We start from the raw sequence: 144,179 nt of genomic DNA, 5'->3' as shown, positions 1-144,179 counted from the left end.
AAGCTACCTTTATAACTACCCTGTTACGGCGTAGCGTTTGATAGCCCCTAAGTAGGTCGATCCACATCTAGAATACATGCGACAATCTCAGGTCTAAGGACAAAGCGTATATGTTGTTTAAAGAGAGAACTACTTCTCGTTTTGGGTCAGTCCTAACACATGTCTCCACATGTGTCCACATTATTAGTTCAACATCTTCATGTCCATGACTTGTGAAACATAGTCATCAACTAATACATGTGCTAGTCTAATATTCATGTGTGTCCTCACATGAACTCCGACTAGGGACAACTTTAGAATAACCATATAAGTAAAGAGTTTCACATACAATTCACATAATTGCAAATCAATTCAAGTAGCCTTTAATGGATATTCAATGAAGACAATATACAAATCATGGATACAAATGGAATATCATCATCTCTATGATTGCCTCTAGGGCATACCTCCAACAGTCTCCCACTTGCACTAGAGTCAATCTAGAAGGTACCTAATACCCATAGCTCTTACATGCGCATCATGCTTAGCCTGCGGGAGTGGTTTTGTCAACGGATCAGAAATGTTCAGATCCGTGTGTATTTTGCATATCTTGATCTCACCCCGGTTAACGAAGTCTCGAATGAGATGAAATCGCCGCATTACGTGTTTGTTCTTCTGGTGGTTCCTTGGCTCCTTTGCTTGCGCAATTGCCCCATTATTATCACAGTAGAGATTCAATGGGCTAGACGCATTCGGGAACACACCAAGCTCAATGAGGAAATTCCTTATCCAAACACCTTCCTTCGCGGCTTCCGAAGCCGCGATGTACTCGGCTTCTGTCGTAGAATCGGCCACCGTCTCTTGCTTGGAACTCTTCCAACTAACAGCACCACCATTTAGCGTGAACACAAATCCTGATTGTGATTTTGAATCGTCTCTGTCGGTTTGGAAACTAGCATCGGTGTAACCTGTTACAACGAGCTCCTCCTGACCTCCATAGACGAGGAACATATCTTTAGTCCTTCTCAAGTACTTAAGAATGTTTTTCACCGCTGTCCAGTGACTCTCACCTGGATCAGATTGGTGTCTGCTTGTCAAACTTAGCGCATATGAAACATCTGGGCGAGTACTTATCATTGCATACATGATAGATCCAATAGCCGAGGCATATGGCACTCTACTCATGCGATCCCGCTCATCAGCAGTCGAAGGACACTGAGTCTTGCTGAGATGTATGCCATGTGACATAGGCAAGAACCCTTTCTTTGCCTCTTCCATGCTGAACCGCTTCAACACTTTGTCAATATAAGTATCTTGGCTCAAGCCTATAAGCCTTCTCGATCTATCTCTATAGATCTTGATGCCCAGAATATATGCCGCTTCCCCTAAGTCCTTCATCGAAAAACTATTTTTCAGTGAAGTCTTTACGGACTCAAGCATAGGAATGTTATTTCCAATCAGTAATATGTCATCCACATATAAGATTAGAAATACTACAGAGCTCCCACTAACCTTCTTGTAAACACAAGACTCTTCTTCGTTCTTGGTGAAGTCAAACCCTTTGACCACTTCATCAAAACGAATGTTCCAACTCCTAGATGCTTGCTTCAATCCATAAATGGATCTCTGAAGCTTGCATACCTTTCCAGCATTTTTCGGATCGACAAAACCCTCGGGCTGTATCATATACACGTCCTCAGCTAGGTTTCCATTCAGGAAAGCTGTCTTGACATCCATCTGTTATATCTCATAATCGAAATATGCAGCTATAGCTAGAATAATCCGAATGGACTTAAGCATCACTACGGGCGAGAAGGTCTCGTCGTAGTCAACTCCTTGAACTTGTCGAAAACCTTTTGCGACAAGTCGTGCTTTGTAGATGTGAACATTTCCATCCATGTCCTTTTTCTTCTTATAGATCCACTTGCACTCTATGGCTTTAACACCATCAGGCGGGTCAACCAAGTTCCAAACTTGATTGTCTCCCATGGACTCTATTTCGGATTGCATGGCACTCTGCCATTTTTCGGAGTCTGGGTCCATCATTGCTTCTGCATATGTCGCAGGCTCATCATTGTCCAACAATAATATTTCCCGCATTTCGCGGAGCCTTGCCGACCTTCGTGGTTGTGGCGGTGCTTCTCTTGCCATGGGTATCTCAACTTGTTCTGCTACGTTAGCATCACTCATTGATTCTTGCCCGATTGGCTCATCTTGAACTTCTTCAAGATGCACTGTCTTTCCACTCTTTTCTCCTTTGAGAAACTCTTTCTCTAGGAAAACCCCGTTCCGAGCGACAAACACTTTGCCTTCTGATCGGTTGTAGAAATAATATCCCAAAGTTTCCTTTGGATATCCCACGAAAATGCACTTATCCGACTTGGGTGTGATCTTGTCCGACTGAAGTCGCTTGACAAACACTTCACATCCCCAAATCTTTAGAAAAGACAAACTAGGAACCTTTCCAGTCCACATCTCATATGGTGTCTTAACTACGGATTTAGATGGTACCCTATTAAGTGTGAAAGCTGCTGTTTCTAGAGCGTATCCCCAAAATGACAACGGTAGGTCCGACTGGCTCATCATTGATCGAACCATGTCTAACAAAGTTCGATTACGTCGCTCGGACACACCGTTTCTCTGAGGTGTTCCAGGCGGCGTAAGTTGTGGAACAATTCCGCAACTCTTTAGATGATTGCTAAACTCGTGGCTCAAATACTCGCCTCCACGATCAGATCGTAAGGCCTTAATTTTCTTGCCACGCTGATTTTCAACTTCATTCTGAAATTCCTTGAACTTTTCAAAGGTTTCAGACTTGTGCCTCATTAAGTAGACATAGCCATATCTACTAAAATCATCAGTGAAAGTTATGAAGTATTGGAATCCTCCTCTAGCCGTCGTGCTCATTGGTCCGCATACATCACTATGTACGAGTTCCAACAAGTCTACTGCTCTCTCAGGAAATCCTGTGAAAGGTGTCTTGGTCATCTTGCCTAGCAAGCAAGCCTCACATGTCTCGTATGATTCAAAATCAAACGAAGTTAGAAGTCCATCAGAATGGAGCTTCTTCATGCGCTTGTCACTTATATGACCCAAACGACAATGCCACAAGTAGGTAGGACTCAAATCATTAGGCCGAGGCCTTTTAGCACTTACATTACAGACAGGTGAACCATCAAGATTTAAAACAAATAATCCATTCACAATGGGTGCAAAAGCCATAAACATATTATTCTTAGAGATCACACAACCATTGTTTTCACTCGCAAATGAATAACCATCCTTCATCAAACATGAAGGAGATAAAATGTTTCGACTTAAACTAGGAACAAAATAACAATTATTCAACTCCATAATAAATCCTGACGGGAGGTGGAGTTGCATCGTCCCGACGGTCAAAGCAGCAACTCTTGCATTATTGCCCACGCGGAAATCAACTTCTCCTCTTTCCACGCTTCTACTTCTTATCATTCCCTGCATCGAATTGCAAATATGAGCAACCGATCCGGTATCAAATACCCAAGAATTAATAACTGTATCAGCGAGAAATATGTTGTCTATAACATAAACAACAAGCGTACCTGAGGTAGAAGTACTCTTACTTCCGCCGTTCTTCAAGGAAGCTAGGTACTGCTTGCAGTTTCTCTTCCAGTGACCAAGTTCATGACAGTAAAAGCACTCTTTATCTGGAGCAGGTCCAGCTTTAGCCTTGGACGGTGGGTTTGGCTTGGACGTTCCAGCCTTGCCCTTCTTCTTCCAAGAATTGCCCTTCTTCTTAAAGCTGGGCTTGTTCTGTATCGCCATCACATGGCTGGTACTAGCGCTTTTCTTGATGTCAGCCTCTGCTGTTTTAAGCATGCCACACAGCTCATTCAGACCCTTCTCCGTCCCATGCATATGGTAGTTCGAGATGAAGTTCCCATAGCTAGGCGGAAGAGACGAAAGAATGAAATCAGTGGCCAACTCTTGGCCCAGTGGGAAGCCTAGCTTCTCCAACCGTTGAGTGTAACCAACCATCTTGATTACGTGTGGTCCTACTGCTGCGCCTTCTGCTAGCTTGCTCTCAACAAAGGCCTTAGACACATTGAACCTTTCAGTCCTGGCCTGTGTTTGGAACATGTCTCTAAGCGCCACGATCATATCGTGCGCCTCATGGTTTGTTTCGAACTGCATCTGCAGCTCGGGTTCCATGCAAGCAAGCATAAGGCAGCTTACTTCAAGGTTAGCATCACATGCTTTCTTGTAAGCATTCTTAGCAGCAGCGGGTGCATCCTCAGCAGGTTCTTCTGGTAGTGGGTTGTCTAGAACATCTTCCTTTTTCTCAGCCCTGAGAACAATTCTCAGGTTACGGATCCAATCCGAGTAGTTTGTTCCATTCAACTTGTCCTTCTCAAGGACCGAACGCAAAGCAAACGATGCGGTGGTGTTGCTAGGTGCCATTTAATCTACAACAAAAGTAATGCAAAATACACTAAGACAAACGTATCCATGATAGAGCAAATTACATTAAACTATGTTAACAGAATCTACTCCCACTAAAATCAATATCCCTCTATTGAAACTTAGTGATTCAGGATCCACAACTAACAAGTCTACTAGTGAGCTTTAGCATCACCGCTAGCAAACGAGGTAGATCGGTAAGCAACTTTTGCTAATCATATCACATATGACTCCTGTTGTTGGGTGACATCTCCATGTCTCGGCGCCCAACCTTTATGCCCCAAGGTCCTTAACCGTTAAGATAACCTTGTTAAGCAAACCAACCCTTATGCGTGTAAGTGTCCGACACAAACCCGTCTAGTCAAGGAAAACTAGTGGTACCCTAATTTCATAGACCCACCACTAATTGTACAAGACATGGGACGGTGCAAGTTTTAGTTGGGAGGGCATACTAACTTAAACTTTGTGAGGGATCGTTCTACTTCTAACATCACAGCATGCAGAAAGTAAAACATAAACAGAATAGCATTCACACAGCTTGTGACACAGTATGGCCCGTTTTCATATGGTGATCTCCATCTCCATAGAACCTGTTCACCATGGTGATCTCCATCTCCATGCACCATGTGCGCCATCCTCCTGGTGATGAGTCCTCCAAGAACTAGAGCATGCTATTACGCCTAATAGCTAGTAAAGAATCTAGTAATGAAGATTACATAGTTGCTCGGATCATCACAGATTGGTACGCAGACCATTAAATACAATAAAGTGACAACACATATGGCTCCTGCCGTGTTGCCGTACGCGTGACACGCAGGTCACGAATGAGTTACACACATGCATCACATACACAAGGGGCCATACTGATCACAAGATACATACATACATCCTGCAAAAGAGAGTTAGGCGTCCTAACGTTCCAAACTTCGGAGGCCCGAAACTCCATCTTCCAAACCGAATTTGGGAAATCTAATCTCGCCGAAAACGGCGGAGCGGTTGAAATTCATGTGTAACTTTTTCTGTAGATCAATTTTCGTATAGAAATCGCCTCGATCCGAGATCGTACCGAAAAGTTACGGCTGATTTACCGAAGCATACGCATACGGCGAAATCCCAACCCCGGCAGTAGATCCCATCTACCATTGCACATCTAATGCGCCTGGCGTATGACCCTGGATTTCGATTTGACCAATCATATTGATCTTCCCTCACTGCAACTGGATTTACGTGTATCACTTAACTCCGATGGCGGAAACCGACCGGTAGGAGTATGTCGTTACACTACCATTGCAGCAAGGGCACGAAATCAGGACATAGATCAAACAGAGAACTCGCATATCTCCATATGCACACATCCCGAATCCAAAACTAAGCAGCTACGGCTCTGATACCACTGTGGGGATACGAGGTAGGCTACACTAGCGCAAATCAAAATTTCTACCGCGTATAACCAGGAAGAACTGCCGTATAAGGATCACGGGATTACCACTCGACGCACTACTGGTGCGGAAGATGTAGATATGCGTCGATGCAGTGAAGACGATCACGTAGTCGGGTACGTAGTCGATCAACGTAGTCGTACGTAGTCGATCACGTCCAGCAGCTCCTCAGCAGCTCGTCCACGTGCACAGCAAGATCGCCTCCGGTGCCGCGGCTCGTCGTCGGCTCGTCGATGGCTCGTCCAAGTGCTGCAGGCGCAACACCTCCAAGGTATCCACACGTGCAGGGAGGAAGCGTCGCAAGCCGGACTGCTAGATCCGCGAGTTGCAACAGGCGAGGGCGTGGGAGGCGCGGCAAGTGTGTTCAGCCAAAAGGTGTAAATCCTAGGGCGCCCCCACCCCTCTATTTATAGAGGTTCCTGATGGGCCTCTGGATCCGAGGCCCATTAGTACTCCTAAACCTAATCCAACTCGGATCAGATCCGAATTGGGCTTCCAGCCCCTTAAGTGTGTGACCCTATGGGTTCGGATACGTATAGACATGGCCCGAGTACTCCTACTCGGCCCAATAGTCGGTAGCGGCCTCTAGCAAGACGTGCCAACTCCTATACGCACACGAAGATCATATCAGACGAACCATCACAACATGATATACATGCTATTCCCTTTGCCTCACGATATTTGGTCTAGCTTCAAGCCGACCGCTCTTTCTCGATCCTGTGATTCGGAATCCCTTTGTAGGTTAACTCTTAACCGTACGTAGCATGGCCATGCATTTTCGGATCCGATCACTCGAGGGGCCCAGAGATATCTCTCTCAATCAGAGAGGGGCAAATCCCTTCTTGATTGACCATGTCTCATAGCATGCTTCTTGACAAACCCGAAAGCTACCTTTATAACTACCCTGTTACGGCGTAGCGTTTGATAGCCCCTAAGTAGGTCGATCCACATCTAGAATACATGCGACAATCTCAGGTCTAAGGACAAAGCGTATATGTTGTTTAAAGAGAGAACTACTTCTCGTTTTGGGTCAGTCCTAACACATGTCTCCACATGTGTCCACATTATTAGTTCAACATCTTCATGTCCATGACTTGTGAAACATAGTCATCAACTAATACATGTGCTAGTCTAATATTCATGTGTGTCCTCACATGAACTCCGACTAGGGACAACTTTAGAATAACCATACAAGTAAAGAGTTTCACATACAATTCACATAATTGCAAATCAATTCAAGTAGCCTTTAATGGATATTCAATGAAGACAATATACAAATCATGGATACAAATGGAATATCATCATCTCTATGATTGCCTCTAGGGCATACCTCCAACAGTCTCCCACTTGCTCAACCCAGCGAATGCCTTGGTGAAGCTTCTGGAGGATGAGGCCGTCCCGCCCAAAGACCCTAGGACGAGTTAGCTGTACCGGGCTTAGGCGCCCCAGATGTAAATATGTTAGTTTTGATTTTGAACTCGTTTTTGTGATGGCCACAGAGGCCCTTTCTATAAATTGCCGAAAAAAGTTTCCGATCCTCTTCCTTGTTTTTTGGATTTGAAAAGTTTGGAGCGCGGGTCGGGTGTGTCAGTAAGCGCTGATGGGCGAAGGCACCGTAGCCGCTGGGGCGTAGGTTTTTTCGCAGTCCGATCAGTCTTGCCTTAACACCGTTCGTGCACTCCTTCCTTTTCATGCCCAAAAGTTTAGGAAGAGGGTCAGCTTGGAAAGAAATGGCATTTTGAGAAGATGTCAAGTGACTTGGGCCGGAACCCCTGATAGCCCCCGAGGGATATACGGCCCTGGGATGGAGCCAGGGTCGGATATCCCTGAAATCGACTCAAAATTCCCTTTCCGTTGAATTGACGAGTTGCAAAAGTGTTTATGTACAGAACTTTGGAAACAAAATAACTAAGGGTAGAAGCGTCTTAGTTGTTCTATGTTCCAAGCGTTGTTGAAGATCTGTCCTTCAAGGGTCGCCAGCTTGTATGTGCCTGGCCGTGGTACTTGTGTGACGATGAAGGGACCTTCCCATGGAGGGGTCAGCTTGTGCCGACCTCTGTTGTCCTGGACGAGGCGGAGCACCAGGTCACCGACGTTGAAGGCTCGGCCTTGCACCTTGCGGCTGTGGTAGCGCCGCAAGGCCTGCTGGTACTTAGCCGAGTGCAGCAGGGCTACATCATGCACTTCGTCGAGCTCATCTTGCGCATCTTCGAGCGATGCCTGGTTTCCCTGTTCGTCGTATGCCTTGACCCTCGACGATCTGTACTCCAGATTGGTGGGGAGGATTGCCTCGGACCCGTAAACCATAAAGAATGGGGTGAAGCCGGTCGCCCTACTAGGGGTCGTCCTCAAACTCCACAGGACCGCGGGGAGCTCCGCGACCCATCGGCCGTCGAACTTTTTGAGGCGGTCAAAGATCTGTGGCTTGAGACCCTGGAGTATCATGCCGTTGGCTCGTTCAACCTGCCCGTTTGTGCGGGGGTGCACCACGGCTGACTAGTCCACTCGGATGTTGTGGTCGTCATAGAACTGGAGGAATTTCTTCCTGGTTAACTGCGTGCCGTTGTCCGTGATGATGGAGTTGGGGATTCTGAAGCGATGGATGATGTCGGTGAAGAACTGTACCGCCTACTCGGACTTGATCTGCGCGACCGGTCGTGCCTTGATCTACTTGGAGAACTTGTAGACGGCGACAAGCATGTGGGTGAAGCCCCCGGGCGCCTTCTTGAAGGGCCTAACAAGGTCCGGCCCCCAGACCGCGAAGGGCCACGTGATGGGGATGGTCTGGAGCGCCTGTGCGGGTAGATGAGTTTGGCGCGCGAAGAATTGGCACCCTTTGCAGGTGCGGACCATGTAGGTGGCGTCGGCGACCGCCGTCGGCCAGTAGAAGCCTTGTCGGAAGGCGTTTCCGACGAGGGTTCTTGGCGCAGCATGGTGGCCGCAGGCTCCGGCATGGATGTCTTGAATCAGTGCCCTTCCCTGCTCGATCGGGATGCATTGCCTATTTCCCCGGCACGATGCCGTGGAACGGCGCCTTGCTGGGGCGGAGGCGGGAGCGATTAATCCCCGTGGTGTCGAGGGTCTCGGCGTAGAGGATGTTTAGGCCGCTGCCTCCATCCATGAGCACCTTGGTGAGGCGAGTCGTGCCGACGACGGGATCGACGATGAGCGGGTAGCGTCCTGGCTGCAGGACGCGCCCCGGGTGGTCGGACCGATCAAAGGTGATGGCGGATCCCGACCAGTCAAGGAAGGCCAGCGTTGCAGGCTCGGCCGCATAGACCTCGCGGCGCTCCAGCTTCCAGTGGCGCTTGGAGTCGTAAGCCGTCAGTTCGCCAAAGATCATGAAGCAGCCGTCCACCTTGGGGAAGCCATCTTCCTCCTCTTCACCGTCCTTCTTCTTCTTGTCGGGCTTCTGCCTACGGTCGCCCTTCACCAGGTTGCCTATAAAATACCTCTTCATGAGGTTGCAGTCCTTGTAGGCGTGCTTCGTGGGGAACTTGTGGTTCGGGCACGGTCCCTCGAGCAGCTTGTCGAAGAAGCTAGGGGTGCCCTCTAGGGGCGGCTGTCCCCGCTTGCGCTCAACAGCAGCCACGAGGGGAGCCTCGCGGCGCTGCTTGTTCTTCTTCTTCTGCTGACGGTTGGAGGTGCCCTCGTCGGCGTCCTCCTCCCGCTTTGCCTTGCCTTTGGAGCGGTTGAAGATCGCTCCGACGGCCTCTTCACCCGAGGTGAAGCTGGTGGCGATATTGAGGAGCTCCTCCGTGGTCCGCAGACCTTGGCACCCCAGCTCGTGGACGAGGGGCCGGCAGGAAGTTCCCGCCAGGAAAGCCCCTATGACGTCGGCATCCACGACGTTGGAGAGCTCGGTACGCTTCCTGGAGAAACGCTGGATTTAGTCCCGGAGGGACTCGTCTGACCCCTGGCGGCAGCTCCGAAGGTCCTAGGAATTGCCAGGGTGCGTGTATGTGCCCTGGAAGTTTCCCACGAATATCTCCTTTAGGTCGTTCCAGCTGCGGATCCGACCCGAAGGGATATGTTCCAGCCAGGCTCGCGCTGAGTCGGCCAGAAAGAGTGGAAGGTTGCGGATGATGAACAGGCCATCGTCCACCCCACCAGCCTGACATGCAAGCCGGTAGTCGCTGAACCATAGCCCAGGGTTCATCTCCCCAGAGTATTTGGCCATGTTTGTTGGCTGCCTGAAGCGCGGCGGGAACGACGCGTTCAGGATGCGTGCGGAGAAGGCTCGGGGCCTTGCCGGGCCGGGGCTCGGGTTGCGGTCTTCTTCGCTGTCATGGCGGCCGCCACGGTGGACGTGGTAGCCGCGATCCACCCCCTCCTCCCTGTCCGCGCGGGAGCGCCTCCGCGCATCCAGGGTCTCGCTGGCGTCACGGACGAGGCCGACGTGCCGGTGGACGGACTGAGCCCCACCTCCTGCGGGCGGCGGAGTCTGTCGAGCGGGCGCGGCTTGGTTCACCCTGTGGAGAGGTTGGTGGACAGACTCCCCCCGCCTCTCAGGAGGTACGGTGGGAGCTGCCCTGCTGGCGTTCTGCCCTCCTGGTGCGCTTGACGCTCCTCGGGCATCACCGGCTCAGGGAGTCGTTGGAGTAGGGCTGCCGCTGCGGCGATGTTTTGGCTGGCGCGGGCGAAGAGCTGAGGGCGAGCTTCGTCTGTGCAGATGCGTTGCTGGACGTCGCGCGCCCGTTGTCGCGCCCCACCTTTGTTGCGGGGGCGCTCGACCTCCTGGTGGGGCACCGTGCGCGCTTTCGGCTGACGGGATCGCACTGGGGCCCTGGCGAGGGCCCCAGTCGTAGCCGCGGTGCGCGGTGGGGAAGTCCTCTGTCTCCCTTCGGCGCCATCATCATTGGACCCCTCGGAGTGCACGTCAGCCATGAAGAATCGCGCGAGGGGTGGTGGCTCCCGCTGTTGGAGCCGGCGTCGGAAGTCGTCCTCGCCACGCCTACGAGCTCGTTGCTTGCAGGCGGCACGGTTATGGATCGCGCCAGGAGACTACCGTAGGTCGCCGCAGCATTGCGCAGCCTGAAGGGCCACCCCTCCGAAGGAGGCCCCTCGGCGCGCGCCCGGCCGCTCGCCGCTATCCTGGCGGCGGAGCCGGAGATGGTGGGGCGAGCGGGCAAGACAAGGAGAGGGATCAACTCGGTCCCCTCCCTGGTGGCGAGGAAGTCCAGACTCCAGAAGCGGATCATGGAGCCCGGAGCGAAGCTGGCGTTGTGGTTGGCCATTTGAAGCCGGTGGTGTACGCGCAAAGGTCCCCTACCTGGTGCGCCAACTATCGTTGTCAAGATTAGCGGATCAAGACTAAGACTAGTAAATTTCTTTTATGCACGTAAGGCTTCGGATGGTGGCATGGGAGACATGGGGTTTAGACTGGTTCGGGCAAGGGAAAGCCCTACGTCTAGTACGAGGTGCTACTCGTGTTGCCCACGCGGGGTCTGTAGTAGGGGTTACAGGAGGGCGAGAGAGGGAGCTGGTCCCAAGTCTCTTGGGTGTGCACTGATGCTCTAAAGGAGAGTGTGTGTGTGTGTGTGCTGTTGGCTTTTTTCCCCCTCCCTCAGGGCTCCCGGTTCTCCTTTTATAGCGCAAGGAGGCCACCGTGGTTACAAGTGAGACCGGGTGGGAGGAGAAATAAAAGAGATAAGCTAAGTCAAGTAAAATGCAACATAAGGGGAGGGACCAAGTCCCCAGGTCGCCGGCTTCCTCTCCGGCCTTCGGCTCCTGCCAGCGCGTCCGCCGGAAGAGGGCGGCTGCCTTCGAGTCCTATCGACGATTTCCTTGGTGGCTGTTGCCGCCAGGCGTGATGATGCTGTTCGGTCATGGCATCTATGCCCGTCAGGGAAGGTGGCTGATCCTGCCATCTTGCTGACGGCCCGCGGAATACGGACGTCACGTCCCTGTCGCTGGATGCGCGGGGCGCGAGAACAAGCGGGGCTTCCTTCTGTTCCGGGCGGCGCAGGCCATGAGTGCCCTGTAGCGAATCGAGGAGAGCTACGACCACTGTAGCCTGTGCTGTGCGGTCGTGCATGGGTACTTGTGGCGGGTCGCATCGGGGGCACGAGCGCCTTTCTGTGCACCAGAGCTACGGTGCATTTATGGCGAGATTGACAGGGGAGCCCACGAGAACCACACCCGAGGTGGATACTTGTTTGGTGGGCCCGGGTGAGTCCGACCCCCCGCGCCCTGGGTCGGGCGAGACGGAGTCTTGCGATGAGGGGTCGGGCGCTCCAGACTCTGGGTCCGTTGGTCGGGCGAGGAGGAGTTCGGCCATCACGGGGTCGAGAGTGTCGGATGGCAATCTTTATTACCTTAGGTGGGCCTGGGCCTTTATGATTGTTGCTTTAATGGACTTTAGAGGGTCATTAATATTTCCCCCCAACAACATCTTGATTCTTAAGGTCTGTATTTTGCTTTAAGTAGCTGAACCCAGAAGAAGCTAAAGTAGCATTTTCTGAAACAATGGAAAGTTTCTTGCCTGAACTCCTACTGAGGATTGCCAAAGGCTATACAACACCAGCTTACTTTGACATCTTAGCAATGTAATTTCTTAGTTCTTTTTATTTTCAAAAAAATATTTTCAAAAAACTAAATTCTCTACCATTTTATAGGCTTGAGAATCCCCTCGCAGATTCTTTTAGTGGGAAGTGAAGAAATTTGATATACCAGGTAACAGTTTCATACAAATCGAATGTGAAAGAGTTGAACATTAGTCATGCAAGTCACTTATTTTGTAACATTGTGTAGCATAGAGTTTTATGGTCTTACTGAATTTTGATATATCCTACTCAGGCTATAAAACTGAAATTTTCAATGGATACATGGAAGGAAATTTTCTTACCTCAATTCTATTCAAATTAAAAAAGTGATCATTCTTTATCGATACGTTTCATTGAAAATGAGTTCATGGTGAGGAAGCTATATAGGTCACAGGTTCATACAAAATATCTAAGTTTGTGATGCTCCAAACAAATATCTAAGTTTGTGCAAAAATGGAAAAATGGAAACAATTGATGTGACGTGTGCATTTACCAGTAGCCAGACAAGAAAGTTAAACAAGACATGAGAATTATATTTGGAAAAACAAGATCTAACCATTCATAATTACATTAATTTCTTTGTGGATAACCAAAATCACAACATAATTGTTCAAATACATTTCGCATCAGCATCTTATGGAACGTGAATAACCCTCCTCTTGATGAACGTCCCTTGGTTGTAATCGCGGCGTAAGTATGGAGCGTCCTCTTTGGCTAACAGGACGCTTGGGTCAACCTCAACTAAAAATGGAGGAAGATCATGGAACTGATCATAATCTTCTGAAATGTCAGTCTTGTCCTCAACTCCAACAATTTTTCTTTTCCCTGGAAGAACAATGTGGCGCTTTGGCTGATCATATGACCTATTAGCACCCTTCCTTATTGGTTTGCTTGCCATGTCCTTCACATAGAAAACTTGAGTCACGTCATTGGCTGGCTAGGATGAATGGTTCGTCTATGTATCCAATCTTGTTGAGGTCCACTTTTATCATCCCATAGTTGTCTCTCGTTACACCTCCTCCAGGAAGTTTCACCCATTGACACTGAAATAGAGGAATTTTCAAAGGTCCATAGTCGAGTTCCCATATCTCCTTAATGACACCATATCTGTCTGTTTTTCCACTACTATCTGTTGCATCGACACGGACACCACTATTTTAGTTTGTGCTCTTTTGGTCTTGGGCTCTGGTGTAAAATGTGTACCCATTTATCTCGTATCCTTGGAATGTGGATACTGACATAGATGGACTCTTAGCCAACCATGCTAATTGTTCTTCAATGGTGTCATCACCTAAGATGTTTATTTTCACTCTATAGTATTCAGTATAACATGTATATAAGTTTTAATTAACAATCAGCTTGAGCCAATCTTTCGTAACTAAAAATACTTAGTGTTGCTACATTTAAGCATTGAAGCTAAAATGGAGATTATGTTAAAAATTCCAGCATTGGTTTTATATATTATGACCTGGTTAATATGAGTTCAGACCATTGATGTTTTATTATTTAACTAGATCCAGCATCTGACATGCAAAGATCATGTTACTATTGGCCTTTTGAAAAATATAACTATAAGAAGAAAATATTTGACCCATCCAACTTCCGTTAACCATTAGCATTTACATGGTACATTCGATTAAGTCTCTTTTCTATTTTGGAGGGTTCTTGAGTATATTTAATTACTGTACCGGTGCTTGATATGCTAGCTTCCTCCATTATTAAAAGAAAAATATGACTTGAGAGCCCTCCTATATTTTATAAAAGTGAAATATGTATGAGAAATCAGAATTAGAGCAACCATAAATTGATTATATTTATACTCTACATTCTAATCAGAGTAGTATGTACACTGCTCCTATTTCTTGCATGCCAGAACTATTCATTGGTTTGACACCTTACAGTGATTTTTTGTCGGATTTAAATCGTTTCCAGGGAGAACAAGGTTTCAGTCCTCAAGGCTGAAGGAATTTCAGTACCAGACCCGTCACCTGAATGTCTGTACATGATGAATCGATCTTCTATGGACATTTCTAATTTTTTGTAGTTCTTACTACTAATGTACAGGGGTACGACATGAAGGCCATATTTTGGATCATAAAATATCTTGATACGTTTTCCTTGACTCAGGTGTTCCTTCAATGATAATATGTGGAAATGATTGCGTAAATAAGGTCGGACAGGCAATGAAAACCACAAATTGTGCAAATAGTTTAACTCAGGTATTTGTCTTGAATATTCATCAGTGTTTAAGACAGGTCAATGTTTTTGACTGCACATCTGATTCGTTTTGTCTTTGTTCACCTATAGATTTTTACCAAGGTTTGTGGAAAGTAAGTATCAATGCAAGAAAATCACAACACAACAACCGTTAAAGAGTTGGTTGAGTCTGCATGTCATAAAGCAGGGATCCAGGGTTGTGATATGTATGCGACTTATGGTGGAAAACCTCTGAAATCTGATAAACTTATTGCATGTTTTCCAATCTTCAAAGACTCGACAATACACATAAGGTCTAGGTTAAGGGGTGGCAGGAGGTAAATACAAAACTAATTCCTTATGTATCATTGATGCAGTACTTTTCTAGGTTCAATTCTAAATCTTTCTATTTCAAGTGTGCCTGAAATTCAATGTGAAACGTTTGATGAATTGCTCAGCAAAAGTTTAAAGAAACTTTTCCACAGAGTTAACTTGTCTCCATTGTCAATAAATTCAAAACACCAGAGCAGATCAGTTACATGCTTATCACGATTCATTGCATATCACATTCACCAGATATTGGTATTCATATGTGGAAGATATCGTGAAGGAAAAAGCTTTGATGGGAAATTTGAAAGGAAACACATACTAGTTTTGAATAGGACAATGGTTGTGTTTGACAAGAGCCTTCAACTTCAGGAGGTCAACTTTACCGCATAATCTTGCGGTAATGATTATCCAGCACTGTTGGGATACGAGGTAGGCTACACTAGCGCAAATCAAAAAATTTCTACTGCGTAAACCAGGAAAACTGTCGTATAAGGATCACAGGATTACCACTCGACACACTGGTGCGGAAGTTGTAGATTTGCGTCAATGCAGCGAAGTCGATCAGCGTAGTCGTACGTAGTCGATCACGTCGACGTCCAGCAGCTCCTCAGCAGCTCGTCCACGTGCAGCAAGATCGCCCTCGTACCGCGGCTCGTCGTCGGCTCGTCGTGGCTCGTCGTCGGCTCGTCGTGGCTCGTCGGCGGCTCATCGTGGCTCGTCGGCGGCTCGTCCAAGTGCTGCAAGCGCAACACCTCCAAGGTATCCACACGTGTAGGGAGGAAGCGTCACAAGCCGGACTGCTAGATCCGTGAGTTGCAACAGGTGAGGGCGTGGGAGGCACGGCAGATGTGTTTTGCCAAAAAGGTGTAAACCCTAGGGCGCCCCCACCCCTCTATTTATAGAGGTTCCTAACAGGCCTCTGGGTCCGAGGCCCATTAGTACTTCTAAACCTAATCCAACTCGGATCACATCCGAATTGGGCTTCCAGCCCCTTAAGTGTGTGACCCTATGGGTTCGGATACGTATAGACATGGCCCGAGTACTCCTACTCGGCCCAATAGTCGGTAGCGGCCTCTAGCAAGACGTGCCAACTCCTATACGCACACGAAGATCATATCAGATGAACCATCACAACATTATATACATGCTATTCCCTTTGCCTCACGATATTTGGTCTAGCTTCAAGCTGACCGTTCTTTCTCGATCCTATGATTCAGAATCCCTTTGTAGGTTAACTCTTAACCGTACGTAGCATGGTCATGCATTTTCGGATCCGATCACTCGAGGGATCCAAAGATATCACTCTCAATCAGAGAGGGGTAAATCCCATCTTGATTGACCATGTCTCATAGCATGCTTCTTGATAAACCCGAAAGCTACCTTTATAACTACCCTGTTACGGCGTAGCGTTTGATAGCCCCTAAGTAAGTCGATCCACATCTTGAGTACATGCGACAATCTCAGGTCTAAGGACAAAGCGTATATGTTATGTAAAGAGAGAACTACTTCTCGTGTTGGGTCAGTCCTAGCACATGTCTCCACATGTGCCCACATTATTAGTTCAACATCTCCATGTCCATGACTTGTGAAACATAGTCATCAATTAATACATGTGCTAGTCTAATATTCATGTGTGTCCTCACATGAACTCCGACTAGGGACAACTTTAGAATAACCATACAAGTAAAGAGTTTCACATACAATTCACATAATTGCAAATCAATTCAAGTAGCCTTTAATAGATATTCAAGGAATACAATATAAATCATGGATACAAATGGAATATCATCATCTCTATGATTGCCTCTAGGGCATACCTCCAACAGTCTCCCACTTGCACTAGAGTCAATCTAGAAGGTACCTAATACCCATAGCTCTTACATGCGCATCATGCTTAGCCTGCGGGAGTGGTTTTGTCAACGGATCAGAAATGTTCAGATCCGTGTGTATTTTGCATATCTTGATCTCACCCCGGTTAACGAAGTCTCTAATGAGATGAAATCGCCGCATTACGTGTTTGTTCTTCTGGTGGTTCCTTGGCTCCTCTGCTTGCGCAATTGCCCTATTGTTATCACAGTAGAGATTCAATGGGCTGGACGCATTTGGAAACACACCAAGCTCAATGAGGAAATTTCTTATCCAAACACCCTCCTCCGCGGCTTCCGAAGCCGCGATGTACTCAGCTTTTGTCGTAGAATCGACCACCGTCTCCTGCTTGGAACTCTTCCAACTAATAGCACCACCATTTAGCGTGAACACAAATCCTGATTGTGACTTTGAATCATCTCTGTCGGTTTGGAAACTAGCATCGGTGTAACCTATTACAACGAGCTCCTCCTCACCTCCATAGACGAGGAACATATCTTTAGTCCTTCTCAAGTACTTAAGAATGTTTTTTACCGCTATCCAGTGACTCTCACCTGGATCAGACTGGTGTCTGCTTGTCATACTTAGCGCATATGAAACATCTGGGCAAGTACTTATCATTGCATACATGATAGATCCAATAGCCGAGGCATATGGCACTCTACTCATGCGATCCCGCTCATCAGCAGTCGAAGGACACTGAGTCTTGCTGAGATGTATGCCATGTACATAGGCAAGAACCCTTTCTTTGCCTCTTCCATGTTGAACCGCTTCAACACTTTGTCAATGTAAGTATCTTGGGTTAATCCTATAAGCCTTCTCGATCTATCTCTATAGATCTTAATGCCCAGAATATATGTCGCTTCCCCTAAGTCCTTCATCGAAAAACTATTTTTCAGTGAAGTCTTTACGGACTCAAGCATAGGAATGTTATTTCCAATCAGTAATATGTCATCCACATATAAGATTAGAAATACTACAAAGCTTCCACTAACCTTCTTGTAAACACAAGACTCTTCTTCGTTCTTGGTGAAGTCAAACCCTTTGACCACTTCATCAAAACGAATGTTCCAACTCCTAGATGCTTGCTTCAATCCATAAATGGATCTCTGAAGTTTGCATACCTTTCCAGCATTTTTCGGATCGACAAAACCCTCAGGCTGTATCATATACACGTCCTCAGCTAGGTTTCCATTTAGGAAAGCTATCTTGACATCCATCTGCCATATCTCATAATCGAAATATGCAGCTATAGCTAGAATAATCCGAATGGACTTAAGCATCACTACGGGCGAGAAAGTCTCGTCGTAGTCAACTCCTTGAACTTGTCGAAAACCTTTTGCGACAAGTCGTGCTTTATAGATGTGAACATTTCCATCCATGTCATTTTTCTTATAGATCCACTTGCACTCTATGGCTTTAACACCATCAGGCGGGTCAACCAAGTTCCAAACTTGATTGTCTCCCATGGACTCTATTTCGAATTACATGGCACTCTGCATTTTTCAGAGTCTGGGTCCATCATTGCTTCTGCATATGTCGCAGGCTCATCATTGTCCAACAATAATATTTCCCGCATTTCGCGGAGCCTTTTCGACCTTCGTGGTTGTGGTGGTGCCATGGGTATCTCAACTTGTTCTGCTATGTTAGCATCACTCATTGATTCTTGCCCGATCGGCTCATCTTGAACTTGTTCAAGATGCACTGTCTTTCCACTCTTTTCTTCTTTGAGAAACTCTTTCTCTAGGAAAACCCCGTTCCGAGCGACAAACACTTTGCCCTCTGACCGGTTGTAGAAATAATATCCCAAAGTTTCCTTTGGATATCCCACGAAAATGCACTTATCCGACTTGGGTGTGATCTTGTCTGACTGAAGTTGCTTGACAAACACTTCACATCCCCAAATCTTTAGAAAAGACAAACTGGGAACCTTTCTAGTCCACATCTCATATGGTGTCTTAACTACGGATTTAGATGGTACCCTATTAAGTGTGAAAGCTGCTGTTTCTAGAGCGTATCCCCAAAATGACAACGGTAGGTCCGACTGACTCATCATTGATCGAACCATGTTTAACAAAGTTCGATTACGTTGCTCGGATACACCGTTTCTCTGAGGTGTTCCAGGCGGCGAAAGTTGTGGAACAATTCCGCAACTCTTTAGATGATTGCTAAACTCGTGGCTCAAATACTCGCCTCCACGATCAGATCGTAAGGCCTTAATTTTCTTGCCACGCTGATTTTCAACTTCATTATGAAATTCCTTGAACTTTTCAAAGGTTTCAGACTTGTGCCTCATCAAGTAGACATAGCCATATCTACTAAAATCATCAGTGAAAGTTATGAAGTATTGGAATCTTCCTCTAGCCGTCGTGCTCATTGTTCCGCATACATCGCTATGTACGAGTTCCAACAAGTCTACTGCTCTCTCAGAAAATCCTGTGAAGGGCGTCTTGGTCATCTTGCCTAGCAAGCAAGCTTCACACGTCTCGTATGATTCAAAATCAAACGAAGTTAGAAGTCCATTAGAATGGAGCTTCTTCATGCGCTTTTCACTTATATGACCCAAACAACAATGCCACAAGTAGGTAGGACTCAAATCATTAGACCGAGGCCTTTTAGCACTTACGTTACAGACAGGTGAACCATCAAGATTTAAAACAAATAATCCATTCACAATGGGTGCAAAAGCCATAAACATATCATTCTTAGAGATCACACAACCATTGTTTTCACTCGCAAATGAATAACCATCCTTCATCAAACATGAAGGAGACAAAATGTTTCGACTTAAACTAGGAATGAAATAACAATTATTCAACTCCATAATAAATCCTGACGGGAGGTGGAGTTGCATCGTCCCGACGGTCAATGCAGCAACTCTTGCATTACTGCCCACGCGGAAATCAACTTCTCCTCTTTCCACGCTTCTACTTCTTATCATTCCCTGCATCGAATTGCAAATATGAGCAACCGATCCGGTATCAAATACCCAAGAATTAATAATTGTATCAGCGAGAAATATGTTGTCTATAACATTAATAACAAGCGTACCTGAGGTGGAAGTACTCTTACTTCCGCCATTCTTCAACGAAGCTAGGTACTGCTTGCAATTTCTTTTCCAGTGACCAAGTTCATGACAGTAAAAGCACTCTTTGTCTGGAGCAGGTCCAGGTCCAGCTTTAACCTTGGGCGCTGGGTTTGGCTTGGACGTTCCAGCCTTGCCCTTCTTCTTCCAAGAATTGCCCTTCTTCTTAAAGCTGGGCTTGTTCTGTATAGCCATCACATGGCTGCTACTAGCGCTTTTCTTGATGTCAGCCTCTGCTATTTTAAGCATGCCACACAGCTCATTCAGACCCTTCTCCGTCCCATGCATATGGTAGTTCGAGATGAAGTTCCCATAGCTAGGCGGAAGAGACGAAAGAATGAAATCAGTGGCCAACTCTTGGCCTAGTGGGAAGCCCAGCTTCTCCAACTGTTGAGTGTAACCAATCATCTTGATTACGTGTGGTCCTACTACTGCGCCTTCTGCTAGCTTGCTCTCCACAAAGGCCTTAGACACATTGAACCTTTTAGTCCTGGCCTGTGTTTGGAACATGTCTCTAAGTGCCACGATCATATCGTGCGCCTCATGGTTTGTTTTGAACTGCATCTGCAGCTCGGGTTCCATGCAAACAAGCATAAGACAGCTTACTTCGAGGTTAGCATCACATGCTTTCTTGTAAGCATTCTTAGCAGTAGCAGGTGCATCATCAGCAGGTTCTTCTGGTAGTGGGTTGTCTAGAACATCTTCCTTTTTCTCAGCCCTAAGAACAATTCTTAGGTTATGGATCCAATCCGAGTAGTTTGTTCCATTCAACTTGTCCTTCTCAAGGACCGAACGCAAAGCAAACGATGTAGTTCTGCTAGGTGCCATTTAACAAAAGTAACGCAAAATATACTAAGACAAATGTATCCATGATAGAGCAAATCATATTAAACTATTTTAACAGAATCTACTCCCACTAAAATCAATATCCCTCTATTGATACTTAGTGATTCAGGATCCACAACTAACAAGTCTACTAGTGAGCTTTAGCATCACCGCTAGCAAACAAGGTAGATCGGTAAGCAACTTCTTGCTAATCATATCACATATGACTCCTGTTGTTGGGTGACATCTCTATGTCTCGGCACCCAACCTTTATGCCCCAAGGTCCTTAACCGTTAAGATAACCTTGTTAAGCAAACCAACCTTTATGCGTGTAAGTGTCCGACACAAAGCCGTCTAGTCAAGGAAAACTAGTGGCACCCTAATTTCATAGACCCACCACTAATTGTACAAGACATGGGGCGGTGCAAGTTTTAGTTGGGAGGGCATACTAACTTAAACTTTGTGAGGGATCGTTCTACTTCTAACATCACAGCATGCAGAAAGTAAAACATAAACAGAATAGCATTCACACAGTTGTGACACAGTATGGCCCGTTTTCTTATTGTGATCTCCATCTCCACAGAACCTGTTCACCATGGTGATCTCCATCTCCATGTTCCATGTGCACCATCCTCCTGGTGATGAGTCCTCCAAGAACTAGAACATGCTATTACGCCTAATAGCTAGTAAAGAAGCTAGTAATGAAGATTACATAGTTGCTTGGATCATCACAAATTGGTACGCAGACCATTAAATACATTAAAGTGACAACACATATGGCTCCAGCTGTGTTGCCGTATGCGCGACACGCAGGTCACGAATGAGTTACACACATGCATCACATACACAAAGGGCGATACTGATCACAAGATACATACATCCTGCAAAATAGAGTTAAGCGTCCTAACGTTCCAAACTTTGGATGCCCGAAACTCCATCTTCCAAGCCGAATTTGGGAAATCTAATTTCGCCAAAAATGGCTTAGCCATTGAATTTCATGTGTAACTTTTTCTGTAGATCAATTTTCATATAAAATTCACCACGATCCGAGATCGTACCGAAAAGTTACGGCTGATTTACCAAAGCACACGCACACGGCAAAATCCCGACCCCGGTAGTAGATTCAATCTACTATTGCACATCTCATGCGCCTGGCGTATGAACCTGGATTTCGATTCGACCAATCACATTGATCTTCGCTCACTGCAACTGGAATTACGTGTATCACTTAACTCCGATGGCGGAAACCGACCAGTAGGAGTATGTCGTTACACTACCATTGCAGCAAGAACACGAAACTAGGACATAGATCAAACTGAAAACTCGCATATCTCCATATGCACACATCCCGAATCCAAAACTAAATAGCTATGGCTCTGATACCACTGTTGGGATACGAGGTAGGCTACACTAGCGCAAATAAAAAATTTTCTACCGCGTAAACCAGGAAAACTGCCGTATAAGGATCACGGAATTACCACTCGACGCACTGGTGCGGAAGTTGTAGATTCGCATCGATGCAGCAAAGTCGATCAGCGTAGTCGTACGTAGTCAATCACGTCGATGTCCAGCAGCTCCTCAGCAGCTCGTCCACGTGCAGCAAGATCACCCTCGTACCGCGGCTCGTCGTCGGCTCGTCGTGGCTCGTCGGCGGCTCGTCGTGGCTTGTCGGCGGCTCATCGTGTCTCGTCGGTGGCTCGTCCAAGTGCTGTAGGCGCAACACCTCCAAGGTATCCACACGTGCAGGGAGGAAGCGTCACAAGCTGGACTGCTAGATCCGTGAGTTGCAACAAGCGAGGGCGTGGGAGGCACGACAGATGTGTTTCGCCAAAAAGGTGTAAACCCTAGGACGTCCCCACCCCTCTATTTATAGAGGTTCCTAACGGGCCTCTGGGTCTGAGGCCCATTAGTACTTCTAAACCTAATCCAACTCGGATCACATCCGAATTGGGCTTCCAGCCCCTTAAGTGTGTGACCCTATGGGTTCGGATACGTATAGACATGGCCCGAGTACTCCTACTCGGTCCAATAGTCAGTAGCGGCCTCTAGCAAGACGTGCCAACTCCTATACGCACACGAAGATCATATTAGACGAACCATCACAACATTATATACATGCTATTCCCTTTACCTCACGATATTTGGTCTAGCTTCAAGCCGACCGCTCTTTCTTGATCCTATGATTTAGAATCGTTTTGTAGGTTAACTCTTAACCGTACGTAGCATGGCCATGCATTTTCGGATCCGATCACTCGAGGGGCCCAGAGATATCACTCTCAATCAGAGAGGGGCAAATCCCATCTTGATTGAGCATGTCTCATAGCATGCTTCTTGACAAACCCGAAAGGTACCTTTATAACTACCCTGTTACGGCGTAGCGTTTGATAGCCCCTAAGTAAGTCGATCCACATCTGAGTACATGCGACAATCTTAAGTCTAAGGACAAAGCGTATATGTTATGTAAAGAGAGAACTACTTCTCGTGTTGGGTCAGTCCTAGCACATGTCTCCACATGTGCCCACATTATTAGTTCAACATCCCCATGTCCATGACTTGTGAAACATAGTCATCAACTAATACATGTGCTAGTCTAATATTCATGTGTGTCCTCACATGAACTCCGACTAGGGACAACTTTAGAATAACCATACAAGTAAAGAGTTTCACATACAATTCACATAATTGCAAATCAATTCAAGTAGCCTTTAATGGATATTCAAGGAATACAATATAAATCATGGATACAAATGGAATATCATCATCTCTATGATTGCCTCTAGGGCATACCTCCAACAAGCACTTCATAAGATCTTTCACAGTGATACTTTCAAGGATAAGGGAAATTTTCCTCTTTATTTCAAGAATTTCCTTGACCATCTGCTTACGTGCCATGCAAAGCAAAATCAAAAGCTGAGCCCCTTATTCAAGTTCCGACAAACCACCCTGCTTTGACACCTTTTACTGATAGAATAAAGCACTGTAATTTGATGGACAGTATGGTTTGTCACTTGTACAAGAATGATTATTCAACTCTTAATTCTCATGCTGGTTCGTATAGTAACTGGAAGAATCATGTACATCTTGTTCCTGCACTGAAACAAGTATATCTCTACGATTCAATATTTAATCAGGCAAGAAATAGTTTTATCGTGAATTCTGGATAAACCATTGGATGTTAGTTATATCGTGAATTCTGGATAAACCATTTGACGTCTTGGGTGTCTACGTTTTGCAACAAACTACTTCAACCATGCTGATGTTCAGGTTTGTTGTTAGTTTAATGTTCATTTGTAGTAGGAAACTAGGAACACATCTTCATTCTTAAGGTCTATATTTTGCTTTAAATAGCTGAACCTAGAAGAAGCTGAAGTAGCATTTTCTGAAACAATGGAAATTTTCTTGCCTGAACTCCTACTAAGGATTGCCAAAGGCTATACAACACCAGCTTACTTTGACATCTTAGCAATGTAATTTCTTAGTTCTTTTTAATTTCAGAAAAATATTTTCAAAAAACTAAATTCTCTACCATTTTATAGGCTTGGGAATCTGCTCGCAGATTCTTTTAGTGGGAAGTGAAGAAATTTGATATATCAGGTAACAGTTTCATACAAATCGAATGTGAAAGAGTTGAACATTAGTCATGCAAGTCACTTATTTTGTAACATTGTGTAGCATAGAGTTTTATGGTCTTACTGAATTTTGATATATCCTACTCAGGCTATAAAACTGAAATTTTCAATGGATACATGGAAGGAATTTTTCTTAACTCAATTCTATTCAAATTAAAAAAGTGATTATTCTTATCGATACGTTTCATTGAAAATGAGTTCATGGTGAGAAAGCTATATAGGTCACAGGTTCATACAAAATATCTAAGTTTGTGAGGCTCCAAACAAATATCTAAGTTTATGCAAAAATGGAAAAATGGAAACAATTGATGTGACGTGGGCATTTACGAGTAGCCAGACAAGAAAGTTAAACAAGACATGAGAATTATATTTGGAAAAACAAGATCTAACCATTCATAATTATATTAATTCCTTTGTGGATAACCAAAAACACAACATAATTGTTCAAATAGATTTCGCATCAGCATCTTATGGAACATTAATAACCCTCCTCTTGAAGAACGTCCCTTGGTTGTGATAGCGGTGTAAGTATGGAGCGTCCTCTTTGGCTAACAGGATGCTTAGGTCAACCTCAACTGAAAATGGAGGAAGATTATCAAATTGATCATAATCTTCTGATATGTCAGTCTTGTCCTCAACTTCAACATTTTTTCTTTTCCCTAGAAGAAAAATGTGGCGCTTTTGCTGATCATTTGACCTATTAGCACCCTTCCTTATTGGTTTGTGTTGACGCCGGTTTTTTGACACGTGTCAGGGTCGGCGTCAAGAGGAGAAGAAAGTGGCTGACGCGGTTAAACAAGAGGTTGTGGCTAGGGAAATCGGCCGATGGAGCTACAGTGTTTCGGCCGATTAGCCGATGAAGTCAATGGAAACTGGCCGATTGGAACCTAGAGCAGCTCGGCCGATGTGGGCCTGAATAGGCCAAGGCGGTAACAAGATGAAGACAGGGTTGGCCCATAGAGGATTGATTGGTGTTCGACTCCGATGCGAGTTGTATCCGTACGTAAATATTTGTTACTTTTAATAAGAGATAAAATCTTAGTCGGTTAGGAAATCAGTTGTAACAAGGTATAAATAGGTGCCTCTTAAGGTTTGTAAAACAACCAACAATCATCAATACAAATCTACTTTTTCCACGCAAACTTATTTTCAAGTTGGCAACTTCGTCAACCCTTTTTCTTTCCACTAGTTCGTGCGAGTTGGCAGGGCTGCATCAACACGACCTCCGGCCAATTTGTAAGTTCCGCGTATCGAATAATATCTGAGCTTTAACTTCAGGTGCATTGATGTTGTTTCATTTAGATTTATTCACTAGTTATCAATATTTACTAGAATTATAGGTTTTACTTGTTATTTTAGTTTTTATCATCAGTTATCCAGCTTGAGGCACGAACTGTCGGCTATATCTATACATTATTTATTACCACACAGCCGATTAGATCTGTTTCAAGTGTTGTTTCTGTAGTATTGTTTAAGTTACTCTAATAGTTTCTTTTACATTTGCCATGTGATTATGGGCTATTTCATAGCCGGTCATCTTTACATTAAATCAGCCAATCCGCTGATATATCTTTCGGAGTAGATCGGAACCTCAGTCGATCGAATCTCTAGGATTTAACATCTTTTCTTCCTTATCAATCAACAGGTCAGATTGATTGGCACGCCGTGCAAACCGCACCAGGGCGATAACCCGAACAGGAGCTAAGCAAATTCTCCGAGGTGGTGTGTCCGACGCAGGAGTCGGGACCATTGTCCAATTTTTTTTGCATCAACACACCTTTGGCACGCCCGGTGGGACTAAAGGAAGATCCAACATGTTGAAGGCTGATGAAATCTTGGAAGAGAGCATCATTGAAGTCACCGAGGCAGATCTCAAGGATGAGCAGACGGATGAGATGGCAAAGGCTATGGAAGAATTCAAGAAGGCATGCCTGCAATCCTACAGTCGCACCAGGAGCGAGGTACCCGTCAAGAAAACCGCTCTCCCGAGTCCTCGCCAGATCACCATCACCGAAGACTCGGGGAAGATGTTCGAGATGATCCAGCAGTCTGTTTATCAGGCTATGATTGATGAGTCCAAGGTGATGACTCACACAATGTACAACGCCGACATCAGTTCCATGGCCAATGGTGTGGCACAAGGGTATCAGGGACCAGCTTACGCCCCTCCTATCAGCGCACCGGTCAAAAGCTTCTCGGCGGCACGCAGCATGTTCCAATCGGCTCCTCAACTGATGCAGATGCATAACGGGGGGTACAACACCACATTGCCCCTAGGTTATAGGGTGCACCGCCTTCTCCATCACAAGTACCGTTTCACCCTACACCTGCTCCTCCTGTGCAGCCACCATTGATGACATCGGCGCAGTGGGGAATGGCAGGAATACCTGCCGATCTGGATCCATCCACTAGTTACGGAGTACCTCCAGGAGCTTACGTTCCAAGATCTTCGGTGCAGATGTCATTTCAATTGTCTTCCCGGCCGACAGTCCCCCAATATCAACAGACTTCTCTGAAAATCAGCAGGGGGGCAAGCGTTCCAGATCCCCTCAGAAATGCAGCGCCAATGGTATTGTACGACGAGGCAGCATATGCGCTATGACACGTTGGTCCCACTCATCAGCAGCCATTGGCTCCTCAGCCGACAGTCCAGCCGCAAGATCTGCAACACTCTCCAATCTTCCACCCAATCACGGTGCCGCAAGTTCAACAGCATATGCTGATGGCTCAGCCGATTGCACATCAACAGCAGCAACAGCAGGTGGATTGGACCGCAAGAATAGTTGATATAATACAAGACCAGTTTGGGCTAAAGACAAAGGTGCAGACCTACACATATAGGATGCCCTACCCACCCGCCTACGACCTGTTGCTGTTCCCTCATCAGTACAAGGTGCCCGACTTCACCAAATTCTTGGGTCAAGATGACACGTCTACAATGGAGCACGTCAACAGATTCACCATTCAGTGCGGAGAAGCTATGGCAAAAGACGCTCTGAGGGTACGATTGTTCTCATCATCCCTGTCCGGGTCGGCCTTTCAATGGTTTACGACACTGCCGCCTAACTCCATCGTCACTTGGGCTGATTTGGAGAAACAATTTCATAAGTACTTCTTTGTAGGAATCCACAAGATGAAGCTATCATATCTAACTAGCCTCAAGCAAAGAAGCGATGAGTCGGTGGCCAGCTATATACAGAGGTTTAGAGAGGTCAGGAACAAGTGCTACAGTCTGGTTTTGACTGATGGCTAGCTTGCCGATACCACTTTTCAAGGGCTCCTACCGCACATCAAAGGTAAATATGCTTCCAAGGAGTTTGAGAGTCTGAGCTAGATAGTACACCGGCTGTTCGGTCAGGAGGTGCGCCCCTTTGACCAACGAAGAAACTTCCAGAAAAGGTGGCGTACGTGGGAGGGTCCGATTTAGAAGAGGAGGCAGAAATCGGCTTGGCAGAATGGGTCAAAGGCAAAAAGCCAATCTCATGCCCATTTGGAAAAAAGGAACCGGAAACGATCGGCTTCGATACATCTAAAGTTGATACGATCTTCGACTTGCTGCTATAGGAAGGACAGATCAAGCTCTCACCCTACCACACAATCCCGTCGGCCGAACAGCTTAAGAAAGATGAAGTACTGCAAGTGGCACAATGCCACATCTCACAACACCAATCAGTGCAAAGTCTTCCGTCAGCAGATATAGTCGGCCTTCGAGCAAGGGAGACTTAAGTCCCCACGAAGCCAGCAAAACCGATGAAGATCGACCAACATCCCTTCCCAGCCAACATGGTCAACGGCGGTGGTAGGAACGTGCTCCAGACCAAAGTATTGATGTCAGAATCAGCTAGAAGGAATGGAGTAGTGGACCCCAGGAACCAAGTTTCGGCCGATGACGTTAAAGGCAAAAGCCGGGCAGAAATAGATGATGAGAGCTTGGAGAGACCCCGTTGGCTTGTCACGTCTCAAGATCTACTCAACAAGTACCACAGACAATAGGAAGACACAGGACACCAGGAAGAGATGATGGGCCAGCTCGAAGACCACTGGAGGTGTTTGTTCTTCATCCACTGTTGGGAGAACAATCTCAGATTGCTGTCGGCCGACAACTGTCCTGAGTGTTACGGCCAGTACTGCAGCAGTCGTCCGTTCAAGAGATCACGCTCCGGAGATCAAGGGCAGGAGCCGATCAATAGAAATAGGCTCAAGCACGATGACAGACACGTTTCAGTGCTTGATCGACTGGGGGGCAAAGTAAATGAGTATAATCTGCTGGGAGGCAGAGCTAGCGCATATAATAGGCTGGGAGAGATGGCCGATGCAAGAGTCTCTGATGAAAATCTGTTGGGCCGAGAACCAAACTGGGAACGTACGAAACCGTCGGGTAAACCAGTGAACCCTAGATGGTTTGACCAAATCCCAGAAGAGAAGGGTCCAACGCTTACGGTAATGGGAACAACAAGAGAAAGAACAGAGGTAGGTGCTTACGGTAATGGGAACAACAAGAGAAAGAACAGAGGTAGGTGTTGGACAAAAAAGGAGTCAATTCTCAAGTTTGGTACCCCAGAAGAAAAGCCGATGAAGGAGATGACGATCAGGGTTCGGCTGTCGATGTTAACATGGTGTTCATTTTACCAATGGAGTTCGTGGCTCCCACTGACCGCGATAGCGCAACAGAGGTAGAAGAGCAGATAGCACAATTGGCCTTGGAGCCAATGACCACCACTTTTGAAAAACCTGAAGATGAAAAATGCCAGCATCTCAAGGCACTGTTCCTCAAAGGGCAAGTCGACGGCAGACCAGTCACCAAGCTGTTGGTAGATGGAGGCGCGACGGTGAACATCATGCCATATGTCATGTTCCAAAAACTTGGCAGAGGTGAGGAAGACCTGATGAAGACGGACATGATGCTCAAAGTCTTCGAAGGCAAGATATCTCCAACCCCGGGGGGCACTCTACGTCGACCTCACCATCGGCAGTAAGACCCTACCCACCACTTTCTTTGTCATTAATGGTAAAGGGTCCTATAATATGCTTCTTGGATAAGACTGGATCCACACAAATTGCTACATCATGTCTACAATGCACCAGTGCCTCATCTAGTGGATCGGTGACACGATTGAAGTGGTCACTGCCGACTCCTCTTACAGCATTGCTGTAGCTGACGCGCAACAGTGGAGCTACAAACACGTCAGATGCATATCTGGCAGGACCTGGGACACTGACTTCTTGAAGGTGTCCGATTTCGATCTACAGCTGATCCAAGTAGTCGGCTCAGAAGAATTGTCTTGATGGATGAGTTCGTCCGAGAAGATGGGAATCTTGGGCACGGGTTTATGTTGGCTGATTCATTAGAGATGGTAGACCTTGGAGATGGTAGCAAGCTAAGGCTGACGTATATTAGTGCTAAATTAGATCCTGAGTATAAGTGTGAGTTAGTGGACTTGTTAAGGGAGTTTAAAGATTGCTTTGTTTGGGAGTATCATGAAATGCCTAGTCTAGACCGGTTGATTGTCGAACATCGGTTGCCTATAAAACCAGGGTATCGGCCGTATCAGCAACCTGCGCTACGTTGTAATCCGAAAATTTTACCTTATATAAAGGCTGAAATCACAAGATTGATTGAAGTAGGGTTCATTCGTCAGTGTCGATATGCCGATTGGATTTCTAATATTGTTCCTGTGTATAAGAAAAATGGAAAACTATGTGTTTGCATTTATTTTCAAAAATCTTAACCAAGCTACGCTGATGGATGGATACCCGATGCCAACGGCTGATGTGTTGATAGATGCCGCTGTGGGACACAAAGTTATCAGCTTCATGGACGGCAACGCCAGATATAATCAGGTATTAATGGCCGAAGAAGATATCTCCAAAATGGCCTTCAGGTGTCCTGGTCATTTCGGTTTGTTCGAATGGACGGTTTGAAAAATGCTAGAGCTACATATCAGAGGGCCATGAATTATATATTCCACAAGCTTATCGGTGTCCTAGTAGAAATTTACATCGATGATGTTGTTGTCAAGTCAAAGGGATATCGACAGCATTTGGCCGATTTGTGCAAGGTGCTAGAGTGCACAAGGAAGCATGGGTTGAAAATGAACCTGAACAAGTGCGCTTTTGGCATTTCGGCTGGTCCATTTATGGGTTTCATAATCCACGAGCGCGGCATTGAGATCAACCAAAAGATTATAACCGCCATCAATAAAGTTGTAGCCCCACAAGACAAGACTGAGTTGCAATCTTTAATCGGCAAGATGAACTTTATCCGGAGATTCATATCAAACCTGTCCGGACGAATTCAAGCTTTCAGCCCATTGTTGAAGTAGAAGACCGACCAAGAATTTGTTTGGGGTGAGGAACAACAGAAAGCGTTAGATGACATCAAACAATATCTGGTGTCCCCTCCCGTGTTGGTTCCTCCTCAGGCTGATAAACCTTTCAGATTGTATCTATCGGCCAATGAATGAGCTATTGGTTCGGCGCTAGTCCAGGAGTTCGAAGGAAAAGAAAGGGTGATTTATTACGTCAGGAGAAGACTCTTGGATGCCGAAACCAGGTATTCTCCAGTGGAAAGGTTGTGCCTTTGCCTATATTTGTCCTGCACTAAACTCAGGCACTACCTATTATCGGTGGAATGTGTGTTCGTGTGTAAAGATGATGTCGTCAAATACATGTTATCACTTCCGATTTTGAAGGAGAGGATTGGAAAATGGATTCTAGCCCTCTCGGAATTTAATTTGAGGTACGAATCAGCCAAGGCCATCAAGGGTCAAGTAATGGCTGACTTCTTCGCCCAACATTGTGGACTAGAGATTACTGTTGTCGAGCCGGCTCCGTGGACTTTGTACTTTGATGGGTCTTCATGTGGGGTTGGATCAGGAATTGGCATAATCCTCATATCGCCTTCGGGGGCAAGTTATAATTTCTCTATGCCGATTGAGGCTTCCGCCACCAATAATCAAGCAGAGTATTAGGCTGTCTTGAAAGGCATCCAACTGTTGAGGGAGGTTCAAGCTGACGCGGTGGAAATATTTGAAGATTCCATGCTTATCGTAGATCAATTGACTAGAAAGTGTGAGTGCAAAGATGATATTCTAAGGATTTATTATGAGGAATGCGTCCAGTTACTCAAAGAATTCAAGATCATAGTTATTGAACATATCCCCAGAGATTACAACGAAGAAGCCAATAGACTTGCTCAGCACGCTTTCGGTTACTTTGGCTCTAGAGCTGGCAGCCGATGACTAGAGGAAAGAGATCACCGATTATCTAAATGATCCGTCCAAGAAAGTTGATCGGTGGATACGCTTCCAAGCCACAAAGTACGTATTACTTGAAGATGATTTGTTTTATTAGCTGATTGAGGAACAGTTTGCTCCAGGATAGGTTGTACGGCCTGTTAAGAAGGAACAGATTTAATATTGGTGATACATATGAGGAAGTTAGAGTAGAAAGATTACCTGTATGGCCTCCACCAGGAGAGATGCAATCATCGACCTAGCTTCTGATGCTGCCAGGGGACCAACGTCCTGAATTGTCGGCAAGACATCTGCTAGGATTGGTGCAGCTGAGGGTTTGGCCGATGTTGCTACCGATTGACAGGCTGTCCGAGTTGTAGCCGATTTAGTGCGAGCTCATACCCTGCGACTCGTTTTCTTTGTGGTGGACATTTTGAGCTTGTGCTTCAATCGGCCGGTGGCTATATCTTCCATTGATGGGGCGTGGTAGCCGATGAGAGAGTATGACGTGTACGGATGATGGGTCTCTATCAGTCTACCGCTCCGATTGTGCGTTCGAGGCACTTGGCTATCGACCTGCACAGAGAAGAAAAGACAGTGATGAAAAAGTTTTGTGGCATGTAAGAATAAAAGTAAGGAATCGGCAGGAAAAAGTATTGTTACCTCTGCATTCAGATTAGCATGAGCGGGGTCCAGTTGATTGCAGTACACCACAGGGGCCGTGCAGAAAAGGTGCTATTTCCACTTGGCCCACCATAATTTGAATTGCTGAGTGGAGAAGGGGACCACCAGTCAAGTGCTCTGACCAATGGTGTTGGAATCCGGTGTCAGATTGCATAATCTGTTGTATTCCAGCCCTCTTGAAACCGGTTCTCAAAATTTCACTCGGCCGACGAAGTGAACTCTGATTGGCATTTGTCCCAAGCCAAATTGTCTGGCCGCTACCGACAGGTTGTAGAACTCGTATGTCGGGGAGTCCTTCCCAGAAAAGAAGTTCACCGGTAGAATCCCAGGTTTGATCAGGATGTCCATGATTCCCTCTTCAAAAGTGTTGGTACCCAAATCAAAGCAGTCAGGATTCTCAAAAGTTGGATTTTCTCTCTGATACGGATACTAGTTTGTCACTTCTTCTCTAAAGCCGTTATAAAAGCATATGAAGTGCTCGGCTATTCTTGAGGGAGCAAGCTTGCCACCTGGGAAAGAAGATACGGCTTCGCCGAAGGAGGTGTAGCGGTGTCTTGCCGATGGGTCAGTCCCTAATTCGACATTGGGGAAAGTCTTGGTCTCAATCCGCTCCTTGAAGATCTCTCTCATATATAAGTTGAGCCAGGGATTGATAAACCACCAGGGACCACCAGGGTTCCCGATGGGTTCCCCAGATGACAGCTTCACGGCGATATGATGCAACATGTAGTACACTGATCCTAGTAGGTGCTTTCCCAGAGGGACTACGGCGCCTCTGACTAGTGCTTCGGCCAAAGCTTGTGTGTTGAAAGTAGGACCGGTCGATTTGCCACAGAAGAGATATCTCTCCAGCCACATCAACAAGAAGGCAGTGTGCTCGTTCTCTGTAATGGGTTCAGTCCTCATGTTCTTCTCAATAAAGCCTTTCCATCCGCTGATGGCTTTTGTCTCCAGATGATGGGTAGGTTTGATTAAGAAATCAAAAGGCGAATCGGCAGAGGAAATATCGAGGCCGGTCAGCATCAGGACATCGGTCAAGGTTGGAGTCATTGGTCCATGGCTGAAAAGGAACGCATTGAGAGCATCAGACCAGAAGTAAGATGCCGTGATGAGCAAAGATTCATTCTTCTCCATGTGAGATAAAGACAGATTTATGCAATGACCGATTCTTCGCTCATCCCAGAAGATTGTTAGAATTTGACATCCTAAAAAACCAATCTCTCCATCCGGAGGTTTGATTCGGCCAAGACTTGAAGGTGTTTGCCCAACTGTTCAAATCCATGGTTGATTGTTTAAATGGGATCCTGTGAGTTTCTAGGCTAATTAGATCGGTTGGGTCAGGATCTCCCATAGGGCCAAGACCGATGAGTCCAGGGGTGACTCTCTGCCTGAGTTCCTGAGCAAATGCGAAGAAAGACTAAGAACAGATCCAGAAATCGCGAAAAGGTGAGGAAAGCCTAGAAGATTTACCTCAGGAACGAAGGCCATGGTGGTTGTGGGTGCTGCCATTGAAACTTGGAAGTTGACGCAATCGGTGAAGGACGTGAGCAAATCACTGGGGTGCACTGGGATGCACCTAGAGGTGGCACGAGTAAGGTTGCCGAAGTGCGTCGGGAGACGGTTCGCTGGAAAGAAAACCCTTTTTGCCTGGAGGAAGAAGAAGCGGCGGAAGAGATGAGTATCTGGGGGATGGCTCGAGAGAAGGGTAAATATGGAATTTTTACCACGCCGTCTGCACTAATTTCGAAAGGAGCGGTTGCCTGCGAGCGCTCTGTTCGAAAAAATGCAATCATCAAGGAGAAGATTTTGGGAGCAAAGAGGATTTTTGCTGCATTTATTGTTGCGTCTCTTCCAGAGGAAGGAATTGGGGTTGAGAAAATTTCAAAGCAAAAGATATGTTTCAGTCCGAAATTTGGGGGCATGTGTTGATGCCAGTTTTTGGCACGTGTCAGGGTCAGTGTCAAGAGGAGAAGAAAGTGGCCGACGTGGTTAAACAAGAGGTTGTGGCTAGGGAAATCGGCCGATAGAGCTATAGTATTTCGGCCGATTAGTCGATGAAGTCGATGGGAACTGGCCGATTGGAAGCTAGAGCAGCTCGGCCGATGTGGGCCTGAATAGGCCAAGGCGGTAACAAGATGAAGACAGGGTTGGCCCATAGAGGATTGATTGGTGTTCGACTCCGATGCGAGTTCTATCCGTATGTAAATATTTGTTACTTTGAATAAGAGATTTTCAAAGGTCCATAGTCGAGTTCCCATATCTCCTTAATGACACCATATCTGTCTGTTTTTCCACTACTGTCTGTTGCATCGACACGGACACCACTATTTTGGTTTGTGCTCTTTTGGTCTTGGGCTCTGGTGTAAAATGTGTACCCATTTATCTCGTATCCTTGGAATGTGGATACCGACATAGATGGACCCTTAGCCAACCATGCTAGTTGTTCTTCAATGGTGTCATCACCTAAGATGTTTATTTTCACTCTATAGTATTCAGTATAACATGTATATATGTTTTAATTAACAATCAGCTTGAGCCAATCTTTCGTAACTAAAAATACTTAGTGTTGCTACATTTAAGCATTGAAGCTAAAATGGAGATTATGTTAAAAATTCCAGCATTGGTTTTATATATTATGGCCTGGTTAATATGAGTTCAGACCATTGATGTTTTTAATATTTAACTAGATCCAGCATCTTACATGCAAAGATCATGTTACTATTGGCCTTTTGAAAAATATAGCTATAAGAAGAAAATATTTGACCCATCCAACTTCTGTTAACCATTAGCGTTTACATGGTACATTCGATTAAGTCTCTTTTCTATTTTGGAGGGTTCTTGAGTATATTTAATTACTGTACCGGTGCTTGATATGCTAGCTTTCTCCATTATTAAAAGAAAAATATGACTTGAGAGCCCTCCTATATTTTATAAAAGTGAAATATGTATGAGAAATCAAAATTAGAGCAACCATAAATTGATTATATTTATACTCTACATTCTAATCAGAGTAGTATGTACACTGCTCCTGTTTCTTGCATGCCAGAACTATTCATTGGTTTGACACCTTACAGTGATTTTTTGTCGGATTTAAATCGTTTTCAGGGAGAAGAAGGTTTCAATCCTCAAGGCTGAAGGAATTTCAGTACTAGACCTGTCACATGAATGTATGTACATGATGAATCGATCTTCTATGGACATTTCTAATTTTTTGTAGTTCTTACTACTAATGTACAGGGGTACGACATGAAGGCCATCTTTTGGATCATAAAATATCTTGATACGTTTTCCTTGACTCAGGTGTTCCTTCAATGATAATATCTGGAAATGATTGCGTAAATAAGGCTGGACAGGCAATGAAAAGCACAAATTGTGCAAATAGTTTAACTCAGGTATTTGTCTTGAATATTCATCAGTGTTTAACACAGGTCAATATTTTTGACTGCACATCTGATTCGTTTTGTCTTTGTTCACCTGTAGATTTTTACCAAGGTTTGTGGAAAGTAAGTATCAATGCAAGAACATCTCAACACAACAACTGTTAAAGAGTTGGTTGAGTCTGCATGTCATAAAGGAGGGATCCAGGGTTGTGATATGTATGCGACTTATGGTGGAAAACCTCTGAAATCTGATAAACTTATTGCATGTTTTCCAGTCTTCAAAGACTCGACAATACACATAAGGTCTAGGTTAAGGAGTGGCAGGAGGTAAATACAAAACTAATTCCTTATGTATCATTGATGCAGTACTTTTCTAGGTTCAATTCTAAATCTTTCTATTTGAAGTGTGCCTAAAATTCAATGTGAAACGTTTGATATCTTAGCAATGTAATTTCTTAGTTCTTTTTATTTTTAGAATTTTATTTCAAAAAACTAAATTCTCTACCATTTTATAGGCTTGGGAATCCGCTCGCAGATTCTTTTAGTGGGAAGTGAAGAAATTTGATATATCAGGTAACAGTTTCATACAAATCGAATGTGAAAGAGTTGAACATTAGTCATGCAAGTCACTTATTTTGCAACATTGTGTAGCATAGAGTTTTATGGTCTTACTAAATTTTGATATATCCTACTCAGGCTATAAAACTGAAATGTTCAATGGATACATGGAAGGAAATTTTCTTAACTCAATTCTATTCAAATTAAAAAAGTGATTATTGTTTATCAATACGTTTCACTGAAAATGAGTTCATGGTGAGGAAGCTTTATAGGTCACAGGTTCATAAATATCTAATTTTGTGATGCTCCAAACAAATATCTAATTTGTGCATAAATGGAAAAATTACAAAATATCTAAAATTGTGATGCTCCAAACAAATATCTAAGTTCGTGCATAAATGGAAAAATGGAAACAATTGATGTGACGTGTGCATTTAACAAATATCTAAGACATGAGAATTATATTTGGAAAAACAAGATCTAACCATTCATAATTACATTAATTCCTTTGTTGATAAGCAAAAACACAACATAATTGTTCAAATACATTACGCATCAACATCTAATGGATTGTTAATAACCCTTCTCTTGACGAACGTCCCTTGGTTGTGATCGCAACGTAAGTATGGAGCGTCCTCTTTGGCTAATAGGACGCTTGGGTCAACCTCAACTGAAAATGGAGGAATATCATCGAACTGATCATAATCTTCTGAAATGTCAGTCTTGTCCTCAACTCCAACAATTTTTCTTTTCCCTGGAAGAACAATGTGGAGCTTTGGCTCATCATCTAACCTATTAGCACCGTTCCTTATTGGTTTGCTTGCCATGTCCTTCACATAGAAAACTTGAGTCACGTCATTGGAAAGGACTAGGAGCCCCTGGCAGCGGTAGGAGCAGCCTAGCAAGTGGCAGGTAAGGCAATCACTACCAGATTTTAGGGCTATTGCCACGGCCATCATCCCATCAACTCAAATTTCGTTGCAACAGGTAGGGGTTATTGCAACGATTTTGAGTTTTTGTTGCAACCGGTAGGCGTTATTGCCACCATTTGAAAATTTGTTGCAATAGGTAGGCGATATTGCCACGTGTGTTTTTCGTTGCAATAATTAATTGTTTTCGTTGCAATATCGACGGGTTATTGGCACGAAATACGCAATGTTGCAAGGCTTTGATATTTTTGCAACGAATTTGTCACATTGCCACATAGCCCAAGGCAATGAGGGAATCGAACCAGGGTCTCCAGAGTTTGGACTCGAGCACCTCACCACCACGCTACACAATAGTTGGGTGATGGATAGGAGCTGAAGTAAAAGAAATAAATTCTATGTTAGTTATAGAAATAAATTCTATGAAAATTCGTTGTAATAGGTACGTGTTATTGCCACCATTATGCAATTTCGTTGCAAAATATTGATTTTGTCGCAACCATTATAGTGTTATTAGCATATAAAGACATTTTTTAACACGCTATTGAAGTCATCTCAAACCATATATTAAATACTGAATTAAAAAAGAGAAAAAAGATGATGCGCCTAGAGTCGAACGATGACATGTAGGCTTAAAAAGTACAAAACTAAAACTGTAAACCATATATTAAATACTGAATTAAAAAAGAAGAAAAAAGATGATGCACCTAGAGTCGAACGATAACATGTAGGCTTAAAAAGTACGGAACTAAAACCGTAAACCATATATTAAATACTGAATTAAAAAAGGAGAAAAAAAAGATGATGCGCCTGGAGTCAAACGATGACCTGAAGGTCTAAAAAGTACGGAACTAAAATGTTATTAGTATATTTTAAAAAAATGGGAAACAAAAAATTAGTGATGTGCCTAGAATCCAACTCTGACCTGCACCTTTGAAAACCGTACCCAAACCATTGCACTAATGATGTAGTTTAATTTGATTGAGAACTAAAATATTATTTGTATTTCTTTGTAAGCCTCGAATAAGGCCGCGACATCGAGGCCCGCTTGCTGCTTATGAAGTGGGCCTGCGCACCCTTTTATTCTGGACCGAGGCCGTGCGTGTCCTTACTCTAGCTTGGGTCATATCCTGGATCCAGCCCGTGCTCCTCCTTTCTCTGGTTTGGCCCATGGCTCCTAATAAATTTACAGTTCAGTTTCGACCCTGCGCAGCCTTGTATTCTGAGCCGAGCTCTTGCTCCTCCTCTCTCTGACTTGGACCGTGGCTCTTAATAATTATAAAATAAAAATAGTTAGTATGGATGGGGTTTCGAACCATAAACAACTTTGATGCAACTTGCCAGGCTCACCACTGGGCAACGAAAGGAATTTGTTTTTTATCATAAATAATCCTATTTATAAATTATGTCTATGCTTTTTTTTTGACCGAAGTCATGATGGGTAGCCTCAACCTATTCTTTTTATCATTTGGGAAGCCTCTACCTATTCTTTTTTATCATTTTTTATTTCAGATCCGTTTAATTCGCTCCCACGGGGAGTCAAATCCGGACCTACTGGGTGCTACTTAGGTGCTCTAACCTCTAGGCTAGAGGTCCTTTTGCAATTATATCTATGCTTTAGTTGCCGTGACTTTTAGTTCTTAAATTTTTATTTTTAATAATGCACGAAGTGTTAGAAAATTATAAAATTTGGTCAGAGACAAAAATAAATCCTTATTGCATCCATGAAAAAAGTTTCATTAAAAAATCACCGTGAGATAACGGTTCACTCCATTTGATCCTCAATTGAAATCACATGTTTATAGTCAACCTTCTGCTTTCTAGCAAGATTCGATATGACTGTTAGTTAACCTTGTCTATTTGGTATGAGAATTTAATATATTGTTGTTTCCATATGATTCATTTATGTAAAAAAAATTAATTGTATTTTTAAGCAAAAATATACTTTGTAGAATTTAAATATATTTAAGCCTATTTGTTATAATTACTCAAAATTTGAACTACATGTGCTATTATAATAATATTTAATTTACTAAAAAGGTCATAGATGAGTATTGGCATACATATCAAAACTGTGTTTGAGTTTGGAAGGAAAAAAAATCAAATGTTTGTGTACTTTGCAATTGGAGTTTCATAGTTACTTAATTGTTTTTATTTTAAAAAACACACAAATATTTTCTAGAAAAGTATTAAATTTTGTTGCCGACCAATATATATCCTTGTTACATACACGAAAAAAGTTTCATCAAGAAATTAAAGTGCCGTAACTTCCTCCATTTGGTGCTTATTGAGATCACGTGTTTATAGTCAACAATCTTCTCTCTAGCAAGATTCAATGTGACTATTAATTAATTTTATCTGGTTTAATTGAGAACGAGGTAACCATATGCTTGATATAGTGTTTGGTGTAGAAATTTTATCTAGTTTAATTTCTACATCTTCTGACTACTAATTTCTTTCGAGAGAAACTCTTTCTCAAGAAAGACAACGTTTGGAGCAACAAACACTTTGTTCTCTTGACAGTTAGAAAAATAGTATCCTTTGGTTTCCCTAGAATACCCCACAAAGACACATTTATCAGATCTGGGCTCGAGTTTAGTGGGCGTCAAATGCTTCACGTAGGCTTCGCAGTTTCAAATCTTCAAGAATGACAAACTGGGATGCTTTCCAGTCTATATCTCATATGGCGTCTCCTCCACAGATTTAGATGGTACATGGTTTAGTGTGAACGCAGTAGTCTCTAGTGCATAGCCCCAAAAATACAATGGAAGATCAGTCTGACTCATCATAGACCTCACCATGTCCAACAAGGTTCGGTTCCTCCACTTGGACACACCATTCCACTGCGGTATTCCCGGTGGAGTCAGTTGTGGAACAATTCCGCAACTCTTCAGATGGTTGCTAAACTCATGGCTCAAATATTCTCCACCACAATCTAATCGTAGGGATTTAATTATCTTGCTGGTATCATTCTGTACTTCATTTTGGGATTCTTTAAACTTTTTAAAGGATCCTGCCTTATTCGTCATCAAATAGATATATCCATATCTACTCAAGTCATCAGTAAAGGTAATAAAGTACTGAAAACCACCTCTTGCAATAGAGTTCATTGGACCGCATACATCAGTACGTATCAGTAAAGGTAATAAAGTACTGAAAACCACCTCTTGCGACAGAGTTCATTGGACCGCATACATCAGTACGTACTAGGACTAATAACTCGCTTGCTCTCTCACTTTGGCCAACAAAGGGAGTTTCAGTCATTTTTCCAAGTAGGCATGACTCGCATGTCTCAATCGATTCAAAATTGAAAGGATCAAGAAGACCATCTTTATGGAGCCTCTCTATGCGTTTCTTGCCTATATGGCCTAAACGACAATGCCACAAGTAACTAGAATTTGAGTTATCTACGTGAGTTCTCTTAGTACTAATGCTATTAATTTCTACATCTTCTGAATCAAGAACATAAAGCCCTTCACAATGGGACATCTCCCATAGTACATGCCATTCATAAAAATGGAACAACACTTGCTCTTTATTATGAATTCATAACCATCATCCTCTAAATATGAGGAGGAAATAATGTTCTTATTCAATGCAGGAACAAAATAACAATTATTGAGTTCTAGCACTAATCTAGAAGGCAACGACAATGGATAAGTGCCGATGGCCAACGTAGCAACCTTTGCTCTATTCCGACATGCAAATCCACTTCGTCTCTCGCAAAGCGTCTAATTATTTTCAGCCCCTGCAACAATTTGCAAGTGTGAATCATTGCACTAGTATCAAATACCCATGCATTATTAGAACGCGTAGCAAGATTAATTTCAATAACATTAATACCTTGAGTGAGGTCGCACCTCCTTTCTTCCTTTTATCTTCCAAGTACTGCTTGCAATTCCTCGACCAATGCCCCTTTGCACCACAGTGACAGCAAGCATCGTTAGGGGAGGCACCAGCTTTCTTTTCTTTGGCCTTGGATGCCTGCCCGGAAGTCCCACTTTCGACACGTTTCTTAGCCTTCGCTGGGTGCTTATGCTTCTTACCCTTCTGTACTGTCATCAGGTGACCAGGAGCCTTCCTAAGACTCGCCTCTGCCATCTTAAGCATCCCATGCAACTCAGTTAGCAATTTCTTCAAACCATTCATGTGATAGTTCAGGATGAACGGTTCAAAGCAAGCAGGCAGGAATTGCAGTATCACATTGGTGGTGAGATCATCATCGAGGGGAAAACCCAGTCTCTGCAAGCTCTCAATGTACCCAATCATCTTAATCACATGAGGGCTAACTGGAGCACCTTCAGCAAGCTTGCAACCAAACAAGGCTTTTGAGGTATTAAACCTGTCAACCCTTGCCTGGTTTTTGAACATGCCACGTAACCCCACGATCATTCGTACGGGTTAATACTCTCAAACTGCTTCTGCAGCTCAGAGTTCATGCAAGCAAGCATCAGGCACTGCACATCCACTGCATCATCAATATGCTTAATATAAGCACGATATGCGCTAGTGGTGTGCGCGACATTCTGAGGCTCTTTTGGGTAAGGCGTATCGAGAACGTTCTGTTTTTTCTCTTGCCTGAGAAAAATTTTCAGGTTCCGATTCCAATCAACAAAATTTATTCCGTTTAGCTTTTCTCTATCTAAGATCAATCGTAGATTGAAGTTTGATGCACTCGACATTTTCTACAACAGTAAGATACGCTACGGTTAGCACTTCTTTTATTAACACTTTTAATAAAGGAATTCCTGCTATGTTGTGCGAACATCCCCTGGCATTGCATAGCAGGACAAGATCCAATGCTCCCTATGATGCTAGTGAGCTTTGGCATCACCGCTAGCATCATAGTGAACAAGGTAGGCAACACTTGCCAATCGCATCCAATGCGACTCTCGTTTGTTGGGCGACATCATATGTCTCGGCTCCCAACACTTATGCTCTAATGCCCAAGTCCGACTTGATAGCTCTAAATCAACACTATGCTATGGTGTCCCACACCACCCAATGGATCGAGGTAGAAGATGACACCCTGCTTTGGCAGACCCATCACCTACTAACAAGGCTCAAATGGTTTAATTTTTCGTGAGGGATTTATCATGCTCATCATAGGCAGTGCGTAATAATAATCATCACAGATAATCAAATTATTATGATAGTATGGCCTTTCTTCGTCCAACGAAAATCAGCACATGTCAATGACTGCCGGTCCGCACGCCTACACCGAGACGTCGCATCTTGGGCGCCCTCTCCAAGGTACGACGGTCGCCGAGTCGCTTCACTCGTGTCAATAAATTACATAATCTAATTCAGCTAATACACGCTAGAAGCCAAATTAAAAATATAAATTACATCACAAGTTTGGCACGCAGGCCAAAAAAGAACAGCCTCAACCCGGCTGTCAACCCGGCTGTAATAATTTCTGACACGCAGGCCACACGAATTTATTACACATAGATAATCATATGATTTTGAGGCCATACCATCACATGATTCTTTGCAAAAACGAGTTAGGCATTTCTACGAACGCCCCCCATTTATATTTTTTTTATTAAAACACGATCTGGTCCTGTCGTCGATAACGGATAGAATAGATTTTTCACATGCTGCAAGCAAGCTAACAGGCACGGCGTTCTAGCCGACGTAGCTGTTCACGAACTCACAACCTCGTGGTCAGCCGCACGACGCTCGCGTGCCGTCATAAAGATAGCTAGTTAGCCAGTCACATAATCAGAAAGCAAGAACAGAGTAAAACAGTTCAATTTGCGCGTAACGCTATTGGTCAAAATGATCTGATCTACAACCAACCATGCAAAATATTTAATCTAGATCAAAAACAGCACAAGCACAGCTCCGGTACCACTATTAGGAGACGCGGGTATGCTTCTCGCATGCACACAAAAATATAACCGCGTAAATAGGATTACTTGCGAGTGGATGATCATAGATTATACCTTTGCTCGTCGCGCGTCGCAGCGGAAGTCTTGATGAAGCGCGAGTAGTCGATCCGATTGACGTCAAGGAAGTAGTCGTACAATCTGACGAAGTGCGCAACTGAGCGACACATCTACAGCAATCCACGTGTACGGGATGGGACGACGAACCGGAGCATGCTAGCACTCCACAGCACGTACTCGGAGATCGCCGCAATCAACCTTTGATCCTATAGGGAAGACTGCGGATGTGTGGCAAGACCCCTGTGACAAAACCACGCGGCGAGACGCCAGGCCCCTGACGGCAGGAAAGGACCAGGAGCCCCTGGCGGCTGGCGGCGGCAGGAACAGCCTGGCTGCGCTTGTTTTCGCGGCAGGTAAGGCAATTAAATTAACCTAGTTGCCTTAGGGTTAATCAAGTGGCCGGCGATTAGCATATAAATAATGCTTGCTAATTGGGCCTGCATTTGCTAATTGGACCAGACCCTCTTGGACATCCAACAGTCACAGCTTCCGGCCCAGCACGTAAACCTTTATTTTGCTATGCTAAATTGGGCCGCTTCGAGTGGTTATTTTGGCATGCGCTAAATTCTGCCAGAACTATATACACACGTATTCAAACCGATGCAATATATCCAAAGTACAGATATTCTCTCTTGATACATACACTAGCAGAAATGTCCGTGCGTTGCTACGTGTAACATAAAACATAAAACATAAGTTTCTTCTTCATCAGTAACTTGAGCATATGATTTTGCCTTCTTTCCCACCCCCTCGACGTAGTTCTCCAACATATGAATCATAAGTTTTGGCGATAAAAGCAGCCGGTTCCATTTAAGAGCACATATTCTACTTTTCAAAGATGTATGGTCATTGATTGCATTACCAATAAAAACATTGTTCTTATCATATCAAAATTTTGTAATAAGAAAACAATATGATGTAAAACATAGCTTCTATTATTATGAATTTTCAAGCTTAATCAAACTCCTCCAGCATCAACATGCATGAGAACAGGTTGCAACAGCTGCGAATCCAGCATAAGGATCCTATCCGTCGAAGTTCGCAATGTTAAAATGGGAACAAGAGTTCCATCATACATCAAGTTTGAATATAGTCAATTTACTTTCACATCCAAGCAACACAGAATCTGAGAGGTGTCAAAGAATTTACTTTCACCTCTCAGGTACTAAATCCTAGCATGCTTTCTAATGTAAGGGGGAAAACAACAACAGTATCTCAGAGGTGTCAAAGACTAACACACCACTGGCCAGAATATGTTAACACAGGAAGCTAGCGCTGATTCATCAATCCTTTTTATATATACACATGCACATCAAATGAGAGTTCTATTTGAAGTGACCAACCCTGACCTAGCTTAGGTCAAAGAATGTATCACTGAGGAGGTTTCATTGCAGCTGTATCTATACAACCTAAAATATTGACTATTCTCAAAAATATTCTATATGAACAGGTTGCTACTTTTTTAATCAGACAAGCAACATATGTAGCTACACTTGATCAGTACCACTTGAGAACATTAGGTAAAAAATGTTAGCTACAAGCATAGTATTAGAACATCACCTCATAGTGAGTGAGTGTTAGATAAGTACAGATTCATCACCTTAAGTCGACTGGTGAAACTAATTGAAGTGCAGCTACACTTCTCGTAGTACAACAGACAACACCTCACTGCACATTAATATAATGTTGTAGCAACCTGAGAATTGAACATAGTCAATTAATAAAGAAAAAGATTTGGCATTAGCATGTTATGGCACATTCGCTCTAACTCTCAAAAGTTCACAGTTCAGCTCAGAAAGATCAAATGGTATTAACTAACCTTCATTTGCAGTTTGTGATTTTCAAACGACAACCAATATTCCTAACACAATAAACAGCTCCTTCAAAGATATCAATGTTCCACGTATTTGCGGAGAAGTCTCTGCAATATAAAGTGGGGCACCATGCATTGCCTGGCACATTGCATCATAATGGTTCAGTGGCATAACACCAAATGTTTTAGGACAGCATTGGTCTATAAACTCTCCCAAACCCCTAGCTAAATATTCATATGCTCCTTTGCAACTTAATCATCTTCAATTGCTACTAATCCCATTTTAACAAAGCATGGAACCATGGAAATTTTGATGCTTGTGAATGTTGAAAGTTGGTGTCAAAAAGGCTTGGGTAAAGTGCTACACGCAATGTAACCACCCCAGAAATTAAAGAAGAAAATTATATTAAATATCTTAGCAATACAACCAGCTTGATTTTGCGGCATACCAGTGAATATGTTTACTACCCCATCATTGGAATATCAGAATAATCAAGTGTAGGAATGTTTTATATCTATTTATTCCATAATTAGTTATATCAGAAGATGATCATCAAGCTACAGTAACATCAATTAGTTTTGCTACTTCACACTTTAGTAAATGATTAGCATATCAGAAAACTATAATGAGACATCATGACATTATAAGTTTATAACAATTTTGTCAGGTTACTCAGCTTGAGTGAATGTACTTATCATCCCCAGAAAATCTTTTTTATATGCATTCGTAAATTAGATTTTTTTAATAACAGTAACATGGGGTCATCTTAGGGAGGAAGAAGATTCGTGCCTGCAGGTACTTACCAAACCAATACCAATCCCATAAAGGATACGACCTATGATTAGACCTACAAAATTAGGGGCAAATCCAGTGACGAAAGCACCAAGAATATATAATGCAGCTGCGGTGACCAATTCTATTCTCCCACTACGGGAAACAGTAAAAATGCCGAGTGTTTTTTATTTGCCAAGTGCTTTATTTCGGGCACTCGGCAATGGCGCTGTTTGCCGAGTGTCTCCGTGAAAACACTCGGCAAACATTATACACTCGGCATCAACTCTCTTTCCCGAGTGTCAAATTAAAAACACTCGGCAAAACCACAACCAACACTCGGCAAACAAATGACACTCGGCAACTCATGACCACGTGACCGGCACGTGCGATGTCCGTTAGAGGGGCTTGCCGGATGTTAGTCCTTTGCCGAGTGTCAGTCACAGGCACTCGGCAAAGTTCCAATTTTGCCGAGTGTTTTGCTCCACACTCAGCAAAGACAGTGTTTGCCGAGTGTTTTCCCCTAGCACTCGGCAAACGCCTATGTTTGCCGAGTGTTCATTGCGACACTCGGCAAAATCAAAACTATTTTTCCCTCCTCCACCCTTCACACTTTTTCTACTCCCCACGTATGACATTTGACACTGCATATTAGAAGGTGGTCTATTTCTTGGTTTGTTTGCTATATTTAATGAATTAATTTCATTTAGAGTAATTTGTTGATTTAAGTCAAATTTGAACTGCAAGTGATTGGAATAATGGAATAAAAGAGTGGAAAAATCATATTCATGTTAATTTCTCATCCCGGAAATGAAAAGAAATTTCGAACATTTCATTCAGAAAACACGACCACGAACGTGTGGCCGAATGATTTTTAAATTGTAAAAAAATCAAACGAGGTCTGAAAATCACAAGATTTGTCAAGATGCTGTGATTTCAGATGTGGAGGCTGTGGTAAAAAAGTTGAGAAGATTTTGCACAATTTTTGACGTACGATGCTTACAAATCGAAGCATCTCCAGAGAGGATTCGTAGAAGTTGGAAGGATGCGGTAAGATTTTGAGTCCAATTGACACTTGAATTTGGGTATGACTTCAAAATTTTTTGTATAGGCTATAGACAACATAGATTGGTTCATGTCAAATTTTAGGAAATTGTGGGACCCGTTTGATAATTTTTATGTATTAAATGCAATTATATAAATTTAATAGATATAAATTCAATTTGAGCTATAACTCCATGAAATAATGCAATAATATTAGTAGAAAAATGAAATAGGCAGTGTTTAGTGATTTTGACTAGGTTTTTTCAAAGTTTACGGGGAAAAACTTAATAAAACACGTTATAGAAATTTTACACATGAAATATAAATGTACTTCGCCGAGTGTCATATCGAAACACTCAGCAAAGCAGCGAGTTGCCAAGTGTCGACAATTGGACACTCGGCAAACGATTCCGTGGGCCCACCCCCCAGGCGAAGCTACCGTTTGAAAATCTGAAAAAAATAAAAAAGGGCCTTTGCCGAGTGCCGGCGATCTAGCACTCGGCAAAGACTGTAAGTTAAGCCCCGGCCGGCCACCCGCCTTAACTCATGCACACACGGACACACCCACACGCCACACACACACCACCGGCCCCGCGCGCCCCCGGCCCCCGACCCTCCCGCTCCGCGCCGCCGCCGGCCCCGCACGCCCCCGGTCCCCCGCCCCGCACCGCCCCCGGCCGGTGCCCTGGACCCAGCCCCCAGCACGCCTCTGGCTCCCAGCGTGCCCGGCCCGCCCCCTCGCCGCTCTCGGCCGGTAATTTTTCAATATTTGCTATTCAAATTAATTAGAAAATAAATTAGAAATTATAAAATGATAGGATGAATTATAAAAGGACTTGTAGATTAGAAATTTGAAAAAAATTAGAAATTATAAAAGGGTAGGATGACTAGGGAGGTGATAGGAGTTTCTTTTAAAAATTAGAAGAGGATGAATGATGTATGAATTATTTGCTTCCTTTTGAGCTGTGTGTGGTTGTCGGCCATCGTGCCGTTAAATTGGAGTGGATGTGGTTGTTTGCCATCGTGCCGTTTGATTTGATGCAGGTTTTACAAACCTCCGCGTGCAGGGGAGGTGCTGCCAAAATTACGACTTGTCACTTTGTAGGATAGCAAGGTGAGGCATCCTACACCTCTCTTTCCATATGATGTTCGCATATCACGTAACCTAGTTAGGCGTCTCCCGTTCGAAAGAGATACGGTTGGAAATATGCAGATCTTTGCATATCTATAACTGTATCTGTTTCGAATTGTCCACGTTTTTTGGATAGCCCGAGGATGTGTAGGTGGGTTTAGTATCCATGGTCTACTCCGATCCAAGATAGAGTTTCGGCAGCACCTCCCTGTTGTTCTTCGGATACACAATCTCCCTTCCAGGACGTGTATTTGGAGAACAGCGGGGAGGTGTTGCCAAAATTCTATCTCGGGTTGGAGTAGACCATGGATACTAAACCCACCTACACATCCTCGGGTGGGATTAGGACCTATCTTCACCTAATAGACAGTATAGGAATGTGTAGATGCAACGTGATTTTTTATATTACTTGCTGATATGCTAGAGGATGGAGGATCGTTAGTGGATGTACACGGGCAGCTCTAGTCAGAATTCGTTGACCAATGAATGGATTGACAAGATGGATGTTTTCTTAGAACGAGCGTTCGCAAGTGTTAAAGGAGCTAGATCGACTTGGTGTCTGTGTAGTAAATGTGGAAACATGCATTGGCAAACCAAGCTAGACATGGGCAAATATCTTGTGAAGAACGGAGTTAAGGTAGACTACACCAGGTGGACCTACCATGGTGAAGCCGATCGTGGGAGAGATGGGGTCTTGAGACAACGCATCGAGGAATATGATGATGATGCCGGGGTGGGAGACATGTTAAATGACTATCATGAAGCACACTTCGATGATGCACGTCGGGAGGAGGAGCCAGAGGCTATCGCAAAGGCTTATTACGACATGTTGTCTGCGACATAGCAACCCCTTCACGGGCATACCAAGATTTCTCAACTGAATGCCATTGCATGCCTAATGGCTATGAAGTCTCAGTTTAGCTTGAGTCAAGACACTTTCGATATTATGCTGACAGTTTTTGGAAGCCTGCTCCCGGATGGTCACATCTTGCCAAAGAGCATGTATGAGGCACAGAAACTCCTTCGTGCACTTAAGATGCCATATGAGCATATACATGCTTGCCCGAAGGGATGCATCTTATTTAGGAAAGAGTATGCAGAAGCAAAGTACTATGTGAAGTGTGAATCGTCTAGGTTCCTGGAGGTAGACTCTGGTGATGGTCAGAAGAAGCAGCTCACAATCCCCGTGAAGGTTCTACGGTATCTTCCTTCCATACCAAGGATCCAACAGCTTTACATGACTGAAGAATTCGCGAAACAGATGACATGGCACAAAAACGGACGTCGATACAATCCTGAGAAGCTGGTACACCCATCCGATGGTGAAGCCTGGACAAGGTTTGATGCGATTTATCGTAAGAAAGCTCTAGAGGCCCATAATGTACGTGTTGCGTTGGCAATAGATGGGTTCAATCCTTATGGAATGGCGGCCGCCCCGTACACCTGTTGGCCCATGTTCGTTATCCCCCTCAATCTCCCCCCTGGCGTCCTCTTTCAACGACAGAATATATTCTTGTCGTTGATAATTCCAAAGCACCCGGGTAATAATATGAGTGTGTACATGGAGCCTCTGATTGATGATTTGGTCCGTGCTTGGGAGGAAGGGGTATGAACATATGACCGAGCTACAAAGACAAACTTCAAGATGCATCTTTGGTACCAGTACTCTCTACATGACTTGCCAGCATATGGGATTTTCTGCGGATGGTGTGTTCACGGGAAGTTCCCATGCCCAGTATGCAAAGCATCTTTGAAGTTCATTTGGTTGTCGAAGGGTGGCAAGTATTCCTTGTTCGACAAACATCGACAATTCCTCCCTCCTAACCATCCATTCAGATGAGACATCAACAATTTTACGAAAGATGTCGTAGTTACAGACCCCGCACCGTAGATGATAACAAGGGCCGCAGTTCGTGCTCAATTAGATGCTCTCGAGGTCAATAATGAAGGAGGTGGTTTTGTGGGATATGGCGAGCAACATGCTTGGACTCAGAAGTCGTGCTTGTGGAACCTCCCCTATTTTCACGACCTTCTTCTCCCACATAACATTGATGTAATGCACACCAAAAAGAATATCGCCGAGGCAATTTTTGGTACAATTATGGACATTCCTGACAAAACAAAGGATAACATTAAGGCTAGAGTGGATCAAGTGAGGATATGCAACAGGCCAAAGCTAGACATGGCACCTCCAAGAGCTGGCAAGTCGTGGAGAAAACCTAAGGCCGATTTCGTTCTAATGAGGGCCCAAAGGAGAGAGGAACTAGAATGGTTCCAAACGTTAATGTTCCCTGATGGGTATGCAACGAATTTGAAGAGGGGAGTGAATTTAGCTACTATGCGAATCAATGGGCTCAAGAGTCATGATTACCATATATGGCTTGAGCGCCTACTTTCGGTGATGGTTCGAGGCTATGTCCCTGAGCATGTCTGGCAGGTGCTAGCGGAGTTGAGCAATTTCTTCCGCCAGCTTTGTGCAAAGGAGTTATCTCGTACCGTGGTTGCAGAAATGGAAACAATGGCGCCTGTGTTGCTCTATAAGTTGGAAAAGATCTTTCCACTAGGATTCTTCAATTCGATGCAGCATATGATTCTACACCTCCCGTATGAAGCACGAATGGGGAGGCCTGTCCAGGGCCGTTGGTGCTATTCAATTGAGCAATGTCAAAAGTTTCTTCGAAATAAATGTAAGAATAAATGCAAAATTGAAGCATCCATTGTAGAGGCATACATTCTGTAGGAGGTGTCAAACTTCATAACAAAATACTACACTGACAAGCTTCCTAGCATGCATAATCCACCTCCTCGTTACAGTGCCAGCGAAGATGAATTGAGCGTTAGCATTTTTCGAGGGCAACTCGGAAGTGCAAGTGGTACGACCCACAAGACCTTTAAACATGAAGAGTGGCGCACTATCATGCTGTATGTGTTGACCAACCTATCCGAGGTAGAGCCGTACATGATGTAAGTTCTCAACAAACTTGTTCTGAACTAGTCACCATTGTGTTGCCTAATCGCATATTTCTCATTGGTACAGGGAATTTCATCGTCAATTCCTGGCGTAAATCACGGCAACCGTACCCGCACAAAGCTGAGACTCTTCTCAGAGAGGGTGCGGGAAATGGAATGCCCGATCTCATTTCTTGGTTCAAACAGAAGGTACAATCCAATTTCATCGTCAATTCTTGTACATGCGAATAAAATAACGAACCACCCTGCTTGAACTTGCAGGGTCGAACCGATGCGTCTATGAATGTTGAGTTGAGACAGGTTGCCAATGGTTGTGACTATAGGGTCCGGTCATTTACCGGCTATGACATCAATGGATATCGCTTTCACACAACAAGGCACGAGCAGAGTTGGCCCAATCGAAGAACCACAAATACCGGAGTTTTTACGCCAGGCTGTGATGGCGTTGAGTACTACGGATGAATTGAAGAAATACATGAACTAACTTTTCATGGTTGCAAACCTCTTAATCCAATCATATTCAAATGCCATTGGTTTGATCCATCTGTCATGAGACGGGCCCCTAATCTTGGGCTAGTCGAAATTTGACAATCATCCGTGTTAGCAGGAGATGATGTATATATTGTGGCTCAACAGGACACGCAAGTTTATTAATTGTCATACCCGTGCCAAACCGACAGCCGTCTTAGGGGTTGGGATGTTGTGTACAAGGTATCGCCACACGGTAAACTACCTGTACCAAACAATGAAGATTACAATATAGACCCCAACACATACGAAGGAGAGTTATTCCAAGAAGAGGGCTAGAAGGGAGTTTTGTGATAGACTTAACCGGAGCGATCGGAATGGAAGTAGACAACGAAAGGGTTGCTGACGAGGACGTTGGAGATAAGGTTCAGAATGTGAAGGAATTAGAATTACTTCAATGATTACAGTTAGGCAATGACAGTGATGATGACATTTCTCCTTTGGAGCACGGGCTTTAAAATATCGACACGCGTGATAGTGATGATGAGACTTATGACTCTTTTTAATTGCAGGTCATTGAGCAATGGTGGGCGGTATGAGGAAGCTGACGGTGATTTGCGAGAGACTGGCCGCTATAGGTTCAGGTTCAGGTTCAGGGAGGGGTCAAGGGAGGCATCGAGGCAGGCCTCGACGCAGGGTTGAGGAGGAGGAGAGGTCTAGAGGCCTCGAGGGAAGGGTAAAGCAGCAAGGCCCCTATCGCCTGAACCTAAGGTGGAGGAGGAGGAGGACGAGGAGGAGGAGGAGGTACCTTTCGCATACGCAACTGGTGACGAGGAGGAGGAGCAGGAGCAGGAGCAGCAGGGGGAGGGGGAGGCAGGTTATGCCTAGTCCAAGATATGGTTGTGAGATCCCTCATCCCTCCCAAAGCGTTCGATACCTGAGCATTTATGCCCACTGATTAAACCGAGTGGGACCAAGTAAGTAACTTTAAATATTTCTTAATAATTTTTTTATGTTGAAAGTTACAAAAAAACTAATAATTTATATTAATCACTTGTGCAGGAGTTGGATTAAGCTCAGTGGGGGTGATCATAACCGCAAGGTCAACGGGATCCTTGGCCTTTTGTGCAGGCTTCACTTCCCTAGCTTGGTGGTGTACATCGGACAATAGCAGCCAGCCTACACGTGGGACCACTACGTCGTCGCGGAGTAGGTGAAGGCCGAGCTGTGGGTAAGTATTCCTCGCACTACATTGCTCAATACATCACCTACGTTTGACATTCTTGAAATAATAACTGTATACATCGCGTCTATATGCAGGACTTCTATAGATGCTAGGAGGGATTCGAGGCCAAGGTGAAGTCCATCTCTGAACTAGCCACCAAGAAGATTGCAAAGGACATGCACTACGAGGCGCGCATCCAGGCCATCATCGAATTCTACGCTCAATACAAAAGGATAAAGGTTAGAAAATAGGAGGCAAGGACAATGAACCTGACCAAGGACCAATTCATGAGGGTAAGTAAAGAACGTTGATACTTACTTTATTTAAGATTAATTAGGCTCAATTTCTTTTATCATATGTCACAGGCTGCATGATGTAGGTGCCTCCGTGGTGGTGCCGTGCGCATATCCGGTGCTGGGAAATGATGGTGGACGTGTGGTTGGAGCCTGGGTGGTTGGAGAACCACCTTGCTTGCCGGCAGTGGCGTTTGCAGATGCCAAGTGCACCACACCATCAAGGCAGCCTGAGCCTTGATGAATATAGGCAAAAATGGGTACGCAACTTCAATTCTTTATTCTGCATAATTTCTAATCATTTTGTACTTTTTGCCCACAGTCGTCGTCACATGATGGCCGACCTTGCTCCCAGCTCAAGGCATGGGTTCTGTCCAAAAAGGGCAAGGCGACGACCGATATCGATTTCGACTCGGAGGACCCATCCGAGGCATACAGCCATACCAGCATCCATAGCCGCATCACCGAGTATACGGCGATGGCAATGGAGGTTCACGGGCCAGAGTTTGATCCGAGCTCCGAGGATATTGATGGAGAAATCGTGATGAGGGTGGGAGGAGGCAAGAAGCATGGCCCGTATTGGATTGGCGACGGCGTAATCAACACGGCCTCTACTCCCATTCTCTCCCAGATCCGAGCAAGGAGCACGGACTCGAACCCGGCGATACGGCCACGACCAACCACTGCACAGTTCCAGATGGAGGCTCTCCAGGTTCTTTCTCTTCCATTCATCGTTTGTTGGTTGTTATATACTTTAGCTTTGCATTGTAACATTGTAATGAAATATTGTAGGCCCAGCTGGAAGCAGCAAAGAAGTAACAAGAGGAGATGGCGGCGAGGATGGAGCAGATGGTTCAGCAGAGGATAGAGGTCGAGCGACAGAGGATGGAGGAAGAAAATCGGATGAGGATGGACCAGATGTTCCAGTACATGCAGAATTTTGCTTCGAGCATGGGTCAATTTTTGCCACCGCCACCGATGCTGTTCCCTCTACCTCAGCCACCCACAACTACTCCTATGAGTCACTTGACACATTGTGCTTAAGATTGAATGCTTTAATTTTGACAACTTTAGATGTTAGCTCAGAATATCCTATCCTATGTGCAGAATCAATCGGCGGCTTCGAATACTCAAGACCAAGATTTGTCGCAGTGGTCTCCTTGGCCTCCACGGTTTTAGACTTTGCATTTGTGACTTGAACTTGGATGAAACTTAGTTGTGACTTCAACTTGGATTTATGGCTTGTTTCATGCTTACTTTGGATTATATCTGTAATGTTTATGAATAATGCTTGTAATGGTGGTTGTGAACTATGCCTGTGATTCTTTATTATAAATGCCTGTGATGATGTGTATTGTGAATTGAGAGGGGTCCGTTATACGTGACCAAATAGGTAAAAAAAGGGGGGCACTGTCAACTTTGCCGAGTGTAACACTCAGCAAAGAGGGGCTTTGCTGAGTGTTTTGGCTTTAACACTCGGCAAAGGGGCTAGTTGCACCACTTTCTGGTGCTTCTTTGCCGAGTGTATTGGCTTAAACACTCGGCAAAGAAGGCATAACATGCTCCTGGTGACCCATGTTTGCCGAGTGCCACGACCCCGACACTCAGCAAACATTTACGTATTTGCCGAGTGCCACGCGTCTTACACTCGGAGAACTTAAATTTTTTGCCGAGTGTCTGCCGTCTGACACTCAGCAAACTTGTCGTTAACTTGGACGCCATGAGGGACGATTGATGGGATCGGAGCAGAATATGAGGAAAAATCGGCATGTAATGGGCTTGCAAAAAAATAGGAGCAGAACCAAGTGCAGGTTGACATAGAGTGACGATGGGGCAGACCGAAGCTGGTGGACATCGCCCTAAAGCTTTTTAGGAGTAAAGAGAATAGAAGACAACAGAAATTCACATTCATTTCTGTTGTACCAGCAGTTTACGGAGATCATTGAGCTCCAGATCGTGCTGAAGAACTACTCCCTCTGTTCTCTTTCACATGTCAGATTAGGTTCGTCCTAAGTCAAACTTGTTCAACTTTAACTAAGTTTATAGAAAAATATAACAACATCTATATTACCGAATACATACACTATCAAAACATATTCCATGGTGAATTCAATGAAACAAATTTGGTAGTATAAATGTTGTTATATTTCTCTATAAATATAGTTAAAGTTGAATAACTTTGATTAGGACAAACGTAACGTGATATGTAAAAAAATCATGGAAGGAGTACGTACTTGGTTGAGTTGTTTGAAGCTTGAAAAGATAGGAGATCAGGCAATAGGAGACTTTATCTTTTTTTTGGAAGCATCTAGGAGACCATATGTTAACATGCTAGGTCCTTTTGTAAGACGTTCTCCTTCCGATACCAGAACACGTACGCGGTGGCTCCTCAGCGCGTCGCTGCCACGCTGACGAGTGCTTCCCTCCCCTGGTGTGTGTTGCCATATCCATCCCCTGTTAGATTCTCTACGTACGAATAACAGAAATAAAGATGCATTTGCTTCTGATTAACATTTATCTCGTCGGGTGAGTGATGAATTTCTTTTTTTTTTCATCGGCAGGATCTTCTTTTTTACTTATGACATCCTAAGAAAGTCCTAGAGGCAACGCAGGTTATCAATTTTTTATTTTGTACTATCAGACCATCAGTTTATTTGACCGACTTGTTTCACTGCACATTGTTTATATGTTTAATGTTTTGCTGGCTTCCTTTCTTCCCGGCATTTATTGGCCCCGTCTTGGTCTGGAGTCCAATTTTCCTAGTGTTCACAATACTAAATTAGAGATACTAGGTACTCCTCCCTCCGATCCAAATTGTCAGTCTTTCCAACTTTCTTGTAAAGTCAAAATATATAAAGTTTGAACAAATTTATACAATAAAGTGCTAACATTTATGATGCCAAATAAGTACTATTAGATTCTTCATAAATATATTTTCATAGTATATCTATTCGGTGCCATAAATCTTTGTAATCTTCCCTATAATTTTACTCAAACATATAATGGTTTAACTCTCCAAGAATGTTGGAATGACCTAGGGAGTATTTCTTATACTAACATTTACGCAAACTAACGGGAGCTTCGTTTAAGAGAAAAAATATATGGAAAGGAGAAGAAGTAGCAACATAATTCATCCACACTGAACCAGAAACTACTAAAAACACATTTGTTACGCTTTGTGTCTCACAGATTCTGGAGACTGTCAGAGACTAAGGGCGTGTTTGCTTCACGTCCACACCGTGCCGTGGCACAACTCCGGCGTGCTGCCTTTGCTTAGCTGACCATACAACAACTTGTCAGGTATAAAATACTCAATCTAGTACAATAATTTGACAGGCAGGTGCAGATTAGTCCAACGACTATTAAAATTCTCAATCTAGTGCAATAGCTTGATAGGTGGGTGCACATTGACGCAGTAACTTGTAAACTGCTCAATTTAGCGAAATAAATTAGCGAATTGGTGCATCCATAGTTCAAATGTTATAACAAGCAACATATTATATTCGCGTCGGAGCAAGTTATTGAGCATTATTTGACCATTAATATTCCTATCACAATGGTAACATATTCAGCCTTCAATGTTTAGAAAATTAATGTTATGTCTTCGTGTTAATTGTTTTTTATACAATTATTTAGTTTTGGTTAGGAACATTTAATTTCGATTTCAATATGGGTATGTTCACCCTCACTATTTTACATGTTTGATTATATGCATTTTTGTTCAACTAGAAAAACCAAATATGTTAATACATACTAACAATATCTTTTAGAAGTTTGACATAAATATGTTATTATTTTTTAAATCCTGATGCACTTGTTTAGAAAGTAAAATGGGCTAAAAAGTAAAAGAAATAGCAGAAGCATAGAAGCAACTTAAGGTCCAAGGATCTCTCTTATGGACTTAGTATTTCGGCAATGCCGATGGTGTAATTCTAAATATTATTCAATTTAACTAATAATGAACAAATAAGTTATGTACACAGTTAAAAGGCAATAGACTGGTAATGATCAACGAATTTTATCGATAAAAATAAAAATTATTGATTGGAAGAAAATTCACGTGTCCATCTACTTCGCTTTAATACATAATGTTTGGATTCTCAAGGCACCAATTTGCAAGTTGTTGGATAATTATGCACCCACCTGTCAAGTTATTGTACTAAATTGAGCATTTTACAAGTTGTTGGACCAATTTACACCCACCTGGAAGTTATTGTACTAGATTGAGCATTTTATAAGATGTTGGATCAATCTGCACCCACCTAACAAGTTGTTGTATGGTGGGTGCAATTTACTTTTTGTTGATATAGAAGAAATCGGGTCACACTTAATCACAAGGGGTTTCATGGATGATTATCAACAATGGACATATCACCGTGAAGGGGATAATGATGACAGAATGATGGATGATAATGGAGGAAGATGGTAGAGGATGAGACGACGGACGAATAACGATTACTCAAATTAAATCTACTGTTTGAGGAAACAAAGAGGTTAGGTGAAACAAGGCACGTGATATTTGTGATAGCATAAGATTGATATAGGAGGACATATTAATTATTATACTTTAAATTCATGGTGTCGCTAGGCTTAAGAGTTCAAGTGGTCTCGCCGGTTAGGTTGTGCTGGTAGTCGGTATTTGATCCGATGAAAAGATTATTGCACCACCTAGATATTGGGTGTAGAATGATTTTGTACGCAGGATGCTATTGAAAAAACAAGATTAGCAGGTAAAAGGAGCACGTGGGTGCAAGTTGGTGCTCGCCGCTCTGGTCTTGGCACCCAAAATTTCTGCTTGTCTACAAAACGTGGTGCTGCATATGCTTAATTTGGACGTGATGACCTTGCCGGGACCAAAACAAAACGTGGCTTCACACCGACCAACCTGTTAAGGTTAGAAATCGTACAAGGCTAGCATACTTGGGACGCTTTGACACCACGTGGCTCAGCTCGTGGGTGACCCGATAATAAGCACATGCCCAGCGGCTGTGTGCAGTGCGTGCCTCTATAAATACGGGTTGCAGCTCCAAGCGAGATTCAGGAAAAATTAAGCAGCAGGACACCTCAAATTCATAGAGATAACAGGGCAGCTCTGAGAGCACGACCAGGCAACAATGGCGTCATTGGCAAGATCCGCCCATGTTCTAGGAATCACGCTGCTCGTCATCGCCGCGGTGATGATCACCAGCACTCCTTTCGTGGAATGCAGTGAGCACCCAGCAGCTTTTCTTTCTTAATTTCAGTTTATCATTCCTCCCGTAGTATCATAAAGCACATGAAGTGGGCAATAAACTGACGTGCTTGCGTTTCCAGGGGCGGTTGAGCGTCCACGTGCTGCGATGGTGAATTCGGATCCTCGTGCCGCAGACAGGTTTGAGAAGAGTCGTCCTAGTCCACGTGCTGCGATGGTGCATTCGGATCCTCATGCCCCATACAGGTTTGAGACGAGTCGTCCTAGTCCTCACGACTAGTCCTCACTGGCGGTGAAAGCAATGGACGTGGACTCATGCCCCAACTTGACGGTGATAGCCATCGCGGAGAAATCCCCCTGCCTTGATCCCCGTCTTCTTCGCAAATCGAGTGTGGTTATAACTTATAAGGAAATAATTAAAGATGGGTGGTGCCCTCCTGTAAACATCTATTGTACGCTACAAATAACTGTGCTTATACCTATGAATAAAAAAGGATCCATACAAGGTTGCCCTGGTACCTTTAGCATTAATAAACATGTTACAATAACAGTCAATCCTGACCGATCTTAATATCTCCTTCGATTGATGATGCCTGTAGCGGTGGCAATTTCATGGCTCCGAGCATGCCCTTTGCGAATTCAGGATAATTTGATAAATTAGTTTAATATAAATGTGGTCCATGTATTTAAAAATAGATATTACATTAATTAAGAGATTCATGGACCATTTCCTCCGTGCTAACTAGCACCACAGGCGCCACACATCTAGGTTGGGGACAGACAGAGTGTCAGGTGCACCAAGTCGATCCACACCAGTAAGCCGTGTGTGAGCGTGTGAGCATGAGATGCTAACTTGCGCAAGGTTAGTAGTGGCCATGCTCACAGCTCACGGGAGACGGGACACGGCCTGCGCCGCCATACTTAGATGCTGGTGGCATGCCCCTCGTCCAGGACAGGACTAAGTGTGGCTCCTGACAGGACTAGGCTCGGGAGCTGCTGCTTTAGCCTCCTCCAACAAGGACGTTGGCAAGCTCAGCGACGGGTCGTGCCCGTGTAGCAAGAAACGGGACCCCTTTTTGCCAATTCTGTTGAGGGAGAGCGTAGAATAGGAAGGAAGTGACCAGTGAGGGACGATTGATGGGATCGGAGCGGAATATGAGGAAAAATCTGCATGTAATGGGCTTGCAAAAAATTAGGAGCAGAACCAAGCGCAGGTAGACATAGAGTGACGATGGGGCAGACCGAAGCTGGTGGACATCGCCCTAAAGCTTTCTCGGAGTAAAGAGAATAGAAGACAACAGAAATTCACATTCATTTCTGTTGTACCAGCAGTTTACGGAGATCATTGAGCTCCAGATCGTGCTGAAGAACTACTCCCTCTGTTCTCTTTCACATGTCAGATTAGGTTCGTCCTAAGTCAAACTTGTTCAACTTTAACTAAGTTTATAGAAAAATATAACAACATCTATATTACCGAATACATACACTATCAAAACATATTCCATGGTGAATTCAATGAAACAAATTTGGTAGTATAAATGTTGTTATATTTCTCTATAAATATAGTTAAAGTTGAATAACTTTGATTAGGACAAACGTAACGTGATATGTAAAAAAATCATGGAAGGAGTACGTACTTGGTTGAGTTGTTTGAAGCTTGAAAAGATAGGAGATCAGGCATTAGGAGACTTTATCTTTTTTTTGGAAGCATCTAGGAGACCATATGTTAACATGCTAGGTCCTTTTGTAAGACATTCTCCTTCCGATACCAGAACACGTACGCGGTGGCTCCTCAGCGCGTCGCTGCCACGCTGACGAGTGCTTCCCTCCCCTGGTGTGTGTTGCCATATCCATCCCCTGTTAGATTCTCTACGTACGAATAACAGAAATAAAGATGCATTTGCTTCTGATTAACATTTATCTCGTCGGGTGAGTGATGAATTTCTTTTTTTTTTCATCGGCAGGATCTTCTTTTTTACTTATGACATCCTAAGAAAGTCCTAGAGGCAACGCAGGTTATCAATTTTTTATTTTGTACTATCAGACCATCAGTTTATTTGACCGACTTGTTTCACTGCACATTGTTTATATGTTTAATGTTTTGCTGGCTTCCTTTCTTCCCGGCATTTATTGGCCCCGTCTTGGTCTGGAGTCCAATTTTCCTAGTGTTCACAATACTAAATTAGAGATACTAGGTACTCCTCCCTCCGATCCAAATTGTCAGTCTTTCCAACTTTCTTGTAAAGTCAAAATATATAAAGTTTGAACAAATTTATACAATAAAGTGCTAACATTTATGATGCCAAATAAGTACTATTAGATTCTTCATAAATATATTTTCATAGTATATCTATTCGGTGCCATAAATCTTTGTAATCTTCACTATAATTTTACTCAAACATATAATGGTTTAACTCTCCAAGAATGTTGGAATGACCTAGGGAGTATTTCTTATACTAACATTTACGCAAACTAGCGGGAGCTTCGTTTAAGAGAAAAAATATATGGAAAGGAGAAGAAGTAGCAACATAATTCATCCACACTGAACCAGAAACTACTAAAAACACATTTGTTACGCTTTGTGTCTCACAGATTCTGGAGACTGTCAGAGACTAAGGGCGTGTTTGCTTCACGTCCACACCGTGCCGTGGCACAACTCCGGCGTGCTGCCTTTGCTTAGCTGACCATACAACAACTTGTCAGGTATAAAATACTCAATCTAGTACAATAATTTGACAGGCAGGTGCAGATTAGTCCAACGACTATTAAAATTCTCAATCTAGTGCAATAGCTTGATAGGTGGGTGCACATTGACGCAGTAACTTGTAAACTGCTCAATTTAGCGAAATAAATTAGCGAATTGGTGCATCCATAGTTCAAATGTTATAACAAGCAACATATTATATTCGCGTCGGAGCAAGTTATTGAGCATTATTTGACCATTAATATTCCTATCACAATGGTAACATATTCAGCCTTCAATGTTTAGAAAATTAATGTTATGTCTTCGTGTTAATTGTTTTTTATACAATTATTTAGTTTTGGTTAGGAACATTTAATTTCGATTTCAATATGGGTATGTTCACCCTCACTATTTTACATGTTTGATTATATGCATTTTTGTTCAACTAGAAAAACCAAATATGTTAATACATACTAACAATATCTTTTAGAAGTTTGACATAAATATGTTATTATTTTTTAAATCCTGATGCACTTGTTTAGAAAGTAAAATGGGCTAAAAAGTAAAAGAAATAGCAGAAGCATAGAAGCAACTTAAGGTCCAAGGATCTCTCTTATGGACTTAGTATTTCGGCAATGCCGATGGTGTAATTCTAAATATTATTCAATTTAACTAATAATGAACAAATAAGTTATGTACACAGTTAAAAGGCAATAGACTGGTAATGATCAACGAATTTTATCGATAAAAATAAAAATTATTGATTGGAAGAAAATTCACGTGTCCATCTACTTCGCTTTAATACATAATGTTTGGATTCTCAAGGCACCAATTTGCAAGTTGTTGGATAATTATGCACCCACCTGTCAAGTTATTGTACTAAATTGAGCATTTTACAAGTTGTTGGACCAATTTACACCCACCTGGAAGTTATTGTACTAGATTGAGCATTTTATAAGATGTTGGATCAATCTGCACCCACCTAACAAGTTGTTGTATGGTGGGTGCAATTTACTTTTTGTTGATATAGAAGAAATCGGGTCACACTTAATCACAAGGGGTTTCATGGATGATTATCAACAATGGACATATCACCGTGAAGGGGATAATGATGACAGAATGATGGATGATAATGGAGGAAGATGGTAGAGGATGAGACGACGGACGAATAACGATTACTCAAATTAAATCTACTGTTTGAGGAAACAAAGAGGTTAGGTGAAACAAGGCACGTGATATTTGTGATAGCATAAGATTGATATAGGAGGACATATTAATTATTATACTTTAAATTCATGGTGTCGCTAGGCTTAAGAGTTCAAGTGGTCTCGCCGGTTAGGTTGTGCTGGTAGTCGGTATTTGATCCGATGAAAAGATTATTGCACCACCTAGATATTGGGTGTAGAATGATTTTGTACGCAGGATGCTATTGAAAAAACAAGATTAGCAGGTAAAAGGAGCACGTGGGTGCAAGTTGGTGCTCGCCGCTCTGGTCTTGGCACCCAAAATTTCTGCTTGTCTACAAAACGTGGTGCTGCATATGCTTAATTTGGACGTGATGACCTTGCCGGGACCAAAACAAAACGTGGCTTCACACCGACCAACCTGTTAAGGTTAGAAATCGTACAAGGCTAGCATACTTGGGACGCTTTGACACCACGTGGCTCAGCTCGTGGGTGACCCGATAATAAGCACATGCCCAGCGGCTGTGTGCAGTGCGTGCCTCTATAAATACGGGTTGCAGCTCCAAGCGAGATTCAGGAAAAATTAAGCAGCAGGACACCTCAAATTCATAGAGATAACAGGGCAGCTCTGAGAGCACGACCAGGCAACAATGGCGTCATTGGCAAGATCCGCCCATGTTCTAGGAATCACGCTGCTCGTCATCGCCGCGGTGATGATCACCAGCACTCCTTTCGTGGAATGCAGTGAGCACCCAGCAGCTTTTCTTTCTTAATTTCAGTTTATCATTCCTCCCGTAGTATCATAAAGCACATGAAGTGGGCAATAAACTGACGTGCTTGCGTTTCCAGGGGCGGTTGAGCGTCCACGTGCTGCGATGGTGAATTCGGATCCTCGTGCCGCAGACAGGTTTGAGAAGAGTCGTCCTAGTCCACGTGCTGCGATGGTGCATTCGGATCCTCATGCCCCATACAGGTTTGAGACGAGTCGTCCTAGTCCTCACGACTAGTCCTCACTGGCGGTGAAAGCAATGGACGTGGACTCATGCCCCAACTTGACGGTGATAGCCATCGCGGAGAAATCCCCCTGCCTTGATCCCCGTCTTCTTCGCAAATCGAGTGTGGTTATAACTTATAAGGAAATAATTAAAGATGGGTGGTGCCCTCCTGTAAACATCTATTGTACGCTACAAATAACTGTGCTTATACCTATGAATAAAAAAGGATCCATACAAGGTTGCCCTGGTACCTTTAGCATTAATAAACATGTTACAATAACAGTCAATCCTGACCGATCTTAATATCTCCTTCGATTGATGATGCCTGTAGCGGTGGCAATTTCATGGCTCCGAGCATGCCCTTTGCGAATTCAGGATAATTTGATAAATTAGTTTAATATAAATGTGGTCCATGTATTTAAAAATAGATATTACATTAATTAAGAGATTCATGGACCATTTCCTCCGTGCTAACTAGCACCACAGGCGCCACACATCTAGGTTGGGGACAGACAGAGTGTCAGGTGCACCAAGTCGATCCACACCAGTAAGCCGTGTGTGAGCGTGTGAGCATGAGATGCTAACTTGCGCAAGGTTAGTAGTGGCCATGCTCACAGCTCACGGGAGACGGGACACGGCCTGCGCCGCCATACTTAGATGCTGGTGGCATGCCCCTCGTCCAGGACAGGACTAAGTGTGGCTCCTGACAGGACTAGGCTCGGGAGCTGCTGCTTTAGCCTCCTCCAACAAGGACGTTGGCAAGCTCAGCGACGGGTCGTGCCCGTGTAGCAAGAAACGGGACCCCTTTTTGCCAATTCTGTTGAGGGAGAGCGTAGAATAGGAAGGAAGTGACCAGTGAGGGACGATTGATGGGATCGGAGCGGAATATGAGGAAAAATCTGCATGTAATGGGCTTGCAAAAAATTAGGAGCAGAACCAAGCGCAGGTAGACATAGAGTGACGATGGGGCAGACCGAAGCTGGTGGACATCGCCCTAAAGCTTTCTCGGAGTAAAGAGAATAGAAGACAACAGAAATTCACATTCATTTCTGTTGTACCAGCAGTTTACGGAGATCATTGAGCTCCAGATCGTGCTGAAGAACTACTCCCTCTGTTCTCTTTCACATGTCAGATTAGGTTCGTCCTAAGTCAAACTTGTTCAACTTTAACTAAGTTTATAGAAAAATATAACAACATCTATATTACCGAATACATACACTATCAAAACATATTCCATGGTGAATTCAATGAAACAAATTTGGTAGTATAAATGTTGTTATATTTCTCTATAAATATAGTTAAAGTTGAATAACTTTGATTAGGACAAACGTAACGTGATATGTAAAAAAATCATGGAAGGAGTACGTACTTGGTTGAGTTGTTTGAAGCTTGAAAAGATAGGAGATCAGGCATTAGGAGACTTTATCTTTTTTTTGGAAGCATCTAGGAGACCATATGTTAACATGCTAGGTCCTTTTGTAAGACATTCTCCTTCCGATACCAGAACACGTACGCGGTGGCTCCTCAGCGCGTCGCTGCCACGCTGACGAGTGCTTCCCTCCCCTGGTGTGTGTTGCCATATCCATCCCCTGTTAGATTCTCTACGTACGAATAACAGAAATAAAGATGCATTTGCTTCTGATTAACATTTATCTCGTCGGGTGAGTGATGAATTTCTTTTTTTTTTCATCGGCAGGATCTTCTTTTTTACTTATGACATCCTAAGAAAGTCCTAGAGGCAACGCAGGTTATCAATTTTTTATTTTGTACTATCAGACCATCAGTTTATTTGACCGACTTGTTTCACTGCACATTGTTTATATGTTTAATGTTTTGCTGGCTTCCTTTCTTCCCGGCATTTATTGGCCCCGTCTTGGTCTGGAGTCCAATTTTCCTAGTGTTCACAATACTAAATTAGAGATACTAGGTACTCCTCCCTCCGATCCAAATTGTCAGTCTTTCCAACTTTCTTGTAAAGTCAAAATATATAAAGTTTGAACAAATTTATACAATAAAGTGCTAACATTTATGATGCCAAATAAGTACTATTAGATTCTTCATAAATATATTTTCATAGTATATCTATTCGGTGCCATAAATCTTTGTAATCTTCCCTATAATTTTACTCAAACATATAATGGTTTAACTCTCCAAGAATGTTGGAATGACCTAGGGAGTATTTCTTATACTAACATTTACGCAAACTAGCGGGAGCTTCGTTTAAGAGAAAAAATATATGGAAAGGAGAAGAAGTAGCAACATAATTCATCCACACTGAACCAGAAACTACTAAAAACACATTTGTTACGCTTTGTGTCTCACAGATTCTGGAGACTGTCAGAGACTAAGGGCGTGTTTGCTTCACGTCCACACCGTGCCGTGGCACAACTCCGGCGTGCTGCCTTTGCTTAGCTGACCATACAACAACTTGTCAGGTATAAAATACTCAATCTAGTACAATAATTTGACAGGCAGGTGCAGATTAGTCCAACGACTATTAAAATTCTCAATCTAGTGCAATAGCTTGATAGGTGGGTGCACATTGACGCAGTAACTTGTAAACTGCTCAATTTAGCGAAATAAATTAGCGAATTGGTGCATCCATAGTTCAAATGTTATAACAAGCAACATATTATATTCGCGTCGGAGCAAGTTATTGAGCATTATTTGACCATTAATATTCCTATCACAATGGTAACATATTCAGCCTTCAATGTTTAGAAAATTAATGTTATGTCTTCGTGTTAATTGTTTTTTATACAATTATTTAGTTTTGGTTAGGAACATTTAATTTCGATTTCAATATGGGTATGTTCACCCTCACTATTTTACATGTTTGATTATATGCATTTTTGTTCAACTAGAAAAACCAAATATGTTAATACATACTAACAATATCTTTTAGAAGTTTGACATAAATATGTTATTATTTTTTAAATCCTGATGCACTTGTTTAGAAAGTAAAATGGGCTAAAAAGTAAAAGAAATAGCAGAAGCATAGAAGCAACTTAAGGTCCAAGGATCTCTCTTATGGACTTAGTATTTCGGCAATGCCGATGGTGTAATTCTAAATATTATTCAATTTAACTAATAATGAACAAATAAGTTATGTACACAGTTAAAAGGCAATAGACTGGTAATGATCAACGAATTTTATCGATAAAAATAAAAATTATTGATTGGAAGAAAATTCACGTGTCCATCTACTTCGCTTTAATACATAATGTTTGGATTCTCAAGGCACCAATTTGCAAGTTGTTGGATAATTATGCACCCACCTGTCAAGTTATTGTACTAAATTGAGCATTTTACAAGTTGTTGGACCAATTTACACCCACCTGGAAGTTATTGTACTAGATTGAGCATTTTATAAGATGTTGGATCAATCTGCACCCACCTAACAAGTTGTTGTATGGTGGGTGCAATTTACTTTTTGTTGATATAGAAGAAATCGGGTCACACTTAATCACAAGGGGTTTCATGGATGATTATCAACAATGGACATATCACCGTGAAGGGGATAATGATGACAGAATGATGGATGATAATGGAGGAAGATGGTAGAGGATGAGACGACGGACGAATAACGATTACTCAAATTAAATCTACTGTTTGAGGAAACAAAGAGGTTAGGTGAAACAAGGCACGTGATATTTGTGATAGCATAAGATTGATATAGGAGGACATATTAATTATTATACTTTAAATTCATGGTGTCGCTAGGCTTAAGAGTTCAAGTGGTCTCGCCGGTTAGGTTGTGCTGGTAGTCGGTATTTGATCCGATGAAAAGATTATTGCACCACCTAGATATTGGGTGTAGAATGATTTTGTACGCAGGATGCTATTGAAAAAACAAGATTAGCAGGTAAAAGGAGCACGTGGGTGCAAGTTGGTGCTCGCCGCTCTGGTCTTGGCACCCAAAATTTCTGCTTGTCTACAAAACGTGGTGCTGCATATGCTTAATTTGGACGTGATGACCTTGCCGGGACCAAAACAAAACGTGGCTTCACACCGACCAACCTGTTAAGGTTAGAAATCGTACAAGGCTAGCATACTTGGGACGCTTTGACACCACGTGGCTCAGCTCGTGGGTGACCCGATAATAAGCACATGCCCAGCGGCTGTGTGCAGTGCGTGCCTCTATAAATACGGGTTGCAGCTCCAAGCGAGATTCAGGAAAAATTAAGCAGCAGGACACCTCAAATTCATAGAGATAACAGGGCAGCTCTGAGAGCACGACCAGGCAACAATGGCGTCATTGGCAAGATCCGCCCATGTTCTAGGAATCACGCTGCTCGTCATCGCCGCGGTGATGATCACCAGCACTCCTTTCGTGGAATGCAGTGAGCACCCAGCAGCTTTTCTTTCTTAATTTCAGTTTATCATTCCTCCCGTAGTATCATAAAGCACATGAAGTGGGCAATAAACTGACGTGCTTGCGTTTCCAGGGGCGGTTGAGCGTCCACGTGCTGCGATGGTGAATTCGGATCCTCGTGCCGCAGACAGGTTTGAGAAGAGTCGTCCTAGTCCACGTGCTGCGATGGTGCATTCGGATCCTCATGCCCCATACAGGTTTGAGACGAGTCGTCCTAGTCCTCACGACTAGTCCTCACTGGCGGTGAAAGCAATGGACGTGGACTCATGCCCCAACTTGACGGTGATAGCCATCGCGGAGAAATCCCCCTGCCTTGATCCCCGTCTTCTTCGCAAATCGAGTGTGGTTATAACTTATAAGGAAATAATTAAAGATGGGTGGTGCCCTCCTGTAAACATCTATTGTACGCTACAAATAACTGTGCTTATACCTATGAATAAAAAAGGATCCATACAAGGTTGCCCTGGTACCTTTAGCATTAATAAACATGTTACAATAACAGTCAATCCTGACCGATCTTAATATCTCCTTCGATTGATGATGCCTGTAGCGGTGGCAATTTCATGGCTCCGAGCATACCCTTTGCGAATTCAGGATAATTTGATAAATTAGTTTAATATAAATGTGGTCCATGTATTTAAAAATAGATATTACATTAATTAAGAGATTCATGGACCATTTCCTCCGTGCTAACTAGCACCACAGGCGCCACACATCTAGGTTGGGGACAGACACAGTGTCAGGTGCACCAAGTCGATCCACACCAGTAAGCCGTGTGTGAGCGTGTGAGCATGAGATGCTAACTTGCGCAAGGTTAGTAGTGGCCATGCTCACAGCTCACGGGAGACGGGACACGGCCTGCGCCGCCATACTTAGATGCTGGTGGCATGCCCCTCGTCCAGGACAGGACTAAGTGTGGCTCCTGACAGGACTAGGCTCGGGAGCTGCTGCTTTAGCCTCCTCCAACAAGGACGTTGGCAAGCTCAGCGACGGGTCGTGCCCGTGTAGATGGAAACGGGACCCCTTTTCGCCAATTCTGTTGAGGGAGAGCGTAGAATAGGAAGGAAGTGACCAGTGAGGGACGATTGATGGGATCGGAGCGGAATATGAGGAAAAATCTGCATGTAATGGGCTTGCAAAAAATTAGGAGCAGAACCAAGCGCAGGTAGACATAGAGTGACGATGGGGCAGACCGAAGCTGGTGGACATCGCCCTAAAGCTTTGTCGGAGTAAAGAGAATAGAAGACAACAGAAATTCACATTCATTTCTGTTGTACCAGCAGTTTACGGAGATCATTGAGCTCCAGATCGTGCTGAAGAACTACTCCCTCTGTTCTCTTTCACATGTCAGATTAGGTTCGTCCTAAGTCAAACTTGTTCAACTTTAACTAAGTTTATAGAAAAATATAACAACATCTATATTACCGAATACATACACTATCAAAACATATTCCATGGTGAATTCAATGAAACAAATTTGGTAGTATAAATGTTGTTATATTTCTCTATAAATATAGTTAAAGTTGAATAACTTTGATTAGGACAAACGTAACGTGATATGTAAAAAAATCATGGAAGGAGTACGTACTTGGTTGAGTTGTTTGAAGCTTGAAAAGATAGGAGATCAGGCATTAGGAGACTTTATCTTTTTTTTTGGAAGCATCTAGGAGACCATATGTTAACATGCTAGGTCCTTTTGTAAGACGTTCTCCTTCCGATACCAGAACACGTACGCGGTGGCTCCTCAGCGCGTCGCTGCCACGCTGACGAGTGCTTCCCTCCCCTGGTGTGTGTTGCCATATCCATCCCCTGTTAGATTCTCTACGTACGAATAACAGAAATAAAGATGCATTTGCTTCTGATTAACATTTATCTCGTCGGGTGAGTGATGAATTTCTTTTTTTTTTCATCGGCAGGATCTTCTTTTTTACTTATGACATCCTAAGAAAGTCCTAGAGGCAACGCAGGTTATCAATTTTTTATTTTGTACTATCAGACCATCAGTTTATTTGACCGACTTGTTTCACTGCACATTGTTTATATGTTTAATGTTTTGCTGGCTTCCTTTCTTCCCGGCATTTATTGGCCCCGTCTTGGTCTGGAGTCCAATTTTCCTAGTGTTCACAATACTAAATTAGAGATACTAGGTACTCCTCCCTCCGATCCAAATTGTCAGTCTTTCCAACTTTCTTGTAAAGTCAAAATATATAAAGTTTGAACAAATTTATACAATAAAGTGCTAACATTTATGATGCCAAATAAGTACTATTAGATTCTTCATAAATATATTTTCATAGTATATCTATTCGGTGCCATAAATCTTTGTAATCTTCCCTATAATTTTACTCAAACATATAATGGTTTAACTCTCCAAGAATGTTGGAATGACCTAGGGAGTATTTCTTATACTAACATTTACGCAAACTAGCGGGAGCTTCGTTTAAGAGAAAAAATATATGGAAAGGAGAAGAAGTAGCAACATAATTCATCCACACTGAACCAGAAACTACTAAAAACACATTTGTTACGCTTTGTGTCTCACAGATTCTGGAGACTGTCAGAGACTAAGGGCGTGTTTGCTTCACGTCCACACCGTGCCGTGGCACAACTCCGGCGTGCTGCCTTTGCTTAGCTGACCATACAACAACTTGTCAGGTATAAAATACTCAATCTAGTACAATAATTTGACAGGCAGGTGCAGATTAGTCCAACGACTATTAAAATTCTCAATCTAGTGCAATAGCTTGATAGGTGGGTGCACATTGACGCAGTAACTTGTAAACTGCTCAATTTAGCGAAATAAATTAGCGAATTGGTGCATCCATAGTTCAAATGTTATAACAAGCAACATATTATATTCGCGTCGGAGCAAGTTATTGAGCATTATTTGACCATTAATATTCCTATCACAATGGTAACATATTCAGCCTTCAATGTTTAGAAAATTAATGTTATGTCTTCGTGTTAATTGTTTTTTATACAATTATTTAGTTTTGGTTAGGAACATTTAATTTCGATTTCAATATGGGTATGTTCACCCTCACTATTTTACATGTTTGATTATATGCATTTTTGTTCAACTAGAAAAACCAAATATGTTAATACATACTAACAATATCTTTTAGAAGTTTGACATAAATATGTTATTATTTTTTAAATCCTGATGCACTTGTTTAGAAAGTAAAATGGGCTAAAAAGTAAAAGAAATAGCAGAAGCATAGAAGCAACTTAAGGTCCAAGGATCTCTCTTATGGACTTAGTATTTCGGCAATGCCGATGGTGTAATTCTAAATATTATTCAATTTAACTAATAATGAACAAATAAGTTATGTACACAGTTAAAAGGCAATAGACTGGTAATGATCAACGAATTTTATCGATAAAAATAAAAATTATTGATTGGAAGAAAATTCACATGTCCATCTACTTCGCTTTAATACATAATGTTTGGATTCTCAAGGCACCAATTTGCAAGTTGTTGGATAATTATGCACCCACCTGTCAAGTTATTGTACTAAATTGAGCATTTTACAAGTTGTTGGACCAATTTACACCCACCTGGAAGTTATTGTACTAGATTGAGCATTTTATAAGATGTTGGATCAATCTGCACCCACCTAACAAGTTGTTGTATGGTGGGTGCAATTTACTTTTTGTTGATATAGAAGAAATCGGGTCACACTTAATCACAAGGGGTTTCATGGATGATTATCAACAATGGACATATCACCGTGAAGGGGATAATGATGACAGAATGATGGATGATAATGGAGGAAGATGGTAGAGGATGAGACGACGGACGAATAACGATTACTCAAATTAAATCTACTGTTTGAGGAAACAAAGAGGTTAGGTGAAACAAGGCACGTGATATTTGTGATAGCATAAGATTGATATAGGAGGACATATTAATTATTATACTTTAAATTCATGGTGTCGCTAGGCTTAAGAGTTCAAGTGGTCTCGCCGGTTAGGTTGTGCTGGTAGTCGGTATTTGATCCGATGAAAAGATTATTGCACCACCTAGATATTGGGTGTAGAATGATTTTGTACGCAGGATGCTATTGAAAAAACAAGATTAGCAGGTAAAAGGAGCACGTGGGTGCAAGTTGGTGCTCGCCGCTCTGGTCTTGGCACCCAAAATTTCTGCTTGTCTACAAAACGTGGTGCTGCATATGCTTAATTTGGACGTGATGACCTTGCCGGGACCAAAACAAAACGTGGCTTCACACCGACCAACCTGTTAAGGTTAGAAATCGTACAAGGCTAGCATACTTGGGACGCTTTGACACCACGTGGCTCAGCTCGTGGGTGACCCGATAATAAGCACATGCCCAGCGGCTGTGTGCAGTGCGTGCCTCTATAAATACGGGTTGCAGCTCCAAGCGAGATTCAGGAAAAATTAAGCAGCAGGACACCTCAAATTCATAGAGATAACAGGGCAGCTCTGAGAGCACGACCAGGCAACAATGGCGTCATTGGCAAGATCCGCCCATGTTCTAGGAATCACGCTGCTCGTCATCGCCGCGGTGATGATCACCAGCACTCCTTTCGTGGAATGCAGTGAGCACCCAGCTGCTTTTCTTTCTTAATTTCAGTTTATCATTCCTCCCGTAGTATCATAAAGCACATGAAGTGGGCAATAAACTGACGTGCTTGCGTTTCCAGGGGCGGTTGAGCGTCCACGTGCTGCGATGGTGAATTCGGATCCTCGTGCCGCAGACAGGTTTGAGAAGAGTCGTCCTAGTCCACGTGCTGCGATGGTGCATTCGGATCCTCATGCCCCATACAGGTTTGAGACGAGTCGTCCTAGTCCTCACGACTAGTCCTCACCGGCGGTGAAAGCAATGGACGTGGACTCATGCCCCAACTTGACGGTGATAGCCATCGCGGAGAAATCCCCCTGCCTTGATCCCCGTCTTCTTCGCAAATCGAGTGTGGTTATAACTTATAAGGAAATAATTAAAGATGGGTGGTGCCCTCCTGTAAACATCTATTGTACGCTACAAATAACTGTGCTTATACCTATGAATAAAAAAGGATCCATACAAGGTTGCCCTGGTACCTTTAGCATTAATAAACATGTTACAATAACAGTCAATCCTGACCGATCTTAATATCTCCTTCGATTGATGATGCCTGTAGCGGTGGCAATTTCATGGCTCCGAGCATGCCCTTTGCGAATTCAGGATAATTTGATAAATTAGTTTAATATAAATGTGGTCCATGTATTTAAAAATAGATATTACATTAATTAAGAGATTCATGGACCATTTCCTCCGTGCTAACTAGCACCACAGGCGCCACACATCTAGGTTGGGGACAGACACAGTGTCAGGTGCACCAAGTCGATCCACACCAGTAAGCCGTGTGTGAGCGTGTGAGCATGAGATGCTAACTTGCGCAAGGTTAGTAGTGGCCATGCTCACAGCTCACGGGAGACGGGACACGGCCTGCGCCGCCATACTTAGATGCTGGTGGCATGCCCCTCGTCCAGGACAGGACTAAGTGTGGCTCCTGACAGGACTAGGCTCGGGAGCTGCTGCTTTAGCCTCCTCCAACAAGGACGTTGGCAAGCTCAGCGACGGGTCGTGCCCGTGTAGCAAGAAACGGGACCCCTTTTCGCCAATTCTGTTGAGGGAGAGCGTAGAATAGGAAGGAAGTGACCAGTGAGGGACGATTGATGGGATCGGAGCGGAATATGAGGAAAAATCTGCATGTAATGGGCTTGCAAAAAATTAGGAGCAGAACCAAGCGCAGGTAGACATAGAGTGACGATGGGGCAGACCGAAGCTGGTGGACATCGCCCTAAAGCTTTGTCGGAGTAAAGAGAATAGAAGACAACAGAAATTCACATTCATTTCTGTTGTACCAGCAGTTTACGGAGATCATTGAGCTCCAGATCGTGCTGAAGAACTACTCCCTCTGTTCTCTTTCACATGTCAGATTAGGTTCGTCCTAAGTCAAACTTGTTCAACTTTAACTAAGTTTATAGAAAAATATAACAACATCTATATTACCGAATACATACACTATCAAAACATATTCCATGGTGAATTCAATGAAACAAATTTGGTAGTATAAATGTTGTTATATTTCTCTATAAATATAGTTAAAGTTGAATAACTTTGATTAGGACAAACGTAACGTGATATGTAAAAAAATCATGGAAGGAGTACGTACTTGGTTGAGTTGTTTGAAGCTTGAAAAGATAGGAGATCAGGCATTAGGAGACTTTATCTTTTTTTTTGGAAGCATCTAGGAGACCATATGTTAACATGCTAGGTCCTTTTGTAAGACGTTCTCCTTCCGATACCAGAACACGTACGCGGTGGCTCCTCAGCGCGTCGCTGCCACGCTGACGAGTGCTTCCCTCCCCTGGTGTGTGTTGCCATATCCATCCCCTGTTAGATTCTCTACGTACGAATAACAGAAATAAAGATGCATTTGCTTCTGATTAACATTTATCTCGTCGGGTGAGTGATGAATTTCTTTTTTTTTTCATCGGCAGGATCTTCTTTTTTACTTATGACATCCTAAGAAAGTCCTAGAGGCAACGCAGGTTATCAATTTTTTATTTTGTACTATCAGACCATCAGTTTATTTGACCGACTTGTTTCACTGCACATTGTTTATATGTTTAATGTTTTGCTGGCTTCCTTTCTTCCCGGCATTTATTGGCCCCGTCTTGGTCTGGAGTCCAATTTTCCTAGTGTTCACAATACTAAATTAGAGATACTAGGTACTCCTCCCTCCGATCCAAATTGTCAGTCTTTCCAACTTTCTTGTAAAGTCAAAATATATAAAGTTTGAACAAATTTATACAATAAAGTGCTAACATTTATGATGCCAAATAAGTACTATTAGATTCTTCATAAATATATTTTCATAGTATATCTATTCGGTGCCATAAATCTTTGTAATCTTCCCTATAATTTTACTCAAACATATAATGGTTTAACTCTCCAAGAATGTTGGAATGACCTAGGGAGTATTTCTTATACTAACATTTACGCAAACTAGCGGGAGCTTCGTTTAAGAGAAAAAATATATGGAAAGGAGAAGAAGTAGCAACATAATTCATCCACACTGAACCAGAAACTACTAAAAACACATTTGTTACGCTTTGTGTCTCACAGATTCTGGAGACTGTCAGAGACTAAGGGCGTGTTTGCTTCACGTCCACACCGTGCCGTGGCACAACTCCGGCGTGCTGCCTTTGCTTAGCTGACCATACAACAACTTGTCAGGTATAAAATACTCAATCTAGTACAATAATTTGACAGGCAGGTGCAGATTAGTCCAACGACTATTAAAATTCTCAATCTAGTGCAATAGCTTGATAGGTGGGTGCACATTGACGCAGTAACTTGTAAACTGCTCAATTTAGCGAAATAAATTAGCGAATTGGTGCATCCATAGTTCAAATGTTATAACAAGCAACATATTATATTCGCGTCGGAGCAAGTTATTGAGCATTATTTGACCATTAATATTCCTATCACAATGGTAACATATTCAGCCTTCAATGTTTAGAAAATTAATGTTATGTCTTCGTGTTAATTGTTTTTTATACAATTATTTAGTTTTGGTTAGGAACATTTAATTTCGATTTCAATATGGGTATGTTCACCCTCACTATTTTACATGTTTGATTATATGCATTTTTGTTCAACTAGAAAAACCAAATATGTTAATACATACTAACAATATCTTTTAGAAGTTTGACATAAATATGTTATTATTTTTTAAATCCTGATGCACTTGTTTAGAAAGTAAAATGGGCTAAAAAGTAAAAGAAATAGCAGAAGCATAGAAGCAACTTAAGGTCCAAGGATCTCTCTTATGGACTTAGTATTTCGGCAATGCCGATGGTGTAATTCTAAATATTATTCAATTTAACTAATAATGAACAAATAAGTTATGTACACAGTTAAAAGGCAATAGACTGGTAATGATCAACGAATTTTATCGATAAAAATAAAAATTATTGATTGGAAGAAAATTCACGTGTCCATCTACTTCGCTTTAATACATAATGTTTGGATTCTCAAGGCACCAATTTGCAAGTTGTTGGATAATTATGCACCCACCTGTCAAGTTATTGTACTAAATTGAGCATTTTACAAGTTGTTGGACCAATTTACACCCACCTGGAAGTTATTGTACTAGATTGAGCATTTTATAAGATGTTGGATCAATCTGCACCCACCTAACAAGTTGTTGTATGGTGGGTGCAATTTACTTTTTGTTGATATAGAAGAAATCGGGTCACACTTAATCACAAGGGGTTTCATGGATGATTATCAACAATGGACATATCACCGTGAAGGGGATAATGATGACAGAATGATGGATGATAATGGAGGAAGATGGTAGAGGATGAGACGACGGACGAATAACGATTACTCAAATTAAATCTACTGTTTGAGGAAACAAAGAGGTTAGGTGAAACAAGGCACGTGATATTTGTGATAGCATAAGATTGATATAGGAGGACATATTAATTATTATACTTTAAATTCATGGTGTCGCTAGGCTTAAGAGTTCAAGTGGTCTCGCCGGTTAGGTTGTGCTGGTAGTCGGTATTTGATCCGATGAAAAGATTATTGCACCACCTAGATATTGGGTGTAGAATGATTTTGTACGCAGGATGCTATTGAAAAAACAAGATTAGCAGGTAAAAGGAGCACGTGGGTGCAAGTTGGTGCTCGCCGCTCTGGTCTTGGCACCCAAAATTTCTGCTTGTCTACAAAACGTGGTGCTGCATATGCTTAATTTGGACGTGATGACCTTGCCGGGACCAAAACAAAACGTGGCTTCACACCGACCAACCTGTTAAGGTTAGAAATCGTACAAGGCTAGCATACTTGGGACGCTTTGACACCACGTGGCTCAGCTCGTGGGTGACCCGATAATAAGCACATGCCCAGCGGCTGTGTGCAGTGCGTGCCTCTATAAATACGGGTTGCAGCTCCAAGCGAGATTCAGGAAAAATTAAGCAGCAGGACACCTCAAATTCATAGAGATAACAGGGCAGCTCTGAGAGCACGACCAGGCAACAATGGCGTCATTGGCAAGATCCGCCCATGTTCTAGGAATCACGCTGCTCGTCATCGCCGCGGTGATGATCACCAGCACTCCTTTCGTGGAATGCAGTGAGCACCCAGCTGCTTTTCTTTCTTAATTTCAGTTTATCATTCCTCCCGTAGTATCATAAAGCACATGAAGTGGGCAATAAACTGACGTGCTTGCGTTTCCAGGGGCGGTTGAGCGTCCACGTGCTGCGATGGTGAATTCGGATCCTCGTGCCGCAGACAGGTTTGAGAAGAGTCGTCTGCGATGGTGCATTCGGATCCTCATGCCCCATACAGGTTTGAGACGAGTCGTCCTAGTCCTCACGACTAGTCCTCACTGGCGGTGAAAGCAATGGACGTGGACTCATGCCCCAACTTGACGGTGATAGCCATCGCGGAGAAATCCCCCTGCCTTGATCCCCGTCTTCTTCGCAAATCGAGTGTGGTTATAACTTATAAGGAAATAATTAAAGATGGGTGGTGCCCTCCTGTAAACATCTATTGTACGCTACAAATAACTGTGCTTATACCTATGAATAAAAAAGGATCCATACAAGGTTGCCCTGGTACCTTTAGCATTAATAAACATGTTACAATAACAGTCAATCCTGACCGATCTTAATATCTCCTTCGATTGATGATGCCTGTAGCGGTGGCAATTTCATGGCTCCGAGCATGCCCTTTGCGAATTCAGGATAATTTGATAAATTAGTTTAATATAAATGTGGTCCATGTATTTAAAAATAGATATTACATTAATTAAGAGATTCATGGACCATTTCCTCCGTGCTAACTAGCACCACAGGCGCCACACATCTAGGTTGGGGACAGACACAGTGTCAGGTGCACCAAGTCGATCCACACCAGTAAGCCGTGTGTGAGCGTGTGAGCATGAGATGCTAACTTGCGCAAGGTTAGTAGTGGCCATGCTCACAGCTCACGGGAGACGGGACACGGCCTGCGCCGCCATACTTAGATGCTGGTGGCATGCCCCTCGTCCAGGACAGGACTAAGTGTGGCTCCTGACAGGACTAGGCTCGGGAGCTGCTGCTTTAGCCTCCTCCAACAAGGACGTTGGCAAGCTCAGCGACGGGTCGTGCCCGTGTAGCAAGAAACGGGACCCCTTTTCGCCAATTCTGTTGAGGGAGAGCGTAGAATAGGAAGGAAGTGACCAGTGAGGGACGATTGATGGGATCGGAGCGGAATATGAGGAAAAATCTGCATGTAATGGGCTTGCAAAAAATTAGGAGCAGAACCAAGCGCAGGTAGACATAGAGTGACGATGGGGCAGACCGAAGCTGGTGGACATCGCCCTAAAGCTTTGTCGGAGTAAAGAGAATAGAAGACAACAGAAAGTCACATTCATTTCTGTTGTACCAGCAGTTTACGGAGATCATTGAGCTCCAGATCGTGCTGAAGAACTACTCCCTCTGTTCTCTTTCACATGTCAGATTAGGTTCGTCCTAAGTCAAACTTGTTCAACTTTAACTAAATTTATAGAAAAATATAACAACATCTATATTACCGAATACATACACTATCAAAACATATTCCATGGTGAATTCAATGAAACAAATTTGGTAGTATAAATGTTGTTATATTTCTCTATAAATATAGTTAAAGTTGAATAACTTTGATTAGGACAAACGTAACGTGATATGTAAAAAAATCATGGAAGGAGTACGTACTTGGTTGAGTTGTTTGAAGCTTGAAAAGATAGGAGATCAGGCATTAGGAGACTTTATCTTTTTTTTTGGAAGCATCTAGGAGACCATATGTTAACATGCTAGGTCCTTTTGTAAGACGTTCTCCTTCCGATACCAGAACACGTACGCGGTGGCTCCTCAGCGCGTCGCTGCCACGCTGACGAGTGCTTCCCTCCCCTGGTGTGTGTTGCCATATCCATCCCCTGTTAGATTCTCTACGTACGAATAACAGAAATAAAGATGCATTTGCTTCTGATTAACATTTATCTCGTCGGGTGAGTGATGAATTTCTTTTTTTTTTCATCGGCAGGATCTTCTTTTTTACTTATGACATCCTAAGAAAGTCCTAGAGGCAACGCAGGTTATCAATTTTTTATTTTGTACTATCAGACCATCAGTTTATTTGACCGACTTGTTTCACTGCACATTGTTTATATGTTTAATGTTTTGCTGGCTTCCTTTCTTCCCGGCATTTATTGGCCCCGTCTTGGTCTGGAGTCCAATTTTCCTAGTGTTCACAATACTAAATTAGAGATACTAGGTACTCCTCCCTCCGATCCAAATTGTCAGTCTTTCCAACTTTCTTGTAAAGTCAAAATATATAAAGTTTGAACAAATTTATACAATAAAGTGCTAACATTTATGATGCCAAATAAGTACTATTAGATTCTTCATAAATATATTTTCATAGTATATCTATTCGGTGCCATAAATCTTTGTAATCTTCCCTATAATTTTACTCAAACATATAATGGTTTAACTCTCCAAGAATGTTGGAATGACCTAGGGAGTATTTCTTATACTAACATTTACGCAAACTAGCGGGAGCTTCGTTTAAGAGAAAAAATATATGGAAAGGAAAAGAAGTAGCAACATAATTCATCCACACTGAACCAGAAACTACTAAAAACACATTTGTTACGCTTTGTGTCTCACAGATTCTGGAGACTGTCAGAGACTAAGGGCGTGTTTGCTTCACGTCCACACCGTGCCGTGGCACAACTCCGGCGTGCTGCCTTTGCTTAGCTGACCATACAACAACTTGTCAGGTATAAAATACTCAATCTAGTACAATAATTTGACAGGCAGGTGCAGATTAGTCCAACGACTATTAAAATTCTCAATCTAGTGCAATAGCTTGATAGGTGGGTGCACATTGACGCAGTAACTTGTAAACTGCTCAATTTAGCGAAATAAATTAGCGAATTGGTGCATCCATAGTTCAAATGTTATAACAAGCAACATATTATATTCGCGTCGGAGCAAGTTATTGAGCATTATTTGACCATTAATATTCCTATCACAATGGTAACATATTCAGCCTTCAATGTTTAGAAAATTAATGTTATGTCTTCGTGTTAATTGTTTTTTATACAATTATTTAGTTTTGGTTAGGAACATTTAATTTCGATTTCAATATGGGTATGTTCACCCTCACTATTTTACATGTTTGATTATATGCATTTTTGTTCAACTAGAAAAACCAAATATGTTAATACATACTAACAATATCTTTTAGAAGTTTGACATAAATATGTTATTATTTTTTAAATCCTGATGCACTTGTTTAGAAAGTAAAATGGGCTAAAAAGTAAAAGAAATAGCAGAAGCATAGAAGCAACTTAAGGTCCAAGGATCTCTCTTATGGACTTAGTATTTCGGCAATGCCGATGGTGTAATTCTAAATATTATTCAATTTAACTAATAATGAACAAATAAGTTATGTACACAGTTAAAAGGCAATAGACTGGTAATGATCAACGAATTTTATCGATAAAAATAAAAATTATTGATTGGAAGAAAATTCACGTGTCCATCTACTTCGCTTTAATACATAATGTTTGGATTCTCAAGGCACCAATTTGCAAGTTGTTGGATAATTATGCACCCACCTGTCAAGTTATTGTACTAAATTGAGCATTTTACAAGTTGTTGGACCAATTTACACCCACCTGGAAGTTATTGTACTAGATTGAGCATTTTATAAGATGTTGGATCAATCTGCACCCACCTAACAAGTTGTTGTATGGTGGGTGCAATTTACTTTTTGTTGATATAGAAGAAATCGGGTCACACTTAATCACAAGGGGTTTCATGGATGATTATCAACAATGGACATATCACCGTGAAGGGGATAATGATGACAGAATGATGGATGATAATGGAGGAAGATGGTAGAGGATGAGACGACGGACGAATAACGATTACTCAAATTAAATCTACTGTTTGAGGAAACAAAGAGGTTAGGTGAAACAAGGCACGTGATATTTGTGATAGCATAAGATTGATATAGGAGGACATATTAATTATTATACTTTAAATTCATGGTGTCGCTAGGCTTAAGAGTTCAAGTGGTCTCGCCGGTTAGGTTGTGCTGGTAGTCGGTATTTGATCCGATGAAAAGATTATTGCACCACCTAGATATTGGGTGTAGAATGATTTTGTACGCAGGATGCTATTGAAAAAACAAGATTAGCAGGTAAAAGGAGCACGTGGGTGCAAGTTGGTGCTCGCCGCTCTGGTCTTGGCACCCAAAATTTCTGCTTGTCTACAAAACGTGGTGCTGCATATGCTTAATTTGGACGTGATGACCTTGCCGGGACCAAAACAAAACGTGGCTTCACACCGACCAACCTGTTAAGGTTAGAAATCGTACAAGGCTAGCATACTTGGGACGCTTTGACACCACGTGGCTCAGCTCGTGGGTGACCCGATAATAAGCACATGCCCAGCGGCTGTGTGCAGTGCGTGCCTCTATAAATACGGGTTGCAGCTCCAAGCGAGATTCAGGAAAAATTAAGCAGCAGGACACCTCAAATTCATAGAGATAACAGGGCAGCTCTGAGAGCACGACCAGGCAACAATGGCGTCATTGGCAAGATCCGCCCATGTTCTAGGAATCACGCTGCTCGTCATCGCCGCGGTGATGATCACCAGCACTCCTTTCGTGGAATGCAGTGAGCACCCAGCTGCTTTTCTTTCTTAATTTCAGTTTATCATTCCTCCCGTAGTATCATAAAGCACATGAAGTGGGCAATAAACTGACGTGCTTGCGTTTCCAGGGGCGGTTGAGCGTCCACGTGCTGCGATGGTGAATTCGGATCCTCGTGCCGCAGACAGGTTTGAGAAGAGTCGTCCTAGTCCACGTGCTGCGATGGTGCATTCGGATCCTCATGCCCCATACAGGTTTGAGACGAGTCGTCCTAGTCCTCACGACTAGTCCTCACTGGCGGTGAAAGCAATGGACGTGGACTCATGCCCCAACTTGACGGTGATAGCCATCGCGGAGAAATCCCCCTGCCTTGATCCCCGTCTTCTTCGTAAATCGAGTGTGGTTATAACTTATAAGGAAATAATTAAAGATGGGTGGTGCCCTCCTGTAAACATCTATTGTACGCTACAAATAACTGTGCTTATACCTATGAATAAAAAAGGATCCATACAAGGTTGCCCTGGTACCTTTAGCATTAATAAACATGTTACAATAACAGTCAATCCTGACCCATCTTAATATCTCCTTCGATTGATGATGCCTGTAGCGGTGGCAATTTCATGGCTCCGAGCATGCCCTTTGCGAATTCAGGATAATTTGATAAATTAGTTTAATATAAATGTGGTCCATGTATTTAAAAATAGATATTACATTAATTAAGAGATTCATGGACCATTTCCTCCGTGCTAACTAGCACCACAGGCGCCACACATCTAGGTTGGGGACAGACACAGTGTCAGGTGCACCAAGTCGATCCACACCAGTAAGCCGTGTGTGAGCGTGTGAGCATGAGATGCTAACTTGCGCAAGGTTAGTAGTGGCCATGCTCACAGCTCACGGGAGACGGGACACGGCCTGCGCCGCCATACTTAGATGCTGGTGGCATGCCCCTCGTCCAGGACAGGACTAAGTGTGGCTCCTGACAGGACTAGGCTCGGGAGCTGCTGCTTTAGCCTCCTCCAACAAGGACGTTGGCAAGCTCAGCGACGGGTCGTGCCCGTGTAGCAAGAAACGGGACCCCTTTTCGCCAATTCTGTTGAGGGAGAGCGTAGAATAGGAAGGAAGTGACCAGTGAGGGACGATTGATGGGATCGGAGCGGAATATGAGGAAAAATCTGCATGTAATGGGCTTGCAAAAAATTAGGAGCAGAACCAAGCGCAGGTAGACATAGAGTGACGATGGGGCAGACCGAAGCTGGTGGACATCGCCCTAAAGCTTTGTCGGAGTAAAGAGAATAGAAGACAACAGAAATTCACATTCATTTCTGTTGTACCAGCAGTTTACGGAGATCATTGAGCTCCAGATCGTGCTGAAGAACTACTCCCTCTGTTCTCTTTCACATGTCAGATTAGGTTCGTCCTAAGTCAAACTTGTTCAACTTTAACTAAGTTTATAGAAAAATATAACAACATCTATATTACCGAATACATACACTATCAAAACATATTCCATGGTGAATTCAATGAAACAAATTTGGTAGTATAAATGTTGTTATATTTCTCTATAAATATAGTTAAAGTTGAATAACTTTGATTAGGACAAACGTAACGTGATATGTAAAAAAAATCATGGAAGGAGTACGTACTTGGTTGAGTTGTTTGAAGCTTGAAAAGATAGGAGATCAGGCATTAGGAGACTTTATCTTTTTTTTTGGAAGCATCTAGGAGACCATATGTTAACATGCTAGGTCCTTTTGTAAGACGTTCTCCTTCCGATACCAGAACACGTACGCGGTGGCTCCTCAGCGCGTCGCTGCCACGCTGACGAGTGCTTCCCTCCCCTGGTGTGTGTTGCCATATCCATCCCCTGTTAGATTCTCTACGTACGAATAACAGAAATAAAGATGCATTTGCTTCTGATTAACATTTATCTCGTCGGGTGAGTGATGAATTTCTTTTTTTTTTCATCGGCAGGATCTTCTTTTTTACTTATGACATCCTAAGAAAGTCCTAGAGGCAACGCAGGTTATCAATTTTTTATTTTGTACTATCAGACCATCAGTTTATTTGACCGACTTGTTTCACTGCACATTGTTTATATGTTTAATGTTTTGCTGGCTTCCTTTCTTCCCGGCATTTATTGGCCCCGTCTTGGTCTGGAGTCCAATTTTCCTAGTGTTCACAATACTAAATTAGAGATACTAGGTACTCCTCCCTCCGATCCAAATTGTCAGTCTTTCCAACTTTCTTGTAAAGTCAAAATATATAAAGTTTGAACAAATTTATACAATAAAGTGCTAACATTTATGATGCCAAATAAGTACTATTAGATTCTTCATAAATATATTTTCATAGTATATCTATTCGGTGCCATAAATCTTTGTAATCTTCCCTATAATTTTACTCAAACATATAATGGTTTAACTCTCCAAGAATGTTGGAATGACCTAGGGAGTATTTCTTATACTAACATTTACGCAAACTAGCGGGAGCTTCGTTTAAGAGAAAAAATATATGGAAAGGAGAAGAAGTAGCAACATAATTCATCCACACTGAACCAGAAACTACTAAAAACACATTTGTTACGCTTTGTGTCTCACAGATTCTGGAGACTGTCAGAGACTAAGGGCGTGTTTGCTTCACGTCCACACCGTGCCGTGGCACAACTCCGGCGTGCTGCCTTTGCTTAGCTGACCATACAACAACTTGTCAGGTATAAAATACTCAATCTAGTACAATAATTTGACAGGCAGGTGCAGATTAGTCCAACGACTATTAAAATTCTCAATCTAGTGCAATAGCTTGATAGGTGGGTGCACATTGACGCAGTAACTTGTAAACTGCTCAATTTAGCGAAATAAATTAGCGAATTGGTGCATCCATAGTTCAAATGTTATAACAAGCAACATATTATATTCGCGTCGGAGCAAGTTATTGAGCATTATTTGACCATTAATATTCCTATCACAATGGTAACATATTCAGCCTTCAATGTTTAGAAAATTAATGTTATGTCTTCGTGTTAATTGTTTTTTATACAATTATTTAGTTTTGGTTAGGAACATTTAATTTCGATTTCAATATGGGTATGTTCACCCTCACTATTTTACATGTTTGATTATATGCATTTTTGTTCAACTAGAAAAACCAAATATGTTAATACATACTAACAATATCTTTTAGAAGTTTGACATAAATATGTTATTATTTTTTAAATCCTGATGCACTTGTTTAGAAAGTAAAATGGGCTAAAAAGTAAAAGAAATAGCAGAAGCATAGAAGCAACTTAAGGTCCAAGGATCTCTCTTATGGACTTAGTATTTCGGCAATGCCGATGGTGTAATTCTAAATATTATTCAATTTAACTAATAATGAACAAATAAGTTATGTACACAGTTAAAAGGCAATAGACTGGTAATGATCAACGAATTTTATCGATAAAAATAAAAATTATTGATTGGAAGAAAATTCACGTGTCCATCTACTTCGCTTTAATACATAATGTTTGGATTCTCAAGGCACCAATTTGCAAGTTGTTGGATAATTATGCACCCACCTGTCAAGTTATTGTACTAAATTGAGCATTTTACAAGTTGTTGGACCAATTTACACCCACCTGGAAGTTATTGTACTAGATTGAGCATTTTATAAGATGTTGGATCAATCTGCACCCACCTAACAAGTTGTTGTATGGTGGGTGCAATTTACTTTTTGTTGATATAGAAGAAATCGGGTCACACTTAATCACAAGGGGTTTCATGGATGATTATCAACAATGGACATATCACCGTGAAGGGGATAATGATGACAGAATGATGGATGATAATGGAGGAAGATGGTAGAGGATGAGACGACGGACGAATAACGATTACTCAAATTAAATCTACTGTTTGAGGAAACAAAGAGGTTAGGTGAAACAAGGCACGTGATATTTGTGATAGCATAAGATTGATATAGGAGGACATATTAATTATTATACTTTAAATTCATGGTGTCGCTAGGCTTAAGAGTTCAAGTGGTCTCGCCGGTTAGGTTGTGCTGGTAGTCGGTATTTGATCCGATGAAAAGATTATTGCACCACCTAGATATTGGGTGTAGAATGATTTTGTACGCAGGATGCTATTGAAAAAACAAGATTAGCAGGTAAAAGGAGCACGTGGGTGCAAGTTGGTGCTCGCCGCTCTGGTCTTGGCACCCAAAATTTCTGCTTGTCTACAAAACGTGGTGCTGCATATGCTTAATTTGGACGTGATGACCTTGCCGGGACCAAAACAAAACGTGGCTTCACACCGACCAACCTGTTAAGGTTAGAAATCGTACAAGGCTAGCATACTTGGGACGCTTTGACACCACGTGGCTCAGCTCGTGGGTGACCCGATAATAAGCACATGCCCAGCGGCTGTGTGCAGTGCGTGCCTCTATAAATACGGGTTGCAGCTCCAAGCGAGATTCAGGAAAAATTAAGCAGCAGGACACCTCAAATTCATAGAGATAACAGGGCAGCTCTGAGAGCACGACCAGGCAACAATGGCGTCATTGGCAAGATCCGCCCATGTTCTAGGAATCACGCTGCTCGTCATCGCCGCGGTGATGATCACCAGCACTCCTTTCGTGGAATGCAGTGAGCACCCAGCTGCTTTTCTTTCTTAATTTCAGTTTATCATTCCTCCCGTAGTATCATAAAGCACATGAAGTGGGCAATAAACTGACGTGCTTGCGTTTCCAGGGGCGGTTGAGCGTCCACGTGCTGCGATGGTGAATTCGGATCCTCGTGCCGCAGACAGGTTTGAGAAGAGTCGTCTGCGATGGTGCATTCGGATCCTCATGCCCCATACAGGTTTGAGACGAGTCGTCCTAGTCCTCACGACTAGTCCTCACTGGCGGTGAAAGCAATGGACGTGGACTCATGCCCCAACTTGACGGTGATAGCCATCGCGGAGAAATCCCCCTGCCTTGATCCCCGTCTTCTTCGCAAATCGAGTGTGGTTATAACTTATAAGGAAATAATTAAAGATGGGTGGTGCCCTCCTGTAAACATCTATTGTACGCTACAAATAACTGTGCTTATACCTATGAATAAAAAAGGATCCATACAAGGTTGCCCTGGTACCTTTAGCATTAATAAACATGTTACAATAACAGTCAATCCTGACCGATCTTAATATCTCCTTCGATTGATGATGCCTGTAGCGGTGGCAATTTCATGCCTCCGAGCATGCCCTTTGCGAATTCAGGATAATTTGATAAATTAGTTTAATATAAATGTGGTCCATGTATTTAAAAATAGATATTACATTAATTAAGAGATTCATGGACCATTTCCTCCGTGCTAACTAGCACCACAGGCGCCACACATCTAGGTTGGGGACAGACACAGTGTCAGGTGCACCAAGTCGATCCACACCAGTAAGCCGTGTGTGAGCGTGTGAGCATGAGATGCTAACTTGCGCAAGGTTAGTAGTGGCCATGCTCACAGCTCACGGGAGACGGGACACGGCCTGCGCCGCCATACTTAGATGCTGGTGGCATGCCCCTCGTCCAGGACAGGACTAAGTGTGGCTCCTGACAGGACTAGGCTCGGGAGCTGCTGCTTTAGCCTCCTCCAACAAGGACGTTGGCAAGCTCAGCGACGGGTCGTGCCCGTGTAGCAAGAAACGGGACCCCTTTTCGCCAATTCTGTTGAGGGAGAGCGTAGAATAGGAAGGAAGTGACCAGTGAGGGACGATTGATGGGATCGGAGCGGAATATGAGGAAAAATCTGCATGTAATGGGCTTGCAAAAAATTAGGAGCAGAACCAAGCGCAGGTAGACATAGAGTGACGATGGGGCAGACCGAAGCTGGTGGACATCGCCCTAAAGCTTTGTCGGAGTAAAGAGAATAGAAGACAACAGAAATTCACATTCATTTCTGTTGTACCAGCAGTTTACGGAGATCATTGAGCTCCAGATCGTGCTGAAGAACTACTCCCTCTGTTCTCTTTCACATGTCAGATTAGGTTCGTCCTAAGTCAAACTTGTTCAACTTTAACTAAGTTTATAGAAAAATATAACAACATCTATATTACCGAATACATACACTATCAAAACATATTCCATGGTGAATTCAATGAAACAAATTTGGTAGTATAAATGTTGTTATATTTCTCTATAAATATAGTTAAAGTTGAATAACTTTGATTAGGACAAACGTAACGTGATATGTAAAAAAATCATGGAAGGAGTACGTACTTGGTTGAGTTGTTTGAAGCTTGAAAAGATAGGAGATCAGGCATTAGGAGACTTTATCTTTTTTTTGGAAGCATCTAGGAGACCATATGTTAACATGCTAGGTCCTTTTGTAAGACGTTCTCCTTCCGATACCAGAACACGTACGCGGTGGCTCCTCAGCGCGTCGCTGCCACGCTGACGAGTGCTTCCCTCCCCTGGTGTGTGTTGCCATATCCATCCCCTGTTAGATTCTCTACGTACGAATAACAGAAATAAAGATGCATTTGCTTCTGATTAACATTTATCTCGTCGGGTGAGTGATGAATTTCTTTTTTTTTTCATCGGCAGGATCTTCTTTTTTACTTATGACATCCTAAGAAAGTCCTAGAGGCAACGCAGGTTATCAATTTTTTATTTTGTACTATCAGACCATCAGTTTATTTGACCGACTTGTTTCACTGCACATTGTTTATATGTTTAATGTTTTGCTGGCTTCCTTTCTTCCCGGCATTTATTGGCCCCGTCTTGGTCTGGAGTCCAATTTTCCTAGTGTTCACAATACTAAATTAGAGATACTAGGTACTCCTCCCTCCGATCCAAATTGTCAGTCTTTCCAACTTTCTTGTAAAGTCAAAATATATAAAGTTTGAACAAATTTATACAATAAAGTGCTAACATTTATGATGCCAAATAAGTACTATTAGATTCTTCATAAATATATTTTCATAGTATATCTATTCGGTGCCATAAATCTTTGTAATCTTCCCTATAATTTTACTCAAACATATAATGGTTTAACTCTCCAAGAATGTTGGAATGACCTAGGGAGTATTTCTTATACTAACATTTACGCAAACTAACGGGAGCTTCGTTTAAGAGAAAAAATATATGGAAAGGAGAAGAAGTAGCAACATAATTCATCCACACTGAACCAGAAACTACTAAAAACACATTTGTTACGCTTTGTGTCTCACAGATTCTGGAGACTGTCAGAGACTAAGGGCGTGTTTGCTTCACGTCCACACCGTGCCGTGGCACAACTCCGGCGTGCTGCCTTTGCTTAGCTGACCATACAACAACTTGTCAGGTATAAAATACTCAATCTAGTACAATAATTTGACAGGCAGGTGCAGATTAGTCCAATGACTATTAAAATTCTCAATCTAGTGCAATAGCTTGATAGGTGGGTGCACATTGACGCAGTAACTTGTAAACTGCTCAATTTAGCGAAATAAATTAGCGAATTGGTGCATCCATAGTTCAAATGTTATAACAAGCAACATATTATATTCGCGTCGGAGCAAGTTATTGAGCATTATTTGACCATTAATATTCCTATCACAATGGTAACATATTCAGCCTTCAATGTTTAGAAAATTAATGTTATGTCTTCGTGTTAATTGTTTTTTATACAATTATTTAGTTTTGGTTAGGAACATTTAATTTCGATTTCAATATGGGTATGTTCACCCTCACTATTTTACATGTTTGATTATATGCATTTTTGTTCAACTAGAAAAACCAAATATGTTAATACATACTAACAATATCTTTTAGAAGTTTGACATAAATATGTTATTATTTTTTAAATCCTGATGCACTTGTTTAGAAAGTAAAATGGGCTAAAAAGTAAAAGAAATAGCAGAAGCATAGAAGCAACTTAAGGTCCAAGGATCTCTCTTATGGACTTAGTATTTCGGCAATGCCGATGGTGTAATTCTAAATATTATTCAATTTAACTAATAATGAACAAATAAGTTATGTACACAGTTAAAAGGCAATAGACTGGTAATGATCAACGAATTTTATCGATAAAAATAAAAATTATTGATTGGAAGAAAATTCACGTGTCCATCTACTTCGCTTTAATACATAATGTTTGGATTCTCAAGGCACCAATTTGCAAGTTGTTGGATAATTATGCACCCACCTGTCAAGTTATTGTACTAAATTGAGCATTTTACAAGTTGTTGGACCAATTTACACCCACCTGGAAGTTATTGTACTAGATTGAGCATTTTATAAGATGTTGGATCAATCTGCACCCACCTAACAAGTTGTTGTATGGTGGGTGCAATTTACTTTTTGTTGATATAGAAGAAATCGGGTCACACTTAATCACAAGGGGTTTCATGGATGATTATCAACAATGGACATATCACCGTGAAGGGGATAATGATGACAGAATGATGGATGATAATGGAGGAAGATGGTAGAGGATGAGACGACGGACGAATAACGATTACTCAAATTAAATCTACTGTTTGAGGAAACAAAGAGGTTAGGTGAAACAAGGCACGTGATATTTGTGATAGCATAAGATTGATATAGGAGGACATATTAATTATTATACTTTAAATTCATGGTGTCGCTAGGCTTAAGAGTTCAAGTGGTCTCGCCGGTTAGGTTGTGCTGGTAGTCGGTATTTGATCCGATGAAAAGATTATTGCACCACCTAGATATTGGGTGTAGAATGATTTTGTACGCAGGATGCTATTGAAAAAACAAGATTAGCAGGTAAAAGGAGCACGTGGGTGCAAGTTGGTGCTCGCCGCTCTGGTCTTGGCACCCAAAATTTCTGCTTGTCTACAAAACGTGGTGCTGCATATGCTTAATTTGGACGTGATGACCTTGCCGGGACCAAAACAAAACGTGGCTTCACACCGACCAACCTGTTAAGGTTAGAAATCGTACAAGGCTAGCATACTTGGGACGCTTTGACACCACGTGGCTCAGCTCGTGGGTGACCCGATAATAAGCACATGCCCAGCGGCTGTGTGCAGTGCGTGCCTCTATAAATACGGGTTGCAGCTCCAAGCGAGATTCAGGAAAAATTAAGCAGCAGGACACCTCAAATTCATAGAGATAACAGGGCAGCTCTGAGAGCACGACCAGGCAACAATGGCGTCATTGGCAAGATCCGCCCATGTTCTAGGAATCACGCTGCTCGTCATCGCCGCGGTGATGATCACCAGCACTCCTTTCGTGGAATGCAGTGAGCACCCAGCTGCTTTTCTTTCTTAATTTCAGTTTATCATTCCTCCCGTAGTATCATAAAGCACATGAAGTGGGCAATAAACTGACGTGCTTGCGTTTCCAGGGGCGGTTGAGCGTCCACGTGCTGCGATGGTGAATTCGGATCCTCGTGCCGCAGACAGGTTTGAGAAGAGTCGTCCTAGTCCACGTGCTGCGATGGTGCATTCGGATCCTCATGCCCCATACAGGTTTGAGACGAGTCGTCCTAGTCCTCACGACTAGTCCTCACTGGCGGTGAAAGCAATGGACGTGGACTCATGCCCCAACTTGACGGTGATAGCCATCGCGGAGAAATCCCCCTGCCTTGATCCCCGTCTTCTTCGTAAATCGAGTGTGGTTATAACTTATAAGGAAATAATTAAAGATGGGTGGTGCCCTCCTGTAAACATCTATTGTACGCTACAAATAACTGTGCTTATACCTATGAATAAAAAAGGATCCATACAAGGTTGCCCTGGTACCTTTAGCATTAATAAACATGTTACAATAACAGTCAATCCTGACCCATCTTAATATCTCCTTCGATTGATGATGCCTGTAGCGGTGGCAATTTCATGGCTCCGAGCATGCCCTTTGCGAATTCAGGATAATTTGATAAATTAGTTTAATATAAATGTGGTCCATGTATTTAAAAATAGATATTACATTAATTAAGAGATTCATGAACCATTTCCTCCGTGCTAACTAGCACCACAGGCGCCACACATCTAGGTTGGGGACAGACACAGTGTCAGGTGCACCAAGTCGATCCACACCAGTAAGCCGTGTGTGAGCGTGTGAGCATGAGATGCTAACTTGCGCAAGGTTAGTAGTGGCCATGCTCACAGCTCACGGGAGACGGGACACGGCCTGCGCCGCCATACTTAGATGCTGGTGGCATGCCCCTCGTCCAGGACAGGACTAAGTGTGGCTCCTGACAGGACTAGGCTCGGGAGCTGCTGCTTTAGCCTCCTCCAACAAGGACGTTGGCAAGCTCAGCGACGGGTCGTGCCCGTGTAGCAAGAAACGGGACCCCTTTTCGCCAATTCTGTTGAGGGAGAGCGTAGAATAGGAAGGAAGTGACCAGTGAGGGACGATTGATGGGATCGGAGCGGAATATGAGGAAAAATCTGCATGTAATGGGCTTGCAAAAAATTAGGAGCAGAACCAAGCGCAGGTAGACATAGAGTGACGATGGGGCAGACCGAAGCTGGTGGACATCGCCCTAAAGCTTTGTCGGAGTAAAGAGAATAGAAGACAACAGAAATTCACATTCATTTCTGTTGTACCAGCAGTTTACGGAGATCATTGAGCTCCAGATCGTGCTGAAGAACTACTCCCTCTGTTCTCTTTCACATGTCAGATTAGGTTCGTCCTAAGTCAAACTTGTTCAACTTTAACTAAGTTTATAGAAAAATATAACAACATCTATATTACCGAATACATACACTATCAAAACATATTCCATGGTGAATTCAATGAAACAAATTTGGTAGTATAAATGTTGTTATATTTCTCTATAAATATAGTTAAAGTTGAATAACTTTGATTAGGACAAACGTAACGTGATATGTAAAAAAATCATGGAAGGAGTACGTACTTGGTTGAGTTGTTTGAAGCTTGAAAAGATAGGAGATCAGGCATTAGGAGACTTTATCTTTTTTTTGGAAGCATCTAGGAGACCATATGTTAACATGCTAGGTCCTTTTGTAAGACGTTCTCCTTCCGATACCAGAACACGTACGCGGTGGCTCCTCAGCGCGTCGCTGCCACGCTGACGAGTGCTTCCCTCCCCTGGTGTGTGTTGCCATATCCATCCCCTGTTAGATTCTCTACGTACGAATAACAGAAATAAAGATGCATTTGCTTCTGATTAACATTTATCTCGTCGGGTGAGTGATGAATTTCTTTTTTTTTTCATCGGCAGGATCTTCTTTTTTACTTATGACATCCTAAGAAAGTCCTAGAGGCAACGCAGGTTATCAATTTTTTATTTTGTACTATCAGACCATCAGTTTATTTGACCGACTTGTTTCACTGCACATTGTTTATATGTTTAATGTTTTGCTGGCTTCCTTTCTTCCCGGCATTTATTGGCCCCGTCTTGGTCTGGAGTCCAATTTTCCTAGTGTTCACAATACTAAATTAGAGATACTAGGTACTCCTCCCTCCGATCCAAATTGTCAGTCTTTCCAACTTTCTTGTAAAGTCAAAATATATAAAGTTTGAACAAATTTATACAATAAAGTGCTAACATTTATGATGCCAAATAAGTACTATTAGATTCTTCATAAATATATTTTCATAGTATATCTATTCGGTGCCATAAATCTTTGTAATCTTCCCTATAATTTTACTCAAACATATAATGGTTTAACTCTCCAAGAATGTTGGAATGACCTAGGGAGTATTTCTTATACTAACATTTACGCAAACTAACGGGAGCTTCGTTTAAGAGAAAAAATATATGGAAAGGAGAAGAAGTAGCAACATAATTCATCCACACTGAACCAGAAACTACTAAAAACACATTTGTTACGCTTTGTGTCTCACAGATTCTGGAGACTGTCAGAGACTAAGGGCGTGTTTGCTTCACGTCCACACCGTGCCGTGGCACAACTCCGGCGTGCTGCCTTTGCTTAGCTGACCATACAACAACTTGTCAGGTATAAAATACTCAATCTAGTACAATAATTTGACAGGCAGGTGCAGATTAGTCCAACGACTATTAAAATTCTCAATCTAGTGCAATAGCTTGATAGGTGGGTGCACATTGACGCAGTAACTTGTAAACTGCTCAATTTAGCGAAATAAATTAGCGAATTGGTGCATCCATAGTTCAAATGTTATAACAAGCAACATATTATATTCGCGTCGGAGCAAGTTATTGAGCATTATTTGACCATTAATATTCCTATCACAATGGTAACATATTCAGCCTTCAATGTTTAGAAAATTAATGTTATGTCTTCGTGTTAATTGTTTTTTATACAATTATTTAGTTTTGGTTAGGAACATTTAATTTCGATTTCAATATGGGTATGTTCACCCTCACTATTTTACATGTTTGATTATATGCATTTTTGTTCAACTAGAAAAACCAAATATGTTAATACATACTAACAATATCTTTTAGAAGTTTGACATAAATATGTTATTATTTTTTAAATCCTGATGCACTTGTTTAGAAAGTAAAATGGGCTAAAAAGTAAAAGAAATAGCAGAAGCATAGAAGCAACTTAAGGTCCAAGGATCTCTCTTATGGACTTAGTATTTCGGCAATGCCGATGGTGTAATTCTAAATATTATTCAATTTAACTAATAATGAACAAATAAGTTATGTACACAGTTAAAAGGCAATAGACTGGTAATGATCAACGAATTTTATCGATAAAAATAAAAATTATTGATTGGAAGAAAATTCACGTGTCCATCTACTTCGCTTTAATACATAATGTTTGGATTCTCAAGGCACCAATTTGCAAGTTGTTGGATAATTATGCACCCACCTGTCAAGTTATTGTACTAAATTGAGCATTTTACAAGTTGTTGGACCAATTTACACCCACCTGGAAGTTATTGTACTAGATTGAGCATTTTATAAGATGTTGGATCAATCTGCACCCACCTAACAAGTTGTTGTATGGTGGGTGCAATTTACTTTTTGTTGATATAGAAGAAATCGGGTCACACTTAATCACAAGGGGTTTCATGGATGATTATCAACAATGGACATATCACCGTGAAGGGGATAATGATGACAGAATGATGGATGATAATGGAGGAAGATGGTAGAGGATGAGACGACGGACGAATAACGATTACTCAAATTAAATCTACTGTTTGAGGAAACAAAGAGGTTAGGTGAAACAAGGCACGTGATATTTGTGATAGCATAAGATTGATATAGGAGGACATATTAATTATTATACTTTAAATTCATGGTGTCGCTAGGCTTAAGAGTTCAAGTGGTCTCGCCGGTTAGGTTGTGCTGGTAGTCGGTATTTGATCCGATGAAAAGATTATTGCACCACCTAGATATTGGGTGTAGAATGATTTTGTACGCAGGATGCTATTGAAAAAACAAGATTAGCAGGTAAAAGGAGCACGTGGGTGCAAGTTGGTGCTCGCCGCTCTGGTCTTGGCACCCAAAATTTCTGCTTGTCTACAAAACGTGGTGCTGCATATGCTTAATTTGGACGTGATGACCTTGCCGGGACCAAAACAAAACGTGGCTTCACACCGACCAACCTGTTAAGGTTAGAAATCGTACAAGGCTAGCATACTTGGGACGCTTTGACACCACGTGGCTCAGCTCGTGGGTGACCCGATAATAAGCACATGCCCAGCGGCTGTGTGCAGTGCGTGCCTCTATAAATACGGGTTGCAGCTCCAAGCGAGATTCAGGAAAAATTAAGCAGCAGGACACCTCAAATTCATAGAGATAACAGGGCAGCTCTGAGAGCACGACCAGGCAACAATGGCGTCATTGGCAAGATCTGCCCATGTTCTAGGAATCACGCTGCTCGTCATCGCCGCGGTGATGATCACCAGCACTCCTTTCGTGGAATGCAGTGAGCACCCAGCTGCTTTTCTTTCTTAATTTCAGTTTATCATTCCTCCCGTAGTATCATAAAGCACATGAAGTGGGCAATAAACTGACGTGCTTGCGTTTCCAGGGGCGGTTGAGCGTCCACGTGCTGCGATGGTGAATTCGGATCCTCGTGCCGCAGACAGGTTTGAGAAGAGTCGTCCTAGTCCACGTGCTGCGATGGTGCATTCGGATCCTCATGCCCCATACAGGTTTGAGACGAGTCGTCCTAGTCCTCACGACTAGTCCTCACTGGCGGTGAAAGCAATGGACGTGGACTCATGCCCCAACTTGACGGTGATAGCCATCGCGGAGAAATCCCCCTGCCTTGATCCCCGTCTTCTTCGCAAATCGAGTGTGGTTATAACTTATAAGGAAATAATTAAAGATGGGTGGTGCCCTCCTGTAAACATCTATTGTACGCTACAAATAACTGTGCTTATACCTATGAATAAAAAAGGATCCATACAAGGTTGCCCTGGTACCTTTAGCATTAATAAACATGTTACAATAACAGTCAATCCTGACCGATCTTAATATCTCCTTCGATTGATGATGCCTGTAGCGGTGGCAATTTCATGGCTCCGAGCTTGCCCTTTGCGAATTCAGGATAATTTGATAAATTAGTTTAATATAAATGTGGTCCATGTATTTAAAAATAGATATTACATTAATTAAGAGATTCATGGACCATTTCCTCCGTGCTAACTAGCACCACAGGCGCCACACATCTAGGTTGGGGACAGACACAGTGTCAGGTGCACCAAGTCGATCCACACCAGTAAGCCGTGTGTGAGCGTGTGAGCATGAGATGCTAACTTGCGCAAGGTTAGTAGTGGCCATGCTCACAGCTCACGGGAGACGGGACACGGCCTGCGCCGCCATACTTAGATGCTGGTGGCATGCCCCTCGTCCAGGACAGGACTAAGTGTGGCTCCTGACAGGACTAGGCTCGGGAGCTGCTGCTTTAGCCTCCTCCAACAAGGACGTTGGCAAGCTCAGCGACGGGTCGTGCCCGTGTAGCAAGAAACGGGACCCCTTTTCGCCAATTCTGTTGAGGGAGAGCGTAGAATAGGAAGGAAGTGACCAGTGAGGGACGATTGATGGGATCGGAGCGGAATATGAGGAAAAATCTGCATGTAATGGGCTTGCAAAAAATTAGGAGCAGAACCAAGCGCAGGTAGACATAGAGTGACGATGGGGCAGACCGAAGCTGGTGGACATCGCCCTAAAGCTTTGTCGGAGTAAAGAGAATAGAAGACAACAGAAATTCACATTCATTTCTGTTGTACCAGCAGTTTACGGAGATCATTGAGCTCCAGATCGTGCTGAAGAACTACTCCCTCTGTTCTCTTTCACATGTCAGATTAGGTTCGTCCTAAGTCAAACTTGTTCAACTTTAACTAAGTTTATAGAAAAATATAACAACATCTATATTACCGAATACATACACTATCAAAACATATTCCATGGTGAATTCAATGAAACAAATTTGGTAGTATAAATGTTGTTATATTTCTCTATAAATATAGTTAAAGTTGAATAACTTTGATTAGGACAAACGTAACGTGATATGTAAAAAAATCATGGAAGGAGTACGTACTTGGTTGAGTTGTTTGAAGCTTGAAAAGATAGGAGATCAGGCATTAGGAGACTTTATCTTTTTTTTGGAAGCATCTAGGAGACCATATGTTAACATGCTAGGTCCTTTTGTAAGACGTTCTCCTTCCGATACCAGAACACGTACGCGGTGGCTCCTCAGCGCGTCGCTGCCACGCTGACGAGTGCTTCCCTCCCCTGGTGTGTGTTGCCATATCCATCCCCTGTTAGATTCTCTACGTACGAATAACAGAAATAAAGATGCATTTGCTTCTGATTAACATTTATCTCGTCGGGTGAGTGATGAATTTCTTTTTTTTTTCATCGGCAGGATCTTCTTTTTTACTTATGACATCCTAAGAAAGTCCTAGAGGCAACGCAGGTTATCAATTTTTTATTTTGTACTATCAGACCATCAGTTTATTTGACCGACTTGTTTCACTGCACATTGTTTATATGTTTAATGTTTTGCTGGCTTCCTTTCTTCCCGGCATTTATTGGCCCCGTCTTGGTCTGGAGTCCAATTTTCCTAGTGTTCACAATACTAAATTAGAGATACTAGGTACTCCTCCCTCCGATCCAAATTGTCAGTCTTTCCAACTTTCTTGTAAAGTCAAAATATATAAAGTTTGAACAAATTTATACAATAAAGTGCTAACATTTATGATGCCAAATAAGTACTATTAGATTCTTCATAAATATATTTTCATAGTATATCTATTCGGTGCCATAAATCTTTGTAATCTTCCCTATAATTTTACTCAAACATATAATGGTTTAACTCTCCAAGAATGTTGGAATGACCTAGGGAGTATTTCTTATACTAACATTTACGCAAACTAACGGGAGCTTCGTTTAAGAGAAAAAATATATGGAAAGGAGAAGAAGTAGCAACATAATTCATCCACACTGAACCAGAAACTACTAAAAACACATTTGTTACGCTTTGTGTCTCACAGATTCTGGAGACTGTCAGAGACTAAGGGCGTGTTTGCTTCACGTCCACACCGTGCCGTGGCACAACTCCGGCGTGCTGCCTTTGCTTAGCTGACCATACAACAACTTGTCAGGTATAAAATACTCAATCTAGTACAATAATTTGACAGGCAGGTGCAGATTAGTCCAACGACTATTAAAATTCTCAATCTAGTGCAATAGCTTGATAGGTGGGTGCACATTGACGCAGTAACTTGTAAACTGCTCAATTTAGCGAAATAAATTAGCGAATTGGTGCATCCATAGTTCAAATGTTATAACAAGCAACATATTATATTCGCGTCGGAGCAAGTTATTGAGCATTATTTGACCATTAATATTCCTATCACAATGGTAACATATTCAGCCTTCAATGTTTAGAAAATTAATGTTATGTCTTCGTGTTAATTGTTTTTTATACAATTATTTAGTTTTGGTTAGGAACATTTAATTTCGATTTCAATATGGGTATGTTCACCCTCACTATTTTACATGTTTGATTATATGCATTTTTGTTCAACTAGAAAAACCAAATATGTTAATACATACTAACAATATCTTTTAGAAGTTTGACATAAATATGTTATTATTTTTTAAATCCTGATGCACTTGTTTAGAAAGTAAAATGGGCTAAAAAGTAAAAGAAATAGCAGAAGCATAGAAGCAACTTAAGGTCCAAGGATCTCTCTTATGGACTTAGTATTTCGGCAATGCCGATGGTGTAATTCTAAATATTATTCAATTTAACTAATAATGAACAAATAAGTTATGTACACAGTTAAAAGGCAATAGACTGGTAATGATCAACGAATTTTATCGATAAAAATAAAAATTATTGATTGGAAGAAAATTCACGTGTCCATCTACTTCGCTTTAATACATAATGTTTGGATTCTCAAGGCACCAATTTGCAAGTTGTTGGATAATTATGCACCCACCTGTCAAGTTATTGTACTAAATTGAGCATTTTACAAGTTGTTGGACCAATTTACACCCACCTGGAAGTTATTGTACTAGATTGAGCATTTTATAAGATGTTGGATCAATCTGCACCCACCTAACAAGTTGTTGTATGGTGGGTGCAATTTACTTTTTGTTGATATAGAAGAAATCGGGTCACACTTAATCACAAGGGGTTTCATGGATGATTATCAACAATGGACATATCACCGTGAAGGGGATAATGATGACAGAATGATGGATGATAATGGAGGAAGATGGTAGAGGATGAGACGACGGACGAATAACGATTACTCAAATTAAATCTACTGTTTGAGGAAACAAAGAGGTTAGGTGAAACAAGGCACGTGATATTTGTGATAGCATAAGATTGATATAGGAGGACATATTAATTATTATACTTTAAATTCATGGTGTCGCTAGGCTTAAGAGTTCAAGTGGTCTCGCCGGTTAGGTTGTGCTGGTAGTCGGTATTTGATCCGATGAAAAGATTATTGCACCACCTAGATATTGGGTGTAGAATGATTTTGTACGCAGGATGCTATTGAAAAAACAAGATTAGCAGGTAAAAGGAGCACGTGGGTGCAAGTTGGTGCTCGCCGCTCTGGTCTTGGCACCCAAAATTTCTGCTTGTCTACAAAACGTGGTGCTGCATATGCTTAATTTGGACGTGATGACCTTGCCGGGACCAAAACAAAACGTGGCTTCACACCGACCAACCTGTTAAGGTTAGAAATCGTACAAGGCTAGCATACTTGGGACGCTTTGACACCACGTGGCTCAGCTCGTGGGTGACCCGATAATAAGCACATGCCCAGCGGCTGTGTGCAGTGCGTGCCTCTATAAATACGGGTTGCAGCTCCAAGCGAGATTCAGGAAAAATTAAGCAGCAGGACACCTCAAATTCATAGAGATAACAGGGCAGCTCTGAGAGCACGACCAGGCAACAATGGCGTCATTGGCAAGATCCGCCCATGTTCTAGGAATCACCCTGCTCGTCATCGCCGCGGTGATGATCACCAGCACTCCTTTCGTGGAATGCAGTGAGCACCCAGCTGCTTTTCTTTCTTAATTTCAGTTTATCATTCCTCCCGTAGTATCATAAAGCACATGAAGTGGGCAATAAACTGACGTGCTTGCGTTTCCAGGGGCGGTTGAGCGTCCACGTGCTGCGATGGTGAATTCGGATCCTCGTGCCGCAGACAGGTTTGAGAAGAGTCGTCCTAGTCCACGTGCTGCGATGGTGCATTCGGATCCTCATGCCCCATACAGGTTTGAGACGAGTCGTCCTAGTCCTCACGACTAGTCCTCACTGGCGGTGAAAGCAATGGACGTGGACTCATGCCCCAACTTGACGGTGATAGCCATCGCGGAGAAATCCCCCTGCCTTGATCCCCGTCTTCTTCGCAAATCGAGTGTGGTTATAACTTATAAGGAAATAATTAAAGATGGGTGGTGCCCTCCTGTAAACATCTATTGTACGCTACAAATAACTGTGCTTATACCTATGAATAAAAAAGGATCCATACAAGGTTGCCCTGGTACCTTTAGCATTAATAAACATGTTACAATAACAGTCAATCCTGACCGATCTTAATATCTCCTTCGATTGATGATGCCTGTAGCGGTGGCAATTTCATGCCTCCGAGCATGCCCTTTGCGAATTCAGGATAATTTGATAAATTAGTTTAATATAAATGTGGTCCATGTATTTAAAAATAGATATTACATTAATTAAGAGATTCATGGACCATTTCCTCCGTGCTAACTAGCACCACAGGCGCCACACATCTAGGTTGGGGACAGACACAGTGTCAGGTGCACCAAGTCGATCCACACCAGTAAGCCGTGTGTGAGCGTGTGAGCATGAGATGCTAACTTGCGCAAGGTTAGTAGTGGCCATGCTCACAGCTCACGGGAGACGGGACACGGCCTGCGCTGCCATACTTAGATGCTGGTGGCATGCCCCTCGTCCAGGACAGGACTAAGTGTGGCTCCTGACAGGACTAGGCTCGGGAGCTGCTGCTTTAGCCTCCTCCAACAAGGACGTTGGCAAGCTCAGCGACGGGTCGTGCCCGTGTAGCAAGAAACGGGACCCCTTTTCGCCAATTCTGTTGAGGGAGAGCGTAGAATAGGAAGGAAGTGACCAGTGAGGGATGATTGATGGGATCGGAGCGGAATATGAGGAAAAATCTGCATGTAATGGGCTTGCAAAAAATTAGGAGCAGAACCAAGCGCAGGTAGACATAGAGTGACGATGGGGCAGACCGAAGCTGGTGGACATCGCCCTAAAGCTTTGTCGGAGTAAAGAGAATAGAAGACAACAGAAATTCACATTCATTTCTGTTGTACCAGCAGTTTACGGAGATCATTGAGCTCCAGATCGTGCTGAAGAACTACTCCCTCTGTTCTCTTTCACATGTCAGATTAGGTTCGTCCTAAGTCAAACTTGTTCAACTTTAACTAAGTTTATAGAAAAATATAACAACATCTATATTACCGAATACATACACTATCAAAACATATTCCATGGTGAATTCAATGAAACAAATTTGGTAGTATAAATGTTGTTATATTTCTCTATAAATATAGTTAAAGTTGAATAACTTTGATTAGGACAAACGTAACGTGATATGTAAAAAAATCATGGAAGGAGTACGTACTTGGTTGAGTTGTTTGAAGCTTGAAAAGATAGGAGATCAGGCATTAGGAGACTTTATCTTTTTTTTGGAAGCATCTAGGAGACCATATGTTAACATGCTAGGTCCTTTTGTAAGACGTTATCCTTCCGATACCAGAACACGTACGCGGTGGCTCCTCAGCGCGTCGCTGCCACGCTGACGAGTGCTTCCCTCCCCTGGTGTGTGTTGCCATATCCATCCCCTGTTAGATTCTCTACGTACGAATAACAGAAATAAAGATGCATTTGCTTCTGATTAACATTTATCTCGTCGGGTGAGTGATGAATTTCTTTTTTTTTTCATCGGCAGGATCTTCTTTTTTACTTATGACATCCTAAGAAAGTCCTAGAGGCAACGCAGGTTATCAATTTTTTATTTTGTACTATCAGACCATCAGTTTATTTGACCGACTTGTTTCACTGCACATTGTTTATATGTTTAATGTTTTGCTGGCTTCCTTTCTTCCCGGCATTTATTGGCCCCGTCTTGGTCTGGAGTCCAATTTTCCTAGTGTTCACAATACTAAATTAGAGATACTAGGTACTCCTCCCTCCGATCCAAATTGTCAGTCTTTCCAACTTTCTTGTAAAGTCAAAATATATAAAGTTTGAACAAATTTATACAATAAAGTGCTAACATTTATGATGCCAAATAAGTACTATTAGATTCTTCATAAATATATTTTCATAGTATATCTATTCGGTGCCATAAATCTTTGTAATCTTCCCTATAATTTTACTCAAACATATAATGGTTTAACTCTCCAAGAATGTTGGAATGACCTAGGGAGTATTTCTTATACTAACATTTACGCAAACTAACGGGAGCTTCGTTTAAGAGAAAAAATATATGGAAAGGAGAAGAAGTAGCAACATAATTCATCCACACTGAACCAGAAACTACTAAAAACACATTTGTTACGCTTTGTGTCTCACAGATTCTGGAGACTGTCAGAGACTAAGGGCGTGTTTGCTTCACGTCCACACCGTGCCGTGGCACAACTCCGGCGTGCTGCCTTTGCTTAGCTGACCATACAACAACTTGTCAGGTATAAAATACTCAATCTAGTACAATAATTTGACAGGCAGGTGCAGATTAGTCCAACGACTATTAAAATTCTCAATCTAGTGCAATAGCTTGATAGGTGGGTGCACATTGACGCAGTAACTTGTAAACTGCTCAATTTAGCGAAATAAATTAGCGAATTGGTGCATCCATAGTTCAAATGTTATAACAAGCAACATATTATATTCGCGTCGGAGCAAGTTATTGAGCATTATTTGACCATTAATATTCCTATCACAATGGTAACATATTCAGCCTTCAATGTTTAGAAAATTAATGTTATGTCTTCGTGTTAATTGTTTTTTATACAATTATTTAGTTTTGGTTAGGAACATTTAATTTCGATTTCAATATGGGTATGTTCACCCTCACTATTTTACATGTTTGATTATATGCATTTTTGTTCAACTAGAAAAACCAAATATGTTAATACATACTAACAATATCTTTTAGAAGTTTGACATAAATATGTTATTATTTTTTAAATCCTGATGCACTAACTATGTTATCACTGAATCACCAAAATCATAAACTATAACTTAATGAGGCCATGTTCGCTACAATAGCTTATATAGCTATCATATATGTAGGTACTTAATTGTTCTCGATGACATATGGGATATACAACCATGAAAGACAATCAGATGTGCTCTAGACGAGAATAGCTTAGGAAGTGGAATAATCACAACTACTCCCAATATTGTTCTTGCTGAGCAAGTTGGTGGTTCTTATAGACTCAAACCGCTTACTCATGACAGCTCTAAAATATTGTTCTATGGAAGAATATTCGGATCAGAAGACAAATGCCCTGCACAACCTTCTGAAGTATCTTAAAAAATATTGAAGAAATGTGGAGGTGTGCCCTTGGCTATTACTACATTATCAAGTTTACTTGCCAATAAGTCGGCGAATATAGCATGCAGATTGGTGTGAGGTGTATGACTCGATTGGTTCTGGACATGGAAATGATCGATCCTAATATGAATGATATGTGGAATATATTGTTGCTCAGGTATTACGATCTACCGCCTCATTTGAAGACTTGTTTGTTGTATCTAAGCATATATTTCCAGAAGATTATGAGATTAAGATGGATCGGGTTGTACTAAGGTGTGTAGCCGAAGGTTTTGTCCAACATGGCGAAAGAGGACATATATAGCTTATTTGAGAAAGGTGAGAGTTACTTCAATGAGCTTTCTAACAGAAGCATGATCCAGGCTGTACACATTGACCAAGAAGGAATATGTTGCCGTGTGCATGACATGGTCCTTGATCTCATCTGTTCCTTGGCAAGAGAAGAAATTTTGTTACTACATGGGAGGACATTGAGCAGAAAACATGTCTGCAAAGCAAGAAGGTTCGCAGGATCTCTCTCCATAATACTACTGGAGCCGCAACCAACATGTGTCTCATGTGAGGTCCTTTACGATATTCAGTCCTGCAGTTGATTCAATGCCATCCCTTTCATGCTTCCATGTTCTGCGGGTATTGGATCTTGAAGGTTGCGATCTTAGTGGAAGTCGCCACCTTAATCTGAGGTACCTCGGGAACTTAATTCAGCTGAGGTGCTGCTGAGCTCCCCGCAGAGATAGGGAAGCTACAATTTCTACAGACACTGGACATGGAAGGCACAAGGGTAGAAGAGGTGCCGACGAGTATTGTACAACTAGGGCGCCTGATGTGCCTGCGTGTTGATTATTGCGCAAGTCTGCCGACTGGGATCGGGAAGCTGACTTCCCTGGAGGAGGTGTCCCCCGTGCTGCTGCGCAGGTCACTGGACGTCGTGGAGGGGCTGGGTGGCCTGACAGAGCTGAGGGTGCTCAGGATCAGGCTGTGGAAGCCATCCTGGTGTTTGCAGGAGGCTCTCATGGAGTCTTTACGCAACCTCCGCAACATCACTGGACATCTACCTCGAAGTCGACTACTGGGACCACTCGCAGAAGCTGGACGTGCTGGAGGAAAGTCTGGTGCCGCCACAGCGCCTACGCGAGTTGCGGTCGCTGGCGATCGAGCAACAACTTCTACAGCCCACTGCGGCTTCTACCGGCGTGGCTAAATGCCGCCACCGTTCCGCAGCTCGCCGTGCTGGTCATCCAGGTCATGGAGCTGAGGCAGGAGGACGTGGACACGCTCGGCAGGCTGCCATCCCTCCGCGTCCTCTGCCTTGAGCCGAGCGCTACCCGGGAGCTGCTCACGGTTGGCTCCGGCCCGTTCCCGCGCCTGACGGAGTGCAAGTTCCGTGACTCTAACATCCCCTGGTGTTCTAGCAGGGAGCCATGCCGTGGCTCCGGACGCTCAAGTTCCAGTTCCGCGTGCGGGACCTTATCGATCTCGGTGATGCCGGCTTTGAGTTTGGGTTCGAGAACCTTGGCTGCCTCGAGGAAGTTACCGTCTATGTCGCCGTCCATGATGCCAGGGAGGTGGAGGCACAAGCTTGCAGAGGAAGCGTTGAGGTGTGCCGAGACTAGATCTGATCATTTTTCGGGTCGGGTCGGGTTCTTTCAGATTTCAGGTCAAAAAAGTTAGCCTGCACCCGACCCGTGCTGACCATCAGGTCGGATTTTTTGCCCGCGCCCGCCACGTCAAATGGTCAAGTCGGGTCGGGTCGGGTCGGGTTCAGGTGTTTATGTGCAAGTTTCAGATTGGGTCGGATTTTTTCAGATTTTGGGTCAAAAATTTTAGCTCGTGCCCGACCCGTGTTTTAGATCGGGTAAAAATATCGGCCCGCACCCACCTAACATATTGACCCGATTGGGTCGGGTCGGGTTTTTTTTCGAGTGGGTCGGGTCGGGTGGCTCATGATCAGGTCTAGCCGAGACCACACACCCCAACCACCCCACTTTCGACGTTACAAGGGCTGCCGAGGAGCTCATGTGATTCGATGACGACCACCACTAGGTACGCCCGTACGCACTGGATACTGGACAGTCACTTGGCTATTAATCATGGGTTCCAATGCTCTGTTTTTACGTTGCGGATCATCTTCTTTAAGTTCCAGGTGACGGCAGGGCGTCTCGGCTTGGGTTAGCACTCGTGCGTGGGCCAGTTGGCGTATGGTGGTTCTGTGTTGATGAGGCAGATCTGCTGCGCTGGCAAAACGGACACGCGGTTGGATTTCCTCTCCGTGGGGCGGACTCGATCGCTGCCTCGGGATTGCATTGTTGGCAGCGGATCTGACTCTGCCGGTCCAGATCTCATCTGATGCGGCGGTGAACTTAACTGGCAGCGGCTACTGCAAGGCAGGTATGTATATATCGGCTTTCGGTGTAGCAAGTTAGCAACCACGCGGCAACGGTGATGCTCAATGATGGCTGCAGAATGAATTAGCCAACTCTCATAATGGACTCTATATATCAAATCTATCTATATAGTCTAACCTTTGTTGACTGAACCATGGCAATAGTGGTTCGTGCCCATGTCCGTGTGTTGCTTTAGGAGGCATTCTTTGTAGTCCTTGTCTTGCAAATGGTGTTATTGGAAGACGATGAAGATACCGTTCTGTGTTCGCTTGTTGTGGAATGATAGTTGCTTTACCTTTTCTGTTAGACGGTGTATGTGTTAGTTACTCAGAGGCCGGTAATGGTCTTGGTCAATTGTATCATCTTCATATAATAATAGTTTGAGATCAACAAAGATTTCCTTGTCGGAATAAAGAGGTGACGGGGAACCAACAACTAAGTCCGATAGGCATATTTTGCCATGATATGAAATCTTCTAGTGCCTGCTGTTGTCGGATTTGGAACAGTAGTATGTTAGTCGTCAGGATCTGCTATACCCATGCACGTACGTACTCAGTCATGTTTTGTATCAGCTTTTTAGCTGTGTGAGACCCATTGTAATAGCGTACTAGTCTAAGAAAACCATAATGTTTAGTTTCCAAATCTTGCTATTATGGAGTCAAGAATACGGAAAAAAGCAATAGTTTGGGTGGTTGTCCTTCCTACCCACTAGGGATCATACCATACGGAAAAAGGCTGTTATTGAGTTATGTACCCTGTATGCCTTATTAAAGCGGCTATTTCTTATAGTGTTAGGCGATATGGATAAGGTGCTTTTTATTGTCGTCTCCATGTTAATCATAATGAACTGTGCTGGAAAAATGACAAATCTTTGAAATATGTGGAAAAAAAGAACATTCCACCATTGATGATTTTGTACGCTTAATCATTATTGATAATAGTGGCTCTAACTTTTATCTTCTTCTTCTACTTGTAAGGCCATTCTTAGGGCCTGTTTGGATCCAAGGACTAAATTTTAGTCCTGCACTTTTAGTCCAAAATTTAGCTCTTGGGATCCAAACAGGAAGGTAAAAAGTGACAAATAGTTAAACTTTGGGCTAAAAAATTAGCTCCTCAAGATGCCCTAAATGGGGCTAAAAGTGATCCCCCGGACCACTTTCCTCCCCTTGCCCCCGCACTCTCTCTCTCCCGCACACTCCGCCCGGCCTCGCCTCCTTCGCGCGCCGCCAGCGCTGTCACCGCCCCGCCTCGCCGGCCCCGTCGTCTCCCGCGGTGCCGTCACCTCCTCCTCCGCCTCCGCCTCGCCCCCGCCATCGGCCACCTCCTCCTCTGCCTCCGCCTCGCCCCCGTCGCCACCTCTGCCTCGACCCCGCTGCTGCCAACCTCGATGCCGCCGGCAGCCGGATCTATGGGCCGCGGCCGCCGGCAGGAGGGAGGACGACGAGGAAGGCGTCGAGGTCGAGGCGGGAGCGGAAGGTGGCAGCCAGGAGCGTGCGGACGGCGGCCACATCACCGGATCTGGGGCCCACGGCTGCCATTGGGAAGGAGAGGGCCGCGGCCGCCGCCAGTCCATGGGCCACGGCGCCTCCATCCCCTTTGCGAGTCTGCTGAGAGAGAGGACAGAGGGAAAGAGGAGGACTGGTGGCGCCACACTCCGGCGATTCACGGTGGCGAGGGGGCCAAGGGCCGGCCGCTAGCGGGTGGCGGTGTCGGCACCGGCGGGTGGGGATGGTGGCTCGGGAAGATGGCGGCAAGGACCCAGGGGCGAAGTGGAGAGGAGAGTGAGAGAGGGAAAGGAGGAGGAGGGAGTCATTGAGGGCAAATTAGTCATTGTTTGATGAGGGACTAAAATTTAGCCCTTGGATCCAAACACCCTCGCAGAACTAAATTTTAGAGGCTAAATTTTAGGAGCTAAAGTTTAGCTCATGAACAAGTGATCCAAACACCACCTTAGTGGAGTGTCATGGGGGGTTTCATGAGCATTAAATCCTATGCCACATAAGCAGTTTGGCTGACTTGGCAGCCTAATTATGAAGAGAGATGATATGGGAGTTTCATCCCCATGAAACTTACCTGGCACAGTTACCAAGTCCCATGAAACCCAATAAAACTTGCATTGAGGATGTTATAGTTTCATCACATGACACATATGATCATTAACTTCATGCAAAAATTAAATGTTGCAAGCTGTCTATGAAACTGTACAGTGAGAGTTTCATTCCATTCATAAGATGACATGTCATTCTTAAGAATAGTGTGATGAAACCATGCACTGAGATTGGCAAAAAAAAACCGGGAATTAAAGGTGGTTCACAAATCTCGGAAAGGTGCTCGGTGGACAGGCGAGGCATCCATTTATTCATTGTTGAAGAATTAGGCAATTGTGGTATTGAATCAAGAATATAAGTGACGAATAAAACAAACACTAGTATGTAATTCTTTAACATAGGAGGTAGCATGAGCATCATAATCATTATGTCAAAAAACATGATTAAAGATTCATTCAACACATGACGCACGTACTGAATGCTTGAAGACGAGCAAGCCATGGCTGGTGCTGGTGCAGATGCATTCCTTCTAACGGGCTGCAGAAGCGGGCTGCGAAAATGGCAGTACCTTGCGACTGTCGGAGCGCATCATTTGTATCGGCTCATGCGGGCAGTCGTGAAGTTACCCAATTCGAAAATTCTATCTCTGCTGCCACTAAAGGGTCATGCGACAGTAGTGAGAGGGTCATTGTTAGGAGACGTGGATATGCTACTCACTAGCACACAAAAATATAATTAATCACGTAAACAGGATCACTTGCGAGTAGATGATTATAGATTATACCTTCGCTCATCGAGCGTCGCAGCGGAAGTTTTAATGGAGCTCGAGTAGTTGATCCGATCGACGTCGAGGAAGTAGTCGTACAATCTGACGAAGTGCACAACCGAACGACACCTCTACGACAGTCCACACGTACTGGATGGGACGATGAACTGGAGCATGCTAGCACTCCACGGCACGTACTCTGATATCCCCGCAATCAACCGTTCATCCGGAAGGGAAGACTGCAGATGAGTGCAGCAGGAGCCCTGGCGGCAGGAGATTTCCGTACGGTAGGAGCCCCTAGGACAGTACCGTACGGCAAGACCCCTGCGACAAAACCATGCGGCAGGACGCCAGGCCCCTGATGGCAGGAAAGGACCAGGAGCCCCTGGCGGCGGCAGGAGCAGCCTGGCAAGCGGCAGGTAAGGCAATTAACCTTAGGGTTAATCAAGTGGCCGGCAATTAGCATATAAATAATGCTTGCTAATTGGGCCTGCATTTGCTAATTGGGCCAGGCCCTCTTGAGCATCCAAGAGTCTCCCACTTGCACAAGAATTAGTTATGCAAGCATCCATGTGTTTCAATCCTTTAAGTGTGTGACCCCGTAGGTTCATATAACCAATGGACATGACTCGGAAACCATTTCCGATCAATAGTCAGCATTGGCCTCTAGCAAGGTGTACTGAGTCCCGAGGGTTCACGAAGATTATATCTTGTATAACTTGTAACACTCGCCAATATTATATCCTTCTGCCACATGACATCTAGTTTGTTTGACACCACGTGGCTCGGCTGTGACCCGATAATAAGCACAGGCTCAAGGGCTGAATGCATGCTTGATGGTTGATGCCTCTATACATACTGGTTGCAGCTCCAAGCGAGATTCAGGAAAAATTAAGCAGCAGGACACCTCAAATTCATAGAGATAACAGGGCAGCTCTGAGAGCACGACCAGGCAACAATGGCGTCATTGGCAAGATCCGCCCATGTTCTAGGAATCACGCTGCTCGTCATCGCTGCGGTGATGATCGCCAGCACTCCTGTCATGGAATGCAGTGAGCACCCAACTGCTTTTCTTTCTTAATTTCAGTTTATCCTTCGTCCCGTAGTATCATAAAGCACATGAACTGGGCAATAAATAGACGTCCTTGCGTTTCCAGGGGCGGTTGAGCGTCCACGTGCTGCGATGGTGAATTCGGATCCTCATGGTGCAGACAGGTTTGAGAAGAGTCGTCCTCGTCCTCACGGCGGTGAAAGCAATGGACGTGGACGTATGCCCCAACTTGACAGTGATGGCCATCGCGGAGAAATCCCCCTGCCTTGATCCCCATCTCCTACGCAAATTGAGTGTGGTTATAACTTATAGGGAAATAATTAAAGATGGGTGGTGCACTACTGTAGGCATCTGTTGTACAAGTAACTATTTTTGCTTATACCTATGAATAAAAAAAGGGATCCATACAACTTTGCCACCGTACCTTCACTAGTAGAGAACTTACCTTCTATGCGCCCCCTTTTGTCCCGGTTTAAAGTTGACCCAGGACAAAAGGTGCTTTAGTCCCGGGTCAAATATCAATCGGGACTAAAGTGGGGCCTTTAGTCTCAAGTCAAAAATCAGCCACCTATTGGAGACCTTTTACTCCCGGGTGAAAAAATTAGTCCCGGTTGGTCCTACCACCCGGGACTAAAGGTCCCTGTGGGTGGCTGAAAAGGACTAAAGCCCTCGGAGCCTTTAGTCCCGGTTGGTAATACAAACCGAGATTAAAGGGTTCCCTACGAGTTAATACAAAAGAATTGCCCTATATAGTTAGATGTGCTGTGTAGGTGGGATGGTAGGAAAGCTACGCTCGAAGTTTGAGGTCGTGGGTTCGAATCCCATGCACCGCGCACGCGCATATTTCGCGTGAAAAATCGCGTGACTTGCTATGTGTGCGTGTGGTTGCCTCCCGGGAGTTTCTAATATTTTTTTGGTGCCAAATCCTTTAGTCCTGGTTGGTATTACCAACTGGGACTAAGGGGGTGGGGGTTATGCCTAGCATGGCGACTCCTTTAGTCCCAGCTGGTAAAACCAACCGGGACTAAAGGATGTTTTTAGTCCCGGTTGAGTGACCCAAGACTAAAGACCCCCCTTTCGTCTCGATTGTTTTATCCCGGATGGATTTTTAGGAGATTTGCTCCCTACTAACTGAGACTAAAGATGGGTTTTCCACCGGTGCTTCACTATTAATAAATGTGTTACAATAAAGGTCGATCCTGACAGATCTTAATATCTCCTTCGATTGATGATGCCTGCAATCCACTGTAGCAGTGGCAATTTCATGGCTTCGAGTATGCCCTCGGCGAATTCAGGATAATTTGTTAAATTAGTTTAATATAAGTGTGATCCATGTATTTAAAAATAAATATTACATTAATTAAGAGGTTCATGTGTGACGTTTGCCATCACCACCGCCCGGGCCATTTCCTTCATGCTAACTAGCACCACATGTCGGTGTTTAGACCCGCCAACCTACCGAGGGGGTGCCTGAGGTACTGTTTTGGTTAGTGGAAGGAGAAGTGGTGCTTTATTGGCAACCACGACCCCAAGCTCCCTAAGCTGACAGTGCATCGCCCCATCTGGAACAATCGATGGCTGGATGAGCAAACTCATAGAGATTGCCTGCAACCAAGAAGGACTGACTGGAGTTGAAGTAGCATTCAGTTTCATGAAGCGGCGAATTCAGCCCTTGTAGCAGCGATGCCACTGGGGCTACGAGTACTCGGGTGTTAATGATCCATCAAGACTGTCTCCTGAGGAACTCAGCATAGACGAGAACATGGTGAGGCTGAAGCGGGTGTTCAAGAATGTGGGCGAGATCCCCACCATTGTGTGAGAATTCTGCGCTCCCAACCCGCCAAAGCCTGTAAGAGTACTTATTTTATAGTGTCTCTATGTATTAACTTATCTTTCTGCACAGGAAGATTTCAATTTGTACTACTCTGCTCCTCCTCCTCCTGAATCAGAAGATATTTGTGAAGTTGCTCCTCATGTACATAAAGCGAAGAGCGATGAGGGTGATGATGAGGTGGAGGAAGCAGAGGATCTCCAAGCTTGAGGCCTGCGACTGATGGCAATAGCTACTCAGTCCAGGAGATCGCCCTAGCCCCAGCAAGTCCACAGCCAGAGAATCAGCCCATGACGTCGAGTAATCCAGGTGCCATGTCTTTCGTAGCAGCGTTGATGCAGGATGTTATATCGTCTTTGATTGACATTGTGGTGCTAGCCCCCGAGCAACAATCACCCGAAGACGTGGTGGCAACCACCTCTAGCACCATGGCTACTCTCGTAGCCCCCGAGCCAAAAATAGAAATTGAAGAAGCGGAAGTACTGGAAGTCATGACTACAGACACAACTTCCAAGCCGGGTCCGTGGACAAAACTTGCCGTGGTTCCACTCAGTACAACGGATTCTGAAGCTCACGCGGATCCACTGGCAGCTCGTGAAATTGTTCTTGAAGATATGCAGCTGATCGACGACCCACTATTGAACGTGGACATGGTAGCTGCGATGATAGAGATGCACCGTCATATTGACACTTATGCAGAGGTATGCGTGATCCAACTTCATCAATAACTTGTTAATAGTACCCATGCCAGGACAGGTGTACTTACTCTGTGGTCTAGGATGTCATCAAATGATCTTGTCAGAAGTCACAGATGCTTCAAGGCTATAGGGACTCAGTACTATGTGCTGAGGCCCTTGTAAAAGAACTTGCCAAGGAGAGGGAGTACTCCTCTAGACTACTGATGAAGTATGACGAACAAGCCGCTGAATATCGGAACCGCATCCAACAGCTGGAGGAGGAAAAAGACTGTCCTAAGGGGCGCAATAAGTCATTGAACCAGCAGATGAAAGGTAACTGCTCTTCTTCCTTGGATTTTGAGTACTGATTTTTGTTTTTAATACTGATCCTCTTGTGTATTATTTGTGCAACGCTCGAGAAGTCGAAAGAAGATCTTCAGGGACAAGTCACCGACTGGAAGAACTCTTACTGTCGGGTGACGAATCAACACAATAAGCTGGTATCAAAATATGAGAACCTAGAGCATCACCTTAAGAAAGAGAGAAAGATGCGTGAAGATGGTGAGGCCGACTTGGTCAATGCCATAAAGATCATTCAAGAGCGCAAAGTGGGCTGGAAGCTGCAAAACTTGCTCTGAAGGAGATATCCGAAGCAACCTAGCCAATAGTGGATATAGTGGAGCCCCCAGTTGAGGGTGTAGAGCCCTGCCCGTTGCCCGAAGTACTCAAGGATGTGATAGCGAATATCACCAGCTACATTCAGAGGATGGTGAAGTCTGTCTCCAAGCAACTACTGAGCTTCCTCAAGTCCTTCTATCCTCAAGCAGATCTGCCTCCTGTTGCGGAGGGAATAGCGGAGGACTGCTCGGACGAGCTCTTTCAGCAATACTTGCAAGAAATGGACCTCATCGCAGAAGAAGTAGCAAATCGTCTAGACCTTGAGTAGTTTCTGAATCAAAAGCAAACATTAGTCCTTGTATTGTAATCATATTATGAATGCTTTGAAATGTAAATAATTTTAAGTGAGATTGAGGAGAAATTAAGCAGCAGGACACCTCAAATTCATAGAGATAACAGGGCAGCTCTGAGAGCACGACCAGGCAACAATGGCGGGCAAGATCCGCCAAGGTTCTAGGAATCACGCTGCTCGTCATCGCCGCGGTGATGATCACCAGCACTCCTGTCGTGAAATGCAGTAAGCATCCAGCTGCTTTTCTTTCTTAATTTCACTCTATCATTCCTCCTGTAGTATCATAACGCACATGAACTGGGCAATAAACAGCCGTGCTTGCGTTTCCAGGGGAGGTTGAGCGTCCACGTGCTGCGATGATTCATTCGGATCCTCATGCCACAGACAGGTTTGAGAAGAGTCGTCCTCGTCCTCGCGACGGTGAAAGCAATGGATGTGGACTCATGCCCCAAGTTGACGGTGATGGCCATCGCGGAGAAATCCCCTTGCCTTGATCCCCGTCTCCTTCGTAAATCGAGCGTGGTTATAACTTATAAGGAAATAATTAAAGATGGGTGGTGTACGCTACAAATAACTATTTGTGCTTATACCTATGAATAAAAAAGGACCATACAAGGTTGCCCTGGTACCTTCAGGATTAATAAACATGTTACAATAACAGTCGATCCTAACCGATCTTAATATGTCCTTCGATTGATGATGCATTACATATGTGTTAATCTATTGACCTATTGATATGCACCCCGATATAGCTTTAACACCTTAGGTGTTAATCATGTGCCTAAGCATGTCATTAACATTAGTCATGCATGTTTTATGCCTTCATTAATTTGTATAAGGGTCTTTAATTCATATGATGCTTGTTTGTCTTTTAATTTTCTTTTCAACAAAGGTTCATGCTAAAATCCAATTAAATATTAAGAAAGGGCATGAATATAAAAAATATGAAATTGTACCCAAACATTGTTTACCAAAGTTAAATGAACCAAGTTTGAATCATGGACAAGTTGGCAAGTTCAAACCAACTAAAATCTGAAATTTACAAGTTGTTTGAATCAAAATTCCTAGGTGTTGGAAATTGAGGTTCAAAATTTATTTTGCCTAAACACTCAACTTTGTGCCAACACCAAACTTGTAATGCTGTCTACCTACTTTCTAAAGAGTATAATCTTGATGTGAGAAATTTTGGTTTAGTTGTTCAAAAATTGGGTCAAACTCTGGTCAAACCCATGAATTTCAGCCTCAACCAACAATCTGCATGAGTGGTTTTCTTCAATGTTTGAAGCCACAAATCTGTAGTTTTTGCCTAATAACCTTTCAACCACATGAACTAGGTTTTGTAATCCTATGTTTATACTTCACAGTGGAGGTGATTCCTTTCAAATATCTACATGTTTGAGCTTCCAAAAACTGAACCAAAGTTGGCCAAATGAACAACATCCTGAAACTGCAAACTCTGAACTTTTAGACTTGAAACTCGTATTTTTCCCCAACTTTGGCTCAAGTTATCTCCTAATACTTTGTTCAAAACACCCAACTTTGTAACCCTATAGCAGGTCTACACAGTAGTGGTGTTGATCTGCTCAAATTCAGACTCTAAGCCAATTAAAAATTAAGCCAAACTGAAATGCAAATGAACAATGAAAAAGTTCAGTTTTTGGCCGAATTTTCCGGCCGAAAAGTACTTCGCCTCCTCAAAACACGGCAACCCTCCCCTGGCAGAGGCTCCCGGTGTCCGACTTTGGCCGCAGCTCCCCGACTCGGCTATGCCACGCGAAGTGTAAAGTCCACGGCCACAGTATGCTCCTGCGATGACACAATACCTGTCAAGAGAGTTAGGAAACTATACAGTTATTAGAGGTGAAGGCATTCCGCAAAGTGCTCTTCGATTCCTGCAAAAACGAGTCCTCTCTACCAACGAGCCCATCACGTCCAGAAATCTACAGGGGGTGGGAGTGCTGCGCAAAGTTCTTTTCCCCAACAGTAGCCCCTCACTACCAAGGATCATCTTCTGACGAGCTGAACTAGCCCCTCGCTACCAAGGATCATCTTCTGACGAGCTGAACTACCAACTTGGCTCACCCCGAGCCGGGGAACCCTAGGACTCTCCAAAGTGCCTTCCCCTTTCAGTTCGTTTATTTTTCGCGTCCCATCAGAAAGACGTCACCTTGTTTCGCGCTAACTGCCGCGCCACCACTAGTAGAGAATTAACTTTCGATGCGCCCCCTTTTATCCCGATTTAAAGTTGGCCCGGGACAAAAGGTTCACCAACCGGGACTAAAGCTCGGTCACTTGTGGGGAGCTCACCAACCCGAACCTTTTATCCCGGTTACAAAGGCTAGTGGAAAAAAAGACCCTGAGAGGCTTTTTATCCCGGTTTGAAACACCAACCGGGATAAAAGACCCCCCTTTTATCCCGGTTGGTAACAGAGTCGAGAGCCTTTTATCCCAGTTTGTAATACCAACCGGGATAAAAGATGGTCTTTTATCCCGGTTGGTGTTTCAAACCGGGATAAAAGGGTCCCCAACAGGGTGGCCGAAAGAGGACTAAATCCCTCGAACCCTTTTATCCCGGTTTGTAATACCAACCGGGATAAAAGGGGGTCTTTTTTATCCCGGTTGGTGTTTCCAACCGGGATAAAAGGGTCCCCCACGAGTTAATACAAAAAGATTGCATCCCCTGTATAGTCAGATGTGCTGTGTAGGTGGGATGGCAAGGAAGCTATGCGCGAGGCTGGAGGTTGTGGGTTCGAATCCCATGCAGCGCGCACGCGCATATTTTGCGCCTAAAATCGCGTGACTTGTGACTTGCGCATGTGGGGGGCCTCTTGGGAGCTTGGGATTTTTTTTTGCAGCGCTTACCAACCGGGATAAAAGGGGGGTCTTTTATCCCGGTTGAGTGACCCAGGACAAAAGGACCTCCCCTTTTATCCCGATTGGTTTATCCTGGATGGATTTTCGGGAGATTTGTACCTTACCAACCGGGGCTAAAGGCGAATTCTCTACCAGTGCACCCTTTCGATTTTCACATCCATTCACTAGTAGAGAACTCACCTTCCATGCGCCCCATTTTGTCCCGGTTTAAAGTTGGCTCGGGACAAAAGGTTCACCAACCGGGACTAAAGCTCGGTCACTGGCGGGAGGCTCACCAACCGGGACCTTTTATCCCAACTGCAAAGGCTAGTGGAAAAAAAAGACCTCGAGAGGCCTTTTATCCCGGTTTGAAACACCAACCAGGATAAAAGACTACCAACCAGGATAAAAGGGCGTCTTTTACAAATAGTATCAGAGCCGACCGTCCTGGTTGCGCATATGGATAAGTTTGCGGGCATATGGCGCATGACGCGTGTGGGTTCTTGATGGGACACACGGCATGGCATATGGTGCCGGTACTGGACGTACGGTGATGCGCTAAGAAGGAACGTTCTTGGACATTCACCCCCAAGTGTGGGTGAGTTGGACCGATGATCTTTGAGTGGGGTGTGTGTGACAACCGGCCGATATTTGAATGGCCTAATAGTGGCCTATGAGCATAGGTGCGCATGTTTAGTACTACCTTGCTAGTTTTTGTCCACCAATCATAGCATTTTTAGGTTATCCATTTTATAAGGACGAAAGTGTAAACAGGATGCTATATGTACGTGTGCCCATCCATCGGAAGGCTTAGGCAGTGCGGTTTTAAAGGATGGGGTGTTGCACCACCTCCCCTTCACGGCCGGAGCCTCGTGCTAGTGCATGTGCCTCCACAGCTTGCCATCGCGCGCCGCCACGAGGCGCCTAAGGTCCCTGCAGGTGCACTCGATCCTCGCCGAGTCCCTTGCCGCTCCGGAGCCTCTTGAGGATCTCCACCTTCGCGTCGTCCGGCAGGGACCTGAATCCTGGCAGCGTCAGGCCGTTTCTACGACGCAGCTGGTCGAGGAGGCCCCTGCTCACGCTGTCAGGAGCCCGACCAGCTGATCTTGCATTGAAACACCTACCGGAGAGCGCGAGGGTGGCCGCGTCCAGGCACTCCAGGTAGATAGGTGCCCTGCATGTCGCGGCCATGGTGAGGAAGATGACGAGCACGACGTCGCTGCTCCCCTCTGCGGCGCAAAGCACCAGCACAAGCGGCGGATAAGGTCGGTGTCCGCAAACTTCTTGGGGACGGTCGCCATGGCTGTTGCCCTGCCTTTGCCACGGGGTTTCAGCAGATGCGATGGAAAAAATATATGTGTCGTGACGAAGAATACCTCGTGTACTGATAGATATACGAATAAATACAAATTAAATGAAGACATGGATTCATGTGCCATACGCGTGACCTCGTATGATTGGTATCCGAGCGTGTTGCAGGGCTCGTTTGGTAGGGCTGTGGCTGTAGGTGTTTTGGCCCCAACCGTAACTTCTTCAGTGGAACAGGTTTTTTTTACTCCAACTTGTCTGGATGCAAAAACATTCGGTAACGGCTTCTCCTAATTGTTTAAAATGATTGTTTAAAATGGATAGAAAGGTGAAATATCCATAATATGATTGTTTTTTCCTTTTATTTTCTTTTTTTTTCTCTTCCTATTCTTTTTCCCTCTTTGTTTCCGTCTTCCTTATCCACTCGTCACGGTCCTCCCCATTCTCTTCTCCGTGCCTTGCTGCCATGCCGCCATCGCCTCCCACTCGCCCACCGCTGGCCAACCCCTCCTCCCGCCATCTCCGGCGGCCCGCCCCCACCTCCCGTCGTCCCCATTGCTAACTCCCGCTGTCACCGCTGCACCGCCCTGCGCATCCCATCCCTCGCTTCGTTGGCCATCACCGACCATCTCCACCCATCGCTCCCATCGCCGGCCATCTTCACCCTCGGTCCCCGCCGCAGGCCGCCTCCGCGCAACTCCAGCTGCCGCCTCCGCCTGCCTGCGGGCCCTCCCCCAAGGGCAAGGTGGGAAATGAGGAGGAGCTGCGGGGAGCCCATTTTTTGGGCTCCTCCTTCCTCTTCCGGCTTCTCTCAGCGGATTTTGCGAGGCTCCACCGATAGAGCTATTTTGCTTCCGTCCGTTTTGCAGGCTTCGAGAGAAGTCGGTGGAGGAGCCTCAAGAAGCCCTGCCAAAGGCACCCAACACGCATACGCATATGGTAGGGGTAGTAGGTACCCTTGCGGCCTTAACTGGGCCTCGGCATGAATACCATATTTAGGTTCTCGACAGATATTGAGCCTACTGGTTGAACGTTGGCTGCCAGGCTAGCTAGGATAGTTGAATGTTCAGTCGCGCGCGGTGATTGGTGGGGTAACGGATGGGATGACATGGATGAATTGTTCGCAGTAGTGAATTTTTTGGCTCCCGAGATGAGCATAATTCAGTACTAGTGTTAAGGGTTTGGGTGATATTAAGCAATACATGCCATTAATTAAGCATGTTAGTAATACTACTGAAGATGACAAATCATGATGACGTTATGAAATTACTAACTAGAGTGAATAAATTTGAAGAAAGATATTTCCATACTACAACAATAATTTACTAATACTAGATGTCAACTTTATTTTGGCCAAATCATAATAATATCATGCCACTAATTAAACTGGGTACGTAGTTCTATTTTCCTATTGTTCGGGCTAACGAGTGAATGAGCTAGGTCATGATGAAAACCAGATGAACAATGGCTATGGCAAGGCTCAATTTGTTCAATAAGCTGAGCCATGATAAACCGAGCCAAACCTAATAACAATCCTATAGTTGGTTTCTTGAGCTTTGAGATTTTTCAAGCCCTTGTTAGATCCCTATATTCCAAGGTCTAGAGAAATAGTTTTGGGTGAACTAACATAATCATGATCTTGTTTTCACCGGTGCACCCATGGTAGGCAAACCTTATTGTTGATTCCACTAACAACCAAGTTTAGGTACAATATGAGTGTGTAAAAAAATGGCACTATTAGGCTGCAGTTTGTGATTTATGTGACTATTGACAACATAATCATTAGGACTACAATGTTTATCAAGTATATGTCTTAGGAGGATTTAATAGGTCCCAACGATGAAATACTAGCAATGCCACCAAATTGTTCATGAGTTTCAAGCAATACAAGCAATGGACAATGAATAGTGCAACTGCCAGAAATTATCCCCAAGATGAAGATAAGTTTGTGTACGTCTCATGGACCGATGGTATGAAAGTTGTATAAATAATCTGATGGACCGATCATCTAAAACTTGTATATGTCAGATTAAAGGGTTTGAGCTATTGTGCACAAGTTACACATGTCAGAGGATCTGACGATTCAAGGGTCACTAGGCCAAAAACGATTTATGCAGGCACTTGGGTTTTTCTGTACTAGCGGACATCGTTGCCGACCACCAGCAAAAAAGGCCCATGGACCAGCATGATTAGAACCGCTAGCATAGTTGTATATGTGCACGGTCATCTGAAACGTCCATCAGTACACATGAACTCTATTTACATTGACCGCCAACACAAATATATTCTTAAGATGTCAAAACATTTATCTTATTTTTAAGTAACTTGTAAAAACATGTGTCTTATGTATACCAATATATTCTTAAAATATAATAAACTACATATATTTTGTTGTGTAAGAGTTTCCAAAAATTTCAAACTTAATTACCATTTTCTAAGGTTTAAACGAATTTAAGCATGCTTATGAAAATTAATTTATATTTGAACTACATTTATCACGAATGGGGTTCAGAAATTCCAGAAAAATTATATTTAAGGACATATGTTCCATTTTAGCTGAAATCATGAAATTAGATGAAAGATTCACATGTTTGTGATGGATAATTCACAATTCTATTAAGATTTCAAATAATATCTACAAGTTGTCCAAAACTTCATTAAATTGTGATGGAATCATTTTATAAATGCACGATCTTGACATTAAAAATTCAATACATTTTAAGGAAACTAGTATAATGCTCATGGTATCGCTGCGGTAACAACTAAAAAACAAATATATATTTTGAGGATAAAGTAAATAATAAGCTGAGATAGATTAAGTCTAACGCTACAGCTTGCCGGTCACGGCACAAATCAGGGATTGGTCCACGATCAACGACTTATTGGTATGCAACGGGAGTTATAGCCTTATCATGGTGGTGTTGATCTTTATCGAGGAAGATGAAGAATAATGGAAAAGGAAATAGAGGAAAACGAATCGTGGACACTGATCGCATATGGAAAAAGGGGAGTGGAGGGGGTGCGGTGATTGCAGGCGGACCGAAGATCACACGACGCAAATCCTTTCAATGGGATGGCACAGCTTCGTTTTTGGCGGACGCAGCGGCTGGCGTAACACTCAGTAGGGCGACGCGACACGACGGATGGAGCATGAAGCTAGGTAAGATACTCGTTTATTAGTACTATAGACACAAGATATATATAATACAGGGACAAAGTAGTCCAAACTGGATACATACATGATCTTCCCATTTTTTATGGTTGCCAGAACATCTCAGGGTATGTGGTGGTCAAGTTATTGTTGCAACGCCAAACGTGCCTGATAAACTATTAATTACACAATACAAAGTACCGAATTAAACTATTTGTCCTAATTAGACCATTTGGTGGCTCAGACTGGTGTAGTAAAAGCACAAAGTGGCACGGCCTTTACTAGTGTCAACGAACCCAATTTTTCTGCGGTGTCAACCCCGTTTGTTTCGACATCAATCGGGAGCTTCCATTTGAATTTATTTAGCAAAGATCCAAGAACCAGAGGCACCATCCTAATAGCCAATGGCATGCCAGGGCAGATACGACATCATACACCGAATGGGATAAGCTCAAAATCTCCACCTTTAAAATCGACCTCCCTGGTCAAAAACCTTCCGGGCATAAATTTCTCTGGTTCAGACCATGCGTTAGCATCCCTACCCATTGCCCATACATTTATCAGCACCCGACCTCCTTTCGGTATTGTGTAACCCATTCTTTTTGTTGCCATCTCAGCTTGGCGCGGCAGCAGCAATGGAGCAGGAGGATGCAGCCGGAAAGTTTCCTTTATCACAGCTTGAAGATATGGCAGCCGCCCAATTTCAGATTCTTCAACAATTCTCCCTGAGCCAATAACTGCTGCAAGCTCATTGCAAACTTTAGTCATTGATTCTGGATTTCGAAGCAGTTCCGTCATTACCCATTCCACTGTGCTGGAGCTTGTGTCACTTCCAGCACTAAATATATCCTAGAAAAGGATTATATAATGAAATTAACAATCTCAATCATTACTTTTATTAAAAATTCATTAAATCATTGGTATTTACGTACTAAAGATGTAAAATTTCATTATATATATATGTATGTTGTTTCAGACACCGCTTCTTCGGGCAATGTGCACAGGGATATGTACATAATACCGTGCTTTGCTGACGGACACATGTTGAATGGTAAAACTAGCACAGTGCATTCCTGTATTCTGCTAAGAGCATCTCCAACAGTCTTTCTTTTCCCAATCTAACTACCATATTAGGAGTGTTCGTAAAAAACTAGTTCTCCAGCAGATACCCTTTACCTTTCCCTTTTCCCAATAATTATTGGGATAAACCAATAATTCACCCGAACTCTCCCAATACGGTAGTTAGATTGGGATGAGATTATTGGGTAATTGCAAAAGCAACTCTCCCAAAAATAATGAATGAGATATTGGGATATAACCCAACTAAGTAGTTATTAGGAAAGATTTATTGGAGAACTGTGCTGAAAATGCCCTAAGAGCACTCCAGAAACATGACTTAAATTTGCTTGTGTATACCCAAACTTAAAGATTCTATGTTGTGTCCAGCAGCAAATTGTTTGTGTGCACAGTAGTGAAACACCTTATTATTCTTTGTAGTTGTCCCATAGTAATTCACAAACCTTTAGTTTTGAACCAAATGAATGTTGTTAGTTCCAAATCAGGTAACAATAGCATATGGGGAAAACTCAACATTGTAGTAACAATTGGGATGTTTTTTTAATTTTCCAATACCCATAATTAGTGAACGGTCCTTCATTTACTTTTGCAATGAGATATTAGCCAAAGGCCAAAGGCAACCAAGGCAAATTACCAAATAATGTCATACTCAATTGGTGTCGTGCATTCCATCACGTATCTATCATTTAATTGTTTTTTAATGAACATCCAGATGATTATACAGTTCCTTTTACCTTTTTAGAATCTGGAGGCTACTGTTGTAATAGTTTACAATGCATCACGTAATACTGTAATAGTTTAATACTAGTCTACCGTCTTACACGCTGCTCACTTGTTGCCACCTTATCTTAGTTCTTAGGACAGTTTCATAGCTTTAGTTCTATATCAACCATTCTGTGTACTTGCCCCATAATAGTTTCACAAATTTTTACTCTTGAGCCAAATGAATGTCTGTTGGGTCTACAACAAATTGTATAATGATATGGAGCTGTCTCATCCACGTAAATATTTTCAGAAAATTAGCTCCCTTGTGCTAGCTTACCGTTAACATCGTCCGTAGCGTGCCGTGGTCCAGCATCGCCGCAGTGCCATTGTTGTCGCTTTCGCCGGCGTCGAGCAACAGGTCAAGGGAATCGTTCCTTCCAGGCTCGCCAGCCTCGCGGCCGTGCTGCCTCTGGTAGATCTCCGCGTCGAAAACCCGGTGCAGCCGCGCAAACACCTTGGCTGCCCGCCGGCGACAGCCTTGCAGGTCAGCACCAGCGAACGCCGGGAAAAAGTCTGACAAGTTGGGGCATCCCGCAGCCTCCATGATCTGCAACACCACTTCACGGAACTCATTAGGCTCGCCGTGCTCGTCATGTCACGTGAGAACACGGTGCACGAGATAAGGTTCAGGGCCGTGGTGAACGCCACGCCGCCGACGTCCACGGGCACGTCATCACGTGCTAGCCAGCCGACGTGGTCCACGAGCTCCTCCACCTTCTCGCGCCGGAGGTGCTGGGAGCGCATCCAGCCTGCGCGGCGCCAACAGATCCGTGGCCATCATCTTCCGAAGGGCGCGCCAGCGCGGCGAGAGGGGCAGCCAGGCTGCGGAGTTCATCGCGTGGCTGGCCATGGCGTCCGGCACGGGCCGCGTTTGCGAAGACAGCGTCGCGCTTCTGCAAGAACTCACGTGCGATTTCCGGAGAGGAGACGGCGACCACGGTGACCGCGCCAAGGCGCAGGGACATGAGTGGGCCATAGATTTTGGAGAGGCGGGCGAGTGAGCGGTGTGGCTGGTCACCGAGGAGATGGAGGCTGCCCATTAGTGGCAGCGGGTAGGGTCCCGGCGGGAGGCCACGGCGGGGATGTGCGAGGAGATCAAGCAAGCAGATGGCGAGGAGCAAGCCCAGAAGCCACGCTAGCCATGGGAGTAGCTCAGTCATTGCTATATTATATTGCTACACCACTGGATGAACAGGTCACGGATTCTGAAGGTGCCGGTAGTCTTTATTTGTAGTCCATACTGCCTTGTTGTTGATATCATTTGGATTAGTTTATTTGTCTCTATTAAAAAACATTTATAATGATTGCTTCTCAGAAATGTTTATAGACCACGCATGTGTTCTCCTCCTTTGTCTGCCCTTAATGACCACAGGCCCATCACTGCAACCATCTGCTCCATGTGATTAATCTACTGACACTGTGCATCACACATTTTTCGTCTTTAAAGAAGCCATCTTACCCTAAAGCCGGTGAGATCTCGTTGTCCTCCCTGTCTCAGGCAACATTCGTTGTCTTTCCCATTTGATGGATACTAAATGGGCCAAGCCTCTATAAAAAATTCTTTAGAGGGTCTACCATCTTTTGGTTATATATTTATAGAAAAATAAGTAGCACTGCATCTATTGTCAAATATTTTTATAAAAACTAATATTTTAATAATCAATTTCCACATATATTTATATAAAATACAAAAAGTCAGACGATAAAATAAATTTGCACACCATGATATTTCTTCTTCGTGTATTATACATATAACATGCATGGAATCCCAAAAGTACACGATTATGATTATGCTGTACATGGGATGAGGCGGGATATTGAATGTCACGTGCTAAGAATGAGCATGGTTTTATCTATGATTCAAGAGTAGTCTTTATATTTGTGCGTGGTACAATGCCATGGTCGCATATGCCAAACTATCCGCTAATAGTTATTCTACAAGGTCAGAGTGTGCACGCTAGCAAAGAAATGTTCGTCATGCGTCATGCGTCACCATAGACTGTTGCGATTCTCGAGGACCCAGGCATGCACACCCAACCCCAACGGCCCCATTGAACTCAATGACCGAGCCGCAGTTACCAAATTACATTTGGAAGATTTAATGATTTGCAACTTTCTTCAAATCTTAATTAACATGGCTCTTGCTCGAAATGCTCTTCTCTTGTGACCAAGTCTCCAAATCCTATACTAAGTCCTGTAGACTCTAAGTTGTCTTAGGAACCCAAATCTTTTTGGAGGCTTTCATGGTAGCGATGATTTTCTTAGATCAACTCCAACGATAACCCTACTCGAAGGCCCCTATTTCTTGAGTAGGGACTCCTTACTTTTCGAAAGCTCTATTTTTCCGTCCAAGTCCAGCAAGGGTCCCTACTTCTAAGCCCCTTCTTAATTCTGACATATGGGCACCGGTAGAAGACTCGCCTTTAGTCCCAACCATGGTAGGGGTCAATCTCCCGAAAATTCATTCGGGATAAAGTAATCGAGATGAAAGGGGATCTTTAGTCCCGGGTCCCTCAACCGGGACTAAAGACCCCCTTTAGTACTAAAAGATTTCGAAAAAAATAAAAAAAGCCCCCTACCCTACACGCGCCTCAGCCACGCGGCCCACGGCTCGCCCCGCCGCTGCCACCACCACCATGCCACTGCCATCACCGCAGCCACCAAGCCGCCACTGCCACCACCACCGCCATGCCCGCCACCACCACGCCGCCCATTGCTCGCTATGCCACCCGCAGCCACCGCCATGCCCGCGGCCACCACCGCCACTCGCCATGTCCGCCGCCGCCACCGCCACGCCCGCAGCTCACCCAGCCCGCCACTACCGCCACCACCTGTGCAAAAAAAAGAGGGAGAGAGAGGGAGATTGGTGGAGAGGGAGAGAGAGGGAGTTTGAGCGAGAGGGGTCTTTTGTCCCGGTTGGAGTTTGCAACCGGGATAAAAGACCCCCCTTTTGTCCCAGTTGATAATTTTATCCCGGTTGGAAACTCCAACTGGGACAACACTTTTGTCCCAGTTGGAGTTTCCAACCGGGATAAAATTATCAACTGGGACAAAAGGTTTTGTCCCGGTTGACCAGGCCGTCAGTGAGAAAATTCCAACAGTTACAACCTAGACTGGGGGGGGGGGGGGGTTAGTCACTGCAGAGGAGTAGGGGGTGCCCCGACCAGCCCAAACCACTGAGCGGGAGTGCCACGGCCAGCCCCGTGAGGCGGTGCGGGGGCGTCGCAACTGGTCGTGTGTGGTGATGTGGAGGAGCGGGAGCGCGGTGGCAGACTCTAGAAGGCGGCGATGAACTCGGGCAAGCGGTGTCATACTTTAGCGGGCGGTGGCGTACTCGAGCAATCCGACGTGCAAGCGGAAGATTCAACATGCGTGGGGAAGAAATGGTTCAACATAAAAGTAGGGAGGCCCCTAGCCACCCGTGGGAGAAGGGGTTGGAGGGGGGATTTGGGTGCCTCCCTACTCTAGGGACCTAAGTAGAGGCCCTACTAGAGTTGCAGTTTTTGCTCTTGCTCCCTACTTTTGAGTAGGGGCTTGAGTAGGGGCATTGCTGGAGTTGCTCTTAAGCACCGAAATAAGTTGGTTCCACCCATTGCCTTGCTTGTTGATTAGGTGAGCCACCACCTTGTCATATTACTTCTTAAGGAGGTAGGGTGTGCTCTTCTTCTTATCAGCCTTCAAGTAGGGCTTCATGTTGGCCGAAGATGATCTTCTTCTTCTTTTCATCCCCTTTCTTCTTGTTCTTGCACTCATAGGACTTGTGGTCTTCATGATGGCATGAGTAGCAAGTCACAGTTGCAACTTTATCAATCTTCTTCACCATCGTGGGATAGTTATCTTGAGGAGGTTGTTTCTTGCTCTCATTTGCCTTCTCCTTGCCCTTGAGCCTTGACAAGTCCTTCATTAGCCTTTCCACTTCTTCCTTGAGCTCTTCATCTTATTGAACAATTAGATCATCACATGTTTCTACAACAACATTCTTGACAGAAGTCTCATTGCAAGATGGTGAGGAAGATTTATCAATTAAATCAATGCAGGAAGTAGAGTCATAGTTTTTAAGTTTATCATGAAAAGGTGTGGATGCATTGTTAGAGATAGTTTTGGCTTGTTCAAGGATCTCAATTTTCTTATTTAGCTCATCATTTTGGTCTTAGACCACATCGAACTTTTCAGCCAATTCTTTATAATTGGAGGATGAGCTAATGTTGACACCAGTTTTTGACTAGAGTCAATCGATGAAGATAAGGTTCTGATAGCCCATGAAATTGCAAAAGAGTCTATTGACACTTGTCTTTGACCAAGGCTAACTGTGGACGACGAGATTATAGAAGCTGATAGAAAGTCAGAAGGAATCCGATTCAAGGCGAAATCAAACTCACCAAATAAGGGAAAGCGTGGAGATTTATCTTTAATAGTTTTAGACTCATTGTAATGGTTCATGTCGTAACCGATTAGGATGTTAGCTTGCTCCAGGGTATAAATATAAAACCATGAGCTTTGTAATGAATAATCATCAATCAATCAATACAACCTTTTCGCGCCACGCCATCAAACTCTAGGAGTAGGAGTAGAGTAGAAACCAGCGAGTTCCTTCTTGCACACATGGCAGCAAGGCTTCAATCTCAGGCAAACTTGTAAGTACTGTGTCACCTGGTCAATACGTTACCTGTATCAGAACTTTCTAGGCTTTGTCCAATATTCTAATCTTTTAGGGTAAGGCTAGTTATCGACTTACCTAGATGCAAATAGATCTTTCTAGGCTTCCTCCAATATCCTGCTTATACCTATGAATAAAAAAGGGATCCATACAACTTTGCCACGGTACCTTCACTAGTAGAGAACTCACCTTTTATGTGCCCCCTTTTGTCCCGGTTTAAAGTTGGCCTGGGACAAAAGGTGCTTTAGTCCCGGGTCAAATATCAATCGGGACTAAAGGGGGGCCTTTAGTCTCGGGTCAAAAATCAGCCACCTATTGGAGACCCTTTACTCCCGGGTGAAAAAATCAGTCCCGATTGGTCCTACCACCCGGGACTAAAGGTCCCCCGCGGGTGGCTGAAAAAGGACTAAAGCCCTCAGAGCCTTTAGTCCCGGTTGGTAACACAAATCGGGACTCAAGGGTTCCCCACGAGTTAATACAAAAGAATTGAATCCCCTATATAGTTAGACATGCTGTGTAGGTGGGATGGTAAGGAAGCTACGCTCGAAGTTTGAGGTCGTGGGTTCAAATCCCATGCACCGTGCACGCGCATATTTCACGTGAAAAATCGCATGACTTGCTATGTGTGTGTGTGGTTGGGCCTCCCGGGAGTTTCTAATAGTTTTTTTTGTGCCAAAACCTTTAGTCCTGGTTGGTATTACAAACTGGGACTAAGGGGGGTGGGGGTTGTGCCTAGCATGGCGACTCCTTTAGTCCCAACTAGTAAAACCAACTGGGACGAAAGGGTGTTTTAGTCCTAGTTGAGTGACCCGGGACTAAAGACCCCCCTTTCGTCTCGATTGTTTTATCCCGGATGGATTTTTGAGAGATTTGCTCCCTAATAACTGGGACTAAAGATGGATTTTCCACCAGTGCTTCACTATTAATAAACGTGTTACAATAAAGGTCGATCCCGACAGATCTTAATATCTCCTTCGATTGATGATGCCTGCAATCCACTGTAGCAGTGGCAATTTCATGGCTTCGAGTATGCCCTCGGCGAATTCAGGATAATTTGTTAAATTAGTTTAGTATAAATGTGATCCATGTATTTAAAAATAAATATTATATTAATTAAGAGGTTCATGTGTGACGTTTGCCATCACCACTGCCCGGGCCATTTCCTTCGTGCTAACTAGCATCACATGTCGGTGTTTAGACCCGCCAACCTACTGAGGAGGGGTGCCTGAGGTACTGTTTTGGTTAGTGGAAGGAGAAGTGGTGTTATATTGGCAACCACGACCCCAAGCTCCCCAAGTTGATAGCGCATCACCCCATTTGGAACAACCGATGGCTGTATGAGCCAACTCATAGAGATTGCCTGCAACCAAGAAGGACTGACTGGAGTCGGAGTAGCATTCAGTTTCATGAAGCGGCGAATTCAGCCCTTGCAGCAGCGATGCCAGTGGGGCTACGAGTACTCGGGTGTTAATGATCCATCAAGACTGTCTCCTGAGGAACTCAGCATAGACGAGAACATGGTGAGGCCGAAGCGGGTGTTCAAGAATGTGGGCGAGATCCCCACCATTGTGTGAGAATTCTGCACTGCCAACCCGCCAAAGCCTGTAAGAGTACTTATTTTATAGTGTCTCTATGTATTAACTTATCTTTCTGCATAGGAAGATTTCAATTTGTACTGCTCTGCTCCTCCTCCTCCTGAATCAGAAGATATTTGTGAAGCTGCTCCTCGCGTACAAAAAGCGAAGAGCGATGAGGGTGATGATGAGGTGGAGGAAGTAGAGGATCTCGAAGCTTGAGGACCGCGACTGATGGCGATAGCTACTCAGTCCAGGACATCACCCTAGCCCCAGCAAGTCCACGGCCAGAGAATCAACCCATGACGTGGAGTAATCCAGGTGCCATGTCTTTTGTAGCAGCGTTGATGCAGGATATTATATCGTCTTTGACTGACATTGTGATGCTAGCCCCCGAGCAACAATCACCCGAAGACGTGGTGGCAACCACCTCTAGCACCATGGCTACTCTCGTAGCCCCTGAGCCAGAAATAGAAATTGAAGAAGCGGAAGTACTGGAAGTCATGACTACCGACACAACTTCCAAGCCGGGTCCGTGGACAAAACTTGTCGTGGTTCCACTCAGTACAACGGATTCTGAAGCTCACGCAGATCCACTACCAGCTAGTGAAATTGTTCTTGAAGATATGCAGCTGATCGACAACCCACTATTGAACGTGGACATGGTAGCTGCGATGATGGAGATGCACTATCGTATTGACGCTTATGCAGAGGTATGCATGATCTAGCTTCATCCATAACTTGTAAATAGTACCCATGCCAGGACAGGTGTACTTACTCTGTGGTCTAGGATGTCATCAAATGATCTTGTCAGAAGTCGCAGATGCTTCAAGGCTATAGGGACTCAGTTCTCTGTGCTGAGGCCCTTGCAAAAGAACTTGCCAAGGAGAGGGAGTACTCCTCTAGACTACTGATGAAGTATGACGAACAAGCCACTGAATATCAGAACCGCATCCAACAGCTAGAGGAGGAAAAAGACTATCTCATGGGGCGCAATAAGTCGTTGAACCAGCAGATGAAAGGTAATTGCTCTTGTTCCTTGGATTTCAAGTACTGATTTTTGTTTTTAATACTGATCCTCTTGTGTATTATTTGTGCAACGCTCGAGAAGTCGAAAGAAGATCTTACTGCCGGGTGACGAATCAACACAATAAGCTGGTATCAAAATATGAGAACCTAGAGCATCACCTTAAGAAAGAGAGAAAGATGCGCGAAGATGGTGAGGCCGACTTGGTCAATGCCATGAAGATCATTCAAGAGCGCGAAGCGGGCTGGAAGCTGCAAAACTTGCTCTAAAGGAGATATCTGAAGCAGCCCAGCCAATAGTGGATATGGTGGAGCCCCCAGTTGAGGGTGTAGAGCCCTGCCCGCTGCCCGAAGTACTCAAGGATGTGCTAGCAAATATCACCAGCTACATTCAGAGGATGGTGAAGTCTGTCTCCAAGCAACTACTGAGCTTCCTCAAGTCCTTCTATCCTCAAGCAGATCTGCCTCCTGTTGCGGAGGGAATAGCGGAGGACTACTCGGACGAGCTCTTTTAGCAGTACTTGCAAGAAATGGACCTCATCGCAGAAGAAGTAGCAAATCATCTAGACCTTGAGTAGTTTCTGAATCAAAAGCAAACATTAGTCCTTGTATTGTTATCATATTATGAATGCTTTGAAATGTAAATAATTCTAAGTCTTGTTGCAATATTTGTTGCTTTCGAATTGTTGTTTTAGTGCATCTTACGAGTCTCATCAGATGCATATTTAGAGTACTTAGGATGCGACTCCTTTTTGTGGAGTACGAGTACTCAAGCTATCCGGGTAGTAGACTACTGGGGGAGTAATCTCTTAAGAATTTCAACAACTAGAGCCTATCTTTACAACTTCTCTGAGTTGTATTGATGTTATTCTCTAGGAAGCCTAGAATTGCAGTCTTCTTTATACAAGTCATGATTTTTAGGATAAATAGCCTAATGAGTAGTTTGTCAGGTGATTAGGCAACCCCTAAAGAAGTGATGACTCGTCTTTGCAAGCCGCACTGGATAGAGTTGTCCAATAAATTATCGTTAGGCATTAAATAACTCCTTGACTAGTTGCAGACTTATTTTTGCAAGCCGCGATTAGATAGATTTGTCCCAATAAAGTTGAATAACCTTTTTGGTGAACTGCAGACTTGCTTCTGCAAGTCGTGATTGGACGATTTTGTCGAGTGAGTTGAATAACTCCTAAAGTTTACTACTGACTTGCATTGCAAGCCAGCGACAGGACGATTTGTCCAGTGAGTTTAATAACACTTTAAAATTTTGCAGACTTGTTATTACAAGCCGCATGTAGGCAATTTTGCCCAGAGAGCTGAATAGCTTCTTGTAGTTGTGGAGACTTGTTATTAGAAGCTGCGATTTGGGCGACTTTGCCTAGGGAGCTGAATAGATCTGTGAACTTTCTTCTGCAAGCCGCGAGTAGGTAGAAATAAGTAGTCAAATTATGATAAAAAATATAACTATTTTATTGAATTGTAATTCTACAACTATGGCCGATGGCGGATTTACATAATTATGCAAATGGGTAAAATCGATAGAGTTGCTCGATGTTTCTCGAGTTGTCGACGTCTTCACTAGAGAGACGTTGGAGCCTATACGACCTAGGCCTAGTGATCTTAGAGACGATGAACAGTCCCTCCCATGGTGAGTTTAGCTTGTGCAACCCCTTGGCTTCTTGGATACGCTTGAGGACCATATCACCTATATTAAATGAACGTTCTTTGACGTTGCGATCATGATAGCGGCGGATTCTTTCAAGGTACGTTGCAGATTCGACAAGTGCTGCATAGCGAGCTTCTTCGAGGCTGTCTAAGTCTAGATGCCTTATTCCTTCTTTCTTCTGCTTATATTAAAATAACCAAGAAATATTAAAAATAATATATATACGTTTCTTTGTAACATTTCAGTTGTAACATTATTTTGTAACACAATTGGATATATATTTGTAACACATATTTTAATTCTTCCTATTATGTGTTGCAATATACTATTATCTTTGTAACATTTTAGCTGTAACATTAGTTTTGTGTTACAATAACTTTTTTAGTAACATATTTTTACAGAATAAGTGATATGGGTTGTAATTATATTTGTAACACAAAAATTTGTGTTACTACGAGACTTCCTTGTAACACAATGATGAATATGTTGCAGTAATGTGTTACAATATCTATGTTTTGTAGTAGTGTGAGCACTTTGGTGGATAGAGGACTTGCGTGTATGTGAGAACCAAGCCTATAGCTTCTTCAAGATCTAATACATCTCAAATGGCTAGGCAATGGGGTATATATAGCCCCACCTCCAAGAACTAGCTGTTACATAACCGTTGTAACTTTCTGTGTATCACCGATTAATTCAGTGGTGCGCATGGAGTAGCACCATATGAATCGGTGCAACCTCCTCAGCTAGACATTAGTCAACTGACGCCTATCTTGGCCCTGCCACTGTCCTGTGGTCGCTGATCGAATCGGTGACACTCTGAGTCATCACCGTATGAATCGGTGATTGCGTCGGTGCACTGTCTTCAGTAGGATTTGCTTCAATTCTTCGCGTGTTTTTATCCTAGCTTCATTACTACCATCGTTTGTAAGCCTTTGAATAAGATTTTGTCTAGATTTTTGTTTATCATTTGGATGCCATAATTTTTCTAATTGTTTCTTTTTCTTCTCATTTTGATGGTTTTGTAATTCATTTTTGGGAATTATAAAACACTTACAAAGGTTCATCTTGGAAACACATTAGTCCCACTCACCATGTTGTCATGAATCACCAAAATCATTATGGCCTCGGGTCATTTTCCTTACAATAGGGGATTGTTCATTCATAACTTATGCCAAGAAACACCAGAGTGAGTTGGGATATAGAGTCATGCACTGTCCATGCTAGGACTGTAGGAATGATAACGAGTTTGTTGATGAGTAAAATGCACCCACCATACAACAACTTGTCAGGTGGGTGCAGACTAGTCCAACAACTTATAAAATGCTCAATCTAGTACAATAACTTGTCAGGTGGCTGCAGATTAGTCCACAACTATTAAAATTCTCAATCTAGTACAATAGCTTGATAGGTGGGTGCATATTGACGTTGGAACTTGTAAACTGCTTAATTCAGTGAAATAAATTAGCGAATTGGTGCATCCACATTTCAAATGTTATAACAAGCAACATATTATATTCGCGTTGGAACAAGTTATTGAGCATTATTTGACCATTAATATTCGTATCACAATGGTAACATATTCGACCAGGACTAGAACATTCAATGTTTAGAAAATTAATGTTATGTCTTCGTATTAATTATTTTTTATAGAATTATTTAGTTTTGATTAGGAATATTTAATTTCATTTTCAATATGGGTATGTTCACCGTCACTATTTTACATGTTTGATTATATGCATGGAATCCCAAAAGTACACGATTATGATTATGATGTACATGGGATGAGGCGGGATATTGAATGTCACGTGCTAAGAATGAGCATGGTTTTTCTATGATTCAAGAGTAGTCTTTATATTTGTGCGTGGTACAATGTCATGGTCACATATGCCAAACTATCCGCTAATAGTTATTCTACAAGGTCAGAGTGTGCACGCTAGCAAAGAAATGTTCGTCATGCGTCATGCGTCACCATAGACTGTTGCGATTCTCGAGGACCCAGGCATGCACACCCAACCCCAACGGCCCCATTGAACTCAATGACCGAGCCGCAGTTACCAAATTACATTTGGAAGATTTAATGATTTCCAACTTTCTTCAAATCTTAATTAACATGGCTCTTGCTCGAAATGCTCTTCTCTTGTGACCAAGTCTCCAAATCCTATACTAAGTCCTGTAGACTCTAAGTTGTCTTAGGAACCCAAATCTTTTTGGAGGCTTTCATGGTAGCGATGATTTTCTTAGATCAACTCCAACGATAACCCTACTCGAAGGCCCCTATTTCTTGAGTAGGGACTCCTTACTTTTCGAAAGCTCTATTTTTCCGTCCAAGTCCAGCAAGGGTCCCTACTTCTAAGCCCCTTCTTAATTCTGACATATGGGCACCGGTAGAAGACTCGCCTTTAGTCCCAACCATGGTAGGGGTCAATCTCCCGAAAATTCATTCGAGATAAAGTAATCGAGATGAAAGGGGATCTTTAGTCCCGGATCCCTCAACCGGGACTAAAGACCCCCTTTAGTACTAAAAAATTTCAAAAAAAATAAAAAAAGCCCCCTACCCTAGATGCGCCTCAGCCACGCGGCCCACAGCTCGCCCCGCCGCTGCCACCACCACGCCACTGCCATCACCGCAGCCACCAAGCCGCCACCGCCACCACCAGCGCCATGCCCGTCGCCACCACGCCACCCATTGCTCACTATGCCACCCACAGCCACCGCCACGCCCGCCGCCACCACCACCGCTCGCCATGTCCGCCGCCGCCACCACCACGCCCGTCGCTCACCCGGCCCGCCACTACTGCCACCACCAGTGCAAAAAAAAGAGGGAGATTGAGGGAGATGGGGGGAGAGGGAGAGAGAGGGGGCGAGCACTCCCACCACCGCAGCCTGCTGCCCCGCCGCCACCGCCACGGCTGCTGCCACCACCTTTGAAAAAAAGAGGGAGAGGGAGAGAGAGGGGGGCGAGCACTCCCACCACCACTAGACGTCGGACTCCGTACGCTGCCCTGCACCTCACCCCGCTGCTCGCCCCTCACTGCTAGTGGGGAGCGAGCGGAGGGCGAGCGGAGGGGGAAGGGGAGGGGCAACAGAGGGGGTGGTGGCGCTGGGAGAGGAAGCGACGGCGGTGGGAAAGGAAGGGGGAGGGGGTGGCACGCCAGGAGGAAGGGGGCGGTGTGAGAGAGAGAGAGAGAGAGAACAGAGAGGGGAGGGAGAGGGTGACGTGATAGAAGGAAGGGAGTGAGAGGGAGAAGAGATAAGGCCGGTGGAGGGGGGCACACGGAATGAGCGAGGGGGGTATTTTGTCCCGGTTGGAGTTTTCAACCGGGATAAAAGACCCCCCCTTTTGTCCCCGTTGATAATTTTGTCCCGGTTGGTAACTCGAACCGGGACAAAAGGGTGAGGCTTTTGTCCCGGTTGGAGTTTCCAACCGGGACAAAATTATCAACTGGGACAAAAGGTTTTGTCCTGGTTGACCGGGCCGTCGGTGAGAAAATTCCAACAGTTACAACCTGAACTGGGGGGGGGGGGGGTTAGTCACTGCAGAGGAGTAGGGGGTGCCCCGACCAGCCCAAACCACTGAGCGGGGGTGCCACGGCCAGCCCCGTGAGGCGGTGCGGGGGCGTCGCAGCTGGTCGTGTGTGGTGATGTGGAGGAGCGGGAGCGCGGTGGCAGACTCTAGAAGGCGGCGATGAACTCAGGCAAGCGGTGTCATACTTTAGTGGGCGGTGGCGTACTCGAGCAATTTGACGTGCAAGCGGAAGATTCAACATGCGTGGGGAAGAAATGGTTCAACATAAAAGTAGGGAGGCCCTAGCCACCCGTGGGAGAAGGGGCTGGAGGGGGGATTTGGGTGCCTCCCTACTCTAGGGACCTAAGTAGAGGCCCTACTAGAGTTGCATTTTTTGCTCTTAGTCCCTACTTTTGAGTAGGGGCTTGAGTAGGGGCATTGCTGGAGTTGCTCTTAAGCACCGAAATAAGTTGGTTCCACCCATTGCCTTGCTTGTTGATCAGGTGAGCCACCACCTTGTCATATTACTTCTTAAGGAGGTAGAGTGTGCTCTTCGTCTTATCAGCCTTCAAGTAGGGCTTCATGTTGGCCGAAGATGATCTTCTTCTTCTTTTCAACCCCTTTCTTCTTGTTTTTGCACTCATAGGACTTGTGGCCTTCATGATGGCATGAGTAGCAAGTCACAGTTGCAACTTTATCAATCTTGTTCACCATCGTGGGACAGTTATCTTGAGGAGGTTGTTTCTTCCTCTCATTTGCCTTCTTCTTGCCCTTGAGCCTTGACAAGTCCTTCATTAGCCTTTCCACTTCTTCCTTGAGCTCTTCATCTTATTGAACAATGAGATCATCACATGTTTCTACAACAACATTCTTGACAGAAGTCTCATTGTAAGATGGTGAGGAAGATTTATCAATTAAATCAATGCAGGAAGTAGAGTCATAGTTTTTAAGTTTATCATGAAAAGGTGTGGATGCATTGTTAGAGATAGTTTTGGCTTGTTCAAGGATCTCAATTTTCTTATTTAGCTCATCATTTTGGTCTTAGACCACACCGAACTTTTCAGCCAATTCTTCATAATTGGAGGATGAGCTAATGTTGACACCAGTTTTTGACTAGAGTCAACCGATGAAGATAAGGTTCTGATAGCCCATGAAATTGCAAAAGAGTCTATTGACACTTGTCTTTGACCAAGGCCAACTGTGGACGACGAGATTATAGATTCCGATAGAAAGTCAGAAGGAATCTGATTCAAGGCGAAATCAAACTCACCAAAGAAGGGAAAGCGTGGAGATTTATCTATAATAGTTTTAGACTCATTGTAATGGTTCATGTCATAACCGATTAGGATATTAGATTGCTCCAGGGTATAAATATAAAACCATGAGCTTTGTAATGAATAATCATCAATCAATCAATACAACCTTTTCGCACCACGCCATCAAACTCTAGGAGTAGGAGTAGAGTAGAAACCAGCGAGTTCCTTCTTGCATGCATGGCAGCAAGGCTTCGATCTCAGGCAAACTTGTAAGTACTATGTCACCTGGTCAATACGTTACCTGTATCAGAACTTTCTAGGCTTTGTTCAATATTCTGATCTTTTAGGGTAAGGCTAGTTATCAACTTACCTAGATGCAAATAGATCTTTCCAGGCTTCGTCCAATATCCTGTTTGTATTCGAAGTGCTCAGAGTTATCAAGTGGTTTGGTTTTATTAAGTTGCATCGTATCGTTCTCTTAGTTCTATGAAGCCCTCGTAGTTATTGAACAGCTTAGACCTAGTTAGGTTGTTTTTATTGACTTCCTAATCTTGTTTAAGCGTTCACCAGTTATCTAATCATATCGGCTAGTTCTATCTTGTATGCTTTAATTGCTATATCTTTCTAAGTTCGATAGATCTTTACCCTTGCCCCTTGTATTGCTAGCCTTTGGATCCTTAACGTCAGACTACTACTGTTGAGCCAATGTTGTCTTGGTTGGGTCCAATCCATCCCTCTCAGATGTAGGATGACATCATCGAGCCGATGGCTACACGTGCGAGGCCTTGTTATCATGTTCTAGTATTTTCGATTAATGGATCGAAGTTAATGCCCTCTCAGCCATACTGCCTTGGTTAAGTCCAATCTATCGGCACATGACATTAATTAGACCGGGTTATCGGCCGTTCAAACAACAAGCTAGAAGATTCAAAGTGGAGCTTTTAGAAGATAGTAAGACTGAAATCACCCGGTTATATGAAGCTAAATTCATCAGGCCCTACCGGTATGCGTAGTGGGTTTCGAACATTGTTCCCGTCATAGAAAAGAATGGAAAATTGACAGCTCGCGTGGATTTTCGCAATTTAAATAAAGCTACGCCAAAGGATGAGTATCCTATACTAGTTGCGGATATAATGGTTGATGCAACAACGAGTCATAGGATCTTGAGTTTTATGGATGGAAACGTAGGATACAATCAAATACTGATGGCAGAAGAAGATATTTCAAAGACTGCATCCCAATGTCCTGGAGCTCTTGGACTTTATGAGTTGGTGGTTATGACATTTGGTTTAAAGAATGCTGGTGCGACTTATCAACGGGCTATGAATTATATTTTTCATAGTCTCATTAGTAGGATTGTGGAGATAAATATTGATGACATTGTTGGTACTTTTTATGAATAAATCTGCAGGCGCACAGATATACCGTTGTAGCATTTCACCTAGAGAGTATTCAAGGTATTGTTATTTACATTTTGCCAAAAGATGATATTGGTGTAAAAGGATTTATCGGATACATATCCAGGATCATAAGTTTATGTAATAGACCAAAGTTCATATAGGTGTAAGGCATGATAAATATTTGAGGGTAACATGACGCACACACAAGCCAATCTCAAGAATAAAGAATAAAAGAATAAACCTAAGGTTAGTGGGAGCAAGAAATTCAAGAGGTCCTAGAGGCATCTATCTATACTAGCAAGGGTCATACAACCACATGAATAGAGCTAGCTCTAGGCATACAACATTACGGGGAGAATAGTCGTCCCTAGTCTGCCAAGGCAAGGTATCTTTCAGACTTCCTACATCATACCCGAATGTGGGTGACTACAAGGGACGGACAGGGCTATGACCACGTGCCTCTTACCCCTCAGACCATGGGGTACAGTCATATTCAATGGATCCCAGTACGCCCGAGCACCACACTCGTATACGTGATCACTACTTGTCAGATTTGGTGATCGGCAGTCCACTAGGGGTTACCCAAGTGGTAGATTTGTAGGCAGAGGAGATCGTAAGACTAAGAACTCGAATGGTAACATAGGGACGCAAGGTTTAGACATGTTCGGGTCTCGAAACAGTAATACCCTACATCTTGTGTTCTGGTGGTGTCAGATTTGGTGACCGGCGGTCAACTAGGGTGTTACCCAAGTGGTAGATTTGTTGGCGGAGGAGATCGTAAGACCAAGAACTTGAATGGTAACACATGGAGACAAGGTTTAGACTGGTTCTTGCCTCCAGAGAGTAATACCCTACATCCTGTATTCTAGTGGATTGTATTATTGCTGATTGCAACTGCTAAGAGTTGACGTGAGGTGGGATGAGTTGTGTATTTCATCCGTGTTTGCTCTCTTATACAGACTTGTATCCCTGAAATAACTTATTTGCAAATACATCTGGAACTAGGTTATTAATAACAAATATGTGAGTAAGAAATGTTAGTTTTCCTTAATTCTTTGAGTAGTGTGCTGGTCAGATTTCTATCATAAGGACCATCAACAAACTCTCCCAAGCTTGCCCTTTGCTCGTCCCGAGCAAAAGCTAAGACTTAGGTTGTTGATTAGGAGTTGCTACAATGCCTTCTTTCTTCCATGTACCATGTATACAATGAAGGATTCTTCATTGATTTGAATAAGTTGGTATTGTCCACCCTTTTTACCTTAGTCCCATGGGGCTTTTGGCTTTTTCCTTATCTTTGGTAGTTGCAAGATAGAATGGTTATATAAAGTCACCATTTACTCCTTGTTCAACTATCTTTTTTGAGGGCTTTTGTTAAGTTTTTGAATTGAAAACGAGTTCCTCATATGATGCTCTCGATCGCTCAATGTGTATAGTCCTCACCAAGGCATAAGGTTGCCTCTTTTCATCCTACTACTATAAAGGCTTTTTGTGGGGTTTTGGGTGCATCACATAATTTTGCAAAGTTAAAGAGCGGATCCGAGGAGGTGCAAGTCATACAATCCGATAGAGAGATGCATGTGTGTGGAATTTTTGGAGGAATTTTATTTGAACTCCTTTTTGCATGACTTTCCTGTTTTATTTCTTTTGGATATGGGCTATCTTTTCTTTCTTTTACATCTTTTCTTTCTATTCTCTTCTCCCTCTTTTTTTTTCTCTCATGCATTTCAGTATGGATTTTATTTCTTTTCTCTTTTTCTTCTTTTTACATAGCCTATATCTTTTTGCATGATGAATAGAGGGGAGTCATGTCATAGGAATGCAATATATTTATGTGGATGAAAGGCATGTTTTTGCGTAACTTCCAACATAGAAGTCAGTATGAAAAATATGTGGAGTGTATGTGATCTTGATCATGAAAGCATGACGATAACCTCTCAAGGGTTACAACAATTTGACAATGCTCAATGTGATAGCAAGCAGCATATGTGTACAAGTTATGCAATGTAACATCATATAGCTTTGGTAGGACATGTCATCAGGAACTTTATTATTTTCATAATTTTGAAAATAAAACTCATATAATTGTCGTATAATTGGGCAACGAGGGTGTGCCATCCACGGATAAAAACTCACTCCCTGAAATATGAATCGATGGCGTAGTTGTGGTTATGGTCATAACGCGAGAGGAATCATTACCAGGTATAGAGGGTGAGGCCACGAGTGCATTCGCCGTAAACTCCATTTTTGGCTAAATGAAAAGGACTTATTGATCTGTAATACCAACTCTTGCCCTAAATGAACGGTAATCTAGATATTTGTTTTCCTTTTCTGCTCTTAACATGAGAATTTCTTACAAGTACATTTAGGGGAGAAAACAAAGAGAATTTCATTATCAGCAAATCAAAAGTTTAGATTGGCCGCCATGTTCAAGTCGAGAAAAGTCACCTATGCATCCACCGATACCGGGAAGACAAAGAACAGAGATCGCGCCTTTGCCGCGCCGCCGCCACCTGCACTGCACGCTCTTTTCTCTGTTGCAACGATCGCTGTCAGACATCGGAGCGCACTGAGCAACTGCCGCATTAGCGGCTCCAATGGATCCTTCAGCAACGAAGGGTCATACCGAGCGTCGAGCCTGCAGTAGTTTTGTTTATGTCGCCATGGAGGCATTGGAGGAGGAACCACACCATGGACTCTCCGCTCCCAATCCCAATGCCGATGAAAGTCCGACCATAACGAGCAGCAGCAGACATCGAACCAAAACCATGGCGATCTGTTCGACCATGCCCCCGGCAAGTACCTCATGTACCTGCCTTTCCAGCTCGTTGACGAAGCCGAGTCCATCACGCGCGTCCCTTTGCACCCCGCCTTCCACAGCTCGCCGGCCTCGTCCCGACCGTGCAACGCCGCTGACACGCGCTTGATCTTCCCAGCGAGCATCGCCTTCCAGAGCTCGCCGTCGCGGTCGGCGATGAGGCGCCTCAGCTTGGTGCAGGTGCACTCCACGGCCGCGAGGTGCTCCCCGCGGGGGAGCCTCTTTTGGACGGCTGCTATCAGGTCGTCGGGGAGGGACATGAATGCCGGGAATCTCGTGGGTCTCTCGTGGATCTTGCCCATGAGGTCGTCGAGGGTCGGCTGGCACAGCCTGTCGGCGAGCACATCCTTCCACAGCTGGACACCCATGGCGTCGGTGTTAAGGGCGCACGCCGCGTCGTCCAGGCTGCCGGAGAGGAGCAGCCCGGCGATTGCGCGTGTGTCCATGGATCCCCAGTGCACGCGTGACACGTTGACGTCGCTGGCCAGGGTAGCTATAGAGTATGACAAGGTGTCCTCGCAGGTTCAGCCGCACAACACAGGCCAAGGCTCCCTGGGCGCTCCGCCGCCGGTGCACGAACTTCGGGATGGTGTAACGGAGCGATGGTGTTGCCACTAGTAGAGAACTGACTTTCGATCCACCCCCTTTTATCCCGGTTTAAAAGTGGCCCGGGACAAAAGGGGATGCGCCGGGGTGCGGGAATTTGGAGGGGAGCATTAGTCCCGGTTGGTAATTGCAACCGGGACTAAAGGCCCCCCTTTAGTCCCGGTTGCAACGGCTAGCGGGGGGGCGTCGGTGGCGGGACCCTTTTATCCCGGTTGGAGGCACCAACCGGGATAAAAGGTTTATCCCGGTTGGTGCCTCCAACCGGGATAAAAGGGTGTCCCTTTTATCCCGGTTGGATCTCCAACCGGGACTAACTTTCCAACCGGGACAAAAGGTGTTTCCTTTTGTCTCGGTTGGAGTTTTTAACCGGGATTAAAACTCATCCCCCACTATATCCCGAGACAGAGACTTTCTTCTTCCTCCAGCCCGAGCAGTCCAGCACATTGATAGAGAGCTGAGCTTCACCTACTCTCCGGTGGTGCCCAAGCAAGGGAGGTGCTGCCCGAAGTTTTTTCCCTCATTTTCGTGGGAATTTGACTCAGCCAACAAGTGCTGCGAAGGTTTGCTACTTCATCCTCGTGTTATGCTTTGATTTATGCTTTGGAGATGGAAAGATTATTTGCTACAATGTGATGATGAAGTAGAAAAATGGAGAGGTATTTTGAGCTAGAATGTGAGGGAGATTGATGTGTCATATATAGTATGCATTATTTCAGTGGTTTAAAAATGATGCTACCTTGTCTAGACGGTTTATCTTATCAAATTCAATATGGTTTTTTAAATCCATACTTGTTGAACTTGCATACCGTGTTCGCCTCGGCGAGGATGTTCTCCGCCGAGCAGCAACGTATGTCAAGAAGGAGGTTCGATTCTACGAGAAAGAGTGGATACGGACATCGTGACCGTGTCCCCTTTTCCGTAGCATCTAACCTCTTTCATGACGAAGTGCGATGCCGCCCAGCTGAGGACATCCTCGCGAGATGAACACGGTCTTCAAGTTCAACAACTTCTGTAGTGGTAAGGAAAGAATTTTTGTACATAGATGACTTCTGCTACTTGTTGAACTTGCATACCGTGTTCATCTCGCCGAGGATGTTCTCCGCCGAGCAACAACGTATGTCAAGAAGGAGGTTTGATTCTATGAGAAAGAGTGGATACGGACATTGTGACCGTGTCCCCTTTTTCGTAGCATCTAACCTCTTTAATGACAAAGTGCGGTGCCGCCCAGTTGAGGACATCCTCGCGAGATGATCACGGTCTTCAAGTTGAACAACTTATGCAGTGTTAAGATAAATAATTTTTGTACATAGATGGCTTCTGCTACTGGAGGAAGTGGCGATGGTGGGGGCGATCGTGGTTCCTATTATGGCAAGGTTCCAATCATAGTTGGCCCTCAGCATAAGCCAAAGAAAAAGAGCGCGCTGGAAAAAGCAATGCTTCGTTATTTGCAGCAACGTCATGAAGAAGCTGTTGCCGCGGGTCAGGAACCTCCTTTTGGTGGTCGTTATGCTCCACCCTCAGTCCCGGGTGTTTCACGTCCACTTAGTACTACCGTTTCAGGCGGCACAAATAAACCTAAGGATGAGGTTGGGTCAGCGGAACCTTCATCTTCACCGTCCAAGGATGCTTAAAGTCCTCTCCTTGATAATAACCAGTGGATGGCTTGTTGTATTGTATAATGTTGTTTGGGACTTTAATTTAAATATGTGTATTTGGATCTTCATGTTGTTGTATTGTACCATGTTGTTTGGATCTTTAATTGATTTTCACGCGTAATCCATTGTCAAGTGTAATCCATTTTCATGCGTAATACGATGCAGATGGACCGGCAATGGATGTATAATGCAGACAGGCGGAGCAAGGTGTTTATTGATGGTTTGCATTATTTTCTCGAAGTGGCAAAAGCGAACAAGCCAGAGAATGGGTTCGTATGTTGTCCATGCTTCCAATGCAATAACAGGAAGGAGTATTCAAAGGATTCCTGGGGGACTATTCACAGCCATTTGTTTAAATACGGTTTCATGCCTAACTATTTGGTTTGGACCAAGCACGGTGAACTAGGGGTTGTAATGGAAGATGGCGAGGAGGAGGAGGAAGATGACACCATTCCGGACTGGGTTGCAGGCCAAGCTTTTGCAGGTACTACAATGGGTGAGGCTGATGAAGATGAGTTTGCAGAAAATGACCCTACTGATGACCTTGGTCAGGTGATACGAGATGCATACAGAGATTGCGAAACTGAGAAGGAAGCAGCAAAGTTGCAGCGCATGATAGATGATCACCAAAAATTGTTGTACTCAGGTTGCCAGCAGGGCCATAAAAAACTAGGTACGACACTAGAATTTGTGCAATGGAAGGCAAAAAATGGTGTGTCCGATAAGGCATTTCAGGGGATGTTGAGAATTGTCAAGAAGATTCTCCCCGAGAATAATGAATTACCGTCCACAACATATGAAGCTAAACAGATTATTTGCCCTCTCGGATTGGATGTTCAGAAGATACACGCATGCCCTAATGACTGTATCCTCTATCGTGGTGATGAATACGAGGAATTGGATGCTTGTCCCGTCTGCGAAGCCCTGCGGTATAAGATCAAGCGAGATGATCCTGGTGATGTCGAGGGGCAGTCTCCCAAGAAGAGAGTTCCCGCGAAGGTGATGTGGTATTTCCCTATAATACCACGCTTGAAGCGCTTGTTCAGGAACAAGGCGAATGCTAAGTTGATGCGATGGCACAAAGAAGACCGTAAGGAAGATGAGATGCTGAGACACCCCGTAGATGGGGCACAGTGGAGATCAATTGATAGAACATTCCCAGACTTTGAAAGTGAAGCAAGGAACATAAGGTTTGGTTTAAGCACTGATGGATTCAATCCATTCGGTGAGTTGAGTAGTGGTCATAGTACTTGGCCTGTGACCCTTTGTATGTTCAACCTTCCTCCTTGGCTGTGCATGAAGCGGAAGTTCATTATGATGCCGGCGCTTATCCAAGGCCCAAAACAACCCGGCAACGACATTGACGTGTACCTAAGGCCGTTGGTTGATGACCTTTTACAGCTCTGGAAGGAAGAAGGTGTACGTGTGTGGGATGAGGATAGACAAGAGATCTTTAATCTACGAGCACTGTTGTTCGTAACCATCAACGATTGGCCTGCATTGAGTAACCTTTCAGGACAAACAAATAAGGGATATCGGGCATGCACCCACTGTTTAGATGACACAGATAGCATGTACTTGAAGCACTGTAAGAAGGTCGTCTATATGGGTCATCGTCGATTTCTCCCTGCTCACCACCAGCTGAGAAAGAGCGGGATGCATTTCAAAGGGACGCCAGATCATCGTAAAAAACCTGCACACCGTAATGGAAAGCGTGTGTTCGAGATGATGAAGGATGTACATGTAGTCTTTGGAAAGGGACTTGGTAGCCAACCTGTTCCGAACGATGATAACGGACATGCACCCATGTGGAAGAAAAAGTCAATATTTTGGGAGCTACCTTATTGGGAAATCCTAGAGGTTCGCAACGCAATAGACGTGATGCACCTGACGAAGAATCTTTGCGTGAACGTGCTAGGCTTCATGGGTGTTTATGGAACCTCAAAAGATACATTGGAAGCACGACAGGACCTGAAAGCCATGGGGCAACGAGATGACCTACATCCGGAAAAGAGAGATAATGGACAGCACTACTTACGTCCTGCCAGTTACACTCTCAGCAAGGAGGAGAAGGATAGCATGTTTGAATGCTTGAATAGTATGAAGGTCCCGTCTGGGTACTCCTCGAATATAAAGGGAATAATAAATATGAAACAAAAGAAGTTTACAAATCTCAAGGCTCATGACTGCCACATGTTGATGACCCAGTTGCTTCCGGTTGCACTGAGGGGTGTTCTACCAGAAAATGTCCGGTTGCCGCTC

The 144,179-nt window shown here is 43.6% G+C and overlaps 10 long non-coding RNA genes and 1 pseudogene across 10 annotated transcripts; 10 read left to right on the top strand and 1 right to left on the bottom strand.

The window, feature by feature from the left end:
* The first annotated feature begins 56,689 nt into the window (after window positions 1-56,689).
* LOC117839871 (uncharacterized) lies at window positions 56,690-58,497 on the top strand. The gene is made up of 2 exons (XR_004636907.2): window positions 56,690-57,996; window positions 58,102-58,497. It is a non-coding gene; the product is annotated as an uncharacterized lncRNA (long non-coding RNA).
* A 2,786-nt stretch (window positions 58,498-61,283) lies between these two features.
* Window positions 61,284-63,091, top strand: LOC117839861 (uncharacterized). Its single transcript, XR_004636902.2, has 2 exons — window positions 61,284-62,590; window positions 62,696-63,091. It is a non-coding gene; the product is annotated as an uncharacterized lncRNA (long non-coding RNA).
* A 2,786-nt stretch (window positions 63,092-65,877) lies between these two features.
* LOC117837278 (uncharacterized) lies at window positions 65,878-67,685 on the top strand. Its single transcript, XR_004636279.2, has 2 exons — window positions 65,878-67,184; window positions 67,290-67,685. It is a non-coding gene; the product is annotated as an uncharacterized lncRNA (long non-coding RNA).
* A 3,063-nt stretch (window positions 67,686-70,748) lies between these two features.
* On the top strand, window positions 70,749-72,280 carry LOC117837265 (uncharacterized). The gene is made up of 2 exons (XR_004636276.2): window positions 70,749-71,779; window positions 71,885-72,280. It is a non-coding gene; the product is annotated as an uncharacterized lncRNA (long non-coding RNA).
* Window positions 72,281-75,067: 2,787 nt separating this feature from the next.
* Window positions 75,068-76,862, top strand: LOC117837264 (uncharacterized). The gene is made up of 2 exons (XR_004636275.2): window positions 75,068-76,374; window positions 76,480-76,862. It is a non-coding gene; the product is annotated as an uncharacterized lncRNA (long non-coding RNA).
* A 2,787-nt stretch (window positions 76,863-79,649) lies between these two features.
* On the top strand, window positions 79,650-81,457 carry LOC140221336 (uncharacterized). Its single transcript, XR_011897108.1, has 2 exons — window positions 79,650-80,956; window positions 81,062-81,457. It is a non-coding gene; the product is annotated as an uncharacterized lncRNA (long non-coding RNA).
* A 2,788-nt stretch (window positions 81,458-84,245) lies between these two features.
* On the top strand, window positions 84,246-86,040 carry LOC140221334 (uncharacterized). The gene is made up of 2 exons (XR_011897104.1): window positions 84,246-85,552; window positions 85,658-86,040. It is a non-coding gene; the product is annotated as an uncharacterized lncRNA (long non-coding RNA).
* Window positions 86,041-88,826: 2,786 nt separating this feature from the next.
* LOC140221507 (uncharacterized) lies at window positions 88,827-90,634 on the top strand. Its single transcript, XR_011897300.1, has 2 exons — window positions 88,827-90,133; window positions 90,239-90,634. It is a non-coding gene; the product is annotated as an uncharacterized lncRNA (long non-coding RNA).
* A 2,786-nt stretch (window positions 90,635-93,420) lies between these two features.
* LOC140221341 (uncharacterized) lies at window positions 93,421-95,228 on the top strand. Its single transcript, XR_011897119.1, has 2 exons — window positions 93,421-94,727; window positions 94,833-95,228. It is a non-coding gene; the product is annotated as an uncharacterized lncRNA (long non-coding RNA).
* Window positions 95,229-98,014: 2,786 nt separating this feature from the next.
* Window positions 98,015-99,822, top strand: LOC117839956 (uncharacterized). The gene is made up of 2 exons (XR_004636924.2): window positions 98,015-99,321; window positions 99,427-99,822. It is a non-coding gene; the product is annotated as an uncharacterized lncRNA (long non-coding RNA).
* Window positions 99,823-119,801: 19,979 nt separating this feature from the next.
* On the bottom strand, window positions 119,802-122,920 carry LOC117840596 (geraniol 8-hydroxylase-like; annotated as a pseudogene).
* Window positions 122,921-144,179: the final 21,259 nt, after the last annotated feature.

The sequence above is a fragment of the Setaria viridis genome, chromosome 9 (genome assembly GCF_005286985.2).
Source record: "Setaria viridis chromosome 9, Setaria_viridis_v4.0, whole genome shotgun sequence".
Lineage (NCBI taxonomy): Eukaryota > Viridiplantae > Streptophyta > Magnoliopsida > Poales > Poaceae > Setaria > Setaria viridis.
This window is presented reverse-complemented; position numbering and strand designations above follow the sequence as displayed.